Source organism: Gadus morhua, chromosome 15 (assembly GCF_902167405.1).
Source record: "Gadus morhua chromosome 15, gadMor3.0, whole genome shotgun sequence".
Taxonomy (NCBI): domain Eukaryota; kingdom Metazoa; phylum Chordata; class Actinopteri; order Gadiformes; family Gadidae; genus Gadus; species Gadus morhua.
Window position 1 is genome coordinate 5,722,446 of NC_044062.1, and position 140,390 is coordinate 5,862,835.

Genomic DNA, 140,390 nt, shown 5'->3' on the forward strand with positions numbered 1-140,390 from the left:
GATGGGGAGGGGTAGAAGAGAGGGGAATGGGGATACGGGTGGTGGGTGGGTTGGGGTAGGGGGGGGGGGGGCTGCAATCTGCGTCAGAGCAGGAGCCAATGAAGTCAGAGCGGGAGCATGCTTCAGCAGGAGACACTGTTACTGCCACTCAGAGGGGCGGTCTGGGCGTGGTGTGTCCCCTGCGTCACAGAGCTGGCACACATTACGCTCGCCTTGGTCCCTGTGACAAACACACACTCACGCACGCACGCACGCGCACGCACACACACACACACGCTCACATACACTCACACACACACTGACACACGCACACACACACACACACACACACACACACACACAATCTCACACACTTATAATCCAACACACACACACACGCACACACCTACGCACACACACAAACACAGTCACACACCTACGCACACACACACGAGTGTGAGTGTGGAAGCCGTGCGGTTGACATGTGTATTACGGTTTGACGTATGGAATCTCCCAGTCTACATGTCGTAGACGACACGTGAGATGATGTGTGCTTGGATGCATGATCTTTATTCCTCACACAAAACAGAGTGGCTGTTAATACATCTCCTGCTACGTAATAACTACAAAAATAGGCTTTATTTTCTATTGAATATTTAACACTACAACAAGACTTTTTGACTTTTGATTCTGTCTTGCAAATATTTTAGCATAATTTGTGTTATAAAAAATTATATTATTAAGTACAGCCAGTTCCGCCAGTGACATAATTGTTAATACAATTAATAAAAAGGATCCATTCAAAACAGATTTAGCATGTTTAAAAACTAAAATGGAGGTTAAGTGTCGTTATCACTGAAAGAGACTGTTGGAAAAAAAAAAACATGCGCACACACACACACACACACACACACACACACACACACACACACACACACACACACACACACACACACACACACACACACACACACACACACACACACACACACACACACACACACACAGACACAATCAAACATTTTCTTCAATTTCAGGTTCGATACACAAGGGCAGCTCGTGTGCTGGCAGCTTCCCTGACCTAGAGATTAGTACCGCATGTAACTTTGGAAGACGCTTATGACTAGTAGGGCCATGTGGTTGGGAGGGGGGGGCAAGGCAAGGGGGGCAAAAACAAACACAGCTCGCTGCCGTACGGACGTCACACATGTATAACGCCTCACTGTGCAATCTCTTTAAAGCGCCTGAGAGATCAAATATGCGCACACTCTCACTCTCTCTCTCTCTCTCTCTCTCTCTCTCTCTCTCTCTCTCTCTCGCTTCCTTTTGCCACTGCAGAAATCCATTTTATATGAAATTGTGACGACGAAAAAGAAAAAGAAAAAAACATGTATTTTTTTTTTTTTTCATTAGGACAAATTGCATTCGTTGTAGCTCTGGCCGTCCGTTGCGGTTTCTTGCGAAGGCCTGAATGCACGAGCTTTGACATGATTGGGAGTCCTGGGGTTTCTTTCAGCCCGCTGGAGAACGGCGTGATGAGAGCAGCAGCTGTAGCGGGCTTGACGGCGATCCAGCGCCGTTGCTGTGTGAGGTGACGCAAGCAGGGGACCTGAACCGTGACCCAGCGCGGCGCTCCTGCTCCGTGCTACCGCCGCGTTCGCATGAAATATCCCTCCGCCTGCCAGCCATCAAACTTCAATGGGATAACTGACGTGCGTTCCTCTCCAGTGGTTTTTACAGTTGATTTGACGAAAATAAGGGAAATAATATTGCCAAAAAACCAACAAGCAGCAGCGTGTTGCGTCTGCCCACTCGATCTACCCCCCCCCCTCCCTAGAAAGAAACGAAGGAAGATAGAAAAACACGGACACACACCAGGACAATTCTGCCATTAGTTACCGGTGTGTGACGTCATGCAGCCTGTCAGTGGGCTTCTTGTAACACTAGCTGCTGTATACATAGCGAGGTGCCACAGAGAGAGGCCTCTCTCTCTCTCTCTCTCTCTCTCTCTCTCTCTCTCTCTCTCTCTCTCTCTCTCTCTCTCTCTCTCTCTCTCTCTCTCTCTCTCTCTCTCTCTCTCTCTCTCTCTCTCTCTCTCTCTCTCTCTCTCTCTCTCTCTCTCTCTCTCTCTCTCTCTCTCTCTCTCTCTCTCTCTCTCTCTGCTTGTGTCTTTAGAAGCACCCCACTAAAGAGTCAGAAATAGGGGACAAATGGTAGGGTACAAATGATGTGTTTTGTTGCATCCAGTTAATGAATTGCATGACATGAAAGTACTAGTTCTACTAGTTGTTGAACTTTCTCGGCTGGCCAGATGTACATAATATATAACTACACGGAATGTGTCGTGTTTGTTCAAGCACAGTAATCCCCCCAAACATCACGAAATAGCAACGAAAATATCACAAACGTATTGTTATTTTTCAAAATATGTGACAAGACGTCGCTTCGACAACAGCGAGACCGACCCGACGAACGTCAAAGACGAGTCACGACGTTCATAAAATATGATTATGAATAAAAAATAAATACACAACAAACAAACATCCGTCCCATCGTAGGGAAGACTAATCCGGGCTCCCAGACGGGGTACGCAGAGAGAAACCAAACTGTGTGTTGTGCTGAAGGAAGGCCTGTGCCGAATGTCAGCGGCTGCTGGAGCCCTGCCCGGCCCCAGCCCCCGGCCCTCATGGGGGGGGGCCAAACAAAGCGAGCATGAATCATAGGTGAGAAATATGGGTGATGACGTAGAGGGCCCGTCAGCCCCCCCGCCCCCCCCAAGCGAGGCCTCAGAGCTGGGGCCAGCGCTGGCGGGCGGCCACCGGGTCACTGGCGCTGTTTACTGATAACACACCGACCCATACACACACACACGGACGTATGCACACGCATGCACACACGCACGTGCACACGCGCACAAGCATGCATAGGCACGTACACACACACACAAGCAAGCATACACACACACACGCACGCACACACACACACACACACACACACACACACACACACACACACACACACACACACACACACAACACAAGCATGCATACACAAACAGGCATGTACACACACACACAAGCAAACATACACACACACACACACACACACATTTTGGCCGTGACTGCGTAACACACTCACATGTTAGTGTGCTGTGATAGACAGTCAGACAGACAGAAGGACTGATACACACAAACACACACACACACACTTTGCCCTTGTCTGCCTAATAGGCTTGCATGCTTGTGATCTGATAGACGGACAGACGTCGTACATCGATACACACAAACACACTTCGACATACAAAAATAATATTAATAATAAGACATTGTCCCATTTTGATGTCAACATTGTGCCAGTGAATGCCAGCCTTATATGGGCATAACTTACAAAGGTGAAGCTACAAAGCTTCGCTCCCTACTGCAAGCAGGGCTCAAGGTTATGGTTTGTCTTGTTATACGGCCCTGCGAAATCCTTGTAACTGTGAAAGCAGTAAAAAGACAAATTACTTAACTTGCCAACTTAGATAATTGAATTAAATCAATAAATACCCCTTGAAAGCCAAATGTATACCGGCAAAAACTCATAAAAAACCAACCAACTAAAATATAATAACTCAAAGAATGGGTTTCCTGGTTTGCGTTTTTCTTGGACTCTGGCTCGACCTAGTGTTTGACAGTGAGAGAGATCCCAAGAGTGGCCAATGAGAGGGAAAAATGAAGGCCAGCTGTATGTTTAATAAAATGCGACACAATGCAATGAATCGAATAATACATCACAACATTATTGGGATGTAGATTTGACTCATTAAAAACAATCTGCCTTGAGTCTTGCAACTCCTAACTGAACCACTAGATGGTGATCTTGATCAGCGGGACCGCGCAATGGATCGCAGGCACTCATCAGCGCTACAAATACTGCTTCCATGTCACTAGCTGCTGCTGCGGCACCGAGGTCCACAAACAAGGAGATTGGTCGGATTACGTTTGCAAGAAATGATGACGAAGAAAGCGGGTGAGAGACACTGTGTGTGTGTGTGTGTGTGTGTGTGTGTGTGTGTGTGTGTGTGTGTGTGTGTGTGTGCGTGTGCGTGCGTGCGTGTGTGTGCATGCTGGCTTGCAAATGTATAAGTCTGTGCATTATGTGTGTGCACTGTGTGTTTGTGTAAATGCATGTTTGTGCATGTGATCTTGTGGCTGTGAATGTGTGTTCGTGTGTGTGTGTCTGTGTGTGTGGGGGGGAGGGGGAGGTTCCTGTGGTTGCAGTGCTAAGTGCTGAGAGCGTTTGGCCATGGCAGTGACGTCAACCGGGGGGCATGCCAAGCAAACTCAGCCCATAAGCCTCTCCGCCGCTCGCAAACTCTCCCAGCATCCCGGGCACACGGCCAAGCTAAAGAAACACACACACACACACACACACACACACACACACACACACACACACACACACACACACATGGTACACCGCTGGAAAGCTACGACGCTACAGCGTGAGGGTATGAAGTTCCTCAGTTTAATTCATTAGGACGGAACAATCCACTAAATCCCAAAATCTATTCCCCACACACTGGTAAAGACAGCCGCTACAGTGTCAAAAATATACAGACGGGGACCACAAAGCTTGGTGTGGATTTGGAGGAAGAAATGTTTTACTACGATAAAAATGTTTTACTGCATGACAGGAAAAATATAACTATGTTTGGGTGTTGAGTAAGTCTATTCTAAAATGTATATTTTCACCCTTGTGCTTTTTATTCCCATGTTTTTAACTGGCATTAGCTAGCAGCAGTACTCCTGCCATTCTCAACAAATATGATCTACTACTCTCAACTCAAAACATATTATTTACTACGCTCAACTCAAAACATATCATCTACTACCAGAATCTCAAAACGTATAAACTACTACACCACTCTGAATACATATCATCTACTACTACCACCACCATCTCAAAACATATAAATTACGACCCCACTCTGAAAACATTATATCTACTACCCCCATTCTGGGAACATAAAAACTACTTCCCCAACCTCAAAACATTATATCTACCCTAATCTCAAAACATATCGACTAACCCAATCTCAAACCATATAAACATACCTAGTACCCCAATCTCAAAATATATGTGCTGCCCTAATCCCGCAAGATTTTTTCAAAACCCTCATTACATCTCATTACATTTACATTTATTTATCTGTGCGCTCTTGACCATTGTTGAATGCAAATATGCACTTATTGTGCATTCGAAAATTAAAACATAACAGAACAATTACACGAAAAATTTGTATACAGTCCAAACACGTGGCAGCTAGGAAACCCAACGTGTGCCATTGTTCCCTCTCTTTCTTCCATCAACAACAACAACAACAACAGCGCCCTAGAGACGAGACGAGGAGGACCCCACTTTGCGTTTAAAAAAAAAAATAGTGTAATAATAATTATAACAACAAGATACATTAAAAAAATTACAAATTGACTAAACAGTACCAGTGAATAGTTAGTGATGATCCTGCTATGTTCACGTCAAAAGGCAGTGAAGAGGGCTGTGTAGACCTAGCAGGTCTGATGGAACGGATCACCGATCAACATCTGTGGTGGGCCTCATACCAAGAGGCGGGACAATACAATAACCCCCCCCCCCCCCCCCCCCTCATCCCGTTATGGTACAGTCCACCGAAGCCCATTCATTTTGAAGTTGGCATGATGGAATCCATTGGCCCACTAGGGATCTCCCACCAACTGCCGAACCAACTGACCGTGGCGTACGTTCACCAGTCCTGTGGAGTCGTGGATATGTGTCGTCCGTATTCCATTATGGAGCTTCCTGGGTGTTTAAGTGCTTGCAGAGTATGTATATGGATGTATGAATACATTATAGTCTGTTTTTTAAGCCTTCAATTTAGACTTCAACGTTATTTTTTGAAGGGTATAATCCACTTCTAATTCCAGTCCTACCGCCCTTTACCGTTTCAGATAAACAAGTGCATCTATTTATATGAAGTATTTTTCTTTTGAATCTTAGTCATCCAACATAACCTGATTCATTCTGCTTTCAATTTGGGCATTCATTTCAGTTTTTTTAAATATTGCATGCTCAACGTCATGATCCAAGCCTCCATTGAAGGCGATCTGGGGGAGTAAAGCTTACTGGACTCACTCTGGCCGTATGTAACTCTGGCCGTATGTAAATATGGCGGGAAAAGGAATGTGCGTGAGCGGAACTGCAGTGCGATCGGAATGGAACCATTGCACTGTGGCACGACTGGAGTGGGAGTGGTTTCAGAACATACCCCCCAAGTGGAGTCAGATGCCAGGGCACAGTGAGGGGAGGAAGAGCCCGGTTCTCTCTCTCTCCCCCCCCCCCCCCACGTCAGCCAAGGGAAACTCCCGGTCTGGCTGGAGCCCAACTAGGAGGAGAGCCAACGACTTTGCCCCCTACAATGCAACAGGAAGGGGTAGCGAGGGGTTGTGGTCGACACTCTTTCAATGTAAGCATGTTGCCATGAGACATTGGCAGGTGATAGATTGAAATAAATTGGTGTTTAATCATAGAGAGAAAGAGTAGGCCCATGCGACACAAATGTTCTGCTGTATTTTTAAATAAAAAACGAAAGAACTAAAGAAAACTAACTAAAGAACTATTAAAGAAAATAAACTAAAGAAAATATTTTTTTTTATGACATTTCCATCGGGTGAAGCAAATTTAGCATTGTGAGACAAGAACTCTAACTTTAACCTATATGTCCTACTAATAATCATATGCTGCACGGGATCATTTCACATACATATATTGTTTTCCTCTACGTTTGAATGAGATAACCTATTACTTTCAACCAGGGAGAACACTAACCTTTTGGACTCCATTGATCCCTTTAAGAGCACCTTGATCAGTGGGCAGTCAGTCAGGTCAAGACCCCATTGGTCGGTTAAAACGACAATCCCACATATGCCATGCCCATTGGTCCAGGCTTAATACCAGCTTGTTTCGTCATCCCTTCACCAACTTCCAAAGCCACCTTAATACTTCAATACTTACATCAATACTACCACTTCAATACTAAAAATACTATTAAACATTATGTACTTGAACCGATAACGGCAATGTCTGCCACATGTAATATATTATATGGATGTTTTACATAGGTGATGGGTCATTTTCTCCCTCTTTCCATCTTCACCAACAACTCTTACACATCAGAGGCCTTTATACCACAAGTAATTACAACTCATATTGAATGGAATACACATCAACTGTTCAAACTCATCATGCAATTCTTTTTTTATGGTATCAGCTTACTTTACTGACACAACCATTCAACCAATCAGAGATGAGCCACTGATGTAATGAAACGGTCTGTCTGCATTGTCTGCAAGATTGTAATAATGTGATTAAATGTTGTCTCTCCCTGGCCTGCACTACTATTTTATCTAATTGAGTATAATGATCAATACAAGTCTACATCTGCTGGCTCATCACATCCCCAATAAACTCATGTTGTTAAGATTGGGACCACAATATGCAGAGATATATACTGAATACTAACGGAATATATCATCGGTTTCAAATCAGCTGTTACTTATAATCGTTGGAAATCATATCACTGAAGTACAGCGTCAAATGTAATCATAATCAATGGTTTCTGTTCTAGAAGAACAGAGGGTGGAGTTGGGATCTGGTTTTCCAAAGAGACAATATATTCCCAAGGTGATACTTAATTGCTCTGAGCTATCTTTCAAATCCGCAACAACTCTCCCCTATTCGGCCTCTTGATGTCATTGATGTGCTGGAATAGCCTGCATTTCACAGAAAACTAATAGCGGCCTTGCCAACTATGGCTATGACGCAGAGACATATGTTGTAGTCTGGCTAACTTTAAGGCTGCTGCGCTGACCGGTTCTGATCACCTACCTTGATGACTGCATCCAGCGGGCGCGAATTCCTCAACGTCGCCATCCTCAGGACTTTTCCGTTTCTTCGACATTTGTCGCGCCGTGTTTTGAACCGTTGGCACCGATCGACCGATCTAGACCAAGCGGGACCCGGTCAGCCGGCGGGGTAAAGGACACATACAACTGGCAGGGGGAGGCGAGGAAATAAATAATGCTCAGTCCCATTCATTCAGATCCCTTGGCTTTGTGTCCTTTCCCCCCTCCGATGTTTCTATAGGAGCGCAGAGTTTCCGTGCGTCCTCCGCGTTGGAGGAGACCCGTGGAGGCAGCGGACGCTCGTCCATGGATGAGACCGACCGTGACGGGAGAACGCGTGTTATCAGAGATGATAACCGGGTGGGGGCTAGTCTTCTTGACAGATGAAAGATATCTGCAGCAGGGTGATTTGTGGATCACGTGTGACGAGGACCGCACCGAAGCACGCTCCGAGGGAAATTACGCACGAGTAGAAACTTGTTGATCCCCAGTCCATTCGGCCCGGTCCTTTCCTCCTCTGCCCCTTGGTGGGTTCGGTACCAAGACGAGTTCGCACGTTGAACTCTGCATTGATTGATCATTGATTTGAATAATTATCCGCGACGTCACGTCAGTCTAGTGTCAGTCAAAGTCAAAGATGACGCACAGCCACCACACCGAGGAGTCCCGCGTGCTCGACGGACATCTTGACGGACCCCATCGGACCGAATCGCACCGAGGCTACCCCAACTTCAGGGCACTGGTCTCCTCACTGCATCCGTGAGACGTGAGCCGTGCTTCTTTTGTTAGAACAACCGCGGGGTGCGTCCAGACTCCAGAACGGCGGGCGCGTGTCGGCAAAGAAGCCCAACGCGTGCCATTGTTCCCTTTCTTTCTTCCATCAACAACAACAACTACAACAACCAAAACAACAAAAAAAGCACCCTAGCGACGAGACGAGGAGGACCCCACTTGGCGCGTGCCCTGTGTCTGAAGCTAGCGGACTACACGTGGCTGCTCTGTAGCATCCGAACTTGGGAGCGCGTGCGTCACTCGTCGAAGGCGCGAAAAAGAACGAGTGGTAAGTAGGCTGAAGTCGAGTACAGTACAGTGTAGTGTAGTACAGTATAGTAGGTACACTGATACTACAGACTGGCGCTACTCACGTGGGAGACGCCAGTCTGGTTTCAAATGCGTGGATTGTAGTTCCCGCGTTTGGAGGAAGAGAGGTAAGGCGCTGACAGCCGAGGTCCACACCCGCCCCGCGCAGACCAGGCCTGGTAGACATCCAGGGTGCAGACCAAGCCGGGTAGACGTCTGGGGTGCAGACCAGACCGGGGAGACGTCCAGGGTCTAGACCAGACCGGGGAGACTTCCAGGGTGAAGACCAGACCAGGAGGGAGAGACGTCCAGGACGCAGAACAGTCTCGGGTCTTGTATTGTTTCTTTTAGGGAGGGCGGGAAGTAAACGACTTATTTTAGCTTCTTTGTTTCTCCTTCTTATATTTTCGACGGGCTACGGATATTAGCCCACATTATGACAAATTGTTGCAAGACAAAGTCACTGGGGGGGTGGGGGGGGGGGCTGAAACCAGTTGAGCAATAAAGACACCCTCCCCTTTTTTTTAATAAGATTATATGTTAATTAACTTTCACATGATGATAATGAGGTGGGGGGGGGGGGTCAAATTCCACGTCACACCTGGTTCAGATTAGCGGCGGTTCGCTCGAACTAAAGTGTCTTTTAGCGATTGTCGGGCTTCGTTCTTCGGGGTGTGTGTGTGTGTGTGTGTGTGTGTGTGTGTGTGTGTGTGTGTGTGTGTGTGTGTGTGTGTGTGTGTGTGTGTGTGTGTGTGTGTGTGTGTGTGTGTGTGTGTGTGTGTGTGTGTGTGTGTGTGTGTGTGTGTGTGTGTGTGTGTGTGTGTGTGTGTGTGTGTGTGTGTGTGTGTGTGTGTGTGTGTGTGTGTGCTTAATGAGGCATTGTGCGCGAGCCGCCGACGTACGACGTACAACGGTGTCGTCTCAGCCCGTGACGCGCGCGCCAAGGCAAACACTTTGCTGCTCGCTCTCCACTGGCCCGCGCGCGCCCGTCGCCCCGCCCACTCCTCTTTCACTGCAGCTAATGACGTCAAGAGATGCTTGCGTCAATGCTCCCGCTTTGACAGAGGGCTTTCTCTTTTTTTTTTCCCCCGACCGGATCATAATGGGATTATTAGACTCGGAGAAATAACCCCAGCCTTCAAGGCTTTTCAGATTTTTTTAAGTGTGCCATTATCGCGTATATTATTCTTACGTTATAGGTTTTTTATTTCTAAGAGAGCAAATAAATAAACAAAACATTACTAACACCCTCTGTAGTGTAGCCTGTTTATAATTCAGCAGTAAATATATAACCTATAATGTCATATATATATCAAAATATTACGTCTATTTATGTCTACATTATATATCTTTAATTGATCACATATGGCGTCTAGTCTATCAAGGAGAACATCGCCCCTCCGATTGAGCAAGACATTGCTTCAGGAACACTCCTGAATTTGATCTTCTTTAACCCATGGAGTGTCATCATCACATCGCTGAAGGTAGGACAGTCATTCTGTTAAGCAGAGCTTCACCTGACTACTAAAGTCTGTGCATAAACCATTTTTTACCCATCGCTAGGAGCCCAGTATTTACCCTGCAGGAGCACAGAGTCCCCCAGCCACTCTAGACACACACACGTCCAGACGCAGGGGGCCGCTGCCCGCGTCACAACGCTCACGCAGACGTCGCCCGCGGCTACGTCATGGACGAGGATGAGGCGTCATGCGTCGTGAGTGGAGGCTACCGACGCGTTTCGGTAATCACTCCCATGGAGCCGTTGACAAGAGGCCAGCTCTCTGAAGACGAGAGGCTGGAGGTCTGGAGGTCGAGGTAGCTCCGGCGTGCGTCACAACGCGCTACCGCAGACGGCGAGACAGAGAACGTATTCGTGTCAACGTTCAATGGGAATTTAATGATCTAGGGTGAAACACACCCTTTGTTTACACTTACTTGATTGAATGTAGTACCTGAATTGGAGATACTACACAAACCCTTTCTAATCTGTGGTTACTGTGTGCGTGTGTGTGTGTGCGTGTCTGTGTGTGTGTCTGTGGGCGTCGGCCTGTTTGTGTGTGTGTGTGTGTGTGTGTGTGTGTGTGTGTGTGTGTGTGTGTGTGTGTGTGTGTGTGTGTGTGTGTGTGTGTGTGTGTGTGTGTGTGTGTGTCTGGGTGCATGCGTGTGCTTGTCTGTGTGTGTGTTTGTACAAGGGGAGAAAGTAATCATGTCTTTTATACACTGAGCTTGATCTCTGCTGTTGAAACCTCCTCCTGTTTAAACATACGTGAATACCCAATTCCTGAATAGTCTTGTAATGTGGATCCTGGTGTCTGACTAAAGTCTAGATTCCCAGGGGGAACATAACATGACAAAAAGAGAGTTTCCAAAATAAAAGTTTGTGTAAGATATTGATTATAATAGGCTACATTCACACAGATGATTTATATTGTCTGTTTTGGGGACTGATTCTCACTCTGTTTTTTTCGGTTGCCTCATGTTGCTAGAAGCTGAGGAGATGTACAGAGTAAAGACTTTAACTCTGCATCCTCTCTGCATCACCAGCCTTATGTATCTGTGTCATTTTATAGTTCATTCAATTCTAGAAAGGGACGTCTATAACTACCGTAAAAGTATTAATGAGTAGTGTATGTTGCATGAACACTGAAATATTCTTTGAGCCACTCAGATGTCCAAACGTACAAAATGCACACATGCATACTTGAACACATTATGATACTTGTGAGTAGGTTTGGCAAAGAGTTGTGTTCTGCATAACATCATATTCTTGTTAAGGACTGATTGAAAATGTTTGGTAATCCATATATAAAGATATATGTTTATATATTAAATATTAATGCACAGTTCAATTATTTATAATTATGTCCTTTAATCATGTATTATAGGAACAATGAACTATATTCATGAGAATTATTGTGTCACTGTTTGGGTTTTTTAGTCAAATTTTCATGCAGTTGAAGCATGAAGACAGGGCTTCTTTGTTAGCGAGTTGCATCAGAAATCCATTTGTTTACTATGTGAAACGGCGACACCTGTTGGTAAGTAATGGTCACTGCTGTACCCACCGACAATGCCGGATGCTACTTGGTCATAAAAGCAATACGAATTTAAGGAAATAGGAACCTTAGAGGAAATTATGCATCAATAAAATAAACCATTAAAAAGAATGATCATGATTAAATTGTTGGGTGTATGGTATATCTTATGGGCAAGGTTTGTTCTGAATGATAGAGATAAGCTATTAGCAACACAATAGCATTACGTTTAAATGTAAATCATAACACAGTATCCTACATTTGTGTGAATTTTGAGATTTTATGACCCAAGTAAAAGACACATCATAAATTAAAATGTTATAATCTTTAGTATAACTAGAAAAATGTATAAACTATAAATAAGTTTCAGTATTATTTTTCGGCATTGTAAATATGTAAGATTACTTTATTTAGTTTTTAAAAAACATTTATTCACGGTTTTATTTCCATTCAGTACAAAAGCCTACTTACAAAAGCTCTTTGAGCTGACCGACATAAGTTCATATTTACACTACAAATTCTCCATCACTAAAAAACATTTTTTGAGACTTCAGGTTATGCTTAATATAAGCGCACCTAGATTAATCTTTAAGGGTTAGGTTAACATCTGGAGACCAACATGGGGATCGGACAGCCAACAGCTGTCATTGGTTGAGTCACACAACATTTAGCAACACGCACAAAGGACTCATTCAGGAGGTCCTGGATCCTCTTGATGTGGTCGGCCCTGCCATTCGATGCATCTACATTTCCAGCAGGTTAGCACTGTTGTTATGAAGCGCTGAACTTGAGTTGACGTGAGTAACATGGTCCGTAGTAGGGTAGTTACCTCACCTTTAATGAATAAGAAGATTCAAAAGCAAACAGGGAAAAGACTAAAAGCAGATATAAAGAACCAGAACATGTGTAGAGAACATGCTCTACCATCAGAGGGAAGGAGGGGAAATGTGCGTCCAGGCAGACGGTAGGCCACCGTGCAGAGAGACGTCATACTGTGTGCTGTCGTGCACTTCGGCAACAGTGCCGCCGTCATACACCGGGGAGCCACCAGAGGGCGCTGCCGCGCAGTGTGAGACGTCGGCGTAGTGGCCACCGGTCATTCCCCCGGTGTGGTTCGCCAGGGCCAGGGACGAATGGTGATTGCTAGGCCATAGGCTAGGATACTGACTGCACAGACGAAAGCAATGCAAACACCTTGTTTAGCTTCACACATAAGATCAATGCTCATTTAGTTAATTTATGTACTCTTAGATAAATACAGTGGCTGATTAGTCAATTGTCAGTTGTTAGGATATTTCAGTTACAGCCGGAAAGTCCTGGTCATGGTCATTGGTATGGCACCACTGTCCATTGCGACTTAAATATGCTTAAATGCTGAGTTAGGTAGGCTTTGGCAAATTGAACCAACCTGGAGCCGGTGGCTGAGAGGTGACCGTGGGACATGGGCCCCATGCAGGGATGGGGGGGCATGCGTCCACCGGGCCAGCTGTGGTCATGGCCGGTCAGCAGGGACACACAGGCAGCAGAGTCATCAGAATAACCGGCTGGATGGGGAGAGAGTCAGGAGGAAGAAGCATTGAGAAACGGTACTGCCCATCGCTCACAGACTGGTCTGAGGGATACTGGAGAATATGAGGTCAAGTTAACTTTGAACTTTTTCTTGAATACGAGTGATGTTGAAAGTGGAAGCCTGTCCGGTTACAACTCTGGGAGGGAAGACGTTCACACAAAAGCTGGAGGAATGTAAACCCCCCCCTCTGCCCCCCATCGGACACTCTTGTTTGTCTTTCTGGTCTGAAGCCAGGGAGGTGGGGCTGAGGTTGGTAAGGAGCCAGGGAGGTGGGCATGGGGGAGAGAGGGCCAGTAGCCAGGGAGAGGGGTGTCAGTAGGGAAGTGGGGGTGGGGGTGAGGGTGGAGGTTAAGGATACCTACTTGGGGAGCCGACACGATGGGTGTAGGGGCTGCCGTACGGCGTGGAGCGATGGTGCCTCAGGCTGGAGTAGCTCTGACAGCCATGGAGGGTGGAGGCGGAGAGGGGACCTTCACCCTGGTGGTGGGGGTTAGCGGCAGAAGGGCGGAGGGGGCCCGGTCCCGGGATGAACCAGCCGCTCACTAGAGGAACACAAGGGATGCAGGAGGGTGCGTTTGATTGACGTTGTCTTACAAGATTGGGTGGAGTAAGTGATGAACAGCGTGAGGACACACTCACACTGGGAATACGATGATTGTTGATTTTCATCTTCTAGAATATCTTTGTGATCGCTTCTGAATGGAAGAGAAATACATTCAACTGAAGAATATGACATTTTGTAGGAGATAATTCGGGAAAAGTCTTGTAGAGGGAAATACTAGAGCATGAAATGGGCGTACCTTTCTTTTGCATCCAAGAAGGCCTTAGCGAACGGGTTATATTTGATTTTAAGAGCAGTGATCTACAATAAGAAACATAAAATTATCATTTTTGGAGGAACATTACTATCCAGCATGTTTTTTGACGAAAATAAACAACAAGCATGGCCTACAACAACAAAACAAACCATCAACAAATGTGTGTATCCCGTGCGTAAAAGACGCATTGGCTGCATAAACGGCCCAACATTTTACGCAGCCACTCTTGCTGCTATTTCCTCAAATCAAGTGCGTTAAATACAATGGGTATCAATAATATGATGATTGCCTACCTCCTCGTTCTGGTAGGCCGTCACAGCGATAAACTGGGTCTCGGGAAACGAGTGACTGGTGATCATTCTCCGTGGACCTCCAACGCGCACTATGTGAAGACGTGGTTCGTACTTGTGTAAAGAATTTAGCATGATCTGAAATCGAAGAAGTCGAATTAAAGAAAATTCAACACAGTCGTATTATTAGCTTAGGTAATTCTCATTATCATAACACTTTTCCCACACACCTGCCCGCCTCCGTTGAGTTTATTGGTGAGTTTGACTTTGCTGAACGACACGGCCGCTTTCATCCAGTGCGCACCGAAGTTTGGCGAGTCTGGATGGATGGATACGCAGCTCGGAGTGGGAGGCTCAGGCTTCCCTCCCGGGACCCACTCCCCGTTCACGTATTTCCACCTATGGTTGTCCGCAGAGACGAAGTCCAGCAGAACGGAATACATGGCGTTCGGGTCCAGTCCGGACAGGTTGGCTTTAAGAACGGGAAACATGCGCCTTTATGAAAAGTAATAGAAAGAAAGATATTTAAGATTATTGTGAACTATACGAATGTCAAATCAGCCTGGCTATACGTAGGTATAGACATACCAAGGGCTAATTTACATAACATCTCAATACAACTCAGAAAGGACGCATCACGCTGAATCAATTAGTAAAATCCAAATTAAACCGCACCCATCAAATTATAAAAGGTATTAAATAAACAATGCATCTGTCGGTGTTTCAAACAAATCCACATTTTAATGTATGTCGACTAGTAGGCCTACCTGCCGTTCTTGGTGACTATCATTTCATTAGTGAGGTCCTTAAACCTTTTCCAGAGTTCATTATCATCCAGGGAGACGGTGAGCTCCCTCTCCGTGGGGTCGCCCTTCTCACTCCCCGCCTGGAGCTCACTCTCCACCGCACTGAGGAGATGGTCGACGCGGTGGAAGGACTTCCCGTGGCACTCAGTGGCAATGGGGGCCATTCTGTCCAGGAACTCCAGGGTTGGATCTTTGTAATCGCAGGCTTTATAAGGAATCGATTAAAAGTTCCACTCTGTTGATTAAGTCACCCAATTCACTCCCCCTGTTGTTAATGGAGAATCAAGTGGTTCCAATCCTAAGGGATAGGGGGCTATATAGGCTCGAGTGAGGTCTCTTCACAGGAAAGGTATTTGGGAGGGAGGAGGTTGGCTGAAGTTTTCTTTGATTTTCCCCCAGCTCGTTTTTCATTGGTTTAAAGTGTAAATATGCACACGCTAAGGGCGTCTCACCCGAGGCAATATCCGAATTTATTATGAGGCCTATGTAAACCCCTGATTCAGCTCGAATTAAAACACTGACATTTTGAAAAAAAAAAAGGAGCAAAAAGTATATGAAATTCGCCACACATCCAATAGATTAACCTCTCTCGGACGCGGGAATAAAAATCAAGACTGCTCCCCCCCCCCCCCCCCCCCCCCCCCCACACACACACACACACACACACACACACACACACACACACACACACACACACACACACACACACACACACACACACACACACACACACACACACACACACACATAACACACATCGCACGTCACGAAAACAATGTGAGCTTCCCCTTATTTAAACATGCATCTCTATATTGGGATAGGAATTTTTATTTATTTTTCATGAATTTATGATGTAGGCCTTATATATGAATATAAAGGAACGTTATTTCAAATACATTTTATTTAAGAAATATTGCAGAACAATTTGTTTAAAATATGTATTTGTATTAAACATTAGTATACCACTTTAAATTGGGCCTATATGATACTATACATTGTTATACATTGACAAAAAGTGTTATATTGAAGTGTTATATACTATTCCACACAAATGCAAACTGAGCGGAAGATGACAGGAAATGCATTCCTTAGACACAATAATCTGTCATTTGAAATGTTCTATCGCTTAATATATATTGTAATCTTCAGTAACTGTTTCCTATATAGTTACTCCAAAGCTTCTCCACATGGTTGATTATCTACAGACAAAGGATACAAAAGATGATTTCAAAATACTTGTACATACAACGTTTTAATAAAACTGAGCCCTTCATCTCATGTCCCCTACCTGCACGTCTCTTTGTCGGCACACATCCTCCAAGGACAGAGGGTCCCTTGTTTTAAACCTGTGTATTCTGGTCCAAAAGAACACACAGTCCAACAAAGACGTCAGTGCCTCACTGGAACCAACAGGGCTCAACACAACAAACCATTTCTCTCTTCCACTTCATGTTCATGACTGTACCTTTGAGAGGACATTCTGCTTTTCTCTCGGGGCGAGCGGATTGGACGGCTCTGAGCGCTGGGTGAAGGTAGAGACGTGAGGAGGAACAGGCAGGGCTGGCCCGATGCCCTGCTGCTCTCGGTCTTCTCCTGAGTGGAGCCTCTGGAAGACACACTCTGAACCTGCCGGGAGGGGTCACGGGAACGGAGAACGCAGGTCAGTGCCTGGACGATTAATAATGAAAGGTTTCATCTTCAAAACTGTATCCACCGTAGGAATTGATCTCGACGCAGGTGTCAGCATACGCTCAGGGATAAAAGAAAAAGTAAAATGAACAACACAAAGTATAAGTGAAATGTAAAAGAAAAAATAAATGAAATTATAAATACAGTGTATATTTTTGTGTTTATTTGTAGTATACAATTTTATTATGCAAGGAGTAAGATGATTGGTGACCTGATGCGGCTATCTCCTCCGAGATAACCGTTGCCATGTTACCGTAAGAAAAACAACAACAACACCACAGTGTGTGTAACATTCCCTAGTAGCCCCTTCCCTGGTGCGGTGTTGGTGTTTTGTGTGACCGACCGGTTCCTGGCTGGCGGCCGCCTCCGGCCTGCCCAGAGTGTCTCTCTCCCCGTCCAGCAGTCTGGAGGGAGCAGCGTTCACAGCACACGGAGAAAAACAAACTGCGGCGGTCAAAGACCATCATACCGCCCATTCCCGTGTTTGTCTTATCGTTATTAAAATGTATCGGTCAAACGTGAAACTGAAAGATATTCGAGTGAGAATTTTTGTGCGCAGAGCGCTGCTAAATTGCTAGATTAATAGTTTAAAGAAAGTCCAAACCCAGGTTGTGGGTTCCATCCCTGGCTTGGCATTCTACCATATCACTGAAAGTTGCTTTGGATAAAAGGGTAGATGATAACTATGTATCATTCATCTGGTACGTGTGTGTATGTGTGAATGCGTGTGTGTTTGTGTGTGTAGAAGTACACGTCAGTTCTACACTGTTTACCGATAAGCCCATTAAAGCATGTGCAGTGTGTCTATAAAGTGTGTATAGTGTGTCTATACAGTGTGTACAGTGTGTCTATACAGTGTGTACAGTGTGTCTATACAGTGTGTACAGTGTGTCTATACAGTGTGTCTATACAGTGTGTCTATACAGTGTGTACAGTGTGTCTATACAGTGTGTCTATATAGTGTGTACAGTGTGTCTATAAAGTGTGTATAGTGTGTGCAGTGTGTCTGGTTGGCTGCAGCACACCCACCTCCTTGAGACGGCCATGTTGGTGAGGGAGGCGTCATACATGTGTCTCAGGTGTCTCTGGTGCATCGCCGCCTTCCTGCTCTTCTTCGGGATGTCCGGAAACCTCAGCTTTAACGAGCACAGCGACGTCAGGCTGTGACCAGATTACTTACTCTGGGCGTGAAAACCTGCCGGTGTGTTTGTAATGTTGGGCGACCCACCACTTCAACCACCTTGCTCTCCAGGTTCACCCCGAAGCCGGGCTGCAGAGCCGCAAACCGTGGCACCTTCATCTAGTGGTGACACATCAACAACACATCCCTCAAGCATTAATCCCTGACAGGTACATCTCTCAAGCATTAACCACTAACAGGTACATCTCTCAATCATCAATCACTAACAGGTATCGTACATCCCTCAATCATTAATCACCAACCGGTACATCTCTCAATCATTGATCCCTAACAGGTACTTCTCAATCAGTAATCACCAACCGGTACATCTCTCAATCAGTATAGTATAGTAAGTATACTACTCCGACTCCGTAATCCGTAATTCGTAACCACGGAGACCCCTCGAGCATTCAAAGTTCTCCGTCGGGATGTCGGATGCACAATACAATTCGCCGCCCGATCGATCTTATATGATGACTACTAACCATGTAAATAGTGCTGTAAATAAACGTCCAAAGTTTTTCAAACTTATTTGGTGTTTTATTGGTCCTTCATGTCAGACTGGGCCGAAACAAAGGAAACATGGTGCTAAGTGAATAAGTTGCAAATTCAAACCGGGAAAATTCCAGAAATTATTTTGTTAGAGGACCAATCACAGCGCTTGCCGTCTCCGTTGCGTCGACGGATACTTAAAAAATATTGGATGCGCAGGTAAGCTACGGAGAGGGTCTCCGTCAGGCTCTCCGATGCCGGAGAGGGCTCTCGGTGTCTATACAGCACTTAACGGAGGAGTATAAACCAGCCTTAACGCTCTCTCTCTCTCTCTCTCTCTCTCTCTCTCTCTCTCTCTCTCTCTCTCTCACTCTCTCTCTCTCTCTCTCTCTCTCTCTCTCTCTCTCTTTAACACGGTGGTCACCATGGCGATAGATTTTGGTGTCAGCGTGAGAGGTGTCGACGCAGGAGGAGTGTGGATTCCCCCACGCCAAGTGTCTCCTTTGGCGCCTGATCTCGCACCCCGCCCCCCCGCAACGACACAGCGCTAACTGTTCCACGAGACCACTTCCTGATTCGGACATTCTGCAGCGAACGCCCTGTGAATGGACCGAGAGGCCGGTTAACTGAAAGGATGGCTGCCATTGATCTCTACACTGTCCTTTAATCCTTGGGGACCCTGCCCCCAACTATCCTTGTGGACCCGGACCCCCCTTAACCAAACCCCCCCACCACCTCTCACCTACTGATCAAAGCAGAGGAACTGTCCAGGTTAGACTGACAAAGGAGCAGCTGTAAGGAGAAAGAGCTGAGCACACACACACACACACACACACACACACACACACACACACACACACACACACACACACACACACACACACACACAGTCGTCTGGACATGGAGCCAAAGAGGCTGGAGGACGTCAGGTTCCTCAGGTTCCAGCGCTCTCCATCGGGGGAGTGGATCCGAGCGCTCTGATCCGTTCCCCTGTGAGCTGTCGCTGGGCTAGTGAGTGATGCTTCCCTCGGACCGGCCCAGTCTGACCACCAACCCTCCAACAGCCTCTGTTTGCCCGGGCCTCCAGCTCCACACTCAAGTGTCAAGAGAACTATAAATAATATATATATGCATATATATATATATATATATATATATATATATATGTATATATATGTGTACAACTTTCCTTTGTTTTCAATTAGTTGATCATGTTTTCATCACGTTCATGCAATAGAAGTGTGTGTGTGTGTGTGTGTGTGTGTGTGTGTGTGTGTGTGTGTGTGTGTGTGTGTGTGTGTGTGTGTGTGTGTGTGTGAGTGTGTGTGTGTGTGTGTGTGTGTGTGTGTGTGTGTGTGTGTGTGTGTGTGTGTGTGTGTGTGTGTGTGTGTGTGTGTGTGTGTGTGTGCGGTCCAAGCACTAACCTTGGGAAACATTCGCTCTGCCTCCTGCTCCAGGGTGCTGCTGAAGGCCGGCTCTGCTCCACTCCCCCCGGAACCAGACTCTGGTGTACTCACACTGTCCTGCTCCTCAGGCCTGTAAACACACACACACACACACACACACACACACACACACACACACACACAGACACACAGACACACACACACACACACACACACACACACAAATAACATCCAGCTTTACAACCCAAGGGAATCACCTTCCTCCTTAACCAAGTACGTCTGTGGAGACAAAGACAAGGAAACCTCGACCAGGGCTGCAGTGACGGAGCCACAGAGCGCAGGTTCAGGGAGGGACGTTGTGCAGCAGCACGGGCCTATGAACACTGAGCGGCGAGGGGCTAGTGGGAAGACACGTGAGTCATCAACACATTCCAATCGACACGCTAGCGTCACAGCTAGATGTACGCCGCAGCCGCCGAGGGCACCCGCCAACACCCCGCACCTGGGTGACGGCTCGCTTTGTCCGCTGGGTGCTAAACCGACCCCCACGACGGAGTCCGGAGCAAGGCAGCTTTTACTCACAGCAGGGTGCAGCCGCAGACAGACCCCCCCCCCCCCCCAATGGCTTCACAGGAAGCCGACAGACGGTGCTGGGGCTATACTGTACGTGTGGATGTAAACCATGACACGGGTTGTGGCTAGGATGTTCAGGTTCGATTCCCTCAAATGTGACTGATGCCCTTGAGCAGGGTGTCTGTGTCTGATCCCCTCTTGGATGCATGTTATCTACCCTCTGATGTCCTTTATAGATTCTTATACAGGCTTTGGCACTCACCCCAGGAGAGTAGATCAAATGATAATACCTTAGAATTTTGGTTCACTAATAAATGAAGTCTGTATGCATTGCAAACCATCTTTTATTTGGAAGACCTACAGATAGGGAGGCCAACTCTATCATATGTCGTTTTCTGAAATATGGAATAACTATAGCAGTAGACTTATATAGGCTTATTAAATACTTAACATACTAAAAAGCATGATGGGAGCAGGTAGTCTTCCATATTGTGGTCCAGGCTGTAAGTGCTTCCATTTTGAGTATTTCTCGTGTGTGTGGGGAATGTGCTCCCGTTGAGCCAAGAGGGAGCCTCCAGATCGACCGGTGTTTTTCCGTGGCTCAGTGAGATCTCACACCAGGGGGTCACTTGTCATCGTATGGCCTCACTAGCCTTTTTTCAGACCTGGCCCCTAATGTCTTGTTCCAACGTGTACGACCCAAGATGGCCGACCCCTCCGAACACCACCCAACCATACACCAAACCGACCCGGCCCCTATTGACTGGGGCAGACACTGTTGTGTGGTACATTCACAACATGGGAACACAAATCACACCAACAGTGTTCGGAGTTGGTCAGAGGAAATCACACACAGAGGAGAATGGGACCCGGACTTACTGTAATGCCACTGCCAAAATCAATCAACAACAACAACAACTCTAAAAATAAATGTGTGCGAGTTTCATTTAATTCTTAGAAGAAATGTGGAACTTCTCAAAGCACAAAAGAGCATTCATACTAACGGCAGTAAAACAATTGTTTCACAAACCTTCTGCTCAACATACGACACACATATATCGCGTACCCCAACTGCAATAAGACTGAAAGCACAAGAGTCCCTATAAGGTTATCTGTGTGTATGTGTGTTTTTGTGTGTGTGTGTGTGTGTGTGTGTGTGTGTGTGTGTGTGTGTGTGTGTGTGTGTGTGTGTGTGTGTGTGTGTGTGTGTGTGTGTGTGTGTGTGTGTGTGAGTGTGTGTGTGTGTGTGTGTGTGTTCTCGGCACACAGACCTCTATTTGACTGGCAGCCCATAAATCTCTCAAGAAGAAGAAGACCAGATTAGTCCAAACACTGCAGTTCACATCTGCTCAGATTGCCGGCATGAGGCGACACCACCCGCCCAAGTGCTGACTCTCTTGTGTGGAGGACATCATTAACCCCGCCCCATCCCCTCTGGATCATGTTTGTAGGCGTAGGGGGAGGTGGGCCTGTGTACACATCATGGGGTCAGGCTGTGTTTGGTCCCATCGCCTGGGCCTGAACAATCAGCCGCCCATGCGCTCCACACAGGAGCTGACCCATGCTAGTGCTAAAAGCTTAGCTATGGTTGGACGTCGACGCAGCGCAAAGGGGGTTTACGGACCAATTACGACCTTGCAGACCCTCCTTGCGTCCACCGCAAGGAGCTGCCCTGCGCCTCCCGACAATTGTAGCCTTGTGTCGAGGCCGACGTAGCAGCAAGGGCTGGGATTGGTCCGCCAGCGTAAACCCGAAGTAAACCCGACGCAGAACCCAAACAGGTTCACGACTACGTCAAAGCGACTGCGTGGTCATTGTGTTGCGTCAACGTCCAACCATAACTCTACTGTAGTCTGCATGTCCAGACTACCATAACTCTACTGTAGTCTGCATGTCCAGACTAGAGCCATGGAGGGCGGAGAGTGGGTCGCGGCTCAGGAGGGTAAACACTGAGGGAAGCGGCTCAATCTGAGTTCACTCCATGACTGTCCTCGCTGTCACTGCGTGATGCGCCCGTTTTCCCTGGGCTCGCTCGCCCTTTCTTCTTTCAATCGTTCAAAACGGATTGGATTTATTTGTTCTATGTTTATCTACTGTTTATATATTACATTTGTACAGTCACATTTTATTAGTTTATTTTATTTAATCTATGTGATCGATTCTTCTTTCAATTTTCAATTTTCCGCACCTTTATTTTATGTGGGATTGCAAAAGAAACTACAGACTTCGAATTTTATCAATAAAACCTCAATCCTGATTCTTGAATCCAGTTCCATTGACACCCCCGGGCAAAAGGGAGCTGTGTGTTGGTTATTCAACCGAAGCATCGCCTGTAGCACACTCTGAGGCTAAATTCTTCCACCCTTTTCCAAAAGCAAAGGGTGCTGTTGTGCTTCAGTGTGCACATTGACGTTAAAGGTATCTATACTGAAAACACTCAAACTATATCTACCTTAAACAACACTCTCTCTCGAACACTTTCCAGGGACAGGCTGTTCTTTGGCGTTGAGCTGACACATTATGGACCCATGCACTCGGTTACTGAAAACATTAAGGAATGAAAAGCATGGATGAAACTTATCACAACCTGGGGTAGAGAGGCTGGTGCTCTGGTCTGCTCTCCCCCTCAGACCTGGGGGATCCAGGGGCCATCCACCCTGCTACTGGGTCCTCAGGGATCACTATCAACATGAGAACATCAGGAGGTCAGAGACGTTTCTGTGAGGCCCCTCATCTCATCATAAAGAAGTTCTATGGTGGGGCATGGACCAGATCGGTCGTTTTAAGACTTTTTAAGTTATTTACTTATGTAACCCCCCCCAGAGCCTTTTTTCAACCAAGAAACCCTTTCACCAGCACAAAGAAATTTTGTATGTTTTTTTTCTTTTGTAATGGGTTGGTGCAATGAATATAATTTTGTGAGAAACATGGGCTTCTGCGTCACTTTTTCGTCCGATTATGACATCTTTTGGACAGACGTACCAAACTTGTATATTCGTTTTCAGATTATACTTCATGTTATTAAGGTGGTATTCAGATTGTACTTCATTTTATTAAGGTGGTATTCAGTTTTTTCTTCATTTTATTAAGGTGGTATTCCGATTTTACCTCGTTTTTTAAAGGTGGTATTCAGATTGTACCTAATTTTATTAAGGTGGTATTTAGAATCATCTAATTTTTATGTAACCAATATTAAAACCCACTTTTATAAATGTAAACACCCCCTGTAACCCTTCAAAGTACCGCTCGATGTACATGTACCCTCATCTGAGAGACCCTGCACCTAGACTGCGGACCCCCACTCAACTCTTCTGCCTGATCTCCTGGAGGTGGTCCTGAATGCACTGAGGACCCCGGTGGTAGTCGATGCGGCCCCCAAAGTCCTCCAGGTCCACCCGGGTCCTGAGAACCCCCCGCTGCACCAGCTGGTTCTGCAGCTCCAGGATCTGCAGTAACAGATACGTGTGTACAGCCATGTCATGATCGATGAATAACGGGATGATTATAATCATTTTAATAATAAGGATAATGAATCAAATGTGTGCCAGGATAACCCAGGCGCTGTATAGAGGAAACGTGCAACGCTAAAAACCCAGGTATAAAACTAAAGAGTTCTAGAGTGTAATGACATCATAAAGTATAGAATGGCTCATAGGGACTTGGTATTTCACTTCAGCAGTTCTATAACCAAGGTTAATTACATGCATACCACTAGGTTTACATTATAATTATTTTTATATATTTTTAATGTGTACGTGTTCAAACCAGAACTTATCAACTTTACAGGCAAATTTATATTGAACTTCATTTAATATTTTTAATATTTTTAATATTTGTATATTTCTCACCCGTATATTCATACTCTTATCGGGCAATCCTGTTTTTACCTATGAACAAGACACATGCCATGTGCGCCATAGCTCAGAAGCACCGCGCTGTGATTAACTGTGCGGTGATTTAATTGATAAACCAAACTCTTGGCTCTTGAGCGTTGCACCGTGCCGGACCCACCAGGTAGAAGCTGGTCTTGGGCAGGGCCTCCAGGTACGAGGCGTCGTGCTGCAGGCGGGAGAAGCCCAGCCGCTCCTTCTTCTAAGGGAGGCCGAAGGGGGGAGAGAGAGAGACGGGGGGGATGGTGAGGTTACAGGGCCGGACACTGTGTGTGTGTTAGACACTCCTGTCCTTTCAGGGGCTGGGAACCAGAACACACACACGCATGCACACTCACACACACACATACAAATACACACATATACACGCATATGCACACACACAAACAAATACGCCAATAAACACACAGACACACACACACACACACACACACACAAAAACACCACACACACAAACACACATACACACACGAAAATACACAATAGCACACGAACGCACACACGCAGACACACACACATGCACAAACACACACATGCACAAACACGCACACACATACACAAACACGCACATACACATACGGCAAATGAGAAGTAAACAAGCAGAGCCGCAGGAAGCCATTAAGGACAGCGAGGACCAATTAGAACCCAGCAGGTGTCCCCCCCCCCCCCCCCTCCATCATTCTTCTAAACGCAGCATCCCAGTACGCTGTGAGGAAACAACAGCTTTCATTTGCTCAGCAGTTGGAAGGGTAAAGGAATTCCGACTGGAAGGCCCGTAAAAGTCCTTTATTGTGTTCTCCTTGTGTCCCGTCCGCCAAGTGCAAGTCATTAGGAGGAGGAGGAGGAGGAGGAGGAGGAGGAGGAGGAGGAGGAGGAGGAGGTGGGGGTGGGAGCAGTCACCTCCTCCTGCAGAAGCTATTCTTTTATAGATGGTGGGGGGTGGAGGTGAAGGCTGGGGGGTTATAAGACAGGATCTGTCTCCCGTGTTTAGACCCCCTCTATCAAAGTGGACGAGGCTGGCTCCTCTGAAGCTGATTGTTCTGTTCACACCCCCGGACAGAACACAAGACGAGTCAAAATCAAAGTCACTCACAATGGAGCACTGTCTCTCAGCAGGAAGGCTCACAGAACACAACACTCGCTCTATCGCTCTCTATCGCTCTCTCTCTCTCTCTCTCTCTCTCTCTCTCTCTCTCTCTCTCTCTCTCTCTCTCTCTCTCTCTCTCTCTCTCTCTCTCTCTCTCTCTATTTCTCTCTCTCTCTCTCTCTCTCTCTCTCTCTCTCTCTCTCTCTCTCTCTCTCTCTCTCTCTCTCTCTCTCTCTCTCTCTCCGAGAGAAGCCACCGAAGAAGCAGTCGGATGCATCAGTCCCTATAGCACGAACATCTGCATGTTTACAAAACAGTTCTGCTGTGTCCAGACAATCAGACCCTCTTTGTGTGATTCCATCAAAGCTTGCAGACTAAACTCCCTCACACTTATACCACACGTAGCTGTCAACGGGAATTGCAGTTGTCATTTATTTAATGCTGCGGACGTCGCTGTGGAATCACCAAAGGATCTCAGGAAAGGTGACAGGCAGCCTTAGATTGACACGGTTGTGTACTTGAGCCCTAAATACGGAGTAAGCTATGGATTCAACGTGTGTGGCCCTGATTACCCATTGGATGTCTTTCACCGGTTTGGATCTGGGCTGTTCTGCTCGCCTCTGCATCTCAAGCCGCTGGGAGTGGACCTTCTTCTGGAGCAGGTCCATGTAACGCCGGTAGAGGGCGTCTCTGAGGCGACGTACGTTCCTGTACGACTCTAGATGGCGCTGAGAGACAAGAAAATAAACTTAAATCATGACATAAACAAAGTTAGTTTTGAACATGACACTAAACCGAGGGCAAATATTTGATATGGGTAAAGAAGAAACGTTTAGTGTTCTCTGCATCAAATGAACCCCCTGTCAGTTTGGTTTTGAAGCATCCATAGGCCTACAGTACAAAGGTAGACTAATTAAACCCATAGCAATTATACAATAGGGAGTGAGGCCTACTCGCTCGCACAGGGCCTGCCGCCTTTCGTTGGCTTCCCGGTTGAGGTCATCGTCATCTCGCACAACCTCGCTTCTGCGGCTGCGCGGGTTGTCTTCATTCTTTCCCTGTCAACAGAGAAACCCATTTAGGTCGTGTTGGAACCCGATTAAGGGAACCCGACCCACGCAACGGCTGGGCAACTCCAGTTGTTGTGTAGACGTGCTTGGGCGTGTACCGCAGAAAGCTTTCTCGAAATAAAATCGTCCAAGCTATGATCTCCTTTAAGCCTATCGGGGGTCTTCCTAATCCCAGTTTGGTGTAATCAGAGCGGAGTCAAAAGTGATACACAGCAGATGCCAAAGTCAGGGATTTAAAAGTTTTTCGCCTCGTGTTATTGCTCTTTGTTTGTGCACCAGGGCAAGAGAAACAATAAGAAAGAAGAAAGAAAAGAGAGACTAGGCATGGAGGAGTCTATCTTCCTTTTTCATATTCTGTTGAAATAAAACATTCCAGTAGGACTGTAACTCTGCAGCTGTCTCAGAACCAAACAGTTTATCCCACCATACTCTTTAATGTCATGTTCTTTCCCGTTTGTCTGTGTCAGTTGCTTTACAGGTGTCTAGTAAATGTCCACCATTACTGGAAGGTTACAGGCCCGGTCTGTGGAGGAAGGGGGACTCTTTTGTCCGGTCCCACATAAAGACAGCTAGAGAGGAGTATTCATCACTGGTCACGTTGCTACGGTAACCCCGTAGGACGCACACATCACTGGAGAGCCTGGTTCACCGGAGCCAGCGGAAGCCGTGACGGGAAAAAAGGCGGGAGACTGTCTCCACTTTATAAATCAAAGACGAGTCACAAGGTGAATGGAGCGGATTTCTGCTGGATGCTGAGCAGGATGTGTGTGTGTGTGTGTGTGTGTGTGTGTGTGTGTGTGTGTGTGTGTGTGTGTGTGTGTGTGTGTGTGTGTGTGTGTGTGTGTGTGTGTGTGTGTGTGTGTGTGTGTGTGTGGTGTGTGTGTGTGTGTGTGTGTGTGTGTGGGGGGGGGGGGGGGGGGGGGGGGGGGGGGAGATTAGTCCCTAATCTCTTTATCGACTTGCAGAGCATAGGGCTGACCTGTAGAACTCACGCGTTGTAGTCGATACAAATCTAAGAAAGGGGGAGTTTGAACTGGAAGACAACTGGAAGCTTATTTCACTCTTGTTTGAACTTATTTTTAATGTTGGCCCATTGAATCGGCTGCTTTTCCCCAAGGACTGTAATTTGAAAGCTTTGTCTGTGAATGAACCGATCTTTTTCCAAAATATGATATCAGTGAGTGCCAAAATAGAGGAGGAAAGAAAACGGATACTCAGAATGAAACGATAATACCTCATTAACAAAGAGAGTGACTTAGGGCTGGCTTAGCTTCTCTAAGGTATTCCAGGTCTCAGGTTTTGTTCTTGCCAGGAACCCAGTGGAAACTATACCGGATCCTTTACTGGTGCTGGGCTATTCTCCACTGAGCAGTCCGAAGAACCCCCATAAACACATATGACTGTTATCGACCATCACAAAAGTAAAAGACAGCCATTCTGAATTCATCCCTTGCTACACTGCTTCATCACTTTTGTCATTTACTTTAAATGTTCGTGTCTTTTCTCATCACCAAACGAATTTAGACAGAATTTTTTTGAACAAAAGTAATGCCTGCGGTGAAAACATGCAAAACTATGCATTTATGTATTCCATTAACTCAAGATGCATTGTAATGATGAATAGCACCCCTAACGAGAGGCTACCGGATACCTTGCTGAAGCCCGCAGGTGATGCATAGGAATCCAGGATGGAGGGTAGCACGCTGGACCTGCTGGGAACCTCTCTGCCCTCAGACCTCATGGTGAAGCTTCATAGAAGGAGGCTACAGTCTTTAGGACACTGTCTCACCCCCTGGCCCTGGGACACCTGTTCACCACACACGTCAACCATGAACGACCCTGTGGCATTTAGTCTTTCACCTGTAGTGGTAATTACATGATGTAATGGATCAGGGGATGCCGTAATGTAATCACACACCGCAGGTGAACGTGGAATCAGACCATGACTCTGTGTGTGTACTCTACTGGTTACCCACAGGACTATCATCTAGGGTCCAAGATGAACATCTAGAAGTTTTCTTTACACGGCCGAGCAGATGTTTTAATAAGTGACGCAGTTTTATTGTCTGCCACCAAAGTCAGCCAAATTGTCAAAAGTATCCATCATTAGCGCGTGGCGGATTTTAATGTTGGACCCTGCTAGCATCACACTTAAAACAAGAACAGGTATTTATGAATGCAGAACCTGACATAAGGAGCTCTTAAATAGCTTACCGGTGGTGGAGCAGTTGTGCTGAGCTAAGTGAACGTACAGGACTTACACTTGTGTGTCCTGTATACTGCAAACTCTGGTAACCAAGTAACAGGGAACAATGTAATGGGGTTATAACCTCCCCCAATTACAAAACACCACACACACACACACACACACACACACACACACACACACACACACACACACACACACACACACACACACATTCATTAACACAGACATACATACAGACATGCATGCGCACACACACACACACACACACACACACCACACACACTCTCTCTCTCTCTCTCTCTCTCTCTCATACACACACACACACACACACACCCTCCTAAACTTCCTGACCACACTGCAAACTAAACTTTTCTATTCAGTAGTACTAGTAATAGCCAATAAGTTAATAGAGCCATTATTACCCTCTGTTTAGAATAGCCAAATATTTGCCATCAGATACGATTATTGCAGAAAAACATGGATGCTCAACTCAATTAAAACGCAAAATCTTTGTTCATAAGATGTATAGTTGGACACTGCTGGCCAATTGAATACCGTGTTGCAGTGAATACTGCGTTCAGAAGGGGTTCATCCTCATGAGTCAACGTCGTTGGCCAGGTGTCCATTACGCCTCTGAGTGATTACCCCGAGGGCGTAACGGAGGCACCTGGCCACTGGATCCTTGCGCTTTATGGGCAAACCCTGCTTAGCAGGAAATCTAAGACGCTTAGCAAGGCTAACCCCCGCACGACCGTGCAGTTAGTGTCAAGAGATCAGAAGGGAGTCAGCACAGCACATTAAGGAGTAGAATCCCCATCTGAAATACGATAGGCCTGAACACATTTGAAACGAGTCATTCAAATTAGATTTTTTGTATATATTATTTTACTTCAATTGGCATAAAAGTGTCGTCTGACAAAAACAGTGGTTCAAATATTTCACAAATGTTAAATACTGTACAAAAGGTATAAAGAGGTGCTCCGTGTGAGAAATAACATTGTACTTCCATCAGACGGCCATCGAACCCGGTTCCCGTGGACGGCCATTGTTCTCGGGACACAAAGGAACGCGCTCCGCTCGCCGCGCGTGGAGATCCGCCGGGGCCGCGCGGGCGCGTTCCATTACGCGGACCTTTTCCTTACAGGCGCGCGGTTAAAAACAAACAAATAAAAAACTAACCAATTGACATGTGCAAAAAAACGGAAGACAATATTAAGGTACTTCATTCGGCTCCCATGAAAACATTGAACGCGCGCGCGCTCCGCTCCCGCGGATACGCGCGCTGCTTCCCTTGAGTGGATCGCCGCTTTACGGGCTTACTTGGCAGCAAGTTCGTGCAAAGAGTCAAAAAGTGCGGCAGCATCAGCAGCCTTTGAGGTGAGGCAGGGTGGACAGTCTGTCCACCTTCCCGAAAGCAGCAGCACTCTCCACCCCCTTAAGCCACTCTTTGCACTTCCGGACCACCGTCTCGTCCACGTTCCCGTCCTCCTCCTCGTACTCCACATCGTCGTACTTGTACTGGTCGTTGAGCAGGGAGATCTTCACGATGGCCCTGATGTCCTGCTCCGCGTCGTCCAGCCTCGCCAGCGGGGCACCGCAGCCCTTGGACCCGGTACCGGACCCCCCGTGTCCGTGCGCCTTCTTGGACGGGAAGATCCGCCGGTGCCGCAGGTCTGTGGAGGCCAGGCAGCACTTCTGCTGCTTGGCCAACATCTGCTTCTCCAGGTTCCGCTTCTGGATCACCAGGATGGCCTCAGGCGTGAGGCTGAGGCTGAACTGAATCTCCTTCTCCCCCACGGCGGCGGGATAGTCCGTGCGTCCCAGGGAGCCGCGCGAGGACTGCTTGCTGCACCCCCGCGCGGTTGTGGACTCCATGGAGCTGGAGCGTGTGACGACCCCGCACGAGTCCTGGGACTTGGACACGGGGAGCCACGAGCACTTGGTCCGCTCCTCCTGCGCCAATGCGGGTATCCGCGTGGGGCTTTTGGTCTTCTGCTGCTGGGATGATTTCCGTCCCAGGTTCCTCAGGTTGGCGGTGGGCCACGACCTGGTGAACTTGTCCTTCTCGGACTTGGGCTTCTCCTCCCCTCCGGGTTTGAGCGCGAGCGCCGAGGTCGGAAGGGGCACCGCATTGGTTTTCTTTTTCCGGAACAGATCCCGACCAGGTGACGTGATCCTCTGGTGGAGGTTAATCGGTGGGAAAGGCATCGTTACGAACGACCAGAGTCGATGAGTGAAGCGTAAAGTGCGGATGGAGATCGCACCGGTCTGTACAAAGCGACGAGTACCCTCCGTACGGGCATCATCCAAATCCAAATGCGCGTCGCTCCCTGCACCTGTTGTCCGCTGGAATTCAACTGGAGCGCTGCTGGTGCCCGACCGCCTCTTTATAGCGTCGGTCAGGGGGCGGGGCCAGGATGTACAGGCGGCGGAACAAAGCCATAAACACACAAGCGCACACACATGGACCAAGGGATGCCATTAATTACCCTGACGGATGGAGAAATATTTAGCGGGAATCCTTTATGAACACCAATAATAATAATAATAATAATAATAATAATAATAATAATACAACTAAAAACAAATTCTTAAATTCATTGTTAAATATTGCTCTCGTTCAACGGTCTGACTTTCATCCGAACAATAGTGCGGATGAAAGGCCTACAGAAGGCCTTCCACAGGCCTATTTGGCAAACACCATCTCAAAGGCCTACAGCCTATCAACTAATTGTCTTGTTCCCGGTAATGTTTTAGGTCTGTCAAGTGTGACAAGAAACACAGTGACAATTTTATTAGACCTTAAGGCCTAAATATTTCTAATAACATATATGGTCCTAATAACCTATGGTTGTTTATTTTTAATTATAGGTAGGCCTACTTCCAATAAGGGTGTAGGTTATTTCATTGACGTCACGCAACCAACAGCAGAACCGAATATGTCACTTAGATTAGAGGCGACAGATTGCAACGGGCTAAATTAATTATCGTTATCTCTATTCTCTCCATACAGTCATGCGCAGCAGAAGGTATGGCTCCCGACTAGTTGTTTTGGGAAAACAGAAAACTAATCCCTCCCCTCTTCCGCGATACAGTCGCGGAATGGTTTGATGATCCCTCCCGATTACTGCGACGCTAATATGGCGAGCTGGGGATTTGTCGGCCAGTTGAAGAAGTATCAGGGAAAAAAAGATTTTACCCAACCTAATCCACCATCACATTATACACCCTGCGGGGGGACTATATGATTAAGCGAGAATACAGGAGATTCCATTACAAGATTTGGTGAATGATCCTAATCACATGTTGCCATCCTGGAGGTAGACCAGATTGAAACCCGGGGTAAAAACCCAGGGCTAACCCACGTGGGGGTTGTAAGGGGTCTGCGGGTGAACGTGCTGAACTAAAAGATAGCTTCTTAATCCACGGCTAGCCTGAACCATAGTAGCGAGGGGAGGTCAAGAAAGATCGTAGCAGAGACTCTGGGTGAAGTGTGAGTCGGTTCTCTCTCTCTCTTTCTCATTAGCATAATGAAAGTGTGTCATGCGCTGGGAACACCGTTGATGGTGGGCGGAGGAGGGGGGAAGGGATGCTTCTTCCTGGAGGTTGTCATGACAACCGCATCCTCAGAGGCTGTGCACTAATGCCGGCGCGACTCAGGGGGGGAAACCGGGGCTCCGTGGGTTACTGGGTCACTACTGTGTCACGTTGCTTACCAATGCAGAAATAACCGAGTTGTTCTTTTCGACATATGATTGGAAAAATAATGAGATTGAGGTAGAGAAAGCAATGAGTTTCACGTCTCACGGGTAGGTGCTGGGGGGAGGTGAGCTTTATTGATGTACACACATACAACATTGCTCGCTAACAAAACGTTGTTCCTCTGTGGCTGAGGATAAACTCCCTCCGGCTTTCCGGAATCTTGCATTTGTTTATAAACTGCGATGCGAGGCACTGTCACCTGAAGGAAAGTTGCAGAAGATGGAATATAACACTATCCCACTCTATCCTCTTTTAATAGTTTTATCTTTCAATGATGTACTCGACAACGACTCTTTCACATACGTTTCTGAATTGTGAATTGTTTCATCAAGTATGTACATTTTGATCCAAACATGGACAAAAGCTTTTTCGTGAAACAAAAACGATGCCAGAAAAAGGATATCAACATTAAGGAAACTTCCCTGCACGGCAAAATGTATAAAATCCTCAAGAAAACAAGCATATAAATAATAATAAGTGTTAAAATGACTCTAATCTTATGTCATGATGAATGCATTGGTCAGAAAGTGTTATATCATGATTGCAGGCGTGGATATATATCTCCTAATTCAGTGACTTAAGGAAGAACTCACAGTAAAGTTAAGGATTTTAAAGGGAAACGATTGGCAAAAACAAAACAAAAAAACATTCTATAATACAAAGTCCACTATGTCTGCAGCATACATAGTGAAGCTGTGGGTCAGTTCTCAGGACAGCGGCGTACACAGTGGAGCTGCGGTCCTCAGGTCAGTTCTCAACCTCCTCCAACTCGGTCCTTTAACTCAGGCAGGTCGTGAAGCACTTCATCACAGCGTCTCTGTGCAGAGAACCCAAAAGGGGGAAAAAGAGTTAATGATGAAAATAAACCCCGGCTTGAAAGGGCTGTTTCAAGACGCACGTCACCATGCACACGTTGGCAGTGAGGCGTACGTAACCCACGGCGACACATCCAGCACTCGCTCCCCATGTTATTGGCCGGCTTTGGGCGGGGCACGTTATGAATTACTAAGTGTGTTTTGACTGAGCTGGCGGGGGGGCCTAGACGCCGCATGCTTAGGAAGCAGTGGTGGCTTCCTAGGCTGGCCAGGTACTGCCTGTTGAAGGGAGGGGAGGAGAGAGGGGGGGGGGGGGGGGGGGGGGGGGTTGATGCACGGCGGTCGCCACGGCAACCAAGGGAAAAACCTCCTGGCCTACCCGGCACCAGCTCCACATCGCCGGCGGCATGTTGCTATGCAGACTATCTCTTTTTTTTTTTTTTTTTTTTTTTTAATGGCTGCTGCCCTCAAATGCTGTGTGGAGGAGGGAGGGAACGACGTCAAGGTTAAGAGGGAGGAGAGGTGTGGGGGAGGTGGTGGGAGTGACAGGGGGGAAAGGGGGGGGGGGGACACAGCCCTGCCTCAGACATGGAGCGAAAGAGAGGGAAAGGGTGGGCTGGATAAGACCTCTCGTCTGCCTGCACCCTCCCTCCCCCAAACCTCCGCTCTGCTGCGATTGGTCTACCTCGCTCATTCATACCGTAGGCAGGCACACACACACACACACACACACACGCTGACACACACACACCCTGACACACACATGCTCACACACACACACGCACTGACACACACGCGCTGACACACTCACACACGTTGAGACTGACACACATGCTGACACACACACACACACACACACACGTTCAGACTGATACACACGCTGACACACACAGACACACACACACACGTTTGCTTTCAGACCCAAATCGGACGCCTCGTTGTTCCTCCTCCGAATTAGCAGCGTGAATAAAGAACGACTCTGCGTGGGTTTCCTGTGCTGATTAAACACAGGAAACCCCCCCCCCCCATCCCCCCCCATGCCTCCTACGGTGTACCCAGAGCAGAGAGGGGGAGACAGGGGCCCGGCCGGCCTACAGAGCGGCTCCACCAAGTGGACAGCCAGGTAGCGGTCACTAACGGATCACCTGTGAGGGGCCCGGGGGGGGGGGGGGGGGGGGGGGGCCTGATGACCCGATAGCCGGTAGTCAGGGTGACCGGGGTCAGATAAACACCCCCGGAAATTACTAACTTCCGTCTTTAAACACGCTTGATAATCCGATCCTAAACAAAATGAAAAAATGGATTAAAGTAAAGAGGATTAGGACGGAGGAGGGGGTGTCAGCGGGGAGGGGGGGGGGTTCATTTGTTGATGGAAGACCAAAACAACACATGATGTAAAAATGACCATACGTCACCGACGGGGTTTCGGAGGCAACGGAAATATCTAAATGGCACGTATTCACAGCGAAACGTCGGGTTCTGTTTTGGGCACGATATTGGCCACGATCGACGGAACGCCTTTGTTGTCTGGCCCGTGCCGTCGTCAGGTTTGGGGGGGGGGGGGGGGGTTAAGGGGCCAGCGGTGTTTAGCCGTGGGGGGTCTCAGCTGTCAGGATGGATTATCAAGTCGCCTCAGTGCGCAATGCACTTTTCCTTGGAGAAGGTGGGGTGGTGGGGGTGGTGGGTGGTGGGGGGTTACCCTGGGGCCATCGGAACAAACCAATGAGAGACAGGGAGAGCGTCCACAGCTGGAAAACAACATCACAAGCCCCCCCCCCCCCCCCCTCTCCATTTGGCACTTAGCTCGGGAGGCGTGGTGCTGTGGCATATGGCTTTGTGGTAATAAAAAACAAAACGGAGCAATCAATGACATGAACCCAATGACATTCTGGGCGGGGGGATTCTGAACAACAACAAGATCTCCCGTTTGGGTTGTATCCTATGATAGGTAGTAGACATCATAACACCATACCCCCCCCCACACACCAAGCCCGGATTCTTAGCATAGTATTTATTTTCCGTAAAAATACTTATTGTCCTATCACCATCACTGGTCGGTCCCTCAACGGGGCGGTCCAGTTTGTGCGACTTGGTGGTCCATTGTGTTCCTTGGTTGTCCATTTCTTGTCCGAGGGAACAGTGGCTTCTGTGAGGCCACTGTTCCCTCGGACACGGTCCCACATCGAGCACACACCGCGTGGGACAACAAGCCCCCCGTTTGTGTACCACAGAGAGGAGGCGGGATTAGCGCCATACGGCGGAGACAAACAGCAGTTTCGAGGTAAATCAAAACATGTTGTTATGCGCGGTGGTAGCGGCATCGTCACCGCGCCGAACATGGTAAGCAAGTAAACAAGGATGGGTGATAATAAGTTGTGTGTGTGTGTGTGTGTGTGTGTGTGTGTGTGTGTGTGTGTGTGTGTGTGTGTGTGTGTGTGAGAGAGAGAGAGAGCTTAGCCACGCAGCAGAACGTGTGGACTAATGCTGTGGGAAGATTAAAACGACCTTTGCCTTTGATGACATCACACGCACGCGCACACACAAAAAAAAACACACACACTTTCTGATAGTTTCCTTACCTGGCAAAGGGAATGTACGAGATGCCATACCTGAAGAGAAAAATAAATCGATAATGAGAAGTCAAGGAAATAGATTGGCTGCTTTGTAAAAAAAAAAAAGAAATACAGATTTCAACCGGTCAATATAACGCATATCATAGCGAGCATTAAATGTATACCCCAACACAATAACCACATTGGTGTTGAGTTGATTCTCTTTCAATGAAAGGTTGTGGTATATAATATAAATACAATAAATATAAATGTAAATTATAAATGTAGGTTATATTTCATCATCATAATTCAAGGTATCTAGAAGATCATTCGAGCAACTGTAAACCTTCCTGGACCGGGCCATGACACAGACATCTCCTAGCATCCAAACCAACCAACGCACAGACCAGGGCAAAACCAGCCAAACTCAGCTGCAACACTAAATAACTGTCTTACAGTAAATGCCCAACCATCACAGGGCAACAGGAGGAACTGGGTACAGAATCCGAACACTTTAAAAAAATGTGAGGAATTCATGGCGGTAGCCGAATGATAAGCCTGACGGGTCTTTCTGAGAAATGATTCTAATCTCATCTGCTCTCGGCCGGCCATGACGGACCCTCCCAGCTTCACACCGCTCCGACTGACAAGCAGCTGAAGACCGACGGAAAGGGCATTCTTGCGCTTGACCTTCTGTCCCAGGCCAGCTGATTGGCCATTGAAGGAGTGATGCACCAATGACATCCCATCAGGATTTGTTGGAATGGGTCTGAATCAGGAAATGACCCGTCAAGGTAGAAAAGTTATGTTCCCATGTCATGTGGTCTTCTAGTTTTAGAGTTGTGTGGGGCCTACTGTCGTTGCTACTCATCCATCACATGACCGGCTGATTTTGGCAGGGGGGGAGGGGGGAGTTAGGCTCCAGTCCCACGGACACAAACCAAACACAATTCCCGGGTGAGTCCTGTGCAAATATACCCGGGTTTAAAAAAGGAACACACAAGAAGGGCTGACCCGCGAACGAAAGACGACCGAAAGGACGTTTTGGTCTCGGTGTGGTCGACCTTGTGTGGTCGAGGTTTGACCCCCCCCCCCCCCCCCCCCCCGCGGGGTCAAACCTCAGGTGGGGCTTCCTGCCGATAAGTGAGTCACACTCGTGTTGCACGCCCTGATGTGATTCACCTGTGACCCGGGCCCCCACCGTTGATTACAAAAGGGCATTCTTCTCCGTGTCCTGGGTTCACCTCAAGGCCAATCTGCCAGGAAGCCTAAAGTCACAACTGACCGGCCCCTCTTATTGGACAGGATAAGCAAGCCTGCTACGGCTGATCAGTCAGCCAAATCAAAAGGCAAGACGCAAACCTCTGCGAATTGCTAATAAAAAACAATGAATCGTGTACAGCATACGTGTAAATAAATCACACATTTAAAACAAATGTAAATTTTTCTTTTTGATGATGTTTTGACTTTTACCTGCGCCTCAAATCACACGTCCAATAGCTAGCCCCCCTTAACAGTGGTCGGTTAAGTGCTGCAGGATTTGGCTCAGCAGCACGCGCCCAGGGCAGTAAATCAGCTTAGGTGGCCGTCAGCTGGCTCACGTCAACCCCTATTGACATGGAGCTCAGCGCGGAGGCAGCTGGCCTGCAGCCCTAAGCCCACTCGTGTGAGAATATGCCTCTATTAGAATAGGTGTGAGCGATTACAACCGTTTGACCAACGGTTTTATGTTTGCAGAGAGAGGTCACTGGACCAAGCTTACCATGTCATCGCCAAAAACTGCAAGATACAGAAGATGATGGCCAGTAGATTTTTTTTCCACTATACGAAAGAGAGATTGAATAGTTAGACGAGAAGTTATTCGACACTGATTCGTGATATGGGATAGTACAACGGGTAGATGTTTGGTGTACTTACCCAAAACGCCGCACATAGTGTTAAGACAAGGCAGAGCTAGGGAAGGGAAAAGTGTCAAGGGTCAGTTCACATCGTATAATAACGATAACGATCCTGTAGTGCTTTCTATGTAACCAGATTGATTTTGTGAGATGCACACAGGTGCTCGTCTCTGCAAACAAACGTAATAACATTTGGTTTATGGCCCTCAAAGTGCCTAAACAAGTAAAAATCAAACTATAAAAGTGTTTTGCATGAATAAAATATTTGAAAAAATATGTAGAAAAGATTGTGGTAATATGCAAGTAGAATAATCGCTTCGCTTTCGGTGTGTACACACCTCTGACGAACCTTCCCAGGGTATTAGGAGACTAATATTTGCCTTGTCGGATTTTAATTTATTGGGTTATTAAATTTTTTCTTGTCGGCTAAAGTACCATACATGCTGATCCACTCTGCAGTTAAGCCTTGCATTCCAAAATGTCTCTGTCCTGGTCTCTGCTTCACTGGTCAACAGGCATCCTCCCTCATCCTTATGGTTACCGCTAATCTCTTAACCACCGCAATTCAGTAGAATATTCCACCCCTGCACCCCCCTCCACCACTCAAAGAATGGCACGCCTCTGAAGTATTCTCACACACACAGTGGAATCCATTGTCTGGTATCCAAGTGTCCATTATTTGCGCCGTTGTGGATGCAAAGTTGAGTCGGGGCGGAACGCTGGGTTTCCATGACAACACAAGTGTGCAAATGGCCATGTGAGTGACATGAGGGCCCTGGAATGCAGTCTGCCCCAGATGTACGTGGACGCCACGGCGACCGTGTGGACCGGTAACCTAGCGGTGGATCGGTATCCTAGCGATGCACTTCAGATCGGTGAGGACGTTTCCACACGCTTCTAACGCATCTCGGATATGATTTCCTCTGCATTCTTTTAACGGGATGATGATCCATTATAAGCCGGTCTGTCCGCTCATTCATACCCCGTTAGTCTGCAGCAGACTACTCTATTGTTAAGGAATGTTGATCTGAGGTTAATGCCCGCAGCTGATTAACATCCAGCTCAATGTCTTCACTCCCGGCAAGCTGGTTTCTTACTAATATTGGCATGTCATTCAGCCGCCATTTTAAATATTGAGGAAGAAGCCAGCCAGCACGTATTGGGCAGTCAACGGCGAGTGAATAGCACCAGCTCACTTGTTTTAGAAACAGCCAATGTTTTGGGTCAATACGTTTACCAACTGCAGGTTGCAACTGCAGAAGGCCTCAGGCTTGTGGGGCCTGGCGTTTATGATAGCATGCAAGAATAGATAACAGAATTTGCTGTAAACTGAGCGGCACTGATAAGACAAAACGAGGCCACACCCATGTATAGTTGAGTGCAGGTCATTATTCAAAGCTTAACGTACAGTTCAACTCGAAGCTTAAATGAATGAACAAATAAGAAAATGTAATTACCAGCATGACAATGGTGGCAATCAGTCTTGTTGGTTCAAACATGCGTTTGAGTTGTTTGAATGGTCCCATTAGAAAACAGGTGCTTTGAGGGACACATGAGGGAAAAGGTGTTTAAATTCACATCGAATAACGAATTGCTGCATTGGTGTGGGTTTCTCCACAAACAAAACCGCCGTTACAATTAGTGCAATACCGGCCTTCCTTCAAACATCCCCACAAAACCTGGTTAACAACACACACACATACACGGTCCTAACAATTTGAAAAGGCTAACAAATGTTCATCTTTAATTCCGCGCACGACGGTGACACGTTCTGGGGCGCTTGACGTAACCCTCAGCCGCCCCCCCCCCCCTTCCCTGATGCTCCGGTCGCTCAGACCGCTGGTGGGCCCCTGACGACGTCATCTCACACACACACACACACACACACACACATACACACACACACACACACACACACACACACACAATGTCCTTTCACACGGACAGCGTCGGGGCCTAGCGAGCGAGCGAGTGAGCGGGGGCGAGCTCGCTGCCGATGAGTAGGCAGCGAGTGAGGGGGCTGTGTGAGTGAGTGGCGTCACTGCTGCAACAAGTGCACCCTGACAGCCTGGAGCCCCCCTCGCCCCCCCCCCCCGCCCTCGGTTGCCCGGCACTCAGTGGGTGGGACGCAGCAATGCCATCCACCACCAGGATGCTGCTGCCGGAACCGCCGCTGCCACCCAAGACAAAGACTAATTTAAGACCCCGACGTCAGCGCTGACATCGCACCCAGGGCTTTATCACCGCAGCACCCACTGTGGTGACGCTCGAGTAAGGCTAGTTGCTAATTATGCATTTGTGTGTGATATATACACACACACACACACACACACACACACACACACACACACACACACACACACACACACACACACACACACACACACACACACACACACACACACACACACGCACACGCACACACACGGGACACAGCAAGATGTATATATAGATAGATATTATTTATGTAAACAAATGAATGAATAGTTAAGCTAGCTTCACATGCTCCTTGACTAAAGGTATCTGGGGAAGCCTTTTAATGGGGCTGTCGCCTCATTTGTGATCTGATCTCCCCAACAAGTAGTCATAGGAAGGAACCACTGACCAGACTCGCACTTTGTATAACTTGCAAAGAAAACCATTGTCTCAAATTCTTCAACAAAGAACGTGGTGTTTCAAGTTGAATGTGGTTTTCAAAAGATGACGTTGAATAAACGTTCAAAACAGAACATTGGTAAGACTGCATTTGAACTTCAACTAAATAAAATACGACCTGATGGTTACTGAAGGATTTTACAGACGATGTCAGTTGGAGAACGGATCTGACGACGAACACAGAACCAAACAACGTGAGCCGTAACCCTGGGCTCTGAAAACAGAGGATGACTCACTTTGCTTCTCTCATCTCTACACATATTGACACAGGACACCTCAAAACAAAAAGATCGCCCCCAACCGCAAGAGTTGGAATCAATACCTTTGCAAAGCCGTTTTCTCGTGATAAAACTAGTATCTCTTCAATGGCAATTTTAAGCAATGAGATCAAACTCATGAGGTTATGGGGCCAGCATAGTGTTACTTCAAAATGCTACCATGTGAAGAGGCTTTATTCCCTTAAGGGCCTCTGTAGTTAATTATAGTTTAATCAACATTGATCCAGCTTATCCATCCATTGTTCTACATGCATAAATAAATCATAAAAAAAATGTTTAGTAGCATAGAATGGCTAAATCCCCATAAATCATCGATAACCTTAGTCAATGGCAAATGCCATGTGATGTACACATAAAATAATGCATCGAAACACAATGGTGACCAGAATGACATGCGCTAAACATAGCATTACTGTGAGGCCAGTCACGGGACTGGAGTAAAAAGGTCATCGTTGCAGCTTACCTGGAAAGTGCTGCGACGTTTCCTATTGTGTAGAAGACAGCAAACAGTTTGATCCCACCTGGGAGGAACAGCAATGCTGCGCCCTGGCAGGGCAAAAATACAAAAACAACAGCTTTTGGTCGGCTTCCTAGTTACACATTAACGGAGGTAGGCCGGTGCATAACATGAAAGCTCCTTGTCATTTTGACTAAATTAAGTTGTTACACTTACACTTAGGGCATTTAACAGACGTTTTTATCCAAAGCGAGTTAAAACCATTCATACACACATTCACACACCGACGGCGGAGTCAACTACGCAAGGCCGGCTCGTCCGTAGCCTTGCTCAGGGACACCTCGACACTCAGCTAGGAGGAGCTGGGGATCGAACTAGCAACCTTCCGGTTACAAGTCAACGAGCTCTACCTCCTGATTACATGTTTTGGCGGTTATCGTTTTGTTTCCCATAGATAGGGCCCCCCCTAGTGTGAGAGGAGTGAGATGTCCGATGGTAAGACGATGGGTAATTGCTAATAACACATTTACTCGAGGGAAAGTACAGCTATCAAAACATTCACTCAGTCAGGTAAAAAGCAGCTCAGTCCAAAAGCACGAATATTACTGAAAAAGGTCCTCAAGATATGGCCTGGGGGGTTGTTACCTTCCTAAGAACCGTATTGGAATAAAAAAAGACAATAAATTTGATATTGGATTAGAAAACCCTTTCGTTAGCAATTATGTTAGCACAACTGAAAACTGCTGAATAAAAGTAAACAGGAAAATGTCTGGGCAACCCCAAACGTTTGAACGGTAGTATACATTTTATTACAAACTGCTGTTGAGAAACAGGAAATTATAGCGCAAAAATTTTTTGAAATGGGCGACCCATGTTCCCATGTTCAAGATAGATATCAGGTACAACTTGGTGGTAGAATTTCCATATTTCACGTAAATTCACTGTTCTTACAAGCCGCTGTTGAATAAAACCTCTGCTGAATGACTAAACAGGAATATTCAAACAGATATTTACAAATCAAAAGGACAACGAAACGTGTTATTGTCTCAAACTAAAAAAATACATTTGAATTTTTTTTTATTAATAGTGCAACTCTTTGCAAAACTGTCAATTTAAAGTGAATTTTTCTTTTTTGCATGCATTTGAAACGTTATCCAGGAAGAATGCGACAACAACAATAAAAAGCTATAAATTCCATAAGCTCAACAGGTGCTTTCCAATAAAAATAACTACTTTCTATTAAAAAACAGAACTACTACCCACAGGAAACGTGCTGTCGATGCGGTTGCGACATCAGAGGGGAAACCGGGCGGACACACACACCATTACAAAAGACATTGACATGCAAAACATCCCCATCAACTCAAGACAGATCCTCCCAGTTCCTCACCAGTATGGAGCAGAGGACGCCGGCGGCGAAACAGATGACAAACCATTTCACCCTGGTGCTGTAGTTGAGCGTGGAGCCATCCAATATCTGCAGAACAACAATCAGAGGATGTTACGGGGGCAAGACGTGCAAGCCCACCAGGACCTGAGCCTTCCGTAAATAGAGGGAAGTGTGGAGCCTGTGTTTATCATGTTTATAGTGGAAAATACCCCCCCTTCCTCCCACCACCCACAACCAGCGCCCCTGCATAGTTCACAACACACACACACACTAGTGTCTGTCTATATATGAAGTTCTGTTTCATTAACCACGTGTGCTATAACACCGTTGGACATAAGAGACAGTTGATAGGAACACAGGCTTCAGGCAAGAAACAACAACACTGACACAATGCGACACATGCATGTTGCTTCTCCAGTTTCGGGTTTCTTAGGAGTCAATTAACAGAAAAAGATCATGACAGAAACACTGAACCATTATTTCCAAATCTTACCTCCTTTGATCCTGCTCCCAGTGAAAGCGTGCAAAAGGTATCAACACACACATTTAATGCATCACTGTTAGGTCAATCAATGTTACTGTTATGGTGTCACTGTTATCTCATCTAAAACAACTACAGTGTGTGAATATGAAGAGGAAGCACGTGACAGCTTGGATCAGGAGTCATTGCAGATGTATGCAATGGACCATATTGAGTACGAGCTTCGTACGAAAGTTAACCTTACGTTTCAAACCAAAAAAACCGACTGTTAACATATAAATCATTGTCTATATTAACAGTAACCGTCACTACACTGACATAAGATTACCTGCGTGAGCCCCGACTCCTCGTTGTCTTCGTGTCCGCTGAGCACACGACGCAGCTTGTCCATGGTCGAGACAGAGCTGGACAATGTTGTTGTTGAGTTTTCCGCTGATCTCTATGTACTTGTCACCTAAAGCGCTTCGTTTTGTTCTAATTAACTTTGAGTAAAGTGTGTATCAGGCTCACTACAGACTGGTTTCCGGGCTGGTCCGGGCGGAAGTTTCTCGCTGACGTCAGTAGAAAGCAGACGGGACGTCCCCGGGACGCGCTCTGTGGGCACCGCCGCGTTACGGGGCGTATTTCCACCCCGAGCGTGCCTCAGTAGGAGGGGTTTCTGTATAGACTAATTTCATAGGTCGCAGCAAGTGTCCCTCAAATCTTTGGGGGCGGGTCGATGTTTACACTAACGCACGCCATTGGCGTTGTCAAAAACTGGGATTGGCTGCCGGAAGGAGAGCGTTATGTCAAGTTTTAGTCCACGCCTTGTATAATATGGCTATTTTATAATGCATCCATAATGCGTGCACACGAGGAGGAGACAATTGAAATGAACCTCGCTTTTTTTGTTTTTAAAGCATATCATGGACTAAATTAGGATGAACAAACAGCTTATGCCTAGTAAAGTTTAGGTAAACGATTTTGATTCTTAAATAATCCTCACTTAATTTTCCAGGGGCTGGAAATGCAAAGATGTGAGGAGAAGAATCGCCGACGCGACCGACCACCGTTATCCTATTAACAGAATCCTGATTCCTTTCCAACCGTAGGCAGTCATATGACCTTCCCACGAGATGCTCCACTCGGTCACATGGTTTTACTGTTCTCTCACAGAACTTCATGATCAAGTATCGGATTATGTTGTTGACCGGCGACACTTTTGCATGTATGTGAACCATGCACTTTAATAACCATTTGCATATTTTTGGAGTCTATGTTAATCGAGTGCATGACAATGGAATTATACCAAGAGCAATGCCATGACTTATGTCTTGACATTCAGGATACTCTGTCGGTGTGAGTTAGCAAGAGTGAGCTGATATAATGGTTAATGGAGTGAGTTACAAGTTGATCATCTCATGGAGATCAATTAGAATTTCTCATTACGAGTACATGATGGTTGTAAGCTGGCTGCCACAAGGTGAAGTTTGCCTCCCAAAGAGGCGTCGTTGACAGACAGGCTGGGTTATGTGGTAAGGGCGCCATCTAGTGGTTATACACACTGGTGTAGTCCAGGGTATACGCGGGTATACGGCGTATACCCACTTATTTTGCAGTCATCATAGCGTAAACCCACTTCTGAATCCCCCCAGATGCGCACCATTCAGCAGTATCTGCAAGCCAAATTTCCCTCTTTTTTGCGTTCACAGTACACCAAACGCGACGGGGCGACAAGATCCCATACAAGTGAACGTAGAGACGCGTATCGGGCGAATTTTTCGCGAGAGAAAACCGGCGTCAAGTTTTGATTTGTCGCGTCACACTTTCGCCGTCGACAAATTCGCTCGAGGTGAAATATTTCAACTTTGACGCGAATTTCGCGTGATGACAGCCAATCAGCGTTCAACAGCGTGGCCACTGAGTGACATATGTAACGTAACAGGCAATCAGCGTTCAACCGGCCAACTCAGTGCAGTGCAGTCCGGGGTGAACTGCAGCATGGAGGAGAAAGTGAATGTTGCCGTTTGCGACACCCGGAGCTCTATATATAATAGTATATAATATAATTGTATATATAATATCACGGCCAAAAGCCCTGTGTGCCATGACCCACGCTACTCTGCCTCTTATTGGCTAATACTCGCTGCCTTTTCCGATTTGATTGTTGAATAATTTGAATGATGATGTTCAATCATCATATGATATTCATATATATATATATTGATATTATATATATCTAACGAGATGATTGATGTGGAAGAGAATGATGTACGTTTTTTTAATCTAAGGTGAAATATGAACAAGGATGCATTGTCAAATTCAGATCTGAAGTATTTTATTTAAATAAATGTTCAAAAAATTACTGAAACACCATGTTTGCCTCATCTATATTTTACATTCAGGCTGCCTGTGTGACCAGTAATAGCTACAAACTGCTCCTGATCAAGTCATGTTAATTTTATAATAGTGGCCCACTCCGGCGCATGCTGTGTTGCAAATCAGCTGCTCAAAGACACAGTTTACAAAATAAATTACTGACTTGCCAAGTGAGAGAATAGGTGTCATTCCAGGAATAAGGAATAGTTCACTCAAAATGCATAGTTGTCTGTCACTAGTCTGTGGGCCAGTATTGATTTAGTTTCATAATCCTTCTTCCCTGAGATCAAGCAGCAGAAGTTATGTGACAATGACCAAATACTACTGAAGGATTTTTGGGTAAGCTAAATAGAGTAGTCTCACATGTAACTGTTTCTAATACAGAGCGTTTTTCTGGGCTGCGTTGAAAAAAGGGAAAACATTTAGAGTATACCCACTTCTCCAGGGACCACTACACCACTGGTTATACAGTTCAGTGTCATGTTTGGTGAGGACAAAAGAAGGTAAGGAAAACGACGGCCGAGTTTGTCACACGCTACAGTATTTTTTGAGAATTTTTAGAATTTTGGTATGAAATTCATCAGCGGATTCCAAAATCTTGTGACAAAATGACTGCGCAGCTGTTTGACTTAATCACGTAGGCCTACATGTAGTTGTCATAAGCATCTCTCCAGTGATTTTAGAGCCCAACACAGATAAATAAATGCTTACCAAGACTTATCAAGACCCAACTGCTGTCCCATCGTCGGCGAAGATGTGAATGAAAGCGCACCATTAACTTCATGATCAAGTAGGATTATATTATTTTATCTCTTTAAATAGCTCTGGTGAGTTGAACCCTGACGGAAGAATTTGAAAGGCATCATATAACTATCACATCAACTATCGAGAACAAAACCTTCCATAAACATCCGTAGGCTACTATAACAAGATAAGATGCAGTCATAGATATAGAAATCGCACCGTTGCAAACTTGCTTTTCAAAGGCTTAATTTACTTCTAAATGATGATGAAAGCTGTCAAGATATTTTTTTATTGCAGATAAATCTTGAGGCGAGGATCGACAGTGAAATACACTCATTCCCCGCAGGGATGGGGTAAGGAAAGGTATTGGAATTCTTGTTCTCCAACTAGACAATCCTGTCTGGGGCGTTTCGACCTTCTATTTTCAACAGGAACAAAGTCAACATAGCGAGAATATTGTAACATCAAAATAATCAAACTAAAACACCCTTGAATGAACACGTACGGGCACATGCGCGCACGCACATAAACACACACACGTGCGCATGCACGATAACTTGTATCTCATGCATCTCAGGAAACATCATATCTGGAAACAGTAAGAAACTTGAGACAGCAGCCGTTTGTCTTTTGTTAGACACGGAGTCTGAATTATTTTTTAATTGAATATTCATTTCTGTTTTTCTTTAGTTTATGAATAATACATATTTTAAATAAACCGTGCTTGATGATCAATTGTGAGCTTTTACACACGTTTTTTTATTTATTTAACATTTACAAATGTTTGATCGAAACATTAACAACGAAAAGTGTGATTATTCAACCATTTGCATAATTATAGTACTTTTCAGGATACACACACACACACACACACACTCGCACAAACACACACACACTCGCACAAACACACGCACACACACACACACACACACACACACACACACACACACACACACACACACGCACACACACACACCCACAGTTGACATCTTAAGAGAAATGGGTGGAGACATGGGGTGTTGTTTTTAAATCGTGCCTCTTCCATCAGCTTGGGATACAAACTGTCGACAAAAAATGATTCCAGAGGTGTAGGAAGGAATACAGGATTACAGTTGTAAATCGATTCAAATATACTGCAAAAAAATGGCTGGGATTGCCTCCAAACTACAACACGATCGAGAAAGATCCCAAGGCATTGGCGGGTACACACGGGCGGTGAACTATTACAACCAGGACTTTGAGGCGCTGAAGAGAGACTGCTTGGAACGCAGGAGGCTGTTTGAGGATGAGTCATTCGAGGCTGTGACATCTTCCTTAGGTTTTAAAGATCTTGGACCAAATTCATACAAAGTCCGTGGTGTCAAATGGCAGAGACCGAAGGTTGGTAGATTAATATGTAATACAACGGATCTTTCTGAATATGTTAAACTTCCTTCTCTTATGTGATGATATGCACAATGATGACCGGGTTTAAGGTTTTTCTAGATATTGGATGGATTTCGAGCAGGACAAATTGATTATGATAAAATTATGTTAAACCCAGCCTGTTCTCCAACCTATACAAAATAATAGGCGGTTTGTCAATGTGACCCAAAACGCATTCACTAGTGCAGCATCCCTATCGCTCAAACCACAAGCGTAGAAGCAAATAATCATCAATCTGTGGCCCAATGTAAGACTGGCAGAATCATTAATGTTTGTGATGTCAATAGTAATGGTTCTCAAGTTGTCCTAAAAAATGTCATTGATTGATTGACCAAATGTTTGTTTGATCACTTATGCCAGGATATATGCAGAAATCCGAAATTTATACTGGAAGATGCTACGAGAACTGACATTTGTCAGGGAGCACTTGGTAAGACACACACACACACACACACACACACACACACACACACACACACACACACACACACACACACACACACACACACACACACACACACACACACACGCATGTAATAAACCCTATACCAAAACACATGTCATAACCTTATAATACATTAGGGGGTTGGTGCTTTTCAGAATATTTAGCATTAAAAAAATATATACCTACAGTATATATATCTCTAATGGTGTCACAAAATAGAAGGCATATCACATGTTTGAAACATAACGCATACAAATAATCGTATGTCATTAAAACAAGTTGTCCTAATGTGTTGTTGCATGATTCGTGCATGCATGGCATTAGACTGAACAAGTGAGGAGCACTGACTGCTACATATATCTCATAGCGCTTCCTCTACCACTTGCAAATAGAATGAGCCATGGCAAAACAAGTCGACCTCGTCCTATAAACCGGTGCTGTGGTAACGTCTCATCGTTGAAAGAACGTTTCACGCCCTTGAACATACCTACATGCTGAGTCCCTTGTCACCTCATAATAACCGAGGCAGTTACGAGGCTGTCTTACACGATTCCCCGGTTCACCTTTCAGTCTGCACCCCGGACAGGTGGAGCAGCAATGTATGTTTAGAAAGAAGCTAATTCCTTCGGCTTTCCTGGCTTAAGGACAATGGACATGTGAGACAAAAACAAGACTATAAAGACACAAAAGTAAATTCAACAGGTCCAACCGTTGTGTTAAATGTTAAATCCCCTGGCCTCATTTGTACATTTACATTCAGGGCGTTTAGCAGACGCCTTTATCCAAAGCAACTTACAAAGAGTACATCTGTCAAAAGAAAGAGAAACAACAATAAAGCGCTGTAGGTACAGTAAGGATGTTTATCAAACCAGGTGCCAACCACTAACAATTGTTGAGTTAACCCATTCCCTGTATACAACAAAGATCACTAGGATAAGAAGATACACAATGCTAAGTACTATTTTTAAGTGACAGGACGTACAACATACAATAAGTGCGTACATTAAGTGCCATTTTTAACCAAACTTGTTACCTGTGTGTGTCCAGGCGACTGCTGGCTCCTAGCAGCCATCGCGTCTTTGACCCTCAACAAGCAGGTTCTGTCTCACGTCGTCCCTCCCAACCAGAGCTTCGAGCACAACTACGCTGGCATCTTCCACTTCCAGGTTCACGGTCAACACACACACATGCACACTCGTGGCTATTTGTGTTTTTTAAGCAGAGGTGGTACAAAAGAGAAATATTTTCTCTACGGTATTGACCTGGTTTACTCTTTTCAAATCATTCCCAGCTTTGACCAGCTGGTCTGCCAGGACGTTTTGCCACTGAATTGCAAAAATGTGATCTGATTTATTGACTTAGAAAATGCGGTGTAAGAATAATGCAAAAAAATTGGACTGAACATTTTGTTGAAAAGTGTTGCAATTCCCAGTAAATTCTCCCAATTCTGACAAGATCTAATTTTGTGGTACTGTTGGCGTTGGGAGCGAGACACAGCTCATCGTGTGCCCTCTGCCCTGCATGCGTCCTCAGTTCTGGCAGTTTGGGAAGTGGGTGGACGTGGTGGTGGACGACCGCCTGCCAACCAAGGACGGCGAGCTGCTGTTTGTCCACTCTGCTGACAGCTCAGAGTTCTGGAGCGCCCTGCTGGAGAAGGCCTACGCTAAGTACTAGGCTTATGCTAATTATTATAATATGAATACGAATACTATTAGCTAGATCCTATATAGTATAGGACGTATAGAAGTATGGAGAGCCTTTGCTAAATATGGAAGGCCTAAACAAGGGATTGAAGGCCTACTAAGCATAGAAGGTCTACGCCAAGTATTGAAGGCCTAAGATAAGTAAAGTAGGCCTTTGCTAAGTATTTAAGGTCTGTGCTTAGTATTGAAGGCCTAGTCTAAGTATAGGAGGCATGGGCTAAGTATTGAAGGCCTGAGATAGGTATTGGAGGTCGTTGTGGAGTATAGAAAACCTTTTCCAAGTATGGCTACACACAGTATGGCTGGAAGGTCGGCCAGGAGCTAAAGATATCTTCTAGTGTCACTCTGGTAAATGTGTTAGTGTGTTAGACGACAACTAAGGTCTGTATTCCTCTGTAGGCTCAATGGCTGCTACGAGGCGTTGTCAGGTGGCAGTACGATTGAAGGCTTTGAGGACTTCACCGGGGGAATCGCTGAGAAACACGATCTGCTGAAGGCCGGACCCCCCCTTTTCAAGATCATCAGAAAGGCCCTGGACAGAGGCTCTCTCCTGGGCTGCAGCATCAACGTGTGTGGGGATATCTCAGATTAACTCCTCTGTCAGCAGAACACCTCATTCTAAATCATTGTGGTATTAACAGCTTGATCCCCTCTCTGCTTTAGATCACCAGTGCGGCCGATTCCGAAGCGGTCACGTCTCGTAAGCTGGTCAAGGGCCACGCCTACTCGGTGACTGGAGCAGAGCAGGTGAGGTGCGCCCAAAGTTTCCGTGCAGAGATGCAGTGTGTCATATTGCTCCCACAGAGGAAGATGGTCCTGGGGAAAAACCCAGCAGGGGAGATGTGACGATTGTGTGTTTTGTTGACAAAATCGTGTATCAAATCCTCCCTCAACAGATTTTTGTTTTGTCCCCTTGATATCCCGCTGTGATTGGTATCCGGTCGCAACCAGTAAATAAAGCCAGAAATTCGTGACTGACGCGGTGTCTCTCGTGTGGCCACCAGGTGGCGTACAGAGGAGACCAGGTTCAGCTGATCCGCGTGAGGAACCCATGGGGGGAGGTGGAGTGGACCGGGAGGTGGAGTGACAAGTGAGTACTCAGATGGTCATGTGACCCGGTTGGCTCTGGTTTTCTTGTATTGACATGTTTCACCAAACCGAGCGCAGTCTGTGGACAGCCGTGTTGGGTTTTGACAGGGACCGACCTGTAATCATGTAATCATGTAATCATGTGTAGTGACCACATACACAAACGTGGCCTGTAGGCTTGATTTCTGATCAATAAAGACATACAGTATGTATGTGTATGTCCTGGCCACCCGTGGCTGTTTGGTGGACCTCCTTACAGAACCTCATGCTATGATTGTATTCAGTTAAATTTCCATACTGACAGCATGACTTTCTGTCAGGCCAAGTAGAACCAGCCCAGTATTCAACTTGAATTCAAACATATGACATGAGATGTAAGTGGAGTAAGCTACTATTGGTAAATTTATATTTCATCCCCATGGTTGAAGCGCGACAGCAGGAATGTTCTTTCGGCAGTAGATGCAAATGTGAACAGCACCGTTGGTATTGAAAAGACATCCAGTCGTTTGCATTGAATTGCCTATTGATCTGCATACCGTATTCTGCAGTTCTATGGAGTGGCGCTATGTGGGGGACGCGGACCGAGACAGACTGAAGAAGAGCTCTGAAGACGGAGAGTTTTGGTAACGTTTCTGCCTAAAGGCTGACTTTTATTTGCATTCTTTGTCCATGTTAAGAAAGTCCATAAACCAAATAAAAAATGTCTTTATTTGCATTATATTGTTACAATTCCTTTGCTGTGCCAACAGGTTGAATAAAACATTTCCTATCACTCTATTGAAGTTACATTAATGCAGGCACTAGCCAAAGCCTTTCTTCAAGGAATCTGAAACATAGCTGGCCGTTAGAAGCAGCTGGACGCAGATATTGGTGCAACCGACCGGCCATACCCCCAGCTATATAACTATGGAATGTATGGCTGTTTTGAGCCGCTAAACTATTTAGCTACTCCAACACTCTGTAAGTAATTATGTCATGGCGTACTTTTTTTGTCCTCAGGATGTCCTTTTCGGATTTCCTGTGTCAGTATTCCATGCTGGAGATCTGCAACCTCACACCCGACGCGCTCACAGACACGGGGGTGAAGAAGTGGGCCCTGTCTGAGTTTGAGGAGGGCTGGAGACGGGGCTCCACGGCGGGGGGATGCAGGAACTTCACGGGTACGGTCCCTCATAACGACATCGCAACAAGGCTTTAACAATTGGGGCTCAAACAATTGAACATGAATTAACCCAGCGACATTAGCATAGTCTTGGACTGCTTTCTCAAGATTAAGGATGGCATATGCTCTGCAACCCACTCAAAATGCGGACTTTTAAGGGTCACGGCGCAGCCGAAGGGTTGTTGGTTTGAAACCTGAGGGCCACGGTCTATCTGTAGGGGAAGGTTAACTCCTAAAACCCCTTACCTAATCCTTAATGACACCAGTCTTTGCGGAAGTGTCTGCTAAACGACTAAATAGGCAATAGTACTGTGACCAAACACCTAAATAACGCTGGTTTAACCGGGGGTGGTGCCAGACTCTTTCTGGAAGAACCCCCAGTTCGTCATAAAGCTGGAGGAGGTGGATGACGACCCGGGTGAGGGGGAGAAGGGGTGCACGGTCATCGTGGGTCTGATGCAGAAGTACAAGCGGCGCATGAGGAAGATGGGAGACGACCTGGAGTTCATGGGCTTCGCCATTTATGAGGTACGGCACGTTGTTTAGGTCAGTGCTAGGAGCACCCTTTCTGTTATTCAATGAAAACGACAACCAATACATCTGGGTTCTTTTTGCTTCTTTTTTTCAGATGCCTAAAGAGGTATGTTTGAAAAAGGCGGTCGTTTTTGATGAGGCTTGTTTCTACAAATTATAAGACTTATGTATTGTAGGTGAAGATTAAAAGGGGACATATTATATCACCAGGCGTGAGTGGGATTAGCCTTACAAGCCGTTTCGAAAATCTGCCCCATATGACATCACTAGTGGGCGTGTCAGCCTAGATCTGTGCTGGATAGATGAGCAACGTTTACTTCAGTCCACTGGGTAGGCTGGTGGACTGATCTATCCAGCACAGATCTAGGTGGACACGCCCACTAGTGATGTCATATGGGTCAGATTTTCGAAACGACTTGTAAGGCTAATCACACTCACACCTGGTGGTATAATATGTCCCCTTTAAACCGGGATGGTTGAACGCATGACAAGTTAAACTTGGGGTGCTTGCTTTAGTTTTCTGGGAGCAGGCAAGTGCACATGAAGAAGAGGTTCTTCCAGACCAAGTGTTCTCAGGCTCGCTCCGAGACCTTCACCAACATGCGAGAAGTTTGCAATCGCTTCTGCCTTCCTCCCGGGGAGTACCTGATCATCCCGTCCACCTACGAACCCAACCACAACGCAGACTTCTACCTGCGCGTTTTCACAGAGAAACAAGCCGATTTCGAGTAAGTCTTTTCTTCATATGGAACCAAAAAGATACCATTGAACTTTTCAAAAGGGATTATATAACCATGTGACTTTTGTCCCTTTTTTCCAGAGAGATCGATGACCCGATTAAATGCGACATTGAACAGGTGCCACCTCAGCTCATTCGTGATGTCTTATAAACTGCCAAACACCCCAAATCAATCAATCAAAACTCAAAAGCTGTACTTTTCCATTGACTCCTCTGCAGATTGAGGTGGATGAAGATGATATAGATGACAGGTTTAAGAGTCTGTTTGGAAAACTCTCTGGAAAGGTATGCTATTCATGCATCAATTTAAATATAAAAAGAAAAGTTGTATTAACCACAGCATCTTTTGGTAAAATATGTAGAAGACAGCCAGTTGGATTAAAATGATATGATTTCTGAACACGCCTTAGGATTCGGAAATGTCCATGTTTGAACTGCAAAAGGTTCTCAACAAAGTGGTGATGAAGAGTAAGCAAGGTTTTTTTCTTCTCTTTGGGACGTCCTTGCTCAATGTTAAAGCAACACATAATTAATTACATTTTTGGCCTTTTCTATCCACAGGGGCTGATATCAAGACCTCTGGGTTTAGCTTAACTACATGTCGCAACATGATCACTCTACTGGATGTATCCTTTCTAGCTTAAATAACCCTTGCAGTTCTTCAATAAGTGCTTTTAAAGGGTGATTACATAGTCGAAGTACAAAAAAACGTACAACAAAGCATCACCATCTGTTACATCACGTGTTCCTTGACCCCATTATCAATAGAAAGACGGAACCAGAAAACTTGGCCTTCTGGAGTTTAAGATCCTGTGGACTAAGATTGAGAAACTGCTGGTGGGGCTTGGTTGTATTACTGTAAATAATAAATGCTATTACAGCAAAGCACATTACATCCCCTGAATGTTGTGCTCTAATGGTGGACGACGCAATGTGGCCTCTTGGACAGATTTTGTACAAGGGGAAAGACGCAGACGGAAACGGCTTCATGAGCACGACTGAAATGCGCTTGGCTGTCGAAGAGGCTGGTGAGAATTTGTGAACGTCTTTTGCTTAAGCGTGGAAGATCCAGATACGGGATGATCACATCCTGTTGGGGTTTCCAACTTCCAATGTCATTTTTTGCTTGCATTTTTCCTAAACTGTAGCATGTAATTTGCTTGAATATATATTTTGTGGGTAGGGTTTTCCCTCAGCAGCCCCCTGCATCAAATCATCGTGGCTCGCTACAGCGAGCCAGACCTCACCATTGACTTTGACAACTTTGTCTGCTGTGTGATTCGTCTGGAGATTCTCTTCTGTGAGTTGGTCTGTTTGATTACAACCGTTGTCTCATTATGCTGCTAGCTAGCTATGTCTCATTATGCTGCTAGCATCTAGTGCTGTGGCATTTTCTTTCAGATATTGCGTCTAGGACAGATGAGACTTCTAAATGCAAAAAAGCCCACAATAGTTGTAGACAATTTACCTTCTTTAATGTATGCGTACACTAGTCTCCTCTCTAGCAGAGTGAGCCCAGAATACAGTTGAACAGAGCTATTTAAACAGATTCACCCCCTCCCCACAATCATCATACAATGGTCAATGATCAAATCAGGGACATGTTTACCAAAGGCCAGAGTCACTTGTGTTCTCATCAAACAGGGGAAAGCATAAGCTGCCCCCTTGTGACCGGTTCAACCAAGGCACAAAGGTTAACCCCGGATAACACTAGGAGGAACAGATAGGATGGCTAGATATCAGAAGAAATAGAAAACAAATCCAAAATGATACAAGCTTAAAACCACACACAGATTTTCCATCACTCTAGCTATGTCTCATTATGTGTCCCGACATCCAGTCCACGGCTATCACAATACAAAGAAACACACAGAGACCCTAACATTCCCTCTCGCTTTGCCACAGTAACCTTCAAGGCCTTGGACAAAGACCACGATGGCAGGATAGAGCTGAAGCCTCTGGAGGTAAGCAGCCCCCGCGGGAGACGACATCGCCGCAAATGGGGGGGCAGACGGTGTGATGACCAACACTGTGACTTACCGTGCCATCTTTACCATTTTTCACAGTGGCTGCAGTTGTCCATGGTTTTGTAGTCAAGCCATGGCAGTCCCCCCAGTGATGACCGCAGTCCGAATGAATCCCGTATTGAACGTCTTCAAATACACCATTGAAATCATCATATCATGCACATCATATGTATCATACATCAAACATAGCATACATGTACATCATACATCATCACATCACATGTGTGTATTTCTTTTTCTCGCCTCTCGCATGAATCACTTGATAATTATATGATTGGGTCCATGAGTGTTTTTCATTCTGTCAATAAAGGTTGCACACATCTCAGTGGGGGAGGTCTTGTGTGTACACGCAGAGCCAAAGTACCCTACCAGTGATTCATAATCACATGTCTTTTTCTCACTAGAAACTTGAATAGCTTCTAGTCTTGAGGTGGGGAAAGCCAACATAGGCCTGTGTTCTCCCAACACAGACCTTGAATACTTTCATAAATACGACTTGATAGATACCACGCAGCAGGAAAGTCCTTAACATGAACTCAACTGCCTCGGAGGGTGAAGAAATGCCTCTTCATGAATCTGATTTATGAAGGCGTTTTCCACTCCGCTTAGCATGATTTAACTGGTTGAGGCCTAGTAGCAATCCTGAGGAATTATCCTTGGTTCCTACTCAACATACAATCCCATCTGCTGGTGTAACTGTCCATATGCAGCACCCTATAACTGGTTTGGGAGTCAAGACGGCTTATTAGGCTTTGACACTTCACTAATTACCCTTTTCCATTTCCTATTCATATCTATTGGCAAAGTTCCTGGTGTCGCCTTCAAATGAGTCTCCAAATCCTCATCAAAACATGTCATATTTGACATGTAATTGCCCTTCTTCATCAGTAGCATCCATAAGCTCAACATCATGTAATTTTATTGCGTGAAAAACATTGAGGGCGTTCCCCTATACTTGTCTCATCTAAACACACAATATGCCTGCACCAGAGATAAGGCACGCTGTTTAATTACAGCAGCTTCAAGTTGTGTTTGGGACCAGAGACAGTTCGCCTCACGGCGAAAAGGCCTTCTCAGACATGTCTCCCTTTACCATATTAGGCTGTAAAAACGCACCACGTTGCAAAAGGTTGAAATACGTGAAGAGCAGTGTTGCCCGTATAAGGGAGTTCCTCGTAGCTTACCGCCCCTTCCTGGTTCCTACACACCTGCTGAGTTGCTGAACCGGAAGCTCCTACTTAATTAATTCTAAGATTTAAACAGTTGCGGGTTGGGAACGCTAATAAATACGCACCGTGACACAAAAGTGCCAAACCATGACCCCCTCCAGAGTCATTGTTCGATAGGATCATTGTCTACACGTAGCCTAAGTCAGCCGGTCGGAGCTCACCTGAGGGCGGGAGGTTAAGGTGTGCGCAGTTTGCTTGCCTCCACCCATTCGGATCTGCGCCTCTTCTTCTACCAGACCTCTGTCGCTGCGGACTACATCTCTTGTCTTTGCCCTACTCACACACACACACGTTGAAATGGTAAGTAGCTTTCCCCAAGTTAGTGTTAAATATGTACGGTTTTGTTGGCTAGTAGGGTACCACTTGCGTATTTTAAACTGTGGGGTTAATTGCTGATTGTTAAGTTAATTGAAGAGCCGTTTACCTCTTGTATTACTCTCCCACACACTTGTAAATTAAGATGTTCTTGGTACGCTTCAGCGTTGGAGACGCTAGCTTCCATAAAGATGTTTTGTTTTTTACCAAGAGGGGAGTTGGTGTGCGATTGGTGTCAGGTCGACTGGTTTCTCTGTCGGTGTATGGCTCTGCTGTACTCCTAACTAGTTTCAGCAGTTCGCACGCAGGCGCTCCAGCTGCCTGTGGGAACTTGTTTCCCGTTTGGAGGAATGCAGCAGTCAGGCCTGAACATCGTTGAGCTGGAATGCTGCTGCCAGGCCCTATTATGTGGATTTAGTTTTACGTCTCGCTTAATGGGCCTAATGCATCGCTTTTTTTTATACTGTAGGAATATATAAATACTGATACGTATTTATATATTTCCTAATCTTTATAATAACACTGATTTCAGTTTCTTTCTGCAAACTGATTGATTAAATATTTCCCTACGTTGACCAAGCACTACTCGTTTTTAACTTTTGAAGGATACGTTGGTAATGAAAAGCTAATCGTTCAAAGGAATATCCACATGACTGGTAGTTCAATCCATGTTTGACATGAAGATGTGGGGTGCCAAGTCAAATGTTTTGCATGGTCTTTCTCACAGACATCAGGAGTCAGGGTCAGTGCTGAGGCAAGTAATTGCATCGAAAGCATCAAAATCCGCCTCAACAAGGAGGATCCCAGGGACCGGTTCAAGGCCTTGTTTTTCACGATCAACGAAGGAGAGATCGGTGTGGACTCCACACTCCAGATAAAAGACGTCGATGGCGAGGACCAAGATGCCTACAAGGTGCTGAAAATGAAGCTGCAGGAGTACCCGGCTTGCTATGTTGTCTACGACTGCTGCTATGAAACCAAAGAAACTGAGAAAAACGAATTGATTTTCATCATGTGGTAAGCTATTGTTGACTTTTCTAGGGCATAGTTATATGTAAGTTTCAAGAACGTTTACAGTGATTCCACGTATATACTATGATCAGGTAATGGATTGCTTTTACACTGGCCAGCTGTTTGCCTAAACCATTTTCATTCATTGAGTTCTCGATGCTACCACATTTTTTTTTTGCAAAATCATTCAATCACTGTTTTCCCCTTGTCCCAGGATCCCTGATCATACCAAGATTAAAATGAAGATGTTGTATGCCAGTTCTAAAGACTCCATCAAACGGGCACTCGCAGGTAATTTTTTATTTTGCATCTCTCAGATGTTAGTAAAACATTTCCCATACTTGTGGGGCTTCGGTTTTGCTACAGAATCGTGGTGCAAGTAATGACGCCAGCGATTTATTCTGTTTTCTTTCATTGTTATATATACACCTAATTTGTACATGTGGCTATAAATTAACTTTTGCATTTGTTTGACCACAGCTTGCGGCATCAAGCACGACTGGCAGATAAACGACACCTCAGACCTCTTAGACCAGTCCGCATTTCTGAGCAAGATTGGAAAGGGAATTATCAAGCTGGAGGGGAAGGATGTAAAAGACTAGTAGCACCATTGGCCAGAGCTATCCATGTTTGCTGTTTTGATGTAGATCAAATAAAAAATGTGTTTGACATGACAATTGAGATTAAACACGAGTGTTAATAAAACAGACACAATTAAATGAATTGCCGGGAGTGGGTCCATCGATTACTCAATCTGCAATTCTGTATTCTTTACCCTTTAGTAAAGGCGCCATGAATAATGTTCTTGGTTAAAAATGTTCATTCTTCAAATGTAGACCTCAGTTCGAGCTAAAGTGATGCAGTATCCTTGTTGACCGTTTTGTTCATTTTCATTTCATGCTCAAGGATGAACATGCCTCTAGTTTCAAATGCACACCAAGCTCTTTCCAAAAGGGAAGGTGCCCCTAATTAAAAATGAAGCACCTTTCTCTCAATGCCAGCTGTTGTGATGTTGGAAGCTCACACTTAGGTGGGGAATAAAGTTTTTAAGAATTTCATATTGTCCATTTGTTATATTAAGGATGGCTGGAGTATTGATTTCAGGAACTCCTGCGCTCATAGAATACGATTAAATGCTTATTGGTGCATCGTAATGGTTGAACTAACTTGTAGATGGATCCGGGCTTGAGACATACCACCAGGTGTGTGTGATTAGCCTTGCAAGTATTTTTGAAAATCTGCCCCAATATGACATCACTAGTGGACGTGTCCACCTAGATCTGTGCTGGATAGATCAGCCTATAGTGGACGGAAATAAACATTGCTCATCTATCCAGCACAGATTTAGGTGGACACGCCCACTAGTGATGTCATATTGGGGCAGATTTTCGAAACGGCTTGTAAGGCTAATCACTCGCCTGGTGGTACGTCTTAAGCTAGTTTAAATGTTTCATGTTGCGACTTCATGAGGTGGGCGTTATACGAGTTTGAACATTGAGAAAGATGAGCATGTTTGACCTGGATTAGGCTAGTCACGTCATTCAATTTACATTGTGTCAACTAGAAGCTCTGGGGCGAAGTCTGGTGTTGTCAAAGGAGACCAGTGCGTTTGGTGGGCACGTCTCAACGCATGGTGCGTTGACCAGGCGTAGCCGGTCTCTTAAATATATTCAACATTGCGATTTGGTAGACGTATAAAGGCCAAAATAGCAGTGGCATTCGATTTGCCAACGTGTCTTACTAGGAAGTGAGCGGATGAGGCAACACGGTTCAACAGCAGATGCAAAGTGTTAAGGACTGGTGTTGTCAAAGTTACTTTAGCCCGATGAGTCAATGTCAATTCAAGGTGACACGAATACAACGCCATAAGCAAATTATAAACCAATTCATTTGTTACAAACAATTCACTTTTGACAAACTATTATTCATCAGGCTTCAGTGTAAGCTATTGGTATTATTTGTGATCAAGTGTATCCAGCTGGTCGTTATTTGGCAACTTCACTATTCATACGGAGAGACCACCAACTTGTTATCTTGTTCAGCTTTATTTAGTTATACAAATTCATACAATTTATTGGCAGCTGTACCATGAAATGTTCCCAGTTTAATCACATACAAAAAGACATACAAAGAAATTGCACAGATGGACGTACAAGTTGACATACAATCCATTTCCCTTTTAACACTGAGCTATGGGGCAATATTATAAGGTAGGGGGAATAATAACCTCTGACACAGCCAGAGTCTCGTTTGGAACGGGGGTTACGATGGACTTCCGCAGCATTCCTAGCATGATCCTACACTGAAATGTTCTGGATATCCACCACTGGAATCTTAAAAAATTGTGATGAACTACAGTACAAGAAAAGCAAAAATATATATTTCTATATTTGGAATGCACGACTATGGTAATCATAAGGCATTTTTTGGCATTTTTTGTGTAGTGTCTTCTGGTCGGGGTCTGGGAGCTCAGACGGATGTTCCTTCCTTCAGTTCCCCATATTGGCCCTTAAAAAAAAATAAAATAATTGAATACACAATTACAAAAAGGTGTCGGGTCAGAACCGGTCGTGGCCCCCTAGTGGGCTAAAATAGAACAACGTGATCCCATGCTCAAGAGGCAGACCCCACCCACCAGTCCACGGTGGGCGTGGCCCCCCGATGGGTCAAAACGGAACAACATGACCCCATACTCAAGAGGCAGACCCCACCAACCCCGCAGGTGCCCAGTAGGCGTGGCCCCCCCGGTCTCACCTTGCCGTCCAGGTGCTCCTGCAGAGTCCTCACGGCGTCCTGCTCTTTGGTCAGCTGCTCCTGGGTCACCTTGAGGAGGGACTGGAGCTTGGTGGCCGCCTGGCCCAGGTCCTTGGACAGCTTCTTCTCCTTCTCCAGACGCTCCTGCACCCCACACGCATCAATTCGGTTGGTTTGAAAAGGGAGGAAACTCAACCAAGACAAGACTATCCACAGGGGTCAAGACAACCAATGGCAGAGTCTGGTGCAGCGGTTTCCAAACTTGTCATTAGCTCGTGAGCCCGTTTATAGCTCTGAAAAAATGGGGGTGGGATGGACGTGGGGTTCGTGAGCGCACCTTGAGCTGAGCCACATCCTCAGTCTCTGTCTGCTGTTGGTCTGCGTCGGCTTTCAGGAGGTCCAGCTGCGCCTGGAGCTCGGCCACGGTCACCTGAGCCTGAAACACGACAGCGGCACCAAGACATCAGGGCGGCAAGCGGTCCGTCAGGGCGGCAAGCGGTCCGTCAGGCCGAGCGCATTGGGACGGCGGTGCAACAAACTGGAATATTCACGGTGCGATTTATTGCGGCGGTGCCGTTCGGAGTTCGACCACCCGGTGTACCTGCTCGAAGTCCTCCGAAAGCTGGTGATGCGAGCTCTCCTCCCCGTGGAGCTTCTCGGTTTTCACACTCAACTCGCTCTGGACCTGTTTACCGACACACACACGCACACACAATAATATAAACATATGCAGCGTCAAAGTATGAGTGTGTGTATGTAAACAAAGAGCAAAGCTTCAGCCCTTCCCAGACACACAAAAAGCTGCGTAACGTGTGTCTAGTGGATGTTCATTGCAGGCAGCACGAGACAAAATGATTATTTTATATAGAGATGGATAAATAGTTAAAAACAAAACACCTACTCCTGCAAAATAACAATGATGAGAAGGTTAGCATGCTAAAGATAAGCATGAAGGGAAGGAAGCCCGTGGTTAGGTGGGATTTGTAAAGCATGGCACGCATACGGTTAGAACAAACAGACAGCGGCGTGGACCGGGTAGCACTGGACAAACTGGAAAGGCTGCATTTGCTAAAGCGACGAGGGTGCTGCAAACACAATATTCGTGGGACGTACACCCATCCCGTCATCTCCAACAAATCCACAACCAGTCTAATGTTCGCCACGCAGGCCCAAAGACACGAGACCCAGATCCAGCAGCCGAGCACTGCCGATCAACTACGGATCCGCGTTTCCCCGACTAGGCCTGACTGACAACCCCGCTGTCCAGAACCCCCCCACCCCAGCAGGTAGCAGGCGCCCTCCCGAGCCGTGCACCCTGACCTGACTGGGCGCGGCCTCAGAAGGCCCGTTGTGTTCGGGTTGCGTGGCGGAGTTGCTCAGCTGCTCTCTGACCTGAAAGGGGGGGGGAAGGCCAGAGCTCGTCACTGCTAAGGCCTAAAAAAAAAAAAAGTTTGGTTCCTGTTGGTTGTCAGTTGAGGTCATGGGTAGGTAGGGAATTTATTTTATTTTTTTATTTTTTCCAGCGGCAGCGAATGATAGGTAGTTGTAGGTAGGTTGTTTTCATTTAAAAACGAGAAAATTCGCTCATCCTTGTACAGAATGAAGAGGTGCTGTACCAAAACGTAATTATAGAGGTGCTGTACCAAAACGAAATTACATTTAAAAAAAAAAAAAATTTTTTTTTTTTTTTTTTATAAAACTCATAAAATAATTTGAGTCGCACATAAATTGACAGGGTCGGTTGGAAACCGGAACCAAACAAAAACATTTTTTAGGCCTAATCCCCCTCCCTTTCTCTCTTTGACGAATTCAAAGACTCCTCCACACATCCAGCCCAACGTGTCAGACGGTTTCCCCCCCCTGAGGCTTGGATGACATTTAGCAGAGTTCCACAGGCTACGCCGATTTTGAGGTCTCGGCTCTTTGTGTTTTCTTTCCATTCCACTTTGAATGGCCGTGTGTTTAGTGCGGCCCAGTGTGTGTGAGCGGCACTGCACCTTCTGTAGGCAGAGGGGGTGGGGTCTAACAGGGCGGGGTCATGTGTCTACCTGTGCGAGTTCCTCCCGGTGTGCATGGGCTTCCTTCTGGGCGGAGTCCAGCTGGCTCTGACTGGCTGTCAGCTGTAGTCTCAGCTGACACACACACACAAACATCATTTTAGAACGAATGGCAATGCGATAACGTGTAAACATCAATCGATAAACAAGAAGAGTATGCCTTCTCCTTGATCGAGACAGTGTGAAGCTTACCTCTGTGATCTCTTGGGCGTACAGGGTAGACTCTGCCTGCTTCTCCAGCTGGGCTTCCAGGAGCATCATTTGCCCTTTTAGCTGCAAGTCATGGATGGAAATATCTTAAATATTAGCAGATTATTATTATTATTATTATTTATTTATTATTTTATGTCAGTCGTTATCTTATCAAACATTTCTTCACCCACCTTCTCTACTGATTCGGTCTCTGCCTTTGAGCTTTCAACGGCAGCCTCCAGACTTTGTGTCTTCTCCTGAGCCTAATAAAACAAAAGGGTGGCTCTAGTAAGAGCTTGGCAATGCTAGCCCTGAGACACACCATCCAGATATTACAGTTTGGGTTTCACACTGAATATCAGTCTGGCCTTGCTCTGCAGCCATTGATTCCACCTGTACTTAGCTTTAGGTTGTTAAAAAAAAATTGACGCAGATGATTCTGATTAAATAAGTAAACGTAACTCTTGCTCTCTTTGCCCTTGTTGAAATTCGGTCGAGGCAATATATTGTTACTGCTTTGGTAGTTGCAATTTTTAGGGAATTCTGCAGACTGCGGAACTCTTTGTTCGTCATGAACTCCCCAAGCCATAACGCTGATTGATTTTATTATTGTTTTAACTATTAATTATTAACTATTTTTGGGAGAGGCTTTCAACAGGCTCGAAGCCAGACTGATCTGAAGAGAGAAAGTGTTAACTCACTAGAACATTGATTTCCTACAAGGCTAACATTTTTCTTATCTAAGATAAGCATAAAGGGATGGATTGAAAAAATGTAATTTAATAAAAAGAATATATACAATAATAATAATAAAAAAAAACTCAGAATACCAATAGTAACAAGGACCCCCAAAAGAAACGCCCAAAGGCGCCGACCATGAACGTACTATCCTGAACTGCTCGTCCGACTCCGCCATCTTGGCCTTCCACACCAGCTCCTCCTCCTCCACGCTGTTCTGCAGGTCTTTCAGCATTCCTTCCTGGAAAGACATTTAAAAAAAAAAGGCAGGAAGTCAGCCCTGCGGCGGTCATCCTGCTGGGCTCGGCGGGCGCGTTCCCGGGGGTCGAGGCCTCACCGTCTCCGCCAGGACGGTCCGGTACTGCTCGCACTCGGCCTGCAGTGAGCTCTGGCTTTCCTCCGCCTCCTTCAGCTTCTCCAGCAAATGCTGTAAAAAAACAAAGAGATAAAGACATAAATAACGCAATTAAATCCAGCAAACCTAAAAAAAATAACGTGATTTTCGTTATGGGCTGCTCTCAGACAGAATAGTATTTTTTTTTTCTTCTATTCCACATTTGACCACCAGGGGTCACTGCATGCGCCACAGAGAAGAACAACACAATGGTGAGGTGGCTTACTGGCAGCTCTGTACTCGACTGAGTCTCCTGGGTCTCCTGGCTCTGTTCGACGTGAGCGAGCACCTCCTGGGCCTTCTGTATGTAAACCTGGGACCAGTTATCCTAGAGAGGGGAGGGGGGGGGGCAAGACAACCCATGTTATCAAAGAAGAGTTCATCTAGAGATGTCCTCAGGAGGCCAGCGGTTGTGATGAGTGGAGCCCCCACCTCCTCTGTCTCCAACGCAATCTGTGGGAAGATGGCCTGGAGGGTGGCTTTGGTTTCAGCTTGAAGCGAGTTGAGCTGTGCGGCCAAATCCTGTGAAAGAACAAAAACACAAAGAAATCTTAAAAAGGTACAACCGAGAGGCACATCGTTATAGCGGGACAAAAAGACGACAACAAAACAACAAACTTGAAGCGACGTGATTTAAATTGACTCGTACATTGTTGGCGGCCGTTGATTTGTCCTTCTCGTGCTGCAGCTCTCCTTGTAGTGATGCAAGCTGGACATCTCTCTCACCGAGACTGGGCAGAGAAAGCACCAAAACAAGCAGTGTTAGACACAACAAAAAGACAATGAAGGCGGCGATAATGGGAGTGGACGGTTGGGATTGTGTGCGAGCCCTATCCCCTTACCTCGACTGCAGTTGTGTCAGCTCTGCTGAATTATCAGGTCGCTAGCAAGGAAGAACAAAGCACTTGTTACTTCAAACTAAGTACTTCATGAAACAGGCTCAACATTTAGGGGGAATAGAACAAATGTGATATTAAAAAATGAATATAGTGGTCAGATGGGAGTCATATTTTACAGATTACAGCAAAAACAAATGCAAACAAAAATTAAAATCTTACAGGTGTGTTCTTCAACTGTTCCAGTTCTTCATTGAGGGCTTTAAGTTCACCTTCGAGTGTTGCTACACGGTTGCTGTCTTCGCTAAAAGAGACGAGACAGAATTTGGATGACAGTCAATAAATAAACCGAGAACAAACTAAGCCGATTGGTCTGGACTCAGCCTGTGGTTCTTTGGAAAGCCCGTACCTCTTCTGCTGCTCTGCCTCTGCGCACGACTCCTCCTGCTGAGAGAAAACAAAACAGGATGTTGTCATTATACGGCGCATCTGCCAAAACACCTCAACTATTTACGTTGCGTAAAAAAACAAAAAATCGTTTAAAGTACACAATAAAACACGTACAGCAGCCTCCTTCATTTTAAGCTGCTTCAGTTCCTCGTGGAGAGAGCCCAGCTCGCCGTCACGCTCCTGCAGACTGGGAACCAAAGGAATACAAAGTCAGCACAAGGGGGCCATTCTTCACTGATCTTCAAGAGTGGGAGGAGGACTTCCAGACACTCACCTGAGCTTCAGCTGTTCTACCTCTGCAGCATCCACCTGAAAAAAAGTAAAAATACAATTAAAGTCTTCTCTAGTGCTCACACAGATGACTATTCTTCTTGTATAAAACACGTGGACTCCCTTCTTTCAGCTGGTTGGGTAAATCAGATGCAGCGAATGTGGACTCTATGCCTCTGAGCAAGCCAGCGCTCAACCCCTCTGCACAGAACGGACTCATTCTCCCTCACGCCCAACATTATATTAATGAGAAACACAAAGCACAAGTTGAGGCCAGTTGAGCCGGCCTTGTTACCCAAGCCCCCTGGTTCCTGGCTTTGAAACAATGGCTTGGACGCCAATCTTAATTATGATCATTGTTATGTGTCTGACTTTTACGTAATTGTGGAAATTATTGGAATTATTGATGTTTAATTTGCTGCTACATGCCCTCTTCTCCTGCCCCACGGGGACCACAATGGAAACAAGCCTTTGGGCATTATCGTGTCATCCTTAACTATTTATGTGTGACACAGAGTGCCGTGTCATTTAAAATAAATAAAATAAAAATAAATAAATCACTAGCATACCTGTGGTGCGGCTCCCTCTGCCCCCTTCCCCTCGCTGGCCTCCAGGAGGGCCGTGATGGAGGCTACCCGCTGCTCCAGCTGGCTCTTCTCCGCCGCCGTCTGCTCCAGCTGGGCGGTCAGGCCGCTCACATGACCGGACCGCTGCTCCAGCTCCGCCTCCAGGCCGGCCAGGCGCTCCTGGAGCTCTGTGGCCACAGGACATGAGGTCAGCTGGGTCACTGTAGCACAGGTATGCATCTGCGGTCTTCAGTTAAGCCACATTTTATGCCTTTATTTTTCAATTTATAATGAATTGCATTTTTCTTTTGCGAAGTAAACCTTCCCTTTCTACGTTTTCCCATTAGCAATCTCTAGTGGCTTGTGTTGTAGCGACAGTTCTAGCAACATCATTTTCAAAAAGGCATGTCGTTTGAGCTGCCAGGATGGATTGACCCATGGATGAGCCCGTTCCATAGCGAGAAACGCTCTAGTTCTGAGATTTCTTAACGGAACACAGAGCCAGGGACTACAGATGAAGAATAGTTTGTAAAACTAAATCTGGTACATTTACATTTCCAATGTCAATTAATGTACACTGTCCCCTTTAAATAAATAAATGAATAAAATAAATAAACAAGCTGCAGTACTAAAGTCACACGATGCAGGTTCGACAAAACCAAACCGGCAAAAATAGCGAGACAGACAAAAGGGCATCTCCCGGGCCTCTTACCTGATTGGCCGCTGCTCTCCTGAGTGGCCTTCTGCATGCTGCCCTGCGTGGCCCTCAGCTCCTCACACACCTCCTCCAGCTTCCTCTGCAGGGCCTGCTCATGCTCGGCATGGCTGACCTGGTGGGAGACGATTAGCACGCAGCAGCAGGTGAGCTGTGTGGGACGCAGTCGCCACAACCGCACAGCATGGGGCAGCAGAGTGTCACGTATTTATTAGTCTAATCACTTTTTTGTTTATTCCCTTCCCTTGACAGGCGTAACAATTGTGACACCGCGTAGATAATAAAGTTGCCCTTGGATCCGGTTCAAGTTTCGACGGTGACGTGCGTGCATTGTTTCATGCCCCGCTCCCTATGGTGACGCAGGTGTGGTTAACAACGCCAACCGTGCACGGCTATTTGAAGACGTGGAAGACGTCGACTCAAGAAAATGCCACCAATCTTTTCCTCGGCTCAGGCTGTGGGGACGGCGATCACCGCAGAGGGCTAGCCAGACGGAGTTAGCTTTTCCCCCCTAGACTCAAAAGCCCTGGTACACTAGCGATCACTCCGATGTCATGCCCGGCTGGGACCCAGTCGACGATTGCCTCACGGCAGGGTAACGCCCAGGGGGAGAAGAAGCTGAGCAAACAGTGAGACGTGCACACTTGAGATCTCGTCGACACGCTGTCGTGCACAGGGGGGGGGGGGAGAGAAAAACAGGTTGGGCACAAAGCAACATTCCTCTCGTGTTTCACCGTCGCCGCAAGGAAGAGGAAGGTGGAAGGTGTTGTGGGCAACGGGCGGTTCACAGCCCGCACTGAATGAATAATGTTATAAAAGGGATACCACAAACATAGGGGGGGGGGGGAGGGGGGGTTCACTGGGCTGCAGGGGCACGAACGCATTCCAGCTGCTCCCCGCTTATAGGCACCCTCCCGGCAGCCTCCAGTGGGTGCATTCCAGCACCGCGAGGGCCCTGTCATTAAGAGGCAATCCAAGCTCTCACAACTCCGCCAATAAGGGCCCCGGGGCCGAGGTGGACCCCCCGCTGGATAATACGACTCAGACCGCTACCCAGACTAACTACCAGTCTTCTTTTAGGTCTACCCGCTGGGCGTCTGGCAGGAATAGTAACCTTGAGGCAGGAATAAGGCTTTCTGCAAGCTGAAGTAGTCAATAAAAAAGCCCAGCGTGGAGCTGGATGTAGCGCGTTGACGTGGGTATCGGGTCAAATGATTGCGTGACTGAAGGAGGGAGGAGAGGAGAGCGCAGATGAGGCCCGGGCTCACCTGCAGCGCCGCCAGCTGGTTCTCGGAGGCGGACACCTTGCCCTCGAGGCCCCTCTTGGCCTGCTGGTCGGCCTGCTGCAGCTCCGCCTTCTCCCCCAGCTCCTTGGTCAGCTTCATACAGTCCTGACGCAGCTTGGCCAACTCGGCGTTCTGCCTGAAGAAAGACACACACACACACACACACACACACACACACACACACACACACACACACGCTTGAGAACTACGATCCGCGCAGCCAATGAAAGTAACCCTACACAAAAGTCAAACAAAGTAGGGATTTTAGGGTTCAGATCGTCAGTGGAGCCGTGTGGCAGTGGCCTCCTTCTCCCCATGCAGGGATCTGCCAATCCGATGGTGAGTGAGTGAGTGAGTGAGCGAGTGAGTGAGTGAATGAGTGAGTGGGACTCACTTGCTCTCGGCCTGGCTGGTGGCCTGGTTCAGGGCGTCCCGGAGGATTGAGTTCTCCTGCTGCAGGCGGGTGAGCTGGGCACTGGGGCCCTTGTCCAGCTGCTCCTGAAGAGCTACCACCTGGTGGAGCATCGAAACATAGATGAGAGGCGTTTCATTGGCCGCCTTTACAATTGCCGTTGAACAATTAGTCATATTATTACAATTAACTTTGGACTTCTGATTCTGGGACAAAGAGTTAACATCACCCAGATAAAAAGGGCCTGAAGATCTAGGTTACATCGCAAACTAAAGAAAAAAAGAGCAATGATATGTTGGGATCACTGAAATATGTGATACAGGCAATGATGCAGGCTTCCATCAACCCCGACGCGGTCTTTATGGAGCCTATGAGGGGCACCTTGGCGTTGAGCTTCTGGGTCTGCGCCACGTGGTCCTGGTAGCTGGCCTGCATGCGCGCCTGCAGGGCGATCATCTCCTGCTCTCGCTTGCTGAGCTGGGAGCTCAGTCGGGTCTCCACACTGGCCACCTTGGACTTCTCCGTCGACAGCTCCTGGGGGCCAAAGAGGACGTAGTCGTTTCAATTTATGGCGGACTCTACGTGATTTATAACGGCCGACCCGGGCTACGGTGGCATCTGTTCGAAAATGTTCGAACGGAATGGTTTTTCCGTTTGTTTTGACGCGGGATACAGGACACCAGAGTGTGTCGTTTCATGAGCTGAACCAGATAGCTGTAGCAAAGTTCAACCTTTGTCATCTCTCTCAGTCGGCTCTTGGCTGCGACCGCGTCGTCTTGCTCGGCTGCCAGCTGTTTCTCCTTCTCGTCGAGCTGCTTCTTCAGCATGGCCACTGGATCTCCCTTCTGGGAGGCCTGGGGAGAGGAGAGACGGGGAGGGGAGAGAGGGGGAGAGGGGAGAGAGGGAGAGGGGAGGGATGGAGAGGAGTGTCCAGAGAGGGGTCGAGAACAAGACACAATAATAAAGAGTTGAGTATTTGGCCACCAGTCAACCAGAGACCTGCATTCCTAACAGACCCCTCTCGTGTGGTCAGTACCGAGTCCTACCGGGAGGCAGGAGAGTTACGTCACCCGCTGCCGCCGTTAATCTACCGTGATGCAGACCTGCATTACCAACAGTCGCTATTGATATTGTATACAGAGACAAACTCGTTTAAACATTCCTCTTTAGTTTACACTTCGTACAGTGATTTGGTATGATATAATCTCGTTTGCCTCCACTTGGAAGCGGGGATTCAGATTTGGCATATTTCTTTTAATACTATTTCAATATCATGTCCTTCCCCATCCGACTCCCTTCCCTTGCGCGGAGATTCGTTTCGTATCGCCGCTTCAGGCCTGAGAACTCCTCCCCCCCCCCCGCCCCCACCACCACCACCACCACCAGCATACCGTGTGCCAAGCGTCCTGGATGATGCCGGCCTTCTCGGTCAGGATCTCGATGAGGCGATGGGCCTCGGCCTCGCTGAACACCATGCTGCGCACCGTGGACACGAGGGCCTTGTAGGGCAGGTAGAGCGGGGCGTCGGCGAGGTCCTCGGCTGCTACGTGGGGAACACCCGCAGGGAGAGAGACATTGTGAATGGATTCTGCGGTGGAGACACGCCAACACACTAAACGCGTCGTTGTAAATGCGACATTCCCACCAGTGGTCCTGTGCTACATGACGTGCTCCTCGCTTATCAACCCATCTCCCTTCAGTGTCCATAAACATATGTAAATGTATACGTTTATTTTTTACAGCCTGATTCTCCCCTCCCACACACTTGAGACACTTGGACTCCTTTCCCGGGAGAGTGGAGAAGGAATCTCTGGTTAACGCAGTCGAGGGGAGCTGTGGCACCAGGCGCAGACGGCCCTACTCAAGCAGAAGAGAAGCCCGGCTATTGTTGGAGGGAGGGGGGGGGGGTGCATTGAGAGCGCCTTTGTCAGCTCACCCAACAGGCCAGTGGTGTGTTTAGACCGGCCAGCCCTAGCCCTCCCTTCCCCTCCAGCATGGAGGGCCAGATGTTTCCCCACCTACCTCCTCCCAGCGACACCATTTCCCACGAATACACAGCTAAAAGCTCACCGCTGCCCAAGGCATCAGTGCCCCTGCTACCACCAGTAGGGACACCCGCCCACGAAAGACCTGACGTCTTCCGATCTGGGAACCACGAGGTCATAGTTAATACCCGTCGAGCAACACCGACTTACCAGGCTCAGGCTTCTTCTTGGGGGCCTTCTTCTTGGGCTCCTGGGCTTTGGCCGGGGCCACAGGGGGCACTGCCATCACCGGGACCGCCTTGGTCGATGCCTCCAGGGTGGGGGCGGCCTTGGCAGCCTTGGCGGATTGGGTCGGGGCAGACTTGTTAGGGACAGCCGCTGGCTTTGGTGGAGCGGAAGCCGGGGACGATTTGGCCGGGGCGGACTTGGGCGGAGCGGAGGTGGACTTTGCTGCGGCGGCGGCAGTAGTAGATTTGGCCTCCGCTGGGGCGGACTTGGCCTGCGGGGGAGCAGATTTGGTCTGGGCCGGGGCAGACTTGGCCTGGATGGGGGCGGGCTTGGCGGGTTCGGGGGCAGCAGCCGCCTGGATTGGGACGGGCTCCACTTTGCCTCCCTTTTTCTTCTTCTTGTCCTTAGGCAAGGGCTCGGCCGGGGCGGGGGCCTTGGGCTGGACTTCTTCAGGGGCCTGGGCGGGGGCTTCCGGTACGGGGGCAGGAGCGGCAGCCACAACGGGGACGGCGACCGGCTCTGGGATCGGGTCTGTCTCGGGGGCCTCCGTTTCCTCCTCTGGCTCTGGGATCTTCCCGTTGGGTTTTTCGTCCTTTTTCTTCGTCTTGGTTTTCTTCTCGGAGGCCTTGTCCTTCTTCTTCTTGTCGCTGCGAGAGGGCTGAATCTTGCCCTGTTTACTCCGCTGCTTGGCCAATGCCTCCTCATAGGAGGTCTCCTTCATGGAGAAGGTGGAGACCAGTACTATGCCTATGGCCGAGATCACCATGAATCCACCAAACACAAGGATGCCCAGGGTTTGCGGTTCGTAGATATCCATGATTCAAATGTAATTAACCTGTCAACAGAAACCAACTGTTAAAATTACGTTAAATGTTGCAACATTGATAAGTATCAACACCCTAAACTTAATGGTCAAAGAACGTGAAATATCGACAACAGAACGTGAACACAGGTTTCAAGGAAGTAAGTTACTGTAAATTCAAGATCTTCCAGGAAGGAAATATATTCTCCTACCGAGCTGAAACGAAACCCAGTGAGCAATGAAAACGACGAGCGCATGATTACACAAGAAAAATAAAAGTTTGGCACGATTGTGGGACAAGTAGTTCAGCTTACCAGCCTCAAGAGGCTGCTGTTAAGCTTATACCATGAGTTAAGAACACGTATGGGAAGGGAACAGAGAAATCCTTCCCACCATTGAAGGGTCATGTACTTTTCTTCTGTACTTTCTGGGTACAGGAGTCATTCGGTTACACGCATGAACACATTAGCCTCGTCTTAGGGGACTTGTCATATTCAAATAAACTACAACATGAATGAAAGCATTTCAGTTTGTCATTTTTTATTCAGCAATGTAAAGGTGAAAAATAATAATCCCAGTTAATGTTGAAGATACTTAGGTTGTATTTCTATACAAGTCAACTATTCTAACACACCTCCATCGTATTTTGGATGAACACATTTTTATGAAATCTTTTTCACTGAACCATAAGTTTGACAGGCTTGGAATGAATAAGCTGTTATTAGTCCTACAACTGAAAAAAATAAACAAGACTTTCTTCCACAAAGTCCGAGTGGATTCAGTAAAAGTCTGGACCTCCAGGGGGTGTAAAATGGCTGAGCCTACGTTTGTTACATAATGGTCAATATAGGTCTGCCCATTCATATGTACATGCTCAAGTTAATCCATGTATCCATAGGGAACCCATTCGTTATCATGTTCTGTTTCAAAGTTCATGTTGATTTAGCGATGAATTAAAGCTCATTAGATTCATCCACAATCTATTTTTTCTCCCTCTCATCTTCTCTGATTTGGCAAGACACACTCCACACACTGAATTATAACACAATGGCATACAATCGAGCAGGTAAAACAAACGAACGACAACCCGATGACAGGTAGGTGGTTCTTAAAGACATGTAGATAGATATGCTTATCAAGCCGCATCTGAGCATCAAGTCTCAGAGGCTAACAGCAACTTGTATCAATGAACTTGGTCGTCATCATCATGCTCACAATGGGACACAATGCTGGCTGCACAACGCCTCGCTAAACCCATTATACTGTCAGTGGCATCTCAAATACATCTATTACCAACTTTTTTGCCTTTCAATAAGTATCTTGAGAATCAGTAGGAGATGGCTTGGAAAGCTAGCTTTTTGTTAGCTAACACTTTAAAAAAAAATCCTAATTTCAAAACTTACCTCTCGGAGGAAGCAGCTGGGAGTTTAGCTTTGGAATGAATGAAAATGGGACAAAAAGTCCTGGTTCTTCTTTTACAGTTGTGGCGTTTCGCTGAATATTTATCTCGCTAACTTGCCTTTTTCCTGTGCTCTGCTTCAGTCCAGTTGGGAATCTGTGCACTGTGAAGTCGTGGCACTTTGAGCTGGCTAGACGTGTTGGCCCCGTGCCCTACATAGCTACCGTCATGCCACAAAGCCTCCCATTGGCTGGCAGGGTCGCCGTCACTAACCGGGGCTGCTGGGAGATGTAGTCCTAACGCCGGTCGAACTCAATCTGAAAATGAGCGAGTTGTAGCTGGTATAGGAGGATACATGGGGAAAGAGGTCATGCATTGAGGTTATCAAACAGAGTCACACCTTAGCCCAATTAAAGTGTCAAATCTCCTGCAGCTAAAAGATAAGGCTGGTAGCAGAAGGCTTCGTCACCGCAAACATAATTAAAGTGTGTGCCTTCTTAATTGTGAACCTCCTCAGTATAGGCCTACATGTTGCTATTAAACCTTCTTTATGCATCTTAATTCAAAAAATAATTCACAATCGAAATACATTTAAATTTGTATTCATATTTTCTAACCAATGGTGCATCAGGATTCTACTGACGCCCTCAATCATATATGAACTGGTTCATTACACTTCCAAGATCCCTAAAATTAGCTACTTGTATATGGAAAATACTTTGAATCATAGGATTTTTTTTTACAGAAGGAAACACTGAAAATAATAGAATTGCTCTCATGTTTCAAGAAAGAAACAACTAATTAAACCCAAACCTGCGGTTTGGAATGGTAAGAAATAAAAACAAATATATAATATGAAATACAGCCATATAGTTTCCCTTATAGCTCAATTAAAGAAGCCAACATATGTAGTGTAGCCCTACGTGGTGGCATGTATGATGTGGCGCACTCTCGTTGGTTTAACATCTGGGAAGGTCAATGTGACAGTACACAGGAGAGGTCAATATTGACTAACCCCTTAAACGTGTACTGGTAACCTTTGCATGCGTATCTCTGTAGACTTTCTACCTACTACGCCACATCCTTCCATGTTCCCAGATAGCTGACACAAGCAGTTTGTGGTTAAATACGTTCTATAGTTTGACCTTTTAATTCAATGCAGACACTTTTTTTAGGATTGGTTCCTGAGGGCTGCTAATGTAGTATGAATATGTTGGATTCATTGTGGTGGTGGATTCCCAAGAGCCTTTTGGTATTTCCTCCAAGCCTACAGTGTAGTAAACCAGATTGTCTTCCTGGAAACTTCACAAATTGATCCAACATTTGTCGGACTGAAGCATAAACATACATGATGTCACACGATGTACAGAACAAATAAATTGCGCTGTACTTGTGTTAGACGTTGCAGCGCCACCTTGTGGTGTGCAGTTAATGTACCATTCTACTTTCCAGATAAAATGAAATGTTACGACAACTTACTCATGCACGACAACTTAATTTGCTGTTCATCCCAGTGTAGTCACACTATGCACACCAACAAGTAAAGACAAAATACAGATTAGAGCAAATATGGGAAAAGTAGTATTTTATTTAAAGCCATAATTACAAATTTGAAAATGGCCTGTATGAAAACTGTCTGCAAAGTCATCATCGCTGCTGGAATCCATTTAGAAATACATCATCAAAATTCATCCAAAACCCTTTGAACACATGGTGATTTGTAGATTGTTGCGCACGCGCGCACACACACACACACACACACACACACACACACACACACACACACACACACACACACACACACACACACACACATTTTAATAATCACATTTTATCCAAATATATTGTTATGAAAAGAACTAACTCTTGCCCATAAGATGAAACTTTTGTGGACTCTAGAAAAATAAAGACTTGTGTCAAAAAAGGATAAAAGCACGTGATATATGTATAGGATATCATGGCAGAAATTAAGTGCATAAGTACTCACTCAAGAGCGAAGTTGCTGGTAAATGCAGATTAAACATAGGGAAATAAACCAACAAAATAAAGTTGGTTTGCTCTGAGGGATGTTTAGAGAAATATAAATGAAAAGAATAAGGGACTTTCTCGTGGTTTGAGGGTTTCACAGACCTACTCACTACTTTCAACGAGTGTACATAGCAGTTTCCCTTGTTCTTATGCATATTGCTGCTGCACTGCAGTAAACCCCATCCACTAGCACAGAATGGGTTTAGACTGATCCTAGATGTGCAGTAGATCAGTCCAGCTCTTCCGGTAGTGTTGCATTATGTGGCCTGGGTGATGATGACTGGGAGGAATGCAAGGACAAACCCAAGTGTCCATTGCTGAGGCACAGTGCAGCTATTCTAGAACACAAGAGGATCGCTGGTTTTCTTCCAAATCCAGAGGAGAGAACTTCACTTGTGGTTGAGATAATCTGCCTCATTGTACACCATCTCAAAGTTCAACAATGCAGAAAACTAGGACATTTTTTTCCACCCAGCCACGCGTTTCCCTCCTGCCACACGTAGTATGTTCTGAAGTCAACCATGTGTGACACAGGTTGATTTAAAAACAGGCCTGAGCACAGAAGGTAAAAAATAACAAAGTATGGCCGTGACTCAAAAACAAAACATCTTTATCATTAAGCATTTTTTCTCTCATTGAAGGGTATTTCTGAAGGATGAGTCTCCAAACTACACTACTTTGCCCAAGTGTGTTCAAGGAAGGATAGGAAAGGGTTAGCATCTAGCGCCGTCGGTAGGCAAGAAATTATCAAAAAGCTAGGCAAAATGAACACCATTGGCATAAACAAGAATTTATATTATTAAAACAAACTGACCAAAACAACCCTCTCGACCCTAGACAAAGACATACCAATCTGGAAGACCACATAGAAAGAGCATAAGGAAGCCCATATAGGAAGACCATAAAGGAAGATATGAATACCATAAGGAAGACCATAGGGACATAGCAAAACCATAAGGAGGACCATCGGCAAACCATATAGGCAATCACACAAATTGTGAATTCCATGGACTGTGCCAGGAATAGGATTAGGGAACATTATATGTAAACATGGAGACATACTGCGAACAAGACATTTGTGCATTGGTGCAGGTTTACATACTGCATCCAGCATACAACCCCTAGGTGGGGGGGGTCAGTTGCAAGAAAAGGATCTAGGGATGTCATGATTCCCTTCTCCTAGTCCTTGTGTGTGGTGAGACGGGAATGCCGGCTCACTAGTGGGTCTTCATCAGGTCGATACATCCCTGCAACAGAGCCACGTTGTTCTGTGGACGAAGGGGGGATAAAAGCTATTTAATACTGTACTCTTTATTTTATGGTCCTTTACGAGTGGAACAAATCTCCATTTCCATTTACCATCTCATGGAAAGGGTCGGCTTGTGACCACATTTAATGCTAATTTCATAATTGCATAAGCATTATCAAATAGGCATCTGTATATCATTGTTAGCATTACCTTTGCGTGCTTAATCTCAAGCTCAGCCATCTCGATGAGGTTCTTCCTGAAGGCCACAACACGCCTGCCCTTAAAACTGGTGAGCTCTGTAACCACAAGTCAGCTAGTGAGACACGTACATGCAACACGACACATGCAACGGGCCAATACTGTCAGTTGGTTTAAAGTGTGTTACACGCGCGCGAACACACACACACACACACACACACACACACACACACACACACACACACACACACACACACACACACACACACACACACACACACACACACACACACACACACACACACACACACACCTCTCTTGCCAGACTCTGAGAGCTTGTCAAACTTCTGCAGGCATAGCTGCTGCTGCTCCTCAGCCTGGGGTATATCTCTGCTCTTTAACCTGGCTTTATCCAAAGCCTTGTTGGAGTTCTCATAGTCCGCCAGGGCCCGTGCGCGCCTGTACAAAAGGTCCTGAAGGGCACGCAGATTAACCTGATTAATGTACTCATCGGTATGGACAAGTCACACTTCATCATTGCTATGTGCACCAAACATGAAATCTAGCTTGAAGCTCATCATGAATTCGTTGTGATTTGAACCCGCTCTCCTTAGGGAAAGCCCGACTGGCTGAAACGTGTCTCACCTTGGCGGCCTGGATGTCCCTCATGTAGTACCGGAGGAGCTCTGTGAGCTTCAGCTCCTGGTCTGAGGCCACCCGACCCTCCACTTTCTGCGGAAAACGACACCACACAGGGCCCGTGTTAAATGGAGGATCTCTGAGTGGGCTGTAGCCCATAAAGCTGAAATGTCACATTTTGACCGCAGCCAAGAATTATCATTAGATGGTAGCCGGGTTCTATTTCGTTTTTTACCCTCAGCTTCTCAAAAAGGTCTGCCAACTTCTCAAAGTGTCTGCGGAAAACATAAAAAAAAAGGTTTAATTAGCGCTTGTTAAAAGTGACATGAAAAACCCATACATAGCTTCAAGTCAAACAAGTCAAACATTATGTAATCAAAAGTTGCCATCAAAAAGCCCAAAATCTCTTCCGGTAGGCTCTTTTCAGAAACTGGATGGCTTTCATTCCGTATATACAAGAGTTTAATTTGACTAAAGGTTACCAAGAAGTCGGAGGTGAGATTGAGGCGATAATACGATCACATCTGTTCTGTGTTTGCTCATGCCAGAAGATCTCTTTTCCTTAAGCAGTTAGAAGTGCATGGCAGTTTCATGCAAGTCTAAAATTGAACAATACAATGTATTTGATGATGATCACTTAAACATAAGTCATCTCCTTTGATCATTATTAATGATGGTCAACCGTTGAGAAAGATGATTACGAAAATATCTTAACTATAGTAGCGTAGTCTCGGCTACAGAGTGGTGAGTCAACAGTGTCTGACTGATGGTTGTGCTTTGCCCAAATAGCTGCCTCAAACCAGAGCCAAACAAAATGGTATCTGTACATGAGCTACACATAAGTAATGAGGCAGCTTCTCATTTCAAATGGAGAGCATTGGAAGGCTGTGACTAACTACATGTTCTAAATAGACAAAAACATATTTCTGCAGCACAGTGATAGGTCAAAGACACAAGAGTATTTCGCTCTTAGGCCAGCTATTTAACGGAAGTGTTTTTCATTAAAATGCGTTTGTAAGGTAGTAGAGCAAAGGCCATCTGGAGGGCGTGGCCGTGCTAGTAAAATAGTTATATCATGGAGGACAGGGCTGTGTTCCACATAGATATTATTTCCTACATGGTAACCAAGCCATCCTCATTTCAAAACATCTCAGACCCTGCTCTGTCAACCAGACACCAGGAGGACTGCTAGACCAGGGCCAGGTCTGCATTCATTCAGTCAAGAGCAATGCTGACCACTTCAAGCACTCCCTTGCACTAGTCACTTCACCGTTTGCCTTTTTACTTGAGTGAAAACTTGGCTTAGTTTTCCCAGGACAAGTTCCCATCCAGCCACCCAAGACTTTCAGATAAACATCTGCCTATCTAGATATGCGCAAGCTGGTCTGATGTGCAATATTTCCCAAGAACCATCTGTAAAAATGAGCGAGCTGCACAAAGAAAACATCTACAATCGTTTTGTGTTGGCATGACAACGACGCATCGAAGCCGTCACACACAACAGTATGCATCACTTACTTCTTAATGGCTGTGCTATCGTCAGCAGATATGCTGCTAAGAGTGGCCGAGATGTGAATGTAATCATCAGCCACATCTAGTGGGAGAAGAAAATAAAATCATTCCAATGAAACGTGTTCCGCACTTGGGTAAACAAAAAAATGAACTCAAAAAGGCAGAACTCCTTCAATACTTTTGTGCGAGCGAGTCATTTTCTCTGCTTTGATAGTGGAGTCTTTAATCTTGCTATAATAATCCAGCAAGAACGTCTTCTCCTGCTCAAAGAAATCATCCACTTCCTGCAAAAAGAAAACTCCAAACAAAAGAAAATAAATTAAGAAAAAAAGGGATACTGTGAAAATTAGAAATGCCTGCAGGCAGTGATGCTGGAGCGCGCTCGTGGCTCCGCGGCCCCACCTTTATCCCGGAGATGATGACCTCATCCGCAGTCTTCACCATGTTCTTGAAAAAACCTCCAAACATTTCCTTGGCATTCTTCCTTCGCACAGTCAGCTATACCGAAAAAAAAGGAATTTTTATTATCATGATGTTGAATCTAAACAAAATCCTTCTATCACGTCTGGATCATTGCACGTATCACTAGTATCCGTGGATACGTCACATTGTATATTTTCCACACACAACATGTATGACATTGGCAGTGCTGTTGTGTGTAATGCGGTTGCAAGCACTGAAAGCGCTGTTCCAAGCTGGCATGTGTAGACCTTGACACTGAATCGAACCAGAAAAGGCGTTAATGCTGATCTCAGCAGGATGTAGGCCATGTATCACATGTCTTCTCCATTTCCCTGCTTCCTCTCCCTCTCAACGAACAGCGACAGCATGATTACAAACTCACGTCCTGGTCGTATTCCAAGAAAATGTGGAAGTTGCGATCCTTGCTCAGAATAGGGTGAGACGACAGTCTTTGTAGGAAGACTTCGTGGACCTGGACAGTCTTTTTGAACACGGCTAGATATTCACTGAAAGAATGGGAAATTAAACAGGGGACAGTCAATATCAAACAAATATGAACTCGATAGTGAGCCGCTGACATGAGGTGACCACGAGAAGAACTCACGCCTCCAGTTCCTGCTTCATCTTGGTGTACTCCTCCTTCGTCATCGTGGCTTCACCTTCCCCTAATTTGTGCATTTTCTCTCTGGGGCTCTCAAAGTCAGGTTTGGGTGGGGCGGGGGGAATCTGATGAGGTGAGATTAAAAAAGAAAAGAAAAGAAAAGAAAAGGAAATTACAAAATTGGACAATAGAAAAAAAAAAAGAGACATTTCCATCATGTCCACGATATGTTAACGTGTGTCTAGGTGGGTTTGATGAGACTCACGATGAGCCCAGCATATTCTTCTGTCTCCACCAGAGTGTCATGGAGCCAGATGAAGTCCTCATGTTGTCTGGGTACTGAAAAATCGGGCTTCTGGAAAGAGCTTAACGTCGTCTGGGAAGAGAGAGTTGCTTTTCGTTCAATGACATCTCTCGCACATAACGTAAAGATAAAGACATGTAGAAATGGTGTTTGTTTGGGGCAAAGTTTTACCTTAGTATGGACGGTAAACTTGACTTTGTCCCTTTCGCAAAGAGCATCAGGAATGTCAATAATAAGAGCGGTGTCATTGTTGAGGTCCACTGACACAGATCGTGTCTAAGAAGAGGATAGGAAAAAAATAGAGAAACGGTTATTTTCAATAGTAGCAAACTGTTCCATATCCATATATAATTTAGGTATATATCATCATCCAATGTACAGTTAAATACTGGTTAATATTATTCTGGGGCTGTTAGATTGTGTACATTACCATTTAGGCATACTTTAAACAATGCAAATCACTGGTATTTTGTTCTTATCCACAAGAAGAAGTGAAATGTTGGCAAAGCTTGGAAAAGCTTGGAAAGGTTGGTGGATAAAACAGTAACAAGGTTGTTGTTATTGTTGTGGATTTCAATTCATAATCGATTTTGCTTGCTTTTGAACTGTTACATGCAAGTTGAACTAGTGAAAGTGTGATAGTGAAGTAGACTACAAAAAAAGGAAGTCGATTAAGAAGGTGTTCAATTATACACAAGCAAAACTGCACGTTTCACTCCCATGCCAATTCTCCTCACTTCCTCTCCATCTGATTCTTCCCATTTCAAGCAAAACACATCTTAGTCTGGACATAGTAATATACACAAAGTATTCGTGTCATTTAAATGCAACAGGCCAAACCCGAGGAACTGAAGTGCGGAGACGGTTTGAATTTGCATCCCGTTTTGTATGCAGTCGGTTGAATCATACAGAAAAGTACAATGCGGTGTACATTTAGCTATAGGGCATGAAACTTAGTGTTCAGAAACATTGTAGTAACGTTATTTTACAATACTCTTTTTACTATTTGTTATTAACATCTTCACTCCAGCTTTAAGGGGCTGTCAGCCCACCAGTGAACACACATGATATGCAGTGTTTGATTCTTCCAATGGCAATGCTGTGTAGTTTAATTAACACTAGTTTTAAGATTGTCTGGGTCACTTTCGGTATCTCTACATAAAACGTGTCCATGCTAGTCAGCTGCTAACCAGCAAAACTTTGCGGCCGAAGAAGACTCTCGTCTATTGAGTGTCTAACGTTACTCCAAATCAGTCAACTGCAGAAGTATTGCAACAACTAAAAGACACACACAACCACAAGCGATGCCTTTGCAAAAATATTAACAAAGAGTCACCAAACTGAAGTGATAGATCGACGTTTGTATCTGCTAGCCAGACACATATCCCTCTGCTAGGGATTGTTCCCGTGTCAGACAGAGACGAACCTTTGTGGGTTAACGTTACCTTCTCTTTGTCGCTCTCCCCCAGGGCAGTGGTCATGATGAAGGAGCTCACGGTCTGAGGCACCGACAACGACTCTGTGGTTCCAAGTGGGGAGGAAGAAGTCTGGAGTACAAAACAATAACGGACTAGGAGATTATTTAGCTAGAAAGGCAGGCAGTTTGCTAGCTAGCTGACAGGCTGTCAGATGTTTTTTTCTGATGACAGCGTAAATCCCGCCCAAGAATAATATCTGCCAAGAGGAAACTGTTATTGGTTTAGACTCAGACCGGAGACGCCGCGTTGGCCTTGGATCTCACGTCAACGTCGCCGCCATATTGGAGAGGTAAAGACTGGCCTGTAAACAAATACAAGTGATCAGAGGAGCCGCGCTTTTTGCAAGTTAAGGAAATATACAGTTTACATCTCTCATCCACTAGAGTGAGTTATTTTATCTACTTAAATAGGATTTATGATCTACGCGGGGTTAAAAATATATATAAAGCTAAAATAATATATTTTACATATAATATGTAAATAATAGGATTTATTATGAACATCCAAACGATTGATTGAAAATGGTTGAGAAATGTCAACGTTATAGTGCTTTCTATCCGGAAGAAGTGCTTGCTTTAATTTGTTTGCAGACCAATCTTGACCTCTAAAATATGGCGGCGACGTTGACGTACTGCAGCAACCCATGGCAGCAAAGGGTCGAGGAAGTCAATGCGCCGTCTATGCATATTTGTTCAATGGTTTACACAGTTTCACTCACACCCCTTTAAGTATGTGTGTCGCGGGGCGCTATGTGCATACTACTTAAATATATATAATGCCTTTGAACATTATAATATATTTTACAGACAGTTCTTGGCTTATGTTGAGATATATTTGATCGATCATTGTTGTTGTGCTTTGTCGGTAAAGCATACACTAAACACCTATACCACACGAGAGCATTTAAATGTAACAGGGCGACTTGCATTATGGGTAAATAAATAAATGTAGTTTTATCTCGACAAGTCCACTGCTGTCTTTCTATGCTCGCATGTCAATGTAATAACTACATTACCCAGCTCATAAATGACAACAATTTAAAACGCGCGTCGTTTAGGAAATGTATTGGTATCGTGGAGGGAGACCTGTCTCCCATACAAAATGTTACTTGTCCAGCAGTTCCGTTCGAGCTATAAGTGTGAAATTTAGACTCAAACCGCAGAAATGTACGGTTACCAATTGCTGCGATTTGGTAAGCATTTGACCTCTACTGGGTTCGCGTCTAGACGAATCCCTCAATGTGTTTACCATTCTCAGAACTTCTCCACTTTCAATTTCAGCTTGTCTCCCAAAAGAAATAGCCCGTACAGCTCAGTGGACAGTGAGCGATATTCTTCTCTTATAAAGTCTGTTGTCAAATCAAGGGTGAGTTCCCAAACCCCAGAGTCACTTGACGTTGAAAATGATCACATATACGGACCCGTTGTCAAGTCGCAAACACAAGTTCAGAGACATGAGTCCAGAGAGCCTAAAGTAATTTGGCCATTGATAAACTGTGAGAGAGCTGATACTTTTGAGGGGGACGTTGGACCTCTAACCCGGATTTCACTGGAGCGGGGTCCAAGACGGTCTATGGTCCCAAGTGTTACCCGCATTCTCCAGAGGACACTATCACCCGAGCAATTGTTCTATTTGGAGAGATGGAAGAAGAGGATGATTGCAGACCTGGGAGAGGAAGGGTTTAAAGAATATAGTGAATGTAAGTGTATTTCCAGGAGGCTTACTTCACCAAAATATAGTTTTTAATTGTATAGGATCCCAAACATTTGTTAACTTGACGGTTTAAAAAAACAAATTTCTTTGTACTGCCTCTCTTTTTTAAGGTTTGTTTAGAAATGGCCACCTTTTCCATAATGCTGTGGAGGATATTCTAACTGCAGAAAAGAAGGACACAGACCCTTCAGATGCATTTGGATCTCCGGAAGTGGAAGGATTTGTTGATAGCGTCTCTCATATGCTAGAAGACGTCAGCGGAGTGAGGGCAATCGAAAGCACTGTACGGCATGGGTCCCTGAACTATCTCGGCATTGTGGATTGTGTGGCACGCTACAGGTAGCCCTACATTTTATATTTCAATGACTCCTGAAAATAATTGTATATGCCATAATGCATGCAGACCTGTTTCCTATTTTTTCTGTTGAATCTTTAGGGGCGTACTGTGTGTGATTGAATGGAAGACATCAGAGAGACCAAAGCCATATCTCAGCAACACGTATGATAACCCTCTTCAGGTGGCAGCGTATGCTGGGGCTTTGAATAACGATGACAACTATAATTACCAGGTATTTGCTTTTCAATAATGTGTCAAAATAAATAAATAAAAATGCTAAAATATGTTCATTTCCTAAACTGGCCATGTTGTCTTCCTCCTAAAACAGGTTGAAAATGGACTCATTGTTGTGGCCTACAAGGATGGCTCACCTGCACATGTTCATCAGCTGGGCTCGGAACTGCTTTTGGAATTCTGGCAAAAGTGGTTGCTTCGCTTGGAGGACTTTGTAGACCAGAAATGAGTGAGGTCACCATTTTAGATTGGACTTGTCTGACAACATGGCTGAGAGATGTAGTTGTCTTTTATTCAAGAATATATATTTTTATACATATGTCAATATTAAAAGTTTATTAAATCCACTATTTCCAATGTCTGAGGTCTTTACTGCTGACTTAATTTCAAAACTGGAATATTTCTCATGTCAATTTCATGTCAGTGAATGCCATTTTATTTATAGTGTACAAGGAGTATTGTCAATCCCTGACATGGAGTTAAAAAGTGGAGTGCGTCTTCCCCTCCAGATCTTCTTGATGGCTTCAAGTTCAACTACTGATTTAATCAACATTTTACTTCCAACTTAATATACGTAGGTCTGCTGTTAAGGAGCGGTCTCTTGAGGATCCGACAATGTATGATGAATTTCAGATGATCAGTGGTTAACAGATACCACAGTCAAACAGAACAATGTACAGCGTGGTGGATTCCAGAGCTGGTTGGAAATTTACAGCAGCCTTTACAATCTGACCTTGATTAAGGCTTGTGAAATGTGAACCCATTGATGGCCGTTTCAGAAACCCAACGTAATCTTGACATGATATGTTTGAGGTGATTCAAGTAGAGCAATGCTTAAATACAAAAGAAAATGTTGTATCCTCAGAAGTTGCATTCCCACCAGGCAGCCCTGTATGACGGATCTTCAACAAAGCCCAGGTTCTTGAAGAGCTTGTAGGACACTGCGTTCTCCTCCTCCACAAAGCAGTAAACTGGAAAGCCCTGGGCATGGAGTTTCCGGGCCATGCAGCTCACCAGGGCTTTGGCGTAGCCCTTTCCTCTGTGTGCTGGTAGCGTGTGAAGCATGCCCATGGCACAGTAATCATACAGTAGAATCCAGGAAACGGGTTTTCCATGGTCATCGACGATGCAACATGAGGGAGAGTTGCCAATCATCTTTTTAATGCGCCTTATTCCATTCTCATCCCCTCCGAATTTCCAAGTTGTGTTGACTAACTCAACATGGGAGTCGTTCAAAGAGGAGATCCTAAAGTGATCCTCACTGTCAAATTTTGAAGAAGAGCATGAAAACGTTATCCATACAATAACTTTTTATTATTTTTGTCCACTATTTTGGTGACTTATTCATCAGAAAAATATACTGCTAGTTCTAAACTGAAGTGGCGTGACTTTTCTCCCAATGGTTTTGGTACAGATAAACAGCCTACCTGTGTTCTGTTGAGAGCAGGGAATCCAAATCTATCAAATGTAATAGTTGCACACGTGTTAGGCCCCGGAAGCTGCTGGCTCTTTGAGAGGATATTTCTTTGAACAATTGATTGTAGGACGCATCTATTCCTGTAGGAGAAATAAAGCTTTAATTTAGACCAAAGAAAAGTTGAAAGAAATAACTTTATCTATAGACATTTTTTAATTGTCTCACCTGCAAGCATGCAATAGCCACTCCAGTCAATGATCTCATCTTCTTTTAACATATTCGATAGAATCTGCTCATCAGTGCAGAAAAATGAAACCCATTTCGTGTTCTCTGGAACATTCTTGCCCTAGAAATGAGAAACCCAGTAAACAGTAGGCCTATGCATATAATAAAAGTGTTGACTGACATTGATCACTACGACTAGGTGGAAAATAACCACTAAAACCACTCCAGTGGAACGGCCTTCTTGGTTCTTATCCACTTTCTTTAGCTGTGTTGGAGACGCTGTTAGTCCAATAGATGTCACATATCGTCTATTATGCTTTATTATCAAATCAACTTTTTATTCAATGCAATGCAAATGTAGGCCTACCTCGGTTTGGGGACGGCAGACTATAAGGTTAAACTCTGGCCAGGCGTCCACACAGATCTCCACAGTATGCCTACTCCCTTGGGTTCTGTTCAGAGCGAACAGATGTCCACATACCTAACATAAACCCAGAACAGATTCTCTTTGAAATTCCAACATGGCATTTCAAGTTCTGCCATTTCAAAATCACGATTTCAAATGAGAAAAACCAGCGTTCACTGATTCAGATACAACAATTCAAGTTGCAGATATTAGTAATGCAGTGTAAATTAGCCTACTCATATTGAAGTACCTGGGCGAAATACGGACCACAAAATTCATGCAACAAAATATAAAGCTGAAGCCAAGGACATGCCTAAGCGATCGCGACTGATTGAGTTTTCTCTGATCACGTCTCACAGGTCAATCCTTAATAGACCATGGGATTTCGTTCAGTCTCGATTGCTTAGGCCTGTGTTTGGAATGCCCTGATGCTGCAGTTCTAAGTTTTTATTGCTTGGATTATCTGGTCCGTATTTAACAAAACTTGAGTACGAGTACTGAATATCGTATTTCGAATATCTGCAACTTAGAATGTCGTTTCTGAATTGGTGAACGTTGACATTCTTTTATGTGGAATCGAGTTTTTGAAATGTTGGACCTTGAAATAGCATGTTTGAATTTCAAGAGGTGAACTCAAAACGATTACATTCAGATGACCTTGTTTTCAATAGTTCCATGATATGAATTCAATGGTGTTTACATTTCCAAAAAACTAAATTCAATGACTTTTAGTATTCAAAATATTATGGCAGTGATTTGCTTCCATAAATCAACAGACCCAGCAAATTCGCGGAAGCAGCATACTTGACATAATATACAGCGATACATATGTATATACATATATTGATTATATGTAACTGAATTCATGTAGATTACCTTTAAACTTTTTGGTACATGCTTCTGAAGTTGTCGATGGGCGATCCGTATTTCATGGTTGTTTAGAATCTTCATTTTAGTTACACTGTGTGGATACTTTTCCCATAACGCAACAATTTTTGTCATTTAACACACACACACACACACACACACACACGACTTAATCACAATGCTGTGTTCTGGCCACGCCCTCTGTTGGGGGATCTTATTACTACACATTTTTACACCCTTTGAAATTGTATAATATAATATATGTCTAACACAGAAAAGCTATAAGAGCTAACAATAAGTGCTCAAATATGTTCAATTTGATAAACCGGCCAAATTGTCTTTCTCCTCAATCAGTTTAACAATGGAATTAGTGGCCTGTTGTGACCTAACGCCAGGCATACCGTGTGGCTCAGCACACGTTCATCAGCTCAGCTGGGCTCAAAACAGCTTTTGAAATTCTGGTGAAAGTGTTTGTTGAGCCTAGAGAACTTTGGAGAGCAGGAATGAGTGAGGTCAACATTTTAGATTGGACATTCCTAACCAAATTGATATTTGTGGGCACCGGAAATTGACCATGATGAGATTAATCTGAGACATGAAGTTGTATTTTATTCATGAGAAGATTTTTTTTACATAAAGGCCAATATTTTCATCAATATTAAACATCTGTTTAACCAAATGTTTTCAATGCCTGATTTTTTTTTTTTATTATTTCAAATTTGAAACTGAAATATTTCATGTCATTGAATGCCATTTTAGACAAGCTTTGGTATTTTATGTATGCAAGGAGCAATGTCAATCTCTGACATGCCGTCATAAAGTGTGTCTTCCCCTACAGACCCTCTTGATGCCTGGATTCCAGAGATGGGTGTAATTCACATGGCCGTCGACCATTTGCCCTCGATAAATGCAATTCTTTGTCAAATGTAAACCCATTGATGGCTGTATCTGAAACCCAACTTAATCCATATATGAAATAATTGAAATGATTCAAAGCAATTCGAGAATACAAAAAAAAAGCACACAACTGAAATCCTCAGAAGTTGCAATCCCACCAGGAAGCCCTGTATGAAGGATCTTCAACAAAGCCCAGGCTCTTGAAGAGCTTGTAGGACACTGCGTTCTCCTCCTCCACAAAGCAGTACACTGGAAAGCCCTGCGCATGGAGTTTCCGGGCCAGGCAGCTCACCAGGGCTTTGGCGTAGCCCTTTCCCCTGTGTGCTGGTAGCGTGTGAAGCATGCCCATGGTACAGAAATCATCCAGTATAATCCAGGAAACGGGTTGTCCATGGTCATCGATGATGCAACATGAGGGAAAGTTGCCAATCATCTTTTTGACGCGTCTGCCTCCATCCTCATCCCCGCCGAACTTCCAAGTTTTGTTGACCAACTCAACGTTGGAGTCGTTCAAAGAGGAGATCCTAAAGTGATCCTCACTGACAATATTTGAAGAACAGAAAACAACAATTACTATTTTGTCCACTTTTTTGGGTGACCAATTTAATCAGAAAAATATACAGCTAGTCAAGTCTTAACTGAAATGGAGTAGCTTTTCTATACAGTACATTGTTACAGATACAAAGCCTACCTGTGTTCTGTTGAGAGCAGGGAATCCAAATCTGTCAAATGTAATAGATGCGCATGACATAGGCTCCTGAAGCTGCTGCCTCTTTGAGAGGATATGTCTTTCAACAGTGGAGAATAAGAGTTGTCTATTCCTGTAGGAGAAAGAAAGCCGAACATTGACATTGACTGTGACCTGAGTGGTTCTAAGATTGGATCTGGAATCTAAAGTCCAGAGATAGAAAAAGTGTACAAAGGGTAGATGCATTCCTTAGGTTAACAGATTCAGCCTACATCTTTATTTACTTTAAATAATAGTTGTTCTGGCTATTGAAAATAATTAAGTTGTTTTAGTGGGAGCATCTATTAGATGTGGTAGCATATGTCAAAATATAACAATCTATTCTGTAATATACTGTTGTAGGCCTATTTAGTACGATTTGTATATTAAGCTACATGCAAGCTTTAAAACATATGTTTGTGTGTTGTTTTTACTTTCCTTCAGTTTAAAGCAATAGAAGTTTAAAGAAATATATATTTATCTATATATTTTTCAATTGTCTCACCTGCAAAACTGAGAGAAGCAGTCCAGTCAACGACGTCATGTTCCTTTAAAATAGTCGATAAAATCTGCTTATCCTTGCTGAAAAATAAAACCCGTTCCTTTGGATCTCTCTTGTTCTAGAAATGAGAAACCCAGTAAACAGTATATGCATTTCATATTAGTCTGTCAACTGCCCATGGTCCCTAACATGGACCATTGATTACTACCACTAGGAGAGGTCTTCGGAGTCACTGCGGACCACAAGCTTCAGCGAAGTTGGAAAATAACCAAGAAGGCCACTCAACGGGAGTAGTCTTAGTGGTTATTTTTCCACTTCGCTTGTCCACTTTCTCTAGCTGTGTAGGAGACGCTGGAGGTTGAATAAATGTCACATCATAACATATTACGCTTTATTATAAAAATCACCTTTTTATTCAATGCAATGCAAATGAAGTCCACACACCTAACATAAGCCCAGGGGTCTCATTTATAACCGTTGCGTACGCACAAAACGGGGCTGAAATTGGCGTACGTGACTTTTCACGCCAAGGTTGTGATCTATAAAAAACCAACTTGACGGGAAAATGTGCGCAGCCCTAAGCAAACTCTGACCCATGCGTACGCATGGTTTGGAGGAAAAGGAGAATTGGCGACGCAGACGGTGTGGTGGTGAACTGAAGTCAGACCGAAGAATTGCAGAGTGAGAAGAACGATTATGTTTTATCATCGCCCTTCATCAATTTAATTTCAACCCCTATCATGCGTTAAATCCTAATCAGAATAATTGAAGTCCACTGCGTTATTTCTCAGTTATAACTCCAGAAATATCTCCTTAGAATAGAAATAAAAAGAAATTCCCTATATTTAATCCCGTCAATCCATACTGTCCACTGACGGCGCGACTGCATGGAATAAAGCATCTGTCCAACATGTGTCAATAACATAATATTTTTATGTGACACTGTAAACACATGATCGAATGTCAATTAAATCCCAAGTGTGAAAAACCAAGCCACACTCATCACAATCGTTGTCCGTTACTCTTGATGCTTTCATGACAAATCAGGCATTAAAAAGGGGTTATGTTCAAGAACATTTTACGTGGGTAATTACAAACTGATTATCCAAGGCGTTCTCGTCAGTCTTATTACCGTAACCCTATAAATACAGAGGTGAGCGCCGTGGTAATGCTGCACCATATGGCACTTCTGGCGGACCATGCAAATGGCAGGATTCGGAGGGAGAGGGTATTTAGGGACCATAACGATTTATTGGTAGGCTAGATAAAAATATGTAACTATGTCAGACCACTTCTTTTTTTAATTCTGGGACAGTGCGCTCCGTGCTACTGACAGAGTTCACTGCTGCAGCAACATGTTGCCACTCACTCTGCTTTTTGTTGTTGGCGATCCCAATCCCGTGACCGCCGAACAAAACTACCTTTCGGGCCTCCATCTCACCCACAAGTGTCTCCACTTCAACCTCCGTGAAATTTCGCTTTTTTGATTTTCTCAGTACTTCTGCCATTGTTTCCAACAAGACATAATACCGGCATCTGAGTCTGTTTTATATGCAGATCGCATTCATGAGGTCATTTGCATTGACCATTTATGGTTAAAAAGGGGCGTGTAGAGGGCGGAACGTGAAGCTGATTCAGCTGCGCACAATTGTTGTCAGTATGTGATTTATAAAGCAAAGATTGCGTACAGGTGTGCGTACGCAGTGTTTTATAAATCTGAATATTTTTTGGCGCACGCAAAACTTGGCTTCTGGGCGTACGCACATTTTTAGTAACGATCCTACGCACAGTTTTATAAATGAGACCCCAGAACAGAATCTACTATGGAAGCTAATCACCGTCAACATTTTTTTAATTCTAAAATAAATTGAATTTTGTTTATCGAAATGTTAAAACAAGTTCTGCCATTTCAAACATTTCTGTTGCAGATATTAGTGATACGGTGTTCATTAGATTACTTATATTGCAGCGCTCGGAATACGGACCTGGGGTCTCATTTATAAAACTGTGCGTGGGATCGTTACTAAAAATGTGCGTACGCCCAGAAGCAAAGTTTTGCGTGCGCCAAAAAATATTCGGATTTATAAAACACTGCGTACGCACACCTGTACGCAAATTTTGCTTTATAAATCACATACTGACTATAATTGTGCGCAGCTGAATCAGCTTCACGTTCCGCCCTCTACACGCCCCTTTTTAACCATAAATGGTCAATGCAAATGACCTCATGAATGCGATCTGCATATAAAACAGACTTAGATGCCGGTATTATGTCTTGTTGGAAACAATGGCAGAAGTACTGAGAAAATCAAAAAAGCGAAATTTCACGGAGGTTGAAGTGGAGACACTTGTGGGTGAGATGGAGGCCCGAAAGGTAGTTTTGTTCGGCGGTCACGGGATTGGGATCGCCACCAACAAAAAGCAGAGTGAGTGGCAACATGTTGCTGCAGCAGTGGAGCTCACTGTCCCAGAATTAAAAAAAGAAGTGGTCTGACATAGTTACATATTTTTATCTAGCCTACCAATAAATCGTTATGGTCCCTAAATACCCTCTCCCTCCGAATCCTGCCATTTGCATGGTCCGCCAGAAGTGCCATATGGTGCAGCATTACCACGGCGCTCACCTCTGTATTTATAGGGTTACGGTAATAAGACTGACGAGAACGCCTTGGATAATCAGTTTGTAATTACGCACGTAAAATGTTCTTGAACATAACCCCTTTTTAATGCCTGATTTGTCATGAAAAGCATCAAGAGTAACGGACAACGATTGTGATGAGTGTGACTTGGTTTTTCACACTTGGGATTTAATTGACATTCGATCATGTGTTTACAGTGTCACATAAAAATATTATGTTATTGACACATGTTGGACAGATGCTTAAATCCATGCAGTCGCGCCGTCAGTGGACAGTATGGAGTGACGGGATTAAATATAGAGAATTTCTTTTTATTTCTATTCTAAGGAGATATTTCTGGAGTTATAACTGAGAAATAACGCAGTGGACTTAAATTATTCTGATTAGGATTTAACGCATGATACGGGTTGAAATTAAATTGATGAAGGGCGATGATAAAACATAATCGTTCTTCTCACTCTGCAATTCTTCGGTCTGACTTCAGTTCACCACCACACCGTCTGTGTCGCCAATTCTCCTTTTCCTCCAAACCATGCGTACGCATGGGTCAGAGTTTGCTTAGGGCTGCGCACATTTTCCCGTCAAGTTGGTTTTTTATAGATCACAACCTTGGCGTGAAAAGTCACGTACGCCAATTTCAGCCCCGTTTTGTGCGTACGCAACGGTTATAAATGAGACCCCAGAGAATTCATGCAACAAAATTGAAAGCTGAAGCCAAGGAAAGGCATAACAATCAAGACTGAATGAGTTTTCTCTGATCACATGGCAGCAGATTGGATTTCGTTCAGTCTCGATTGCTTAGGCCAGCCTTTGGAATGCCTTGATAATGCAGTTCCAGCTTTAATGGCTTGACGTTTCTGGGGTCTCATTTATAACCGTTGCGTACGCACAAAACGGGGCTGAAAGTTGCGTACGTGACTTTTCACGCCAAGGTTGTGATCTATAAAAAACCAACTTGACGGGAAAATGTGCGCAGCCCTAAGCAAACTCTGACCCATGCGTACGCATGGTTTGGAGGAAAAGGAGAATTGGCGACACAGACGGTGTGGTGGTGAACTGAAGTCAGACCGAAGAATTGCAGAGTGAGAAGAACGATTATGTTTTATCATCGCCCTTCATCAATTTAATTTCAACCCGTATCATGCGTTAAATCCTAATCAGAATAATTTAAGTCCACTGCGTTATTTCTCAGTTATAACTCCAGAAATATCTCCTTAGAATAGAAATAAAAAGAAATTCTCTATATTTAATCCCGTCACTCCATACTGTCCACCGACGGCGCGACTGCATGGAATAAAGCATCTGTCCAACATGTGTCAATAACATAATATTTTTATGTGACACTGTAAACACATGATCAAATGTCAATTAAATCCCAAGTGTGAAAAACCAAGCCACACTCATCACAATCGTTGTCCGTTACTCTTGATGCTTTTCATGACAAATCAGGCATTAAAAAGGGGTTATGTTCAAGAACATTTTACGTGGGTAATTACAAACTGATTATCCAAGGCGTTCTCGTCAGTCTTATTACCGTAACCCTATAAATACAGAGGTGAGCGCCGTGGTAATGCTGCAACATATGGCACTTCTGGCGGACCATGCAGGATTCGGAGGGAGAGGGTATTTAGGGACCATAACGATTTATTGGTAGACTACATAAAAATATGTAACTCTATGTCAGACCACTTCTTTTTTAATTCTGGGACTGTGCGCTCCGTGCTACTGACAGAGTTCACTGCTGCAGCAACATGTTGCCACTCACTCTGCTTTTTGTTGTTGGCGATTCCAATCCCGTGACCGCCGAACAAAACTACCTTTCGGGCCTCCATCTCACCCACAAGTGTCTCCACTTCAACCTCCGTGAAATTTCGCTTTTTTGATTTTCTCAGTACTTCTGCCATTGTTTCCAACAAGACATAATACCGGCATCTGAGTCTGTTTTATATGCAGATCGCATTCATGAGGTCATTTGCATTGACCATTTATGGTTAAAAAGGGGCGTGTAGAGGGCGGAACGTGAAGCTGATTCAGCTGCGCACAATTATAGTCAGTATGTGATTTATAAAGCAAAGATTGCGTACAAGTGTGCGTACGCAGTGTTTTATAAATCTGAATATTTTTTGGCGCACGCAAAACTTGGCTTCTGGGCGTACGCACATTTTTAGTAACGATCCTACGCACAGTTTTATAAATGAGACCCTGGTCCGTATTTTGACCTCTTGAATATACGAGTAGGCTAATGTCTTATCTCGAATATCTCCATGTCAACATTCTTTTATAAAAAATCCTGTTTTTTAGATGGACCTTGAAGTAGCATGTTTGAAATACAAAGAGGTGAACTCAAAACGAATAGGCCTACATTCAAATAACCTTATTTTCAAACTATAGGCCTACCAGTTCAATGTTATGAATTCCATGTTGTTTACATTTCCATACGCGGCATCACCATCGCCTACTAGAGACTATATGATATAAACATAATTATATGTATATATAGATCATTATGTAACTGAATGCATTTAAATTACCTTTCAACTTTTTGGCATATGCTTTTTTTAGTAGTCGTTCGGCGACCCGTATTTCATGGTTGTTTAGAATCTTAGAATCATGTTACTTTCCCTGAGGAGATTATTCCATTAACGCATCAATTTTACGATCCAACACAGACACATGGACTTTATCACATTGCTGTGTTCTGAATGCCCTCGGCTGGGGGCTCTGCGCATTTACGAAACCCATGTAATAGTCAGTAGGCAGCTGACTATGTAAAGTGACCAATGACCATGGTCTCTGAAACGGATCGCTGGTTACCACCACTAGGGGGCGCTGAAGCAACGGTGGTCTTAAGTGGTCTGCGTAGCGCAGGTTTTCTTTCAACAGATATACAATAAACAACGTATGTGTATGATACTTTTTCCCTCCGTACGACCAATAACAACAAAATAAAATAATCTACGATTACTTGATCAGATACACTAAGTGTTAGTAGGCTACAGGTAATCAATAAAGGCTATCTAATTTAAATACATTTCCCGACATAATCAGGATAGTGAAACATGGATCCTGAGTCGATATATTCGAACTCCTTATACGTAACATCTTTCCAGTCTGGCTGGTTTGAGGAAGACTATAATTTAAGTGTAAAATTATCTTGCAGATACCGAACAAGCTGCAACTCGTGTCGTCGTTATAGTTTACTACAGCCTTTAGTTAATTAAACAGCTATGCTTTGGTTTTCAATGTTGGGACATTTTTATGTGGAGAGTCCCAAAGACTAGAATACCTTCAACACATCAAATAACTACATTAGCTAATCTTATATGTGGTAGGCCTAATATGCGGAAAAAAAGTATTTTGTTGCTTTCTGGAATGCAATTTACACCCAATTATTATTTTTGTTATGACACCGTGTAGCCTACACACTTACGTTTCTCATCTATACGCTGGCGACGCGTTTTTCTTTTAAGTCTGTCCAATCCTGTCAGATCGCTTATCTTCGCATTACTCACATTTTATTTTTAATCGGATATAATGCACTATGCTTACCTCGGTTTGGGTACGGCTGACGATGACGTTCATCTCCGGCCAGGCGTCCACTGAGATCACCGTATGAGGTCTACTCCCTTCGGTTCTGTTCAGAGCGAACAGAAATCCATATACCTATAACCCAGTACCGGGTTTAGTTTGGTCCGTAAAGAATAGGATCATCATCAGCAGCAGCAGCAGCAGCAGCAGCAGCAGCAGCAGCAGCAGCAGCAGCAGCAGCAGCAGCATCTATACACACTTATATTAGACTGTGTAAAACTGAATGTGTGTGGATTACCTTTAAACTTTTTGGTATATGCTTTACCAGCAGTTGTGCGGCAATCCGTATTTCATGGTTGTTAAGAATCTTCATTTTAAGTCGACTGTGTAGACTATTCCCGTAACGTGACTATCTTTTCAAATAAACACACCCTTGACTGAGTCTTGGAAGTCGCATTGTTGGGTTGGCCAAAAAGAATCCACCCTGCACCCTGCAGCTACTTACCCCAATTATATTGAAATATTTTGAATGACACAGAAAAATATCTATACAAAAGAAAAGTATGCAAAGATCTGCTAAAATCATTTTATTGTGTACGGGGCATAAGATTACAATCAAATTGTATTGCATAATTGAGAGGTTAACAATTCAATAGAGTTTAAGAACCATTTAGACACAAAGAGGATGTCATGGAAGCCTATTATTGCAAATAATTGCCCTTGTGAACACCACGCAAATTGTGAACATATACTGCAAGCAAAACCAAGAAGGTCCGTGAGGGCCATTAGACGGTGGGGCAGGTTTGGGAGGTCAGACTGACGGTGCCGCTCCAATGTTTGTACACCACAAATGTGCACTGGTATGGCTGTGGGACGGAGATAGGAGAGAAGACTGTCTCAGATTTGCACACGTACCATTCATAAGTAAAACTTCTAACTCTACAATGCTAACATTTCGATAAACCGCGTGATAAAACGTACACATATGTCAATATGCATGACTGTAATACAAGAGGTTTCTTTACCTTAGCAGCCGCTTCGTCCCCGCGAACCGGGCAGTTTGATTCAACACCGGTCTTTCTGCAAGCAGTCTGGCCCATTTCCACGACAAACTTGTAGTTCACGCCACTCACCACCTGTGGAATTAATAAATAATAAACAGTTTGAGGAACCAAAGACCATGTAAGGCATTCCATTAGTGCAAGCCATTGGAACTGACATTATCTGACAGACATTTGTAATTCTAATAGGAATGCTTGTTAAATAAATAACCATTGGGAGTGGGTAGTAGGACTATATGTGTGAATTGTAATGTGCATAACGGTTGTAACCATTGAATCTTTTTTTGAGTTGCACTTTGCAGAAGTAGGCCCTACTTGCACATTTCCCTTCTCTGCTTCTGCAATTATGCCTGCTGTGAATCGTTTTAATATCGGTTCCTTTAGACACACATTTGAGTTTTCTCTATTCCTCATTAAAAACCCGATCTGTTGAATAATCATGATCCATCAATGTTTATACTTTCCTTGATCATCAAAAACTAACCAAGTCTGAATCAGGCCCTTTTCCTACGGGACACAATGCTGCTGGTTGGTCTGATGTTTACGTGTACGGCGATGACCATGGCCTAAGTCATGTGATTACTAAGCTCCCACAGCTCACTACAGAGTAAACATGAACAACCACAGCCTAGATGTAGAAATCACAGACCTGTTTCTGGACCGAGATCACTCGGCCGACTTGGCGGAGGTACATGTCGTTGGTCCCCGCGTTGTGCCTCACCACAGCGTACCGCAGGGCGTCTTGAACCCCTGTATCTGTAACCGTCGCATCGGAATAGCCCCCCACCATCTTCAACGCCATCACGGCAACATCAGTGGCTACGGCGAAAACCGCAACGATCAATAATGTTTTCCAAATCATGGTCTTTCTTGGTGTATAGAAACGTCGACGCTGGTCTGAATTTTCTAAACAACACTGCGATGGCTGGGAATCTGCGATTGTATTATATAAAACACTGACGTCATTTCCGGGTGTCGTCCAACCCAAAAGCGGCCAGCCTATCACCGCAATAAAGATGTGGTCGACTAGATATGCAAAGAGGCTATAGATTTCTCAGGGTCTGAAATCAGACCCAACTACCATTGGTGGAAGATACTTCTGGATCAGTGTAAAACTGAATGCGGAAATAACCACATGTATTTATTTAACAAAATAATGATGCGAATATAGGTTTACTACATAATAAATAATCAAAAAATATTAATAATAGCAAACGCCAAAGGGCTGCTGCTGCCTATACTATTTTCTGCATCCTCTAAGACGATTTCCAAGGTTGGACTTAACAAAAATGTATACGATACTACTTTCATATTTGAGGTTGGTTATAGTCTTAGTTCGTTTTTTTATCGACCTTTATGCAGCTAAACTCTCCCTTAAATACTCCCTGAAAGCACATCAAGTGTGCAGCCCCAGCATGAAAAGGCCATTGTGATCAAGAATGCAGGTGTAAAAATGGTATGGTCATGTTGCTGGGCTATTCTCTCAATGATAGTATGACTAGGTTTCTCCAAGTTCTGCCTGCAGGGTTGTGGCTCTATGACCACATCTGGTCATAGAGCCACAACCCTGGCATTCATCATGGGAATGCAATCATTGAGAAACAGGGTAAGTACATGCAGTGTTCAAAACTCCACAAGCAAAACAAATATTACAGCAAAGTATTGAATAGTAGATTTTAGTTATATCCTATTTATTTTTCATAGGCAACTTTATTTATATAGCATTTTTCAAGTGCTTCACATATTAACATTGTCATACAATAAAATAAAATAGATGAGCAAAAGAAAATATAGGCAAAGAAATGAGTAAAATAGAAAGCGCAATGTATTTAAGATCAGATCAACAGTCTCTCTGGTACCCACGTCGGGACTCCAACCCGACCTAAAGGAACTTGGTCCTTTCTCTGGGACTTCAACCCGGATTCTAGGTAATTTCTATTCTAGGACTCTAACCCAGATTCATAGAGAAATGTATTACTGGCAAACTGTTTTTAAAGAAAAATGGCCAAGTCTAATAATTCAACATTTGCTTCTTATTGATCTGTTGCAGTAGATAGTTATTTAACAATCACCTGCTACATGCAGTACAAGAGAACTAAGTTCTCAAAGGTCATGATAGTCACTCCCACGTATTCTATGCAGAGCATTTCCAAATACGACAGGGACAGATTAAGCAGACGTAATATCCCTGACCAAATGTCTAAGAACTTTTCCAATCTGAATGAAGATGTTTTAGAGTGAAAAACATTGCCAACTGTCATTGAAACATATTTCACTGATATAATCTATACTTACTCAAGTCTCGCAGGAAAAGTTATAGATAACATTTTGCAATTGTAACAAAATAAGACGAGTCCTCCAATACAGCAGTAGTGGCGCAACACAGTAAAGGTATAATCATATACCTTTACTGAACCAGAAGGAGACTATTCAGCTTAGCTCAGGAGGTAGAGCAGTCGCCTTGTAGTTCGTTCCCCAGCTCCTCGCTGAGTGTCGATGTGTCCCTGAGCTCGACACTTACCCTAACTGCTCCTGACGAGCTGGCTGTCGCCTTGCATGGTGGACTCTGCAGCGGTGTGTCAATGTGTTTATTAACCAACGTAAGTCGCTTTGGATAAAAGCCGTCTGCCAAATGCCCTAATTGTAATTCCTATAGAATGAAACTTTTTATTCGTCTTTCATGAATATATCCAAATAGACTTGATACAATATTATAAAATAAGCAATAGCACCAAGGTTTGGATAGCACCCAGCAATGTTAAATACACGCTAATCTTCCACTTTAGTTTAAATCACAGCCAAAGCAAAAGGCAACCACATATCTTTTGTTAAAATAATAATTCATAATTCTTTACAATTTATACTGTTCTGAAGTTGGAATGACCCCCAATCCAGGTAAAATGAATTCATAAACTTCTTTTCCCAGTGGGAATCTGTAATCATCCTTTTATTTGCTGAATCCCTTGATGGCGACAGGGGCCTGAAACCATACATAGTCCTCCCAGTTGGACTCCTCTTTCTGGGGACTGCTACCGATACCTGCGTCGGTTGACAGTGCAATAATCTGCCGCTTTACCCTTGTGGGCACCTTAAAGTCCAATTTAGGCCGGAACCATCCCACTTCACAATCCCTGTGAGCCAGAACCAGGACCGTCGTCGCCGTTAGGCGGACTGGCCGGACATCGGACAAAAGGTCGGAAACAAAAATAGTGCGAAAGAGCTGCCTCAAACAGGACGAGACGCGCAGGCTCCCGTCTCCAGCGGCCAGCACCAGCCCTTCCATGTTGACCTCGTACAGCTCTTGGGGCAAGACAGGGGAACCGCCCAATAGAAGCAGAACCCGGGGAACCAGGCTGAGGGAGAACAACAGCTCCAAGTGCTCCAACAGCACCTCAAGATCCTCGACTGTGCGTTGACACTTTCGCCTGTTAAAGTCTGTTGGCCTCGAGTTCACCACCTCCTTTTTCTGGAAGGTAAAGGAAGCACCACGCCAGGTTATATTACGTTTCTTTCATGTGCATTTTATGTTTTTATATTGTTAAGAGTGGGTGATGGGCAATGTATCTGGATTTGAGTAAAGTAGACTCACATGAATTGGAGCGTTTGTTTTCTTCTGAGTAAACACAAGTTGGTCATAGGTCATGGGCAACTGCTGTCTCTGGTAGAGGATGCACTTGAGGATTTCACTGACGAAACGACAGCAGCCCTCCTGAGTCACACTGCCAGGCAGAACTACCTCTATCCGGCCTTCTTCGTGCGCTCTTCTCACGATCTCAGCGTCACTTAGCCCTTTGTTGTCAGGTTTACTTACATGACAAGATACATCCTCATCTATAGCATCATCTTTGGAAAAAGGCACATGGATCAGACAATCATCTCACAATGTAAAACAAAGTATATTCGGAGTCGTACGAACTGACCATCTCAGGCATATGAATCGTTTACTTACCCGACTCGTTGAGTCTGGTAGACACCAAGTTGTTTTCCTCGTCGTTCACATTATGCGTTTGTGGATCCAGTGTGTCCACCGACAGGGCAGCGTCTACTTGGCTTGCCCTCGTAGTCTTTTCCAAGCCTCCGTGTATGTCCCTATGCGTTAAGGAGTGCGGTCCTTCACTTTCTGAAGCTCGGCTCGGTGTTGTGTGTGAGTCAGTGCAGGTTTCTACGATAGGAACTCCGCCATTCATATTCGACTCACTCACCAAACTGCTCTCCTTTTCTAACAACGAGCACCCGTAATCTTTGCTTCTAGTTGTAACGCTGTGTGTTTTAGTGCCATCTTCTAAATCTCCTTTAGAAAGTTGTATAATCGACCCCTCGGCCATTGTTTTGAATATCCCCGGGACCTCTACGAATTCTCTTTCTTGCATAAGAAATGTCCTTATCTATGGAGATGAACCGGAAGTGGTTGGAGGAAATGTGTTTCGAATTCTAAAAATGCTAATAGGAAAGGAGCGTCGATGCTTTCTTTAACCCTGCTTTAGCATAGTTTACTCTTGAGAAACCTTTACGAAAGTAAAGGAGACAGTGGTATCCAATAATCCTATACGGCGGCAATTTTTAAAGCAACATGCCTCCGGGTTGGTTCCGTGAGCCGCGGTGCATCATGGGACGCATTGACGTCATTATCAGTAAAATAACAATCGATCCCCACGCATTTCATTGACTGTAGTAGTGTGTCAACTATATACCGTATCAGGGACAAGCTTCACTAGTAATCATTTGATTATAAAATAATTTATATTTAAGTGCCCAAAAAGGCAGCGTCATCAAACGCCTCGCTTGATTTGCTATTGAGGCGGACTCGGGCGGGAGGCGTTGTGATTTCAAACTTCTTTAGGCCAAGGATGGTAGAAATACATTGAGGGCCTTCACCAGTGGCGGATTTAGCAAATTGGGGGCCCAAGGCGAAGATTCTTATGGGGCCCACCTTCAAAAGAGAACGGAGAAAATATATTTACCGACTGGTAGATAGGCAGGTAAAGCTAATCTACTAAATACAGTGACCTCACAATACTCAGAGTAAGGGTAAGCATGTCTGTACTGTTGTGTGATTCTTTAATAGACAGACATAGTTATTTTCTTCCTTCATTTCTCGTCAATGAGTCATCTTGTTGGGTTGGATTCTTCTTGTGTTTCTTCCTTCTTATCTTAGGCATTTATCCCTTTACACGCAGGTATTTAGATTAAAACAATATAATAGTCCCACAAAAATATGCTATTTAACAGTAAATATAAAGACTGTTTCAATGATACATTACAGTAAAGATATCATCATTTAAATAATGAATTAGGTAAACTGAATTCATACTTGTTGTTGTAATTGAGTTTTATACACAACAGCATATTGGGTTGACTTGGATTATTTTTGTGTTTCTTCCTTCTTATCTTGTCAAACCCTTTACAGGCAGCTATTCAGAAAGGAGCCAAGGCAAGGCGGCACACACACACACACACACACGCACACACACACACACACACACACACACACACACACACACACACACACACACACACACACACACACACACATTATATAAGCAATGTCAGAGACAGTTTTTAATTTTAAAGCCTCCAAATGTTCAACAACTCATGTAATGGGCCCAATACGACAACACTGGTATAGGAACACGCACAGGTGAGTTAATTAAGAGGTGCGTCCATCGTGGAGGACGGGCCCTAGGGGGGAATAGCACGGAGGCATACCAGTGTGTTTGTTTCAGGTCTGCATTGAACTATAGCCTTGGTCCGAGTAGGAGTCCCACTTTGAACAAATGGTAAGCTTGCGTTTTAGGGTTAGGGTTAGATGTCCTTCATGCTGCCTTCCAGGGGTTCAATGCCTGCGTCTTGGCTTATGGACAGCCAGGCAGCGGTAATTCCTACACCATGATGGGAAATGCAGTAAGTTAGCCCAGCTCCATGTTAATGTTGTCATTCCTATCGTGGGAGTGTTGTAGTTGTATACTTATTAATGCAACATAATGCATCTCAGTGGAACTGCAATAATTACACCTGTAGAGATTTTATTATTGTATGCACTTTTTTTCTCTCAGAGTGGTGGCGGTCACTCAAACGGTTGGCATTAAATATGTTGGCTAAGTAGCATTATGGGATTTGTTAAGGAATGAGAGCGAAGCCAGATCCGTCCGTACAGAGGTGGGGTGAGGCACCACTATGCAAGGGTCTTCTCACGTTGACGCGCCAATGGAATCTGGGCTGTGAAAAGTTTTCTAATTGGCTGAGAAAATCATCCAATTATCATTTTAAAAGATTTCACAAATGGTCTGTGTGATCCTGTTTGACCATGATGAAATGTTCTTAACCTACTTATTAATGGGTCCCCCCCCTCCTTCATTTATTATAGAAGTAAGTACTTTTCTACAGATTGATAAGCATACAGAGTCGGCGCCAGAGCAGATCTACTGGAGGGGCGTGGGTCACCAGCGGGGGGGCACTGCCGTTTGAGAAATATTTTAACGCAGTGGTGACCTCATAGTCAAACACAGCAGAAATGCTATCAAAAACTTAACACATTTATCCTTATCATTCTTAGGCTAATTATTAATTATTTTTTAGCAACAATATGTTGTTCTTGTTGTTGTCGAGGCTGTGGTAGTAGCCCTATTCACACAGTTTACGCAGCCACACACACGAAGACGAAAATAAAAGACGGAGGGCTATCGTGGAGGCTTAACGCAAATAAATGCAGTTAACCCACCTCTGATATGTCAGAAATAGTTTATTGACCTCTCAACAGTTTATGCACCTCAAAAAAACAAAAACATTAAGTATGCCTGAGGCTGCCTCTGGTTATACACCTTAGACAACAGCCACCACAATCAACAAAAACACCCCTGGACAACATAAGTAACAGAACAGGGGCCTCATTCATCAATATCTTCTTAAGAATCTTCTTTGATTCTTTCTTAAGTCCTTAAGAAGAAGAAGAAGACAACACAACCATGCCAACATGGCGGCACTGAAACGTGCTTAAAGGGGACCTATTACGCTTTTTCGACTTTTATGACCTAACGACCATAAACGTTGTTATAATTTATTGATAGTCATGTTTAACCAAACTAAAGTGTCAAATAATGACGTACATGCATTTCAACGTATTCCCTGCTGACAGTCTGGGGTGGCTGTGCAGAGCGCTAAACACTCGGGACAACGTTTGCGATTCACTTGTTCACATTTCCGGGAAATCATCTAGAGGCACTCCTGCCGCGCCCCCATATGCCTGGTCAAATCTGCCCGCGCGCGCTTCAAGGAAGGTAACCAATCACAACGGAGTTGGGTTGGCAGGAGGGGGGCGAGGGGGCGGAGAAGGACAAAACCGAGCGTTGACAGAGAAGGCTGAAAGCGCCCAGATGAGAGGAAGAGTTTCTACATTGTTTTTTGTGTATGGTTAAGCATGACTATCAATCATTATAATAAATAGGTCATAAAAGTCGAAAAGCATAATAGGTCCCCTTTAAGAGTACTTCTGAGTGTTCGTAGGATTCATGAATTGTGAATTCCACAATCTTCGTAAGTAGGACGAACAAACTATGGGCTGGTAGTTACTTTTTTTATTTTTTTTATTTTTTATTATTATTTTATTGCCATGGGCCCCCCCTGGGCTGTGGGCCCCTAGAATCGTCATCACCTTTCACCCCTTTACGACGGCCCTGTTTGCAGGCGACGAGTGCTGCTGCTGAAACGTCTGGGTACTTCCATTCCCTTGTGCATTTGCGTGTCAAGGCTAAGCAATTTTCGTAAAACCTTTTTTTGTTGATAATTAGGCTAACTGTCTATGATAGGAGGACAAATTGTCTATCAGTTTGTTTTCGATTCAAACCAGGATTCTGCGCACTGCAGCTCAACGTAATGTTGAATCAAATGTAACAAGTTTACTCAGCAACCAATGAGCATTGGCCAAGCCTAACCTGCTATGCATGCACAACCAAAAAGATGCGATTTCCCCGTTCATTTATTTTATTTTGTTTAAGTTACAGTTTGCACATTTAATATTAAAAGAATAACTAAATGGGATTTTTTTTGGCCATGCCATGACCTGTGGTAGGGGGGGGCATTAATAACTGCTAAGGGGGGCATGGCCCCCAAATGCCCCAACCTTAGCGCCGACACTGTAAGCATGTGAACAATATTCGTGCAGCACGACAAAGTTGCCACCGAATGCAGAATCGCTGTAGGATACCTAACAAAGAAATATTACTGAGGAAGGTTGGTGCTACTTGAACAAGTAAAGTTACAATGACATCGACATGAATTACAAAGGTATTTCTACAGGAGCTGAGCCGGTGTGGGTACCGGATTGACTCGGCTGCCAGATCGACTCGGGGTCCTGCGCTTACAGATGAGTATCGACGCTTGACGTATCGACACAAGCCAACGGACAAAACCCGGAAGGGTCGCGATAGTTTTTTGTTGATTAGACAATTTTTTTATATTCCCCCTGCAATTTTTTTCACAAATTGAGATGTCTTTAAATACACATTAACATGAATCCAACACACTAGCCGCGTTTACATGGACACTTATGATCCGATTTCTAATCGGAATAGATCTATTCCTTCCTATCATGCATTACGAATGGCATTTACAAAAGTGGTAATTCGTATGTCTCGATTTGATTTGATTTTAATGAAAGCCCAGCAGGAGAGAGCTTTTCTCTGCCTGCTCCTTCAATTAAGAAGAACAGCACAGCGACTCGTCCAGTCTTTATATCTACCCCCTCCTCCGCCGCAAACAATATGTATTTGGATGAGAGTGCGCAGCCAAGACTGTTGGGAGAGAGAGAGTGCTGTTATGTAAGGTATAATGTACAGAACACCGGCCATTATCGGGAAAATCAGTGATCAGCAGAGAAATAGTCCACCAAAGACGTTGACGTCGCTTAGCAACCGGACACGCTGAAGTTGATAAGTTACCGGACTATTGCGGAGTGATAAGAAAGACACTAACAAACATCACAAATTTTCGTTTCCACATTTATGTTTTAAAAATGTCTATTTGAATAGCATTTATGCATGATTACATGCAATTGACAGACATTGTTGATCTAGGCAGGTTTCAGTTTATTATCTTATGTTTATGAATGGCAGTGTTATGGCCACCCTACTCACTGTACCTTGCACATGTTTAAAATCAAAACATGAATATATGAACCTGTGTATTATTTGAATATCTTAGTATTGAATGCAAAATAACAAGGTACATTTATGCATGGCACTATAGGACCAGTTTAATATAAACCACAATTTTATACAATATATAAGTAGGGGTTCCCCGCTCCATCCCTCCATCAGTTTGGGGGTCCTTGGCCTGGAAAACGTTGAAGACCCCTGCCTTATATTATACATTTAATATCTATGTCAGGCGTAGTTCGTTTTTTTCTTCACTGTTGATCTCGGCTACATGTTCACACGTTCTAACAGAAAACAACCTTTCTCGTGCTACGATACCCTGTTCCAACATAGGAGAATGAGCTCCACTGAACCACAAGTTATCTCTCCCAAAAAATCCCTCTTAAAAATTAACAAATAAACACATTTTACTAAAGTTTTAGATGAGATTCTTTATTCATTTATTTATGTCTGTATTTTTGCAGTATTTAATGTAGGCAGATGATCTTCTATACACATTTGTCTGGCCCCTGAGTCCCCACGCGACCGTTCATGTGCGCTGCGTTCGGAATCTAAAAGTTCTTCATATCAGGGGTTTTTTTATCCGATAAAAAACAGTCAGAACTAAACCAAACTTGGTATGATCAGTTTAAGGTTTGCACACCTTTATTTCCTTGTAGCCTATCACCTGCTATCCTTTTGCTTTTATTTATGAGAAGCACATTGTATTGCCACTGTATGGAAGACTACACTTGCCCCTATCTAAAGCTGGTTTACCAGTACACAACGTTTAACACTGAGCAAAGTTGATGCCAACAGACAGTTCAATCAATAGTAAAGTATGCGATATGATGGTTGATTATTTTTGTATCGAATAAAACTCTGATCTCCTGCCATATTCATGCACGTCACTAATAAACGATCCGTCACCAACTGGGCAACTCTGTTAACAAAATCTGGCCGCAGTCGCCGAACGGAACTAGAATCTTAAGAGCGTCATGAGGTATTGTTCATGAGAACTTTCCGACGTCGCAAAAATGTTTCCCCCATAATTCCTAGTGATGTGAATGCACTATAAAACAGGGTACACTGCATGCCACGCCCTATTTGTTGCCAAGCCCCAAAACAAGGGGACGGAAATACAAGGGTTTGATTGATTTGTTCTCCCCTGTCCCCAGGTCGCCTCGCTTAACTCTTGCGCTTCAGTGGTGGAGGAGAGGTTGCAACAGAGTGAGGCGAAAGTGAGTCAAGAGTGTGCGGAACACTGCTGGGTCAACCGCCTCACTGTTTGCTGTGTGTCTGCTCGTGACCTTTGACTCCGTTGTGTCTGTACTCCACCCACAGTTTCTGGAACTTACAAAAGGAGTGGAGTGGACTCACAAGTCGTGGGAGACAGAGAATATTCTCAAGGTGGTGTGAAGCACATAAATATGTTTACATTATGCATGGCTGTTTATACAGATACAGATGACGTTATTGATTCTTGTGGAAATATTTGTTGCTGTTGCTCAGCTCAAGCCAGAAACCGCAACTTGAAATAAATGGAATAAAAACCAACAGCAATATATCACAAACAAAATAAATTATCCAGTTAAAGATAAAATATGCATCTACCCAACAGCAGAGTGTAAACAAAATAAAAGTGTCTGTGTTGCCAAGTAGAGTAAGTGACTAATGTATAGTTTCTCAGGTATATTGCAGACATATTGCATAGAAATAAATAAGTATACATTTGCATAAATTAGCAAAAGTCTTGGCTCAAAGTAACTAACTTAAATTGACCGTTCAGGAGTGACTCACTCACTTCTGGTAGGGAGAGGTGGTAAAGAGTCTAATGGCTGATGGAATTAAGGATTTCCCGTGGATCTTCTCGAAGCCAGGAGTCAGTGAATGATAGACTGCTCTGTGAAGTCTGCGCTCTCCGGAGTGGGTGAGGGTGTTGCACCAGCATCATTCCACCACAAGGGTTTATTTCCCGTTTCATACACAATTTGGCTTTCAGGTATAATTTGTGCTTTCAGGTAATAGTGGTCATTTTTTAATGAATGGAGCCTAATTATACATTGGCTCCATTAAGTCCTGCTTCGACCTCTGCCACGTGCACTTCTGGCGTCTGACCAGTGGGTGTCACTGCAGCTCTTTGGAACTCTCTTGGAGCCTGCTGCAGAGACTGTGAAAATGGCAAAAAAAAAAAAAAGGAGAGGGAGAGAGAGTGAGACCTGGCATAGGTCTCAAAATAGGTGTCATATTTGGATTTTTGAGATTTGTGCAGCACTGTACAGTCATCGGAACAGAGATGATACTAAGGGTCCTGAAGTCATGGGACTGTGGGATGGGAGAACGACGAGACTGGCAGAATAAATCTCCCCCCCATCCCCTAGATGATTCATGTAAAGGTTGGCATTGAATCCTCGAGCTGCCTCTTCTTCTGCGTCAGTGTGGCATGTGTACGATCAACCCTTTTACCCGAGACCTGATTAAAATGTGTTTTAAATAAACACAGAATTAGACAAATAGCATCTGTTTTGGGGAGAGCCTTGTTTGTCAGATTACCTGCTGTGGCATTATGCATACATTTAGTATCTCATGTGCATCATGACATCATGTCTGCGATTGTGCGATATATGGCGCATAAGCTGCTAATTCCCTGTAAGTGTATGGGTAAATAGAATGAAGGAAGAAACATGAGGTGGCACATGGCACGGATTTCCCCCAATAGGACATCTTCTGCTTCAAAAAATGGCATTTATGTGGCATTTAAGGGCCTGGCAGCTTGTGAAGTTAATTCCTAGCATGGTAATGGAACAAATTAGCAGCCTTCACCGCCACTAATTAAGGAGTCTTGATTATTGACATATGGCACTTTTGTTGCCCACTGTCCTGCATGCTAATTAAAGTGTCAGCGTTATTAATCGCCGTCTCAGAGTTGAAATGGAGATACTGCCACGGTCCAGCGCCGAAGTGCCAGGCAATATTCCAGTTGGCCGCGATGAGTCATGACTCGATGCAACGCGTAAAGTCCCCCTCCTTTTTTTTTCTCCCATCTTCGTATATTTTTTTCTAATAGCTGCCTGGCACTCGGATATTGCCATAACTGATATAGCCATAAGTGCTTGATGAATTGGTTTATGTATTTGACATTCGTCTTGCCGCACATTTGCATTCTGTCTGGATACAAGATGACAATGGGGGCTCGCTTGGTCGGATGCGGCGTTGGTTGCTTCTTCTGGGTGGTCCGTCTGGCCCAGGGAGGAAACGCCCCACTGTCCGTATGTCTGGCAGCCTGACAACACAGCACCGCCTTCTGGTCAGGATCACCCGCAGAATCCCACTCCTCAAGGATGTACTACTGCCCCGCAAAGACGTAACAGTCGCCGATGTTCACAGCCTACCTGTCGGCATCAATGAGCAGAAAGCCTAATCCCTACCTGCTCCTTAATTAGCCGTCAGTGGATTCACTGTGAGGTGCTCTAGATGAAAGCCTCGTCCAAATACTGTATTTTTGGCAGCCTTGCCGCATGACCTGTGTAAGGCCTATAGGTGGCGTTGTGTTCAGCCCAGGTTTTAGTTTTTTTTTTTCATGAGGCCGAAGCAGCTGGCGGCACAGTAAATAATTAGGAGGGGTCATCCGCCTGGGGTTCGGATCTCCTCTTTTTCAAAGTACCTCTCCCCTCTTTAAAGGGATTCGTCAAGATATCTGTGAATCTGTTAAAGGCTGTCTTACCCAGATTCAGAGTTTGCTGGGTAAGCATGTGCTTTTCCGTTAGCCGTTCCCAGTGCCTTGCAGAGTTAGGTAGCATAGCTCCAGTACATGTGAGGGTAATATGCTTTTAATTACTTTCCGGAGATTTTCAACGTGTTCAGAATAGTCGCCCATTCAAAGCGAGGGTTGTAGCCGCACAGATAAATTGCGTTGGCGTGGTCACCTCGTCATCCGCTTCAGGCTTGGTAGGTGACACGGAGGGTAACTACTCACACGAATTACAATCTTGGGTAACACTTTATAATAAGGTGCCATAATAAATAGCAAACTAGCCATTACCTAATCCTTTGTTAATATTTGTTAATTGTTACTAAAATATCTATTTGGTTAATCGTTTTCTTTCACTGAACAGAGTGTGGCTTGTTAGGGTTAGGGTTAGGGTTGTGTGTTAGGGCTAGGGCCGTGTTTTATGGTTAGGTTTAGGGTTAGGGCCGTGTGTTAGGGTTAGGGTTCGGGTCGTGTGTTGGGGTTGGGTTAGGGTTATGCAAACAACTAATATTTAATCAAAGATGAAAAAAGGGTGAGCTTGTGCCAAATAGATATAATAGTAACAATTATCAAATATTAACAAAGGGTTAGGTAATCACTACTTTGCTATTTATAATGGCACCTTATTATAAAGTGTTACCCAATATTGTTTTGTTTTGCTAACGGCACAGCAAGACATTGGACTTTTTTGGAAAGTAATTGGAAGTGTATTACCCTCGCATGAACAGGAGCTAGGCTACGGTAACTTTGCAAGTCAATGGAAACGGGGTGGGGGGTTGGGGCGCGGGGCCCACACGCCTACTCGCACTGAACTGTGTACCGCTGATGTTGGAGAAGGCTGGCTTGCCCGCCGCACCTCCAGCTATCATTTCTCATTCCTTCACAACCCAGTGCTGTGGGTGGAACTCTGTTAAGCTAGTTAGGAAAACACAGTTTGTCTTTTGATCTGCGCTGTATTTGTATTCACAAGTATCAAAGCAACTCCTTGACACGTTTTGACTTTATACTGAGACTCTAGGCAAAAAATATATAAAATGAATAAAGTAAACGTAGGACTTAAAAAGCCCAAAATGCTTACGGATGTATAGCCCCATCTTCACCAATTATGTTAGGTTGAGAGTTAGAGAACCACCAGTAGACAGTAGAAACAAGGAAACATCTGTGAATGGTTGAAAGCTTTACAGTGGTAATGGTGCTTAATGGCTATAAACGCAGTGCTATGAAAGAGCTAATACAAACATTTAATGACAATATTACATTTCCTTGTGCTGAAATGAAGAGCTCACTGCTCTATCTTTAGCTATCTTTGCGGTTTTGCCATAGGCTTATGGCCTGGCTACAGAGGATGCCTGCAGTGTCCCAACATGCTGTCCTTTTCTCACAGGAAGCCCTGCGAGAAATCAGTTAAAACGTAAACCCCACCACAAGAAGATGGGTTCAATACAAGCTTAAATGCCGGCAGAGCCAGAAGGTTGGTCCAGGCCAGTTAATTATGATCGCCAGCTGCCTCCTTCTCAGGGAACAGAGAAGGGGTACAAACTTGAACCACATACAGACACTGCCTGTGTGTGTGTATGTGTGTGTGTATGTGTGTGTGCATGTGTGTGTGTATGTGTGTGTGCATGTGTGGACTTGCTGGGAGGGCTCTCGTCTATCGGCGTTGTCTGAGGGAGGTGACACCATGCATTAATCTGCCATACCGCCTCACCTCTAATGAAGTCTGTGAAGGATCCCTTTTAATTAAGTACAGGCTGGGGTCGATGCCTCTCCCTCTTCATTAGAAAAAAAAAAAAATCCTGCCAATAAGGGGGACGCCGGCGGTGTAGGTGAACGTCTCAAACACTTCACGCTCCAAATCCATACGGAGGACAGGCGAAGGTCAATATGGAGGCTCACCGGACGTGGCCAAGGGCCGAGCCACCATTTTCCATAAGCAACACATTTTACTGTTTTTCCTCCTGAGGATGGCACTTATGGTAATGTGAGGCATTGTGAAGCATTAGCCCACCTCCTTTCAGCCGGCACATTGCTGAAAGGAGGGGAAGAAAGAAGTGACTGAACCGGTGGCGGGTAGGAGGTGAAGGTCTTTATTTGTCCTTGTTTTAGCCTTTTTAGTTTGGGATGGAGGGAACGCACGCACCCACGGACACACACACACACACACACACACACACACACACACACACACACACACACACACACACACACACACACACACACACACACACACACACACACACACACACACCTCTCTCTACCCTCCTTAGGCGATTTACCATATATATTTAGACATACCAGTGTTCTGTGAGGAATAATTGGGCTTTTATGGACCACTAAGTGCACATCTTTTCTTTTTGACGGACACCTCGGCTGGGCGCCCATACCCTCTTTTCTGGGGGGCGACAGCACGGCCAGTGTTTGGAACCAATCTAAGGCATAACCATCGTCTACTTCTGAAATGGCTTTTACGGATTGAATCAATTCCTCTACTTATCATCCCACGGTAGAGAGGTGGCGAGATGCCGTTACATGCATATTTAGCAGGAATGTCTGGACAGGGAAAATGAATTTTCCCATGGACATTGATTTCTCGTCTGACTTTTTGGGTTGGTATGTAAAATATAGACGTGGTATGGGCTGTAATGGGAATGGGACTTCCATAGGTCGGCATAAATCAATGTATCCGGTGTGAAATATGGGCCTGGGTGTATATTTCTTCCCTGGCATGCAGGATATTGGATTTGCATGCAAGAATTCTAAAGTTGATTTTAGGATGCGCCATCATGGTGCGATATTGTCGTATTGAATAAATATCTTTTTGTTTTTTTCGTGCTTTTTTATAGTGCAGACTGTCTTCCAGACACCATAGTGGTTTATATCCAAACTATCTCGTTATCTGTAATTGCTCCATGTACTGAGGTAAATGGTGAAACAAACTTGTTGACGTTTTTCTATTTCATTTACTCATGTGACCACAATTGATTAAAAATAATAATTTTAAACCTTTTGATTAAAACTACGTTCCTAAAAGAGATTCATTACTCGAATATGCACACGTATCGGCTAGACACTCAACTGGAGAAGGGAATCTTGTGCAGCTCTCCCCAGTATTTTACTAGACTTCACTCTTTACAATGCAGTATCATGGCATACTCCACAACAACGGCATCAACTCGTGTTAGCGTCTGTCATGTAAAGGCCAGAGCAGGACACTTCCTCCAGTCTGGAGGACCGAAAAGAGGGAATATTTACACCACTCCACCACTAAAACAAATGACATCGCTCCCTGTGTCCCTTTCCTCGTGAACACCATTTACACTTTGTCTTCGGCCAACATTGTCTGAATGATTCACGGACACTTTCCCTGCAATAGGCTACACGGCTGCGTCATGGCAACAACGGTTTGCTGGAGCGCGGCCATTATTCTGCCTGGCCTTCGGGCGAGGAAGAGACCTCATGAAGAATTCAGTTTGATACCATTTAGAGTCTGTCAGCATCTTTTCCCTTTTTTCATGTTTTATGGTGTGCAGCTCTCCTGTAGCTGCTACTGATAATACTACTAGTAGCTTCTGCCGTTGCTTTTACTACAACTACTAGTAGCTGCTGGTGCTACTACTGATTCTACTAGTAGTTACTGCTGCTGCTTTTACTACAACTACTAGTTGCTGCTGCTGCTACTACTAAAACGACTATTAGCTGCTGCTGCTGCTACTACTACTAGCAGCTGGTGCTGCTTTTACTACAACTACTAGTAGCTGCTGCTGCTACTACTACTTCTACAACTACTAGTAGCTGCTGGTGCTACTACTACTTCTACAAATACTAGTAGCTGCTGGTGCTGCTACTAAAACCACTAGTAGCTACTATTGCTACTACTACAACTTCTAGTAGCTGCTGCTGCTTCTTTTACTACTAGAAGCTGATGCTGCTAGAACTACTGATGGTGGATGTTGCTCCTGCTGCTCCTGCTGATAGCAATACTGCTACCTGCTGCTACTGCCCCGCGAGGTGGCTGCAAGGTTGTGTACCCAACATATGTTCTCCTCCTGCAGGAGGAGATTCTGGCCCCTCAGGGAAGAGGCTCCCAGCTGCCTCACTTGATCGGCATCGAGAAGGACCTGCTCAGCTCAAAGTGAACGCGATCGCCTTATTCGACTTGTGCACGGCTGGGTGTAAAGCCACACGTTTCCTATTCAGGAACCACAGCGAGGAAGAGGCTGTGGCAACAGCCAACATATTATTCGTTGATCAGTGCCGTCTGTTAGTGAAACGGCGTCTTAATCGCTTTGGTTGTGCCTTTTGATTTCTGCTTAGGAGGGCAGGACTCTGGTTGGAAGGGATGCAGCGCCCGGGCTCAGGGTATCGCTGAGCTTCCTTTCTCCTTCCTTCCTTTCCTTCACAGCTGCTCCTTTGCCTCTGCTGCGGCATAATCGACGGCGAAGCGTCGTCTGACTTCCGTTTGTGTTCCGCCCCCCAGCGCTCCTGGGGCCGGGTCGCGGCATGGCGAGCGCTTCGTGGTCGAGAACCGCGGCCGGGCGGTGGGCCTCATCCCTCACGGGGGCAGACGCCTGGTGTTTGGTCAGCGGGGCGGAGGTGACCCAGCCCTGCCCGCTGAATCTAGGTGAGGGTGCTGAGGGGTCGACGCCGGGCCCCGTATACGAGTCCAAATGGAAACGTAATGGAAAGGCGGCCTCGCGCAGATCCCATTCCCTGATCAAACGGGTCACTGCAGGGTTTACGTCTTGCATTTTCTAATTTAGATCATATGAGATATCTGCCTTTTTCTTTCACCGCAAGGTATCCACCGTTTGTCTACAGCTCGCGTGGATGATGGCAAACGGCGGAAACTATGCGGATGCTTTCCTCTCCCTGAGAGATCTCAAAGGCCCCTGGATAATGATCCGGACAAGGCTCCGGGCCCTTCATATTAATGGGCAGATGGAGCCGGTAGGGCCAACAGGTCTGAGAGAGGACCCCTTGGCATTAACCTTTCAACGGGAGGAACTAAAAACTTGGGGCCCCAAGAGGAGCGCACGCGACCAGTGCCCGGGGAGGCTTTCATCGCTCGCCTCCGCCGTTCCCCTCCCCAGCCCCGTTCAGAATTGTTTGTCGTGATGGAGATAAAAATAATGCACATGGAACCGAAACCCGCCCGGCAACAGCGTTCACTCTTTTTTTCGTTATTTCTTTCTATGCACTTCAATTTACCCAATATCCCCTGCAGAAAGCGTGGCATCCGAGGCTATTTCGTTGAACAAATGATAGTCATTTTCGGTCCAACAGAGGCAGGAATCTGTCACAGCCTGCCCTTTCAGGTCCTTTTGTCACTCGTCAGAAGTCATTAATGGCAGCAAGATTAGTATTTGCCCCGTTTCAATGGGAGGCGAGATCCCGGGGAAAATCTGTGGACGTGGCTTAAAGGAGCTTGAGCCTGATACAGAAACCCTAATATCACTCCAATTCCAATGCCAGAAAGTTTCTCGGGCGTATTTTCTCTGTGGAAAACTATTCCTTTGGTCCGAGCCAGGGCCAATCATGCTGCCAATTGTGGTGTTCTCCGAGAAGTCTTCAAAGGAGGACTAAGGGAAAATAACTTTACTTATCCAAGTTTTCCTCCCAAGTTTGGCGCTTCGACACACAGTGTTGAGCTCAGGCGTGTTGACACGTCACACTGCCCGCATGTCGTGCTATTTGACCAATCACTCAGCCCTTTTGAAATGTTCGGCATGCATCCCTCAATATCCCTTACCAATCAAAACAGGAGGCAGGTCAGACAGGCACTTTCATAACCGCAACCGTTGTATTAGAAGCAGGTGTAGCATCACAATATCTGCCAGGATACCGGCTTTTCCTCAAGTGTATATCCTGTCTCTGTTAATCCAGGGGCCGTCATACAGCTCGGACAAGCAAGCATATTCTGCCTCGACCATCCCACCGAGGCAGCCCAGCTCAGACGTGAGCGACAGTTACACGCACGGCATAAAAAGTAATCGATATGAATTGTGCTTTTCAATCCCCCGCCAGTCCGGTATTGACGGTTTAGAAGTTCAGGAGCCATTCAGGTCCTGCTGACCTTATGATATTGAACCTGGGTTGGGGTGACCCATTGAACAGTTGAAAACATTGCCCTTTGTACTGATGAAATGATTCATGCCGTTGTTTAACATCTCAGACTTTAACATTCAGTTAAGTTTCTATCGGTTAAAAACAAAGACCCACCATAGCACTCTAACCGACACTGTGGCCTAGCTGACGCCAAAACTATCTGAATCTTATTTTTAAATCTACGGTACGTAATGTGCACACACAAATTAATGTGAACTTAATTAAATTAATTAAAGAACAGTGGGCGCTCGCTGTGTCTGCTCCTAGATGAAGTGTATATTCAGGTTGCCATGTAGATGCTATTGCAAAAGGTATGTCCGTTAAACAAGGCAGTTTAAAGTTAAAATTTAATGTTTGATTTAATTCTAGCCCCTGTAGGCTACACATATAATTTCACTGTAGCAGTATGAGCTATCCAGCTAATAATGCATACTGAAAGCCACATGAAAACCTGTGCAATCTATTCCAACACAATTCAAAGTATAGTATACAGTTAAAAAATAAATAAAGATAAAATGATGCGGTTCCTAGAAATCTATATTGCCGAAAGTAGTATAAATGCCTTCCACTTAAACGATCTCACAGAATGTATTCAGCACCATATCAGTTCGTGGAGTAAATGTTAAGTGGACTGCATTTATTTGCACTTTTCTAACCAGTGGCCACTCAAAGCGCTTTATAATGTTGCCTCAAATTCATACTCACATTCACACACCGATGGCCGTGTCAACCATTCAGGGCGACGGGAGTACTCTAGTCTTGCTCAGGGACACCTCGACACTCAGACACACAGCTAGCAGGAGCCTGGGATTGAACTTGCAACCTTCCGGTTACCAGCCAACTCGCTCTACCTCCTGAGCCGCATGCGACCCCAGTAATGACTAATGAGTAAACGTTGTTGATTCCGGTTGCAGGACGGGCAGCTCTCCTCCTTGAGTCTCTCTGGCTGCCCTTTCAGAGGCCAGTGAGAACCTGGCCCCCCCTGATGTAATGGGTGTGGTGTATCTAATACATCCACAGGTTGAACAGAACAACAAGGCATCCCACTGCAGTCTCTCACAGCATGTCTCACACACACACACACACACACACACACACACACACACACACACACACACACACACACACACACACACACACACACACACACACACACACACACACACACACACACACACACAATCACTTACACACACACATACGCATGCGCACACACACACTCACACACACACACACACACACACACACACACACACACACACACACACACACACACACACACACACACAGAGAGACACACACACAGACAAAGACAGACACACACACACACACAGAGACACACATATACACACACACACACACACACAGACAGACACATACACAGACAGACAGACACACACACAGACACACACACACACACACACACACACGCACACACACACACACACACGCATACACACACACACAGACACACGCACACACACACACACAAAGAAACACAGCCAGACAGACACACACAGACAGCTTGAAAGCCACGAATTGCGGCTTTCAAAGATTTTTTTGGGGGGAAGTGAGACAATTGCAACGAGTCACTGCGATGCACACAACCTGCCTCAGAGTCCTCCTGTGGGGATCCCCGAAGGCAGCCAACCCTCGCTAGATCTGGGGCCCTGATGGAGACCCTCCATGGGGAGCGAGTCATTTCCTTTGGCGACGGCGACGGCAGCGGCGGTGTCCCTCCTCGCTCGATCTCCTCGAGGTAAGGGACACTGCTGCGTGTGCAGTTCTCAAATGTTTTTATTTCTTATTCTTCCTGAGATGGGAGGGAGGGAGGTAGCCGAATGGGGCCGTAGCCGGGCCTAGCAGTGGGCCGACCTTTCCTCCCCGCGGGTTAATGGGGAACACGTAGAGAGGCGCCCCAGGGGCCGTCTCTGCCCCTCGGAGCCTCGGGGGGTACCCCCAGCAGGAGGACATAACAGACCGGCGTGCGCAGGGAACACGATGGCGCCGAGTGCGTTACCGGCGCGGCAATGCGAACGGGTAGCAGTACCCCCATCGAGGTCTGGAGCCTTCACGGGCCACGCCCCGTTGGGTACAAACAAAGCGAGCGAACACACTTGTAGTTTCATAAATGTTGCATTTTCTGTCATTTCTGGCAGAGCCTGTATGTGTTTTTTTTATTGATACGCTATTGACACAAAGGAGTCTCGCTAAAGCATCGGTTCGCCAAAGCTTGTTCGCCTGACCTCCCTCGAAGTAATGACTCGAGCGAGGGACCTTTGTGTGTTCCCCTCCCCAATCCTGTCATTACTAATCAGAACACGCTGTGAGGAGCTGTTCGCTAAACCCCCCCTAATTAAGCAGAGGCCTTGGTTGGCTGGGTGTGTGCGACACAGGGGATATCAACGTACTAATCTATAATTGCTTGAAGAGGTGTAGCAATCATAATCGCAACTGAGGCAATTTGCCTTGCTTTGTTACAAAGGGGTTTATTTAAGCTTATATATATATGTATGTGATTATGTGTGTGTGTTAAAGCCAGACGCCATTATCAATAATGGTGCAGTTTAATTGAAAATTCTCGTACCAATAGCTTTTTAAAATAGTTGTTATAATACAACACGTTCAGAAGCGAGCAGGAGTCTCAAAAGGATTGCGACGGAATTACATTTATCAAAAAAAAATATTTTTCAGATTTCATTATTAAGGAGTTAGGCATCTTGCTGGAGGATGGCTACAGGTAGACAGCAGACACTAGGGAAATGCTTTATTCATAACCCATCGTTCTCGATTGTTTCATGTTTGATATTTAAACAGCGTAGCGGTTAGTTTGGTTATAACTCAAAGAGGGCCGAAACTTACTCCGTTTTATCTTTTCTAACAGCCTTCTTACCAGCCATAATCTCCTTCATCTTAGAATTAAATATTGGTTTATCGGTTGGCTCTTGCTGTAGCGTTAGGCGAGTCGTTTCAGCTCGACTCAGATACGTTGGCCGTTTATTCATTAATTTCCACGGGAAGACGTCCATCACTCTCCCTGCGTTCCCCGGGCCTCCTGCGGCCATCTAAAGTGCTGTGAGAGCGCACCTGTCATGGAAATCACCCACCGAAGGCGGGGATTTTATCACCCGCAATAATCTTTTATACCGCCGTTACTTTATTTTCCAAACAAGGCCGTCCAGCCGTAGTCGAGGGGGTCTTTATCGTGTCAGGTTTTAAAGGGCGACGATGGACAAATGCCGGAAAGGCGACGTACGTACGCAGGGCCGTAAGGTCATGCATGCGTTGTGATGTAGGCGGCATAATGTGGGGCGGCATGCGTCTCAGGAGGTAGAGCGGGGTCGGCTGGTAACCGGAAGTTTGCTACTTCGATCCCCGGCTCCTCCTAGCACGAGTGTCGAGGTGTCCCCGAGCAAGACGCCTCACCCTGACTGCTCCCGACGAACTGGCTGTCGCCCTTCAGGGTCGACGCCGCCGTCGGTGTGTGACTGTGTGCATGAATGTGTGAATGTTAGGTGATATTGTAAAGCGCTTTGAGGGGCCACTGGTTAGAAAAGCCCTGTATAAATGCAGTCCATTAATAATGTGCTGTGTATCGCTGTCCTGGTGTGTCGCTCGTAGTTCTGTGGCGTTGACCGGAACCCCCCCGGGAGAGATCCGCATCCAGGGGGCCCCACGCAGGGTCCCTGGACCCTCCGAGGGGGCACGCCCTGGGCAGGTTTGAATCCAGGCTCAACGAATACACAATTCAGGGCAGCTTTATAGTCTCCAACTCCTTGTCCATCTCTCATTATTTTAAATCATTTTCCTCTTTCGTGTTCTCTCTCTCTCTGGCTCGACCCGTCTCTTCCTCTCCGCCGTCTCCGTCGGTGTCTGTGTTTATTCTTCTTATGCCCTCTCTAATATAAAACCCCGCTGTGGATCATTGTCCCCCCATTTACTCCCAGTGTGAGCGGAATGGCCAGGCGCGCCTCGGTTGTGCGAGACACATCCACTTTATTTACCTCAGGATGAGCAGAAATCCTTTAATCGCCGGCAGGCGCTGCACTATGGCCTGTTGTTTTTTTGGCGCATGCTGTCAAGCTCTTAGTGTCGTCGTCCCCGCTCACACCCTACATCACCCCACCCAGGGCCTGCCTCTCTCCCCTCTCTCTGACCCTGTTGTTGTTGTTGTTGTTGTGGCACCGAGAGCTCTGCAGAAGCCTCTGCTGGCTGTCAGAGATGGGCTTTGTTCGGCGTCAGCCTAGCCCCACTCCGTGCAGAGTGTTTGTAAATCCTCAAATCTACGAACACGGGATTCTTTTCAATTTCACAGCTAGTTGAGGGGCTCTAATCCCATCGCGCCGTTTGCGCTGTTTTCCTCATATATATACATTTCTTTAACTAATATATTTATGATTGTGTTTGTGTGTGAAGTGTACACTGCTGGAAGGGAGGGGGGGTCGTGTGGTGGTGGCGGCGGCGGCGTTGTACTTTAATGTTTTACCCTCTTACCGTCTCAAGATCCACACGGTGGAGGATAATGGACTGTGTCGGGGAGACGGCGACCAGCAGTGTGTGATGGAACACGAAGCCATCGGCCTGGTGCACCGGCCCACTGTTAGCATGAGTGCACCGCAGCTTCTCTCGCTGTGATCAACACCGTGCCCTTCTTCTTCCTCTTCTCTCAGCAGGCTAGACGGACCAGCCGCAGCGGGCGTGGACTCTAGGCCTCCGAGCAAGCCAGAGCTTGACCCCTCTGTAGTGTGTGTTTGTGTGTGTGTGTGTGTGTGTGTGTGTGTGTGTGTGTGTGTGTGTGTGTGTGTGTGTGTGTGTGTGTCTCTGTGTCCGTGTGTGTCTCTTTGTGTGTGTGCGTGTCTGTCTCTCTGTATGTCCTTCCTTTGTTTGGGGCTTTGTCTCTCTGTCTCTGTGTGTGTCTCTGTGTCTCTCTCTCGCTGTATGTCTCTCTGTCTCTCTCTGTGTGTCTCTCTGTGTGTGTTCTGTCTCTGTCTCCATCTCTCTCCGTCCCTCTATCTCTCTCTGTCTCTGTTTTTGTCTCTTTTGTTTTTGACTCACTGTTCAGAATTGAACAGTGAGTTTTCACATTAGGGTGTTTTCTGTTCATGCAATGCGTCGACAGTAACACTGCGCATCTCCTGTTTATTATCGACTCATTGCAAACCTCTTATCCTTTCCTGCAGGGTAGCCGTTGGAAATTAAGCATTTTTCGGGAGAGCGAGCAAACAACACGTCTAGAGCACTAAAACTAATCTCGGTAATGTGTTTTGTTGTTCGTCACAATTTGCCCGAAATCACCTCGAAAGAGACGCACCTGAAAGCTTTCCTGATGCATTGTTGTGTTTTCATGAAGAGCAAAAGGCTTTTAAAAAAGGGATCACAACCGCCGATTGTTCTCCACTGCATTCTCCATCTGCATTCGACTCATGTCTCTTGTTGTGTGTGTGTGTGTCTGCACTCCTTCCCTCACTTCTGTAAAATAGGCCAAACCGGGGGAAACATCCCGTCCCTCGCTCCACCTCGGGGGGGTGAAGCGGGCTCCGCTCCGCTGGGCGGGGCCCGCGCCAGGGAAGGCCGGGGACAGCAGGGGGGGCCTCCGTCCCATAAATCAGGCCCCGGTACCGTGTCTGCCCCGCCTCACCCGGGCCGAGCGAGCGAGACGGGGGCCCCGGAGTGAGGCGATGCGGGGGGGGGACGAGGCGATGCGGGGGGGGAGGACGAGCCGCGGTCCGGGGGTGTCAGGCTCCGGCAGACGAGCGTCCCGGGCGCGGGTGATGGATGCGCCGCGGCGCCGATGGGAGACGCTAACGAGAGCCAAGGTGTCGCGGATGACTTCTGCTGCCGGGGGGGGCGTCCGGGGGCTCGGGCGGGAGCTCATTAGGCAGCGCCGAACGCCACCTGCGGCGCACGGGAGGAACCGTACGCCGGTCGGCCCCCGGCCGCATGACGCCTCGCGCTCTCCCTGCTCGGAAAACATACACCTCCGCCCCTCGCCGGAGCACCTCGCCACAAAGCCACCTCTCGGCAACAGGGGGGGGGGGGAGGAGGAGGAGGGGATCGGCGAGGAGGGAGGACACGAGGCCGCCGCGGTCCAGGAGCAGCGCCCCCGGCTCGGCTCTCTCGTCAGCCGGCTGCCCCGGACCCCGCCCCTGCCCCCGGGGTTTCCAGGGGGCCGTCAGGTGGCGTCTCTGATTAGGAGGAGCCAGGTGCGGAACGCGCCGAAGAGCGGCCAGGTGTTCTCCCCCGATCACCGAGAGCTACGCCTTCCCGCTGGTTGCGGGACTCTCCGCCGTTCTCCGTGGTGAACGGCTTCCCGCTGACGCACCGACCCCAGCTGGAGCCAGAGCCGACCGGTCCTCTCGGAGGAGACGGAGCCCGCCGATAGGCCCCGACCCCGGGTTTGAGCTGATCCCCTGCTGACGCAGAGTGGCGGGGACACGCTGCCCCCCCCCCCCACTTCCCCCTCAGCTCGAGAAGAGAGTGGATGAAGTAGTGTGAGGCAGTTGGAATTGAATTAGCCCGAGATGGTTGATATTCAGTCGGAGGAATGGAAGGGGGGAGTGTGTCTGAGGCGCCGGCTTCACCCCCGCCGCAGGGCAGTAAATCACGAGGTGCCGTCATGACCGCGGACGAGTAGCCTCCCGCCGCCGCGCAGCAGAGCTCCATTGCTCCCCCCCCCACGGAGTCACCGGAGGATGCTGTGACCGCACGGAGCGCAGAGGGCGGGCGGACGATCTGTCAGAAACCGCTCCAATTCCCTGACGTCTTTAAAGAACTCCAATCAATGCCTCTGCCTGAACCCGTGATGTACGTGCGTCCCCTGATCCCCGGCGCGCGCTCAGCCCTCAGACGACCGTGGCCCCCTACTGGCTGGAGGCTGCCACGCCTTGCCCGGCCTCGGCCCCACCGCGCCCCCGCCCCTGGTCATGCTGCTAGAGGCCGGCCTCTACGGGTTGACCTTCGGACACCGGCGCCCTCGCCCTGTTCCACCACTTCACCCTAGGTCTCCTCCAGGAGGTACACATGGGCCTGGCGGGCACCCTCGCGAAGGACACGGCGCTGGCCCTCCACACCCACAGTCGGAGGCTCACCCAGGAGGGGAGCCGCGCCCTGCTGTCGCTGGCTGTCTGACTTCCGGAAGCCTCTAAATCACCTCTGCACGCCGAGGTGTGGGCATTAACTTTCAGCTCCACTGCTGAGGTGGCCGGCCTGATTAATCACTTGTCAAGTGTCTGATCAAGGACACTAATGAACAGCCAGTTAGCCCGGGCCTGGAGAGAGGGCTGGTTGAACCACCTCCCCATGGAGCGCCTGAAACTACTAACAATATAAATGCAAGGATGCAAGGTGATGCTTCTTTTTGTGATGTTTCTTATCTTTTTTTGGTGTATAAATATGAAATATGATTTTTTTTTTTTATTGCTTTGTGTTTTTCCTGCAGGAGTTTTTAGAGTAATTTGGCACTTAATTTTTCTTGATATTGCCTAAAACACAACATAATTGGCCTAATGTTACTGTACTTCCGCTATTCCAATTGATTCATGAGCAATGGTAATTTTAAAACAAAAACTTTAGCTGACATTTTGGCCCCCAATCTGGGGCCATTTGAGGTTTCTCTGCTTTAATCAGTTCCCCGCTTCTGCACCCCAGCGGAGATAATCAATCCTGGCCGTGGAGGTCAAGGTGACCCCACTATTGAGTGCTCCTCATGACCATCAGTGCCTCGGAAGAATTACCCTTCTTTCCCGGAACCCGCGGCCGCTCTTTGTGATGGGAACGCTACAGATGGGCTTCTGCTTTTGTTGTTCCGCAGAAAGAACTCTCAGTCAAGGAGCGGGAGACATGTGCTCTGCGCTCCTTAGCCGCAGTCGAGCCGCTCTGTCCAACATGGACAATTACCGGCTTGCTGTAGTGAAATCAGCTCTCTTGTCTGCCCCTGCTGACGAGGGTCCTGGCCTTTGTGTTCTGGCGGCTGAAGTTTCCCCCTTTTTAGGGCTGTGGAAAAAGGGCTCAAAGTATAAAGTTTGTACCCTCTTAGTTTTGTGCCTTGTTCGACGCAAGGCAGAAAACAATGACATTTTAACGGTTTTGTGCTTCAAAACCTCCATTGTTGATTATTTCCATCTTGGGAAGGGACACGATGAACTAAATTATGGGATAATTTGATATAGTACATGACTACGAGAGGGTTGTATGTTTAAAGGTAAATACTATTACTTTCAATTTTCGACAGAACCTTCAGTATGTCCCCGATACGTCATGGCTGGTACACTGTGGATTTTATTTTACCGGTAGCGAGAGATGAAAGGTTTGGAGGTGCACATGAACCCATTTGTGATTTAATTTCAAGCAACTTTAGGAATTTGTCATGAATTAAGATTGAAAATTTCAATTGGTAACCGCACGTAAATATAGAGTTACCCAGGCTAATGAAAACTTTGTGAAACGAGAAATGCTGTGGTCGTTTAAACACAACAATGTCTCCCCATAATGACAAAAATGTCATGAATAATTACTTGGTTTTGAATGGTTTTGAAACGTTTTTTAAAACATTTATGAAGGCAGCTTTCCTTCAGAAGAGATTAGAGATGTTTATCTTGGATCTAGGTTTCTTCTGGTTAATATTTCATGAATGATCTTTCCTCTTCTATTGAATTAGGAACAGAGTTCTCCCGAGAGCGTGTGTGATGCCTTTCAGCGGACATGCATTCAAGTGACGGGCTTGGAGACGATGGCTCTGCTTAATTTCCCCACAGGGTTCTTGTGCCCTGTCTTTCCTTACGTCAGCATAAGGAAAGATAATGTGTTTACCTCGGGCCAGAAGAAATGAGACCCATCTATTTCCTTCTGCTGTTTTTTCTTCTTCTTCAGAACCAACAGTCATTGAAAGTCTAGCTTCCATTTTAGTATTGTTTTGTAATTGAATGCATTTCTCTCGTTCGTTTTAAAATTAAAAACTTGTTCCTGATATTTTGCTTGTGTCATTGAGGGCTGTGTACTTTTTTAGCACACCTCAGCGCTTTTTAATTAAGTGTTTTCATTGCGGCACCTTATTATTAGATGTTAAAGTAATCCCTTATAGACATCCCAAGGGGAACCTTGATTAATGATTATTGATTATTGATCATTGTCACTGTGCAGGTGCAGTTGTGTACTCTACCTAACCCACTGGAGACTGGGGGTCAATTCCTACTGATAAAATCATAATGTTAGTTTTAAATGTAATTCCATCTTTTCTATTGTACTGTCATCTATAACCTCAGACGATATTAAGTTACTAATCTCCCTGGGGAAGTGAATACAGCTGTGAGCTAACCCGCTGGAGACCAGGGTTCAAGTCCTGTCTATGTACTCTGGAGTCAGACTCTTATTTCTATATCATGTGGATTATAAAGTAAAGTATAACCTTTGAGGTGTTTTTACACTGTCTCTTGTTGGTGCAGTGGTAAGGACTGTATCCAGCTGTATCCAGCTCATGTTTGAGTCCCGGGGCCACTAAGAAGGTGGTACGAAAGGGGGGGGGGAGTCTTACTTTAAGGGAAATGTCTTATTTCTATATGATGTGAATTGTAAAGTCGAGTATAACCTCAGAGAAACGTGTCTTGATTGTGCAGTGGTAAGTGCTGTTGGTTAACAATCTCTTGGTACAGGTTTGAGTCACCTCACATACGGCGCCAACTAGAAAGCAAATCAGCTCACCTTTTTCCCAAAATATATTCTCTCCATCATCTCTCTTTACCTCCTTGTTCTCACAGAGGAGGTTCTAGTATAATTTCAAAGTGATTTTATTCTGCAGGTTGTTCAGATTTCAAGCCCTCCAGTCCGGAATGAAATGTCTTCCCTTGTTCAGCCAGGACGGGGAATTGCCAAATCTGCCAGAGAAGCCGGCCTTGCGATTTAATAAAGCCATTAATGCAAGGCCCTGGAACAAACACTGGTGGATTGATCAAACGCAATTTTGAGCACCTGGCGCTGAGTGAAAAATTAAAGAAGAAAACCACCCAGTACGTTTCCTTTGTGGGAATATGCATCGTCTTTAACTTGTTTTTAAATGCCTGCTGCTGCTGCCTCAATCGTACAAAAATAGCATTTCCACTAAGAGCTTTCGCGCCTCACTTTAGTTCGTTCCTCCTGGTATACGTGTAGGCCCAGGCAAACACTCACTCCCTGAATCCTCTTCTTGTCTCTTCTTGCTTCTTTGTTGCACAATTGGATGTTTTTGTACAAGTGCGTAAATCCAGTCAGCGCTTTACGGCTTACCGAGCTATGCCACAAACATTGATTCAAAACAACAGTTTTTTCAGGGTGGTATTTCATATCGGTAGTACCTCTGGTGTCAGTGTTCCCAATGTAGCGTTGTAGTGTTTGTGGGGGCCAGCGTGTGTCACCCCCTCACACGTACTTAACACCCACCTCCCTGAAACACTCTCACTGGCGAGGCCCCCACTCCCCGCTGAATGCGTGCTAATTGGGAATGAAGATGTGAAGTGAACGCCATGCGTTATTACATTTAGCTTAACGTTGCCATTCGCTCCCGTATCAAAATCTGTGTCGCTTCATCCAAGTCGTCCTCATCATGATGGAGACTTTTGAGTAAAGTGGTGCTTCGTGAGTTCCCTCCCATAGCTGGGGGGGGGGGAGAGGCCGTGGCAAAAGTGTGGAAGTGGTGTTAACATCCACGCCTTTTAAAGCGTGTTCTAGTCCAAAGCACCGCGATGTCATTAACTCCATCACTGCACTTCTCATCTAATGGGCCGTACTGTGCCAGCAAAGGCAGAGTTCCCCCCCCACCCCCACCCCCACCCCCTCCCAGCTTGTGTCTGTGATGGAATTTGTTGGGCGTAAGTCTCGGGGGGGACCCTCACAATGGCAACCTGAATGTCACTGGCATCTCTGAGCCCTGCTCATTTGTGAATGTCTGTCCGCAGGCCAGAGAGTTTCCCATGCCCTTTAGAAGGATGGTTTTATCACAGTGTCATTTTTTAAATTGGACCCCCGTTTCCCAACACCCCCACCCCCCACCACCACCACCCAGTCCTCCCCGGGTTCTCTTGGACCACACATGAGTTTCATTAGCATTTGCAGGGACTGAGACATTTGCCACCGCGGATTGTGACAGATTTCACAAGCTCCGTTTTTACTGCTGCCCCGAAGGAGCCAGGCGCCTCCTGCCATCTGTTGCCTGGGACACTATCAGGCACAGCCTTCAGAGCCCTTCCTACATCCGCCCAATACTCTGTTGGGTTGCATTTGTGCTAGCTGTTGGTGTGTTGGGAGGGCGTTCTCGTGTTGGGGGCTGACTGAACATCCTGCAGACTTTTGTGGGTATTAGACTGTTAGAAAACAAGGGGGGACGATTATAATAAGCGGGGTGGGGGACATTGTTTACGAGCGGCAAACGGTGCGTTCATGTCACCTCCGTCCCCCGAGTAATTTGTCCCCAATTCATTGGATTCTAATCTCACCTTTTGTTATCCCAACCACATCTCGAGAACACTGCTGAGGAACCCTTTTGAATGGAGGAGGGTTTTAATAAACATGACGCATCTTCCAATGCTCTTCGAGAGAGATAGAGAAAGCCATAGACGGCACGGAACATGATGTACGGACAAAGCAAACGGGCAGTACGGGAAGACCTGTTAGGTCCGACGGACGTGTCAGCAGTGTGTGACGAGGCTCTGGGCAGACTGTCAGATGGCCGCGCCGCTTGTGAATGCAGCTCGTGTCCGAACTCCAGCAAGAGAACTGGCAGCAGATTCCTATTCTTGTGGCATGGGTTTTAAAAGGTCCCAGTTCATTATGAACCAAATGATGGGGCCAGTCCCTCACGGTAATACAGATTTCAATCTGGGCACAGTGCCGTTAAGTTAAATTAGGAAAATGTTCAGAGCAGCATTACTTGTCTTTCATTGGCACCATAATGGCACCTTTTATGACAACTCTAACAGAGAGTCGGCGCAGAATGAATGGCAGTGTGTGTGACCCCCCGTGAATTTTGAGAATGCGTATGAAATTGTCCTTTTCCCATCAGATCAGAGTCCCGGAGTAGGTGGACAAGGTGTGTGGCCGGGCCATTGTGCTTTGGGAGTTCATTATTCCGCAGATGATGAGGACGATGTTATCCCTTTCTGCTCGGACACAAAGACCCAAAAAAAGGGACAGGGACACATTATAATGGTTCAAAGAGACTTCGTTCAAATCCGTTGTGCTAAAATAGTCCTCTATTTCTTTGTCAGGTGTGAGACCCCAAAAAAATTAATCGAGTTATGAATCACATTATTTAGCGAAAGCCATATTACCAATTTCTCTTCGCCTAATGTGTTTTTAAATGGATTTCACATTCACATTCACAGAGTGAGAAAGGCCTATTCAAGAGCCACGCTTACCTGTTCCAACATGGATCCCACGATGGTTTCAAACTGATCAGCGTTCTATTTTATTTCATTACAAATGTACTCCCCACCGGTCCGTATAGAAAACAGGCAATATGGCCGGACCCCAATGTTCCATCTGCACCATGCTCTCTCTGAAGCACTGACACCCCAGATGAAGAGCCACAGCGCTGATGAATCCCATCACCGTGGGGAGGAGAGAATCACGGCCGGACACACACACAAACACGTGCACCCACAAATATACGAGCAAACGTGCACGCACGCACACGCACACACAGATACACACAAATACACCCAGACACAAGCACACACACATACACACACACACACAGATCATACAAACACACACACACACACATAAAAAAACACAAGCACACACACACTAAAATACACAAGCACACGGACACAAACAAAATACAAAAAATACAAACACAAGTGCAGTTACACACACATGCACACATGCAGATACACACATGAACACACACATGAACACACGGATACACACTCGTATACATACACAAACACACACACATACACACACAAACAGATAAACAAAAACGCACACACAAATATGCGCACAATTTACGACGAGCCTTCTGACAAACAGGGCAAGGCTGTTTCTCCAAACCTGCTGCGTTTTACCTTTATGGGGCATCACGGGCTGTGTGCAGGGACAAAAGGGGACTGCTTCAGACTGCTGATGTCGGCCTCTTCCTCTTCCCCTTCCTCTACTTCTGCTGCTCCTCTTGCCCTTAAGGCGCAACGCACCCCCCCTCTACCCCCCCCCCCCCCCCCCCCCCACCGTTAATCACATGCCAGCGGTTAAGTGTTACCGCGGGCAACGCTGTGTTTATAGACGGCGGGAGCCCAATGCATTATTAACTTTTCCACCAATCTATATCACCGTCAACGTGTATTTGTGTGTTTTATTTCATATTTTTAATCGACATTGATTATCTCTGCCGTGGGGTGATGATTCCTGCTTCTGTTCTGAGGACGACCACACCGTGGAAAAGGGATAACTCCTGCCCCGCTTGGTGGCCGCTGTTATTCAGCGTTGTATTATATTAACCGTGAGTTCCCTGCGTTCTGAGCATGGGCAGATCCAGCGGGGAAAGTCTGTACATGGCAGGCATGCAGACCGACAGGCCTTTAGAAGCTGTGTGCATGGGTAAATGGATGGATGGCTAGATACTGATTGGACGGCTGTTTAGATAGGTGGCTGTATGATGGAAGCCTGAACGAATGGCTGAATAGATGGATGGATAAACAGCTGGAGGGTGGGAATCTGAATGAACGGCTGAATAGGTGGATGGAAGCATGCTGGATTGCTGAATTAATTGCTGAATAGATACATGGATAGATGGATGGATGGATGGATGGATGGATGCACTCGTAATTACTCACAATAGTTAATTAGCGGTCCGTGTTCTACCTCAGGAGTCTGCTTAGAAGTCTAAAAGCATGGAGAACAGAGGAAGATATTGACCCATTAGGCTGGCTGTCCTCGACCCTGCGTCACAGAAAGGGGGCATTTCCATGTAAATGGCTCTGATAGCGCACTGAATTATTTATATGGGGATATCCTAAAAGGCTTAATGCGAAAACAAGGCATGAAAAGATTTAATTTCTATGGACAATTTAGAAAATGTTCTCGGAACTAGAGCCACGCACGACTTAGCTACGGTGAAAAGAACACGTTCATTGACATCGCTTTGATTTTTCTTAGTGAAGGAAAATATTGAACAAAAGACAAAAATGGAGCTTAATGCGGTTAAACAAAATCCGAATGACCTGAGATGTATACCAGTTACCCTCCTTCCTGGGGACATGCTGAGAAGCAGCAGATTTCTGGAAACAATTGTAAATATTATAATATAATTTTGGGAACAATCAAAAGGGGTTGAATGCAGGCAAATTCAGGCTTCAAAGTCCTGTAGGAGATACTGTGCTGATAATGTCCAAAGTATAAGCATAAAGAAAATCAGTAAGCAGGTGGAAATCTTGCATATGAATGAAGCTTAATGTCTAAGCCTTAGGGCTCCCCGTTAGGATTGGGTCAGGCTTTAGGGTTTTGGTTCTAGGGGTTAGGTAATAGGGTTAGGGTTTCATATTAGACTGTAGGGTTTAGGTTTTGGTAGGGTTTGGTTTTAGGGTTAGGGTTTCATTTTAGGCTTTAGTGCTTGGGTTTTGGTTCTAGGGTTTGGTACTGGGGTTAGGGTTTCATATTAGGCTTTAGTGTTTCGGTTTTACTTCTAGGGTTAATACCAAAACCCAAACCCGACTGCTTTCCCTAAAACCACTTGCCCAACAAAAAATCCCACTTGTCCCAGACGAACGACAAATGCTAATGTCGAGCCATGTGCCTTCACTACAGACGGTAAATGGGCCCTTAGAACCACCCCACGTAGCCTCGTAGCACACCAACCCAATTTGTGAAATTCCTCCGGGTCTCCCCTGGGCCCCTGCTCGAGTGCTAAAGGACCTGGCTGAACCCGGCGCTAATCCGTGGCGGGGTGTTTGCCCGGCGCACGCTGCCTGCTTATGCCCTCTGCGTCACCATTGCAATACTCTTTATGCAAATCCAAGGTGATCTGACTTTTCGTTTAAGGCTTATGCTTTAGGGTGGAGACTCTCCTTATAGACACTCCAATCAGACCAGCTACCCCCCCACACACAAACACGCAAACATACACACACACACTCACATTCAAGTGTGCACACACACAAATTCAAGTATGAAAACACACACAAACACACACCTACCCAAACAAAAACACACACACACACACACACACACACATACACACTCAAGTGCACGCACGCACGCACACACACACACACAAACATTCAAGTGCACACACACATACACACAGACATACATTCAGGTGCACACACACACACACACACACACACACACACACACACACACACACACACACACACACACACACACACACACACACACACACACAGACACACACACACAGACACACACACACACACACACACACAGACACACAGACAGACAGACAGACAGACACACAGACACACACACACACACACACACACACACACACACACACACACATACACACACACACACACACACACACACACACACACACACACACACACATGGTACATATGGAGGAGAATGCATCGGAATACAAATTCAGGCTCCCATTATGCATTCCCCATCACACTTCCCAATTGCAGCGCTCTCTTGTAAGCACGCCATATCAAACATCCTGTTTAATAAACAACCTCCAGCATGTCTCTGAGAAGCAGTCAGCAAGCCGTAGGCACGCGCACACTTTGAACATAACCTCCCTGCCCAATCTCCGCAGGCAATACACACCGATGGGAGAAATATTGTGTTGTGTTTTTGTGTTTATACTTTTTATGACCATTTGTAATCTCGGTACCATTGAAAGTGAGGGTCCCACTCAATTGCCACACATGACAATGAATGAACATCCTTTATACTCACAGGGGAAAATAATAGGGATGAGAATCCTTTTGATTGGAAATGTAAAACATAAAGTCCCCTGTTGGAGCAGCAGGGGGCAGCATTTAACCGTGTTTGTATCCCTACCTGGTCTGTTTTCCAACTCGTTTTACATAAACAACATTGCGCTCTGCCCTCCAGACATCTGCTAGGTTGTAAAGCGAATGAACAAATATTTAAAAAAAAAAAAAGGGTCTATAAATGACGATCCAGAATTTATGTGCCATGGAAACATATATTCAGTTTCGATATTATAATCCTTATTGGTATATTTATCGTTGGTGTCAGCGTTTATACATAAGTGGATTTCGTTGTTTTCCTCTGCTGGGGAGCAGACGGAAGAGAGAGTCCTGGCCGACGACCGGACCCTCCTCCTCCGGGGGGGTCATCGGAGCTGAGGAGAGGTATGTAAAGGGGGGCCCAGCGTGACAGTCAAGTCGCACTACCAAACAGAACAGGTCATTAATTAATGCTGCCGAGAACGGTGGAGGGAATCGATTCGCCCTCCTGCGCACGACACGCACTAACACCCTTATCTAACTGGCACGGGGAGGAAGAGGAGGAGGTGGTGGTGGAGGAGGTGATGGAGGAGGAGGTGGAGGAGGAGGGAAGAAGGAGGAAGAGGGCGGGAACAGCACTCCCCTTGTCATTTCACCTCCGTTCTAATCAAGTCTTGTAATTATTTAACGCAACGTGGTACATATACCAATCGTGGTCCCCGCTACTTGTTTTTGCTATTCAATATTTATATAAAACATCGGAGTGACACGTGACTCCATCACTGCCTGCTTCTGCTCAGCCCTAAAGGAGCTGTCTCGCGTGATGCTCGTGTGCCGGGGTTGTCAGGCCACCAGACAGCTGGCTCTCTTCGAAGCTGTCAGGGAGCCAGCGACTGCTGAAGTGTGACCGCCCAACCCCAACCCCAACCCCAACCCCAACCCCCCCACCACACCACACCACACCACCACCGCCGCCGCCTACCTTTACTCCCTGACGCCCCATGCCCGGGTCCTCTCGCACAATCCCAGCGGCGCCACCTCAGACCCGACGCTTGCATACGGGCCCGTCCAGCCGTGGAAACCCGCTCAACCCAATTAGTTCCAGCCGCCAGCTGGGCTCCCTCCTCCCTCCTCTCTCTCCCCTCTCTTCTCTCCGCTCTCCACCCCCGCGGCGTCTTCACGCTCTGGCATCTCACACACCCAGACCCTCGCACAGCCCACGCGCTCACGCCTTGCTCAAGAGCTCGGGGTTCACGGTTCAGGACTGCGAGCAACGGCTTGTGACAAAGACTCTGCTTGTCGACACTCTGCACGCGCAATTATGCGATTACATTTGTATGCACAGTACCGGGCGACATGTAGGCTACACACACAACAAATGCACACACGTTTTGTACAAATAAGGCGATGCAGTCGTTACACAAGGACAGAACGCTGCACGTATGTTAAAGTTGTTTAAAGGGGCAGTGTGTGTAGAATTGAGCGTCATCAAGTGAGACAAACATGTAAGTATGTTTTAATTAACGTATTATCCCATGAAAACTAATAATTGTTGTGTTTTATTGAACCTAGAAGGAGCCCTTTATGTCTATATAGGGGGTGGGTTCTACATTCTCTACAGAGACCACATTCGATTAATTTAGGGCATTTAGCAGACGCTTTTATCCAAAGCGACTTTCGACTTTTGAAGTACATTCGTCAGACGAAAGGGAAACAACAACACATCGCTGGCGGAACATTACAAATGTTCATAGCAACAAGTGTCAAGCACTTACAATCGCTAGGTTAAGCCATTCCCGATATAGACGGTACTTATTTAAAGTGCCAGGGCGTACAACATAGTGTTATCCCCATGGCTATGACCAATTTGTGATACCTTATAAGTACCATCGTTGTGTATGAGTCGAAATGAGCAATGTTGTAATGGAAATGTACCGCACACCATTGCGGAATACTAGTCCTGGAAGCTTAAGCCTCTCTATACACAGTATACTGTTAAGTGTTAGAGAAGCTTAACCCTCTCTCGGACGTGCCTCACAAAGCCTAGAAGAGACCAGCGTGCTCCTTTCCTTTCCTTTCCTTCCCTTCCAAGACTGATTGGACTCTGGGGGGCGGCTGGGCTGCACACCTGTGGTCTATTGGACAATCAATGCATTCGGGTTAATCCATCACCCCACACACACTCACTGAGATCCCTGAGATGGCAGCATGGAACACCTGGTCTGCATGTAATATCGCTGAAAATCACAATAAACGGGTTTTACGCCACATCCACCTGTGTCCACCTTTTGGAGGAGCCCGGTGAAGGCACCTAGGTGGAGTGTGGTAGCCTCCTAGGTCAAGTCTTGTAGCCTCCTAGGTGGCGAGGGGCAAGGGAAGAGTTCTAAAGGTATTTATTCACAGCGGCACGGCTTTGATCCGCTGCCGGTGTGTGTCACAAACAACCGAACACCCCTTGTTTCATTTCGGTCGTCACATCAAGTGGCACAGGCTGGTACTTCTTTAAACATTTGTTCTTGTCACCAGCTCAATATGTATTATGTAAGAAAGAAACGGTCCGCTCAGACGAGTAATCACAATTCATCAGATTTTCGGCGGAGGCGACTCGGGTCAATCGTTTAATTCCTTTGTGCCACCGTCACTTTCCTCCCCTCTTTGTGACGGCTTTGAGTTCCTTCAAACCGACGCACCTGTGGAGGTGTACTAGTTCGGATAAAGCCGATAAGGCCGCCAAATCACCCTCGAGAAAATTTCGAATGCAATCTGAAAAAAAGTACTGACAGATTATGATACCAATTAAAATGTCAAACCTTGCTTTGGGAAGTTATGCTCGGAATGAGCTTCTCTGATTAAGTCTCACCGTTCATGTGAAGCTGAATAATTGTGGCTATCAGAAAAAAGAAATAGGTTGTTTAGGCCGGGGTGAGGCTAGTCACGCCAGAGGAAATATAGTGCTTGTCATTTAGCACGACCTTGGGTGTGGAGGGTGAGAGGCTAGTACCGTGGATTCATCTTAGAATCTATAAATATATATTATGTACACACACACAGCCGCCCACACACAACAGACACACAGCGTTATAAAGAGAACTAAGGAGGGGGAAACGGCACAGAGTCTAAACCAGGAATCAGGACCTGAGAGGGGCAGAGTTACTCCATGGTCCAGCTTTCTTTATGGAAATATCCTGCCAAAGATAAACCCATTTGCGCGAGTGATTGACGCTTTCAAAGGGAGTTTTAATAAGCGGACACCTACACTAGCCAGTCCAAACGGTGTTGAATTAAAGCCTTTACAGACATGTCTTTTACCAGAGCTTGCCGAGTTTGTGTTTACTCTTAATTGCCAATTACTCTCTTCCAGATCCCGCATTCAGTGACGTGATTGGTCGAAATTAATATGTAGCGAAAGAAAGTGAAATGCACCTTTCACACAGATTTTGCTATCTGCCTTTCACATACAAGCTTTATATGATGAATTTTTAATCATAATTGTGAGATTAGATTCCCTCTGATAAATGCCTTTTTTTTTTTTTTTTAATTCTAATCCCGTAATAAGTTTTTCTAGTTGCTCTTGAACGGCTGCCAGTGGAAAGTGGCCCCAGTGTGCATGGGCTCAGATTGTGTTCGCTGTCACGTGACCTGTCCATCCCGATCCGTCAGCGGGGGACTGTGGGCTCTGAGGCGCTGACGGCAGGCTGGCAGCATCTCAGGGAAGGGTGTGTGTGTGTGTGTGTGTGTGTGTGTGTGTGTGTGTGTGTGTGTGTGTGTGTGTGTGTGTGTGTGTGTGTGTGTGTGTGTGTGTGTGTGTGTGTGTGTGTGTGTGTGTGTGTGTGTGTGTGTGTGTGTGTGTGTGTGTGTGTGGCGGGGGTGTTTTTCTGTGTGTGTGTGTGCGTGTGTATGTGTGTTTGTGGGTGTGTTCGGTTTTGTGTGTGTGATGGATGTGTGTGTGTGTGTTGGGGTGTGTGTGTGTGTGCGTTCGTGTTTGGGTGTCTGTGTATGCGTTTCAGTTTTGTGTGTGCGTGTCTGCGTATGCGTGTGTGTGTTTGTGTGTGTGTGTTTATTCACGTTTGTGTGTGTGTGTGTGTGTGTGTGATGGAGGGGTTGTTTGTGTGGCAGGCTCTCCAGGGCCATCTCTGAGGTCTGGCAGAGTGGTGGGGGTGGGGGTGGGTGGTAGGTCGTGGGTGGGGGGCCCGTGGGGGCAGGGGGGCACTCATCAGAGCTTTTGTCCTCCATCTGAACACTCTCCTCGGACACACGCTTTCTTTTTGGGCACGGACCCAAAAAGAAAAAAAGAAAAGACTGCTGAAAAACAGTAATTGATTTCTCTCTCCTGCTCTTGGGATTCTGTCAGCGCCGGTGACCGCCGGCGTCTCTCTTCGCGGAAACAGATGAAGAAAAAGACAGAGCGAGAGTTTACAGCCAACTGTGACAGGGCTGACAGATGGTCAAAGCCCACGTTATCAGGGCTTGATGGCGGACCAGAGAATGACGGTTAGTTTCAGAATTGGATTCTGAGAGGAGTGGGCATGTATCTATATATCTATAGATATAGATATAGACATAGATATATACCTCAGTCTATATATATACATCTAACTATCAGTCTATAGACATACATGTATACATCGAACCAACTATCTATATATCCAAGATAGACATTTATATATGTATATATATATATATATATATATATATATATATATATATATATATATCCATATATCGGGGAGAATAAAGTACTCAGGCCTCAGGAGTGATAGAGAGATGAAAGTGCACACAGACATGGATGGTTAATAAAACAGAAAATGGATAATTTAGCGCCCGCCGAACTGTTGGAACTGAGCAATGGCAGAAACTGATTCAGGACATCAATGGGATTCGGATTAATTTGCGTCAGCTCAGAACTTTAGAGGAATGTCACCGGCGCTCTTGTCAAAACATTAAATAACATTTTTTGTTTCGAAGTGTAGCCGAAAAAGTTTTGCCTAACCTCTGATTTAATTTGTCTTTTCGACAGTTGTTGTATTTTTTATGCGTTTTATTATTCACAAAGCGGATATCAGGATATCGGCTCCCGAAATCAAAGCCAGAAAAAACACAAAGAACATGTCGAAATTCAATAACAAATTGAAAAATAGATTGCCAATACACAATACACCACAACGCCTTTACCCACCCAGTGGGAGACCACTGGTTTCACCATCAGTTGCGATGACGCCATCGCTTGCACACGTTTCTAACAGGTGCCTTTCAACTCGGAGACAGAGATGGAGGGGGGCTTTCGGGAACCTCTTCGCTCACCTTAACCCCTTCCTCGATAATGAGGCTGCCTGCCTCAACACCGTCTGCCTATCTCTACCTCACATCCAAACTTTGTTGCACAAGTTAACATTTCTCTCTAGACAGGGGGAGAATAAATGAGCCAATTAACAGTCAAACACTCCTGGAAAAAAAAAATACAACAAAACAGCCACAGAATGAAATTCCCCCTAGTGTGATGCGAGGTGTTTTGTGAGCCACGTCTAGGGGGAGAGTGGTGGCATTCTGTCACAGGGAAGCCTAAAATGTGGAGCTGGGTATAATTATAATCATCTATGATCAGCTGCTTTGAATTGTTCGCGCCTCCCCTGGCTCTGGCAATTTGATAATAGCGCTAAATGAATCATACAATAATTAATGTGAAGTTCATCAGCGCAACGATGCGCATTCAAAACAAATACCCAGCCGCGCGGCACGCGCCTCGCTGTCCTATTCACCATCGTGTCACAAACGTTGCTTCTTCTGTTGTCGGTTTATGAATATAGTCCAGCTGTCACCCGCCATTGTCAATGTCCCCAGTCCTCCAAGGCCAGATATTCTTTTTTTTGTTGTTGAAACAAACGGTTTAGACTGTTTAGCAAGCTAACCGTGACAGCAGCCAACCCAACACCATATGCTTCGTTGTACAGGGGGTAGACACTAGGATAATATCAGATCCCAGATGGATATACTGTATGGACCACTAGGTGGACCGTAGTTTCAGTGTGGAGGTGGATTTGTGAACACTGTCCTCAATGCTCTTTTTGTTGGGAGAACTTCATTGATGAGGGAATATGTGACTGACAGAGTGACTGACTGGCAGTAACAAACAGTGGGTGAGGAAAGAGCTCTGCTATTCGCTGTTTGTATGAATTCATATGAATTGATAACTGGATGCAGATAATACAATATGACCACCAGTCTATCTCCGTCTCCCATTCACAACTCCGCCACCAAACATCCTCACTACACATTGTTAACAGAGACCTGCCCCATCATGGCGATGGTAAAATCAGGCACATGGCAGACTGGAAAAAGTGGGAATTGGTTTACAAGCCGGAAGTTAATGATCCAAAATATTTAATATTCCTATTCTGCAAATCAACTCCGCGGCTCAGCGGTGAAACGTTGGAAGAAACAAGATCTACCGACTGTAACATACAAGAGAAGATGAAAATATCACAATTATAGCGCAGCATTGCCAACGGTTTGTGTTTCACAATCAAATCCATATTTCACTGGATGATATATTTTTCCCATTTATGGGGCAGACAATCTTCCGTTGATTTGTCATGTCTGCCTTGTCTTTTGACAGTTGGAGGAAAAGGCGCAGTCCGTTAGAAGTTCCCCTTCAGGAATTTTATTCACACACACTATCACATACTGTCTGTTGCTAAGGCAACTGAACTTCGATTCACCCCTCCCCCCCCCCCACACCGACACACACACACACACACACACACACACACACACACACACACACACACACACACACACACACAAACACACACACACACACACACACACACACACACACACACACACACACACACACACACACACACACACAACCGCTGGCCAGGACAACATCATGGATGGATTTATACATTCAGCTGACTGGTGTTGAAGGGTCAGGAAGGAGAGGTCACATAGAGAGCCGAATAAATAACTTTAGAAAGTTGAGAAAAGACGACCTGAATTATGTCAGGGGATGAGGCACTCTCGCTGTCATAAAACAGGCTGCTTCATTTGTAAAATGTGATCTATGGTGTTCCATTACCGTCAACACTAACGTGTTGCTTAGCTTTACAGTGGTTATATTACCTTGTTGCTAGGAAACAGGCTTGTCTTGTTGATAGGTAAATGTGCTAATTGTTGCTCGTCCCTAGCAGTGTCTCTCAGCACTGTAGCTGTTAGTGTGTGCGTGTGTGTGTGTGTGTGTGTGTATGTGTGTGTGTGTGTGTGTGTGATAGAGTGAGTGTGTGTGAGAGAGAGAGAGAGAGAGAGAGAGAGAGAGAGAGAGAGAGAGAGAGAGAGAGAGAGAGAGAGAGAGAGCTAGTGTGAGTTTGTGTGTGTGTGTGAGAGAGAGTGCCAGTGTGTGTGTGTGTGTGTGCTTTTCATAAAATGTAATGTATGTAACGTATGCACTGTATAAATGGATGGATGCAAATCGAGCACGTCAAACTGAAAGGCAAGGGCCGGATCCTCCGTGTAAAATAAAATACTACTTCTGTAGAGAAAAGTCACTTCACAATACTGCCTCTGATGTCGCGTGGCCCCAGAATGGCCTCCACTCCTGTGGGCGATCGTCGCAGTAATTGAATAAGGAAATGTCTCAGCGTCTAAATATATTCTATCTCTGGATACCCAGCTTGATTCTAAAAGGCGAATGGCAAATTATGGATGTTAAGTAACTCTATAAAGCTTACACGACATCGCCACGGCCAACAGGGACTCGGAGAGATATTGGGTTGCCAGCCCGATGGCAGAAGATTCCCGTAGTATGAGAAGTTCAGCTCCCTGCTGACTGTTGCTCGTGAAAACAGACCCAGAAGGTTAGTCAAACAAATCCGACTGCTTAACGATCACAGCTCAGGTTCCCTCACGTTCCTCCCAGCCTGTTTTAATTGTGTGCAGTCATTTCTACTGCATGGATGTATTTATGGATGTATACGGAGGTCTTTACGGATGTATTCACATACATTTATGGATGTATTTACAGATGTATTCAGATGTATTTATGGATGTATTTACGGATGTATTCGGTTGTATTTATGATGTATTCATGGTTTTATTTGGATGTATTTACGGATGTATTCAGATGTATTTATGATGTATTCATGGTTTTATTTGGATGTATTTACGGATGTATTCAGATGTATTTACGGATGTATTTATGGAAGTATTTAGATGGCTTTATGGATGCATGTGGATTTATTTAAGGATGTATTTACGGATGTATTTATGGAAGTATTTGAATGTATTTGGATGTATATGGATGTATTTACGGATGTATTCGGATGTATTCATGATGTATTCATGGATTTATTTTGATCTATTCACAGATATATTTATGGATGTATTCAGATGTTTTTACGGATGCATTTATGAAAGCATTTGGATGTATTCAGTTGTATTTACGGATGTATTTGGATGAATTTAGATGTATTCACTGATGTATTTGGATGTATTCGGATGGATGGATGCATTAAGGTTTATAGGTTATACATAGGTTTATATATATATATATTTTTTTTTACAAATGTAGGCTACTTATTATAATTCAATGTGGATAAAGGGGTCTGCCAAATGCCCTTGATATAAATGTGAATACAGGGAAGGATGTTGCTCGTGTCATGAACAATATCATTTGTAAATGAGGAAATGTGCTTCTCCAGTGGCTTCCGAAGAGTAATGTGTTATTGATTGATCAGCATGGCTAGCTGTCTCTTAATATAATATGTCATGATGACATAAATTGCCCAACATGTTGATGCTTTGTACAGAAGACACTGACTGGAATACTGTCCATGGTGCTTTTCTGGCATTTTCACAACAAAAATCAATCACTCAAAAACGTAGGTGAGTAATTTAAGCATTTACACATAAGTATGGCATAAGAGATTCACAATGTCAACAACATAGTTGACAGAAATCTGGAATAATTTTTACCCTGATAGCAATTACCGGAAAATAACACAAATAAATGAAGCTTGAAGCAAGAACTGCATGTAGTTGTTAATAAAGATTGGGCAAGTGAAGGTTGGTTGTTTACATGGAAAAGTAAAGTAGGCCTACCCTGGTAATATTAAAGTCAATGTTCCTCCAAAGCTTGAACTGCATGGAGAATTCGGTTGTGCAAACCTTTTGTACTTATAAAAGGTTCATTTTGCTAACATTTAAACCTTTCTATGCAAGGTGTTCTCTAAA

The 140,390-nt window shown here is 45.4% G+C and overlaps 13 protein-coding genes across 20 annotated transcripts in view; 3 read left to right on the top strand and 10 right to left on the bottom strand.

Moving 5' to 3' along the window:
* Positions 1–9,344, bottom strand: part of pde10a (phosphodiesterase 10A) — a 59,119-nt gene extending 49,775 nt beyond the window's left edge. The window contains exon 1 of one of the 2 annotated variants that reach the window (XM_030379075.1): positions 7,888–9,344. In XM_030379075.1, coding sequence (XP_030234935.1) covers positions 7,888–7,960 — 73 coding nt within the window. In that variant the 5' untranslated portion in view covers positions 7,961–9,344. The remainder of the gene's footprint in view (positions 1–7,887) is intronic. The other variant, XM_030379074.1, reaches the window with a different exon arrangement.
* Positions 9,345–12,514: 3,170 nt separating this feature from the next.
* Positions 12,515–15,838, bottom strand: tbxtb (T-box transcription factor Tb). The gene is made up of 8 exons (XM_030379389.1): positions 15,465–15,838; positions 14,928–15,192; positions 14,701–14,835; positions 14,390–14,451; positions 14,229–14,284; positions 13,952–14,131; positions 13,428–13,563; positions 12,515–13,186 (listed from the first exon to the last, which is right to left on the bottom strand). Exons 1-8 carry the CDS (start codon positions 15,665–15,667, stop codon positions 12,946–12,948), a joined length of 1,278 nt encoding a protein of 425 aa, XP_030235249.1. The 5' UTR covers positions 15,668–15,838; the 3' UTR covers positions 12,515–12,945.
* Positions 15,839–16,468: 630 nt separating this feature from the next.
* On the bottom strand, positions 16,469–28,897 carry LOC115559478 (uncharacterized). Its single transcript, XM_030378240.1, has 13 exons — positions 28,542–28,897; positions 26,774–26,878; positions 26,393–26,548; positions 24,855–24,935; positions 24,151–24,289; positions 23,431–23,524; positions 20,289–20,400; positions 18,421–18,492; positions 18,222–18,328; positions 17,536–17,596; positions 16,969–17,129; positions 16,792–16,858; positions 16,469–16,702 (listed from the first exon to the last, which is right to left on the bottom strand). The coding sequence occupies exons 1-13, from the start codon at positions 28,629–28,631 to the stop codon at positions 16,649–16,651; spliced, it is 1,299 nt and encodes a 432-aa protein (XP_030234100.1). The 5' UTR covers positions 28,632–28,897; the 3' UTR covers positions 16,469–16,648.
* A 1,064-nt stretch (positions 28,898–29,961) lies between these two features.
* On the bottom strand, positions 29,962–31,477 carry prr18 (proline rich 18). The gene has a single exon (XM_030379120.1). The coding sequence runs from the start codon at positions 31,305–31,307 to the stop codon at positions 30,462–30,464; it is 846 nt and encodes a 281-aa protein (XP_030234980.1). The 5' UTR covers positions 31,308–31,477; the 3' UTR covers positions 29,962–30,461.
* Positions 31,478–32,913: 1,436 nt separating this feature from the next.
* Positions 32,914–44,011, bottom strand: sft2d1 (SFT2 domain containing 1). The gene is made up of 8 exons (XM_030379121.1): positions 43,716–44,011; positions 42,907–42,993; positions 41,523–41,605; positions 39,584–39,665; positions 38,146–38,181; positions 37,991–38,049; positions 36,256–36,285; positions 32,914–33,678 (listed from the first exon to the last, which is right to left on the bottom strand). The coding sequence occupies exons 1-8, from the start codon at positions 43,776–43,778 to the stop codon at positions 33,639–33,641; spliced, it is 480 nt and encodes a 159-aa protein (XP_030234981.1). The 5' UTR covers positions 43,779–44,011; the 3' UTR covers positions 32,914–33,638.
* A 3,456-nt stretch (positions 44,012–47,467) lies between these two features.
* On the top strand, positions 47,468–55,938 carry LOC115559787 (calpain-2 catalytic subunit). The gene is made up of 21 exons (XM_030378876.1): positions 47,468–47,869; positions 48,275–48,344; positions 49,407–49,525; positions 49,893–50,026; positions 50,462–50,630; positions 50,726–50,809; positions 51,067–51,152; positions 51,700–51,774; positions 52,151–52,311; positions 52,672–52,841; positions 52,942–52,953; positions 53,364–53,575; positions 53,668–53,704; positions 53,806–53,871; positions 53,997–54,054; positions 54,148–54,212; positions 54,355–54,423; positions 54,536–54,614; positions 54,770–54,886; positions 55,492–55,550; positions 55,653–55,938. Exons 1-21 carry the CDS (start codon positions 47,633–47,635, stop codon positions 55,677–55,679), a joined length of 2,106 nt encoding a protein of 701 aa, XP_030234736.1. The 5' UTR covers positions 47,468–47,632; the 3' UTR covers positions 55,680–55,938.
* An 888-nt stretch (positions 55,939–56,826) lies between these two features.
* Positions 56,827–58,891, top strand: cfl1l (cofilin 1 (non-muscle), like). Its single transcript, XM_030378877.1, has 4 exons — positions 56,827–57,142; positions 57,885–58,174; positions 58,383–58,459; positions 58,649–58,891. Exons 1-4 carry the CDS (start codon positions 57,140–57,142, stop codon positions 58,768–58,770), a joined length of 492 nt encoding a protein of 163 aa, XP_030234737.1. The 5' UTR covers positions 56,827–57,139; the 3' UTR covers positions 58,771–58,891.
* A 1,303-nt stretch (positions 58,892–60,194) lies between these two features.
* Positions 60,195–73,471, bottom strand: rrbp1a (ribosome binding protein 1a). Of its 5 annotated transcripts, none has more exons than XM_030378881.1 (27): positions 73,257–73,471; positions 71,034–71,886; positions 70,230–70,378; positions 69,570–69,692; positions 69,220–69,372; positions 68,821–68,939; positions 68,409–68,562; positions 67,138–67,255; positions 66,429–66,613; positions 65,864–65,898; positions 65,704–65,776; positions 65,549–65,586; positions 65,362–65,443; positions 65,146–65,186; positions 64,953–65,034; positions 64,736–64,825; positions 64,530–64,631; positions 64,247–64,336; positions 64,058–64,150; positions 63,363–63,434; positions 63,172–63,252; positions 62,971–63,054; positions 62,243–62,314; positions 61,524–61,607; positions 61,260–61,358; positions 60,923–61,066; positions 60,195–60,676 (listed from the first exon to the last, which is right to left on the bottom strand). In XM_030378881.1, exons 2-27 carry the CDS (start codon positions 71,866–71,868, stop codon positions 60,638–60,640), a joined length of 3,237 nt encoding a protein of 1,078 aa, XP_030234741.1. In that variant the 5' UTR covers positions 71,869–71,886; positions 73,257–73,471; the 3' UTR covers positions 60,195–60,637. The 5 variants fall into 5 exon arrangements, with proteins under 5 accessions (XP_030234741.1, XP_030234742.1, XP_030234739.1 ...); XM_030378882.1 differs by having other exon boundaries at positions 65,549–65,583; positions 70,230–70,381; XM_030378879.1 differs by having other exon boundaries at positions 70,230–70,381.
* A 1,349-nt stretch (positions 73,472–74,820) lies between these two features.
* Positions 74,821–82,013, bottom strand: snx5 (sorting nexin 5). The gene is made up of 13 exons (XM_030378887.1): positions 81,691–82,013; positions 80,417–80,521; positions 80,207–80,317; positions 79,945–80,066; positions 79,723–79,846; positions 79,281–79,376; positions 79,057–79,162; positions 78,885–78,960; positions 77,602–77,641; positions 77,373–77,459; positions 77,041–77,200; positions 76,740–76,825; positions 74,821–76,548 (listed from the first exon to the last, which is right to left on the bottom strand). The coding sequence occupies exons 1-13, from the start codon at positions 81,724–81,726 to the stop codon at positions 76,498–76,500; spliced, it is 1,200 nt and encodes a 399-aa protein (XP_030234747.1). The 5' UTR covers positions 81,727–82,013; the 3' UTR covers positions 74,821–76,497.
* A 158-nt stretch (positions 82,014–82,171) lies between these two features.
* mgme1 (mitochondrial genome maintenance exonuclease 1) lies at positions 82,172–84,666 on the top strand. The gene is made up of 4 exons (XM_030378889.1): positions 82,172–83,422; positions 83,547–83,775; positions 83,873–84,005; positions 84,102–84,666. Exons 1-4 carry the CDS (start codon positions 82,888–82,890, stop codon positions 84,234–84,236), a joined length of 1,032 nt encoding a protein of 343 aa, XP_030234749.1. The 5' UTR covers positions 82,172–82,887; the 3' UTR covers positions 84,237–84,666.
* Positions 84,279–95,730, bottom strand: LOC115559796 (glycine N-acyltransferase-like protein 3). 3 transcript variants are annotated; one of them, XM_030378893.1, is made up of 9 exons: positions 95,514–95,730; positions 95,237–95,350; positions 89,052–89,166; positions 88,511–88,640; positions 86,932–88,358; positions 86,017–86,130; positions 85,650–85,770; positions 85,435–85,564; positions 85,045–85,268 (listed from the first exon to the last, which is right to left on the bottom strand). In XM_030378893.1, the coding sequence occupies exons 1-5, from the start codon at positions 95,586–95,588 to the stop codon at positions 87,959–87,961; spliced, it is 834 nt and encodes a 277-aa protein (XP_030234753.1). In that variant the 5' UTR covers positions 95,589–95,730; the 3' UTR covers positions 85,045–85,268; positions 85,435–85,564; positions 85,650–85,770; positions 86,017–86,130; positions 86,932–87,958. The 3 variants fall into 3 exon arrangements, with proteins under 3 accessions (XP_030234750.1, XP_030234752.1, XP_030234753.1); XM_030378890.1 differs by lacking the exons at positions 88,511–88,640; positions 89,052–89,166; positions 95,237–95,350; positions 95,514–95,730 and having other exon boundaries at positions 84,279–85,268; positions 86,932–87,099; XM_030378892.1 differs by lacking the exons at positions 85,435–85,564; positions 85,650–85,770; positions 86,017–86,130; positions 86,932–88,358; positions 95,514–95,730 and having other exon boundaries at positions 84,279–85,268; positions 95,237–95,377.
* A 57-nt stretch (positions 95,731–95,787) lies between these two features.
* LOC115559797 (cystatin) lies at positions 95,788–97,284 on the bottom strand. The gene is made up of 3 exons (XM_030378894.1): positions 96,926–97,284; positions 96,241–96,351; positions 95,788–96,081 (listed from the first exon to the last, which is right to left on the bottom strand). Exons 1-3 carry the CDS (start codon positions 97,136–97,138, stop codon positions 96,001–96,003), a joined length of 405 nt encoding a protein of 134 aa, XP_030234754.1. The 5' UTR covers positions 97,139–97,284; the 3' UTR covers positions 95,788–96,000.
* Positions 97,285–98,520: 1,236 nt separating this feature from the next.
* Positions 98,521–100,866, bottom strand: mad2l1bp (MAD2L1 binding protein). The gene is made up of 3 exons (XM_030378888.1): positions 100,226–100,866; positions 99,866–100,119; positions 98,521–99,742 (listed from the first exon to the last, which is right to left on the bottom strand). The coding sequence occupies exons 1-3, from the start codon at positions 100,644–100,646 to the stop codon at positions 99,224–99,226; spliced, it is 1,194 nt and encodes a 397-aa protein (XP_030234748.1). The 5' UTR covers positions 100,647–100,866; the 3' UTR covers positions 98,521–99,223.
* Between the last annotated feature and the right edge of the window lie 39,524 nt (positions 100,867–140,390).

Coding starts and splice junctions, on each gene's coding strand:
- LOC115559787 (XM_030378876.1), top strand. CDS start 47,633: ATGGCTGGGATTGCCTCCAAACTACAACACGATCGAGAAAGATCCCAA. Junction 52,312..52,671: donor GGGATGCAGGAACTTCACGG/GTACGGTCCCTC, acceptor GGGTGGTGCCAG/ACTCTTTCTGGAAGAACCCC. Junction 54,213..54,354: donor ACATGATCACTCTACTGGAT/GTATCCTTTCTA, acceptor CATTATCAATAG/AAAGACGGAACCAGAAAACT.
- mgme1 (XM_030378889.1), top strand. CDS start 82,888: ATGTACGGTTACCAATTGCTGCGATTTGGTAAGCATTTGACCTCTACT. Junction 83,423..83,546: donor GTTTAAAGAATATAGTGAAT/GTAAGTGTATTT, acceptor CTCTTTTTTAAG/GTTTGTTTAGAAATGGCCAC. Junction 83,776..83,872: donor GATTGTGTGGCACGCTACAG/GTAGCCCTACAT, acceptor TTGAATCTTTAG/GGGCGTACTGTGTGTGATTG.
- rrbp1a (XM_030378879.1), bottom strand. CDS start 71,868: ATGGATATCTACGAACCGCAAACCCTGGGCATCCTTGTGTTTGGTGGA. Junction 69,693..70,229: donor TCCAGGACGCTTGGCACACG/GTATGCTGGTGG, acceptor TCCTCTCCCCAG/GCCTCCCAGAAGGGAGATCC. Junction 65,187..65,361: donor AACAGTTGAAGAACACACCT/GTAAGATTTTAA, acceptor CTTCCTTGCTAG/CGACCTGATAATTCAGCAGA.
- sft2d1 (XM_030379121.1), bottom strand. CDS start 43,778: ATGGACAAGCTGCGTCGTGTGCTCAGCGGACACGAAGACAACGAGGAG. Junction 39,666..41,522: donor AACGTCGCAGCACTTTCCAG/GTAAGCTGCAAC, acceptor TGTCCCTCAAAG/CACCTGTTTTCTAATGGGAC. Junction 38,182..39,583: donor TTGCCACCATTGTCATGCTG/GTAATTACATTT, acceptor TCCCTTCCCTAG/CTCTGCCTTGTCTTAACACT.
- prr18 (XM_030379120.1), bottom strand. CDS start 31,307: ATGCCTTTCCCACCGATTAACCTCCACCAGAGGATCACGTCACCTGGT.
- LOC115559797 (XM_030378894.1), bottom strand. CDS start 97,138: ATGATTTGGAAAACATTATTGATCGTTGCGGTTTTCGCCGTAGCCACT. Junction 96,352..96,925: donor TGATCTCGGTCCAGAAACAG/GTCTGTGATTTC, acceptor TTAATTCCACAG/GTGGTGAGTGGCGTGAACTA. Junction 96,082..96,240: donor GGGACGAAGCGGCTGCTAAG/GTAAAGAAACCT, acceptor TCCGTCCCACAG/CCATACCAGTGCACATTTGT.
- snx5 (XM_030378887.1), bottom strand. CDS start 81,726: ATGACCACTGCCCTGGGGGAGAGCGACAAAGAGAAG. Junction 80,522..81,690: donor GGGAGAGCGACAAAGAGAAG/GTAACGTTAACC, acceptor TCCTCTTCTTAG/ACACGATCTGTGTCAGTGGA. Junction 79,847..79,944: donor ATGAAGCAGGAACTGGAGGC/GTGAGTTCTTCT, acceptor CCATTCTTTCAG/TGAATATCTAGCCGTGTTCA.
- LOC115559478 (XM_030378240.1), bottom strand. CDS start 28,631: ATGAGGTCTGAGGGCAGAGAGGTTCCCAGCAGGTCCAGCGTGCTACCC. Junction 20,401..23,430: donor CACCAGCCTCTCTACCCCAG/GTTGTGATAAGT, acceptor GTGTGTTTACAG/GCCTGAGGAGCAGGACAGTG. Junction 16,859..16,968: donor AGCAGAATGTCCTCTCAAAG/GTACAGTCATGA, acceptor CTTTTGGACCAG/AATACACAGGTTTAAAACAA.
- cfl1l (XM_030378877.1), top strand. Junction 58,175..58,382: donor GAATTGATTTTCATCATGTG/GTAAGCTATTGT, acceptor CCCTTGTCCCAG/GATCCCTGATCATACCAAGA. Junction 58,460..58,648: donor CATCAAACGGGCACTCGCAG/GTAATTTTTTAT, acceptor GTTTGACCACAG/CTTGCGGCATCAAGCACGAC.
- tbxtb (XM_030379389.1), bottom strand. CDS start 15,667: ATGGCCCCCATTGCCACTGAGTGCCACGGGAAGTCCTTCCACCGCGTC. Junction 14,452..14,700: donor CGGCCTACCAGAACGAGGAG/GTAGGCAATCAT, acceptor TTCTTATTGTAG/ATCACTGCTCTTAAAATCAA. Junction 13,187..13,427: donor CTCTCAGCCACCGGCTCCAG/GTTGGTTCAATT, acceptor TCGTCTGTGCAG/TCAGTATCCTAGCCTATGGC.
- mad2l1bp (XM_030378888.1), bottom strand. CDS start 100,646: ATGCAAGAAAGAGAATTCGTAGAGGTCCCGGGGATATTCAAAACAATG. Junction 100,120..100,225: donor TACCAGACTCAACGAGTCGG/GTAAGTAAACGA, acceptor CTTTTTCCAAAG/ATGATGCTATAGATGAGGAT. Junction 99,743..99,865: donor AAACAAACGCTCCAATTCAT/GTGAGTCTACTT, acceptor TTTACCTTCCAG/AAAAAGGAGGTGGTGAACTC.
- LOC115559796 (XM_030378890.1), bottom strand. CDS start 87,057: ATGACAAAAATTGTTGCGTTATGGGAAAAGTATCCACACAGTGTAACT. Junction 85,771..86,016: donor TCTGCCGTCCCCAAACCGAG/GTAGGCCTACAT, acceptor TCTCATTTCTAG/GGCAAGAATGTTCCAGAGAA. Junction 85,565..85,649: donor TGGCTATTGCATGCTTGCAG/GTGAGACAATTA, acceptor TTTCTCCTACAG/GAATAGATGCGTCCTACAAT.